Source organism: Aulonocara stuartgranti, assembly GCF_965226115.1.
Source record: "Aulonocara stuartgranti genome assembly, chromosome: 14".
Classification (NCBI taxonomy): Eukaryota; Metazoa; Chordata; class Actinopteri; order Cichliformes; family Cichlidae; genus Aulonocara; species Aulonocara stuartgranti.
In genome coordinates, this window is record NC_138950.1 from 4,411,469 (window position 1) to 4,555,647 (window position 144,179).

Sequence of the window (144,179 nt, forward strand, 5' to 3'; positions counted from 1 at the left end):
ATTATAGCTGAGATCAAAATGCAGTGGTGTGGAGTCTCACCTTACAATGCTACAATTGAAACCTTTAAATACTTAAAAATAGAGCTGTTATTATTGTTCTGCCAATAAATACAGCTCTACAAATACAAAATATACGTTTCTGTTCTAGCGCCCCCTACAGTCTCTGGTTGTGCCTCAACATTGTGTAAACAACAGGTCAGTACATGCAGCAGCTTAAAAAAAAACAGACCAGGTTTTCAGTTTTTGTAGTTTTTATTTTTTTTTTTAGAGTTGTTTCAAAAAAATCCAAAATGACTGAGAAACAGATAAATTATGGCTCTGATACAGCGGGGAGCAAAGACTTCATTTGACCTTCATTTGGACTGTACCAAGTCTGAACCCGCCCCTCTGAACTGCTGCGAGGACAGAGTCACCTCCTACAGTAAAATGAAGAATTTTACCAAAGTACGTCAAAGTAATGACGTCACAGATGAGGACCACCAACCAGAAAAACATTAAAAAAGGTAATGAAACATTTTACTGAGATTTAAAGGATCACTTCAAGCACATATTCTGTGTTTGTACACCCGCAGACAGCACAGGTAGAGACGTTTAACATTTTCTGTTTTACTGGAGTTAAAGTGGACCTATTATGCATATCCTCATTTTACTTACTCTGTACACACAGTTTTTAGCTCTAACTAAATCTCTCCTCCGATTCATTTAGGTAGCAGCTTCAAAATAAGCTTTTGTTCCTTTTATTTATTGATTTTCATTCTGTTATTTCCTGTACTGTTTTATTTCAGTTTAAAGCTCAGGACTGTTTTAAACGCTCAGTTTCAGACAGTATTTCTTTTTTTACTCTTGGCTCTGGATGACATCATAGAGAGTGGATGTTCCTAATATGGTTGTCTCAGACACAAAAGACGTTTTTTCCTTCTGTGAGAGGCAGAGGAAAGTTAGCTCAAAGGGAGGGTGACCTTTAAAGGTACTTTTGTAAAAACCCTAAAAAAAATTAACAAAAACTTTCACCACAAGGTGGCAGCATTTTCCAAACTCGTTTTAGTATGGGTGTGAATCCCCAACAGCTGACTTTTAACTAATCTAATGTTTCTACACCTATATTCTCTTTTAGTTGGTACACATAAATATGACAATAACATGAATTTTGAACAAATGCTGAGCTAAAAGCAGCTTGAATTAGATTTAAATGTTTCATGCTGCACCATCTTGTGGTTCAAAGTGGTATTGCATAAGCCTGCAGCACGGCCCTATTTAACCTTAAATTGATATCACTGCAGCACAACACACACCTGTCCTTGACATCACACCCTAAATGTTATTGACAGTTTGTTCATTTTGACAGGTTTTCAACTTGCCAGTCACAAAGTTTTACAAAACGAACCTTTAAAGCGAGGGGTGAGGGGCTGCACCGAGGCCCAGTATGACATAAAAAAAAGGATTATTCTGAACTGTGAATCAAGCTGCAGCAGTTGAAGTGAGCATATATATATATAGGTCCACTTTAAAACACACTTTTGCTTCAGAGTAACCACAGAACAGCTCAGCTCAGCGGTGGGGTTCAGACCAGGACACAAAGATACACGGTGGTGGTTAACACACTTCACACAGGCTTTGGATGTTTACTTCGGTGCCTTGCTTAATGACACTTCAGCAGCCACTGTCCAAATCTGTGCCCTCAAAAAGATCATTAACATGAGTTTATCATCCACGTTAAAGGGTTGGTCTTCCACTAGGACTGTGATTCTTTGTGAAAGGGTTTCATGTTTTCAAGCTTAAAAAACACTTTTGTTTATCACATGGCCAAAAAGAACAGGAGACGGGATTCTTTGCCGTCACGATTTACAGATCAGTCATGTTTACGTGCTTAATCGTCCCACAAAGGCTCACTTTAAGCCAGGAAAACCCCTGAATGCTATGTTAATACATCTGCCAATGCTGCAACTATCAGAAAATAACCTGCAACTATTTTGGTAATCGATTAACCGTGTGAGAGATTCAACCCATCACAGGTTCAGCGTTACATATTTTGGAGACAGGAAATGTCAGTATTTTTTGATATGTGCTAGTTAGTAAGGATGTTTTCTTGTCCTCTGATCACTAAAGTTTAGATAAAAAAAGATTGAAGTCAAAAATCACAATTTCTGAGCGTACAGGTTAGGAAACATATCCTCCGTGACGACTGTATCGTCACCTTTTTTAGAGAAAATCAATCGCTGCTGCTTTTGGACTTTTTTTGTTACATAGCAAACTTCTACAGATGTCAAACTGGGTAAGCGTGAAAAACATGCTTTCACTTTTTTCAATATTTGAGAAATTTACGGATTAACTGAAAAACAAAGAGAAGAATCAGCAGATTACAGCAAGCTGCATCCCTCAAATGTTGCCGTGGATCGTTGCCGTCACTCTGATAGAAAAGCAGTCCTGCATCTTTGAAACAGTTTAAGGCCAGAGGTACATTAACAGTACATAAAAACAATGAAATCATAGAGACGGTTTTGAATAAATGTTTTGGAAACGTCTGCTGCGTATTTACATTGCAAGTGTTCATTGTGTGAGCAAACAGTCGTGGCTGCTGATGGATGCTTTGGCTCTTGCAGGATCTGAACCTGAAACAGGAGTTTCTCCTTTGTTTTTAATTTTTTTTGCTAACAAGAAAAAATTTTGTTCCAAAACACTTACTCAAATATTCACATCTGAATCAAAAACAACTAATTTTCTATGGTCGATCAGCTAAAAACAATCAAATAAAAACAGTGAGTTTGTAAACAAAGGCAAAAACAGATTGTTGCTGTCATTTTTTTGTCATCTTGTAAAATATACACCTCGTATCGCGCAGTTGTCCAGGCAGGACGAAAACGACATCGTACCATCTCGCTTCTAAAAAATAGGATTAAGATATGATCTCCCGTATCGTACACAGGTGTCCTTCGTGACTGCACGTTTCAGCATCGCCACAACTCATTATTTTGTTTCTCTCTATCTTTAACGTACCGTATAAAAAAAGTTTGTTCACATGCACATTCTCTCCCTCAGCCTGAGGGTCGAGCCCGCAGACCGAAGCCCCAGAGCCGCAGATGGAGCCACTTCTCATGTTTGGTGATGGATAAACACAGAGTTTGATTTTCCTCTCGTACAGGATGTCAACAGCACAGAGGTCGAAGCAGGATTAGAGCTGACAAGATAACTTCAGGTTTAACTCTGAGTGATCAGTTAGGAAGCTCACAGAAACTTACGCAGAGCTCAGAGATCAGCATGTGCAAAACGGTCATCTACCGACCAATCCTCACCCCTGATCTCAGCCAGCATCTGCAGCTCGTTGTTTCCTGAGCAGTGTCAATAAGAAATGTGGATTCTTATGAGCAGCTGTTGCAGGAGCTTCCTTTTCTCTTTTTTGCTGTCGATTCATGTGACTTCTAAATCCGTCTTATTGCTCTATAAACCATAAAGGAGTTTTATTTTCTGCAGGTCTGCTAGGGCCCTGAGTGACGCAAAACCATCGTTCTTCACAGCTTCACTACCCCTAATGCTACCTGCACACTGGAAGCGATTTGCAGCGATTTGCAGCGACATGACGTAAGCGGTGGATAACATTTCAGGACTTCAACCAATGGGAAGATGGCGGGACCCAAATATAAACTTGAGACCAAAGAATACCTGCGATCGGCATTTGGCCTGGTAGTAAATATGTTAGAGGGTTACTGAGACACCCGGAGACTCGTAGGTTTGCTTCCAGCGAGTATGCAGTTTTAGCGAGACAGCGAGTGTTTGCTGGTAAGTCTGCAGCTTCCACACGAATCATGGACCAGTGCCGTCGCATGAAGGCTTTCAGTGCAGCTCGTGTAGCTGCTTGTGATGAATTTTATCTAATGATCACTGCAAGCACTCGTCGGTTCCTCAATGCTAATGTTTCCCTAGCGACTGTTGGTCGCCAGTCAGTCTCTAGGCCTGTGTGACCGAGGCCTCACTTACATGTGGGACCCTCAAGTTTGGGTTCAGACACTGAGAGGTCGACTGACCTTTACAGTCGTGCAATCATATCTATATGAATATTTAAAGCCAGGGTTCACATCTTGAGATGATAAAACCTTCATGTGAGGCTAACAGGACTGCAGATGTTGGTGTACTGGAGGAGATCCAGCACCTGTAATGCCTCACAGCTGTAAGGGGACATAACGGGATAGCAGCAGTGCTAACAGCTGTCCAGATGTGCACCAGATGACATTGAGAAGGAGAAGGTTTTTGATTTCTACATTTCTTTCTCCTTGAAGTTTTTGATTGTACTTCATATTCTGCACTCTGCTCCTGATTTTGAACCCTACAGCTGTGAATGATTTCCTCTCAGCGTAAAATGAAAGCTTCCAGAGAAAAACGTGTCCAAACCGGGTCCATCGACGGCTCAGGGTCCACCAGTGTTTCCTCCTGATAATTAATAATCTCCTCTAACTCACAGCTCACACTGCAGACACGACAACGTACCACAAATCGTCTGCTCCGTGTCAGAAACTACAGAATTTAACGCTACAATCAACAGAAGTAATAACCCAACATCCCCCGCTGTGACACTCACAATCACGCGCTAAAAAAAAAAAACAATAAAATGAAAATCAACAAATGCACTTTTAGAAGATGATGAAACGGGTACGGCCGTATCCGCCGATGCATCACAGGAAGTTAAAACACACAGACACACACACACACACTCAGTGGGCGCTGGTTGGCTGTTTGTGGTCCGGGGTGTTTACAGTTAGAAACAAACATCATTAAAAAAACAAAAACAGTCTTTGGGCTCTCGCTCCCATGCTGTGGTTGTTCATGCCGGCTGAGAGGGTGATGATGCCAGAAGTGACATCACTTCATTACAGTTAGGCCCCACCTTCCTGTCTGAGTCCAGTGGAGTGTCGAAGAAGGAGATGTTACCTTTTGCCATCCCTGTGAGTGTGGAGTTGGGGGTGGGGGATAAGGGAGGTCAAGCTTGGGGTCAAAGGTGACGGGGTGAAGGAGGAGGTAAAAACAGAAAAACAAGGAAGGAGAGAAAGAGTGAAGGCGTTCAAACGGTTGGACAAACCCAGCCAGCAGCCATCGCCGCCTTCACAGGAGGGATGACAGACACACAGAGACAGAAGGGAGGAGCCAAAGGAGAGCTAGCGGTTGTTCTTGGCCGCCTCCTTCGCCGCCAGAATGAGAGGAGTCAGACTGGAGAGCGGCTTCGCCATCTTCAGAAACTGATGCTGAGGGAGGAAGTGAGGGGCGGGGAGGAGGAGGGGACAGAGGGAGGGGAAGAGAGAAACAGAGAAAGACTTCAGTTCACTGCACAGAACATTCACCACAGGCCTGCAGCGCTGAGCAGGATCTGCAGGCTTAGCGAGACAAGTTCAGGTGTGACCCTGGGCGTGCAGCAGGACAGGTGGATCACATCACCACGCAGAGTTATGCTGCAGCTGTAACTGCTCTGGAGCAGGTGGTGTTTGAGATCAACAGGTGCAAAATCACTGCCTAAAGACCAATCAGATACCTGGAGGAGCCCTCAGGAGTTTTTGTCTTTCATTTAGCATCAATGAGAGAAAACAGATTCTTTGGTTCAACTTTATCCCTTTATTCCATTTGATTGTTCTGTAAGTATTAACATATGTACTTAACCCTAAAACAGGGATTACATATGTTGAGTAACCTGCTCGAAATCTGTTTTTAGTTGTTCTTTACTTCATTCACTGCTATCAGAAACCTGCAGGACACTTTGAAAGTCATTCTCCTCACAGTGCCGACTGTCACTGATGTCACTGCTGTCAAACTGCATCACAGATCCAGGCAGAGGAAATTCATTAATACTGACGTACATTTTAAACATGGTGCATTTTCTTAAACTGTTAAATAGAAATACTAAAATTATACAGGCTGTTTGGCTATTGAGCATCTTGAGACATTATGGGAAAGTTTGACACCATCAAAAATGGCAAACTTACCATATAGACCAGTACTAGTAGATTACTGGCACATGAAGTCCAGTATAAATACAGACACGGGTGCTTTGGACATAAAGTCACAGCAGCTGTTTCTTTTGCATGCTAACTATTTTCATCTACAGTGAGTCCCTTTAAATCAGTTTAATGCCTTTAACGCAAATACAGCACCGTCCCTGTCATCATCTGTCTTTACTTTACAGTCTAAAGCACCTCGAGGCAACTGTTGTTGTGACTTGATGGTATATAAATAAAACTGAACTGAACCTTTTTATTATGAGCAAACCTGAGTAACTGTGGAAGTCCTCTTATTTAATTGTCTCTCTCTCATTCAAATGTCTTCAAACTTGTGAGGACCAGGCTTTTAGTCCCCAAAAGTTTGGTGAATTTCCAATTTCTGGTCCCCACAAACATATGAATGCCCGCTCACACACACCTGAAACAACCTTTTAACTTTTATTTCAGACAACGAGACCTGTAACTGCACACACACACTCAGAGGATCCATTAAATTGAATTACATCTTCAACAGAGCTCCTCCTGAAACACTACAAAGACCTGCGAGATCTGACTCATCGCAGTTACACAACTCACGTTGCTCCTCACTCACACCTCCACCTCGTCTCCACACCCACTCAAACTGTCTGTCTGTGAGGCTCGGGCCTCCTCTGAAGGAGGTGAAGTGCTCAGCGTCAAGTCTAAATGGATGTTTTATGCCAAATTACAGATGAATCTGTCAGATATCTAACTTCGAGATAAGCGACGCCTGAAGGAGGAAAGCAATGCCAGTCAAATACAAAACTGCAGATCTGAATATTACTCTGATATTCAAAAGAAAACCCTCAACTTTCTATTAACTTTACATACACAAACTGGGAAATTAATAATAATAAATGTTACTTTATAGATTAAAGAGTCAAATTTCTGTTCATTCTCTGGAGGCTGCTCGTTCTTCTTATCTGATTATCTGATTTTGTTTCTTTGTTCTTTTCCGTTAGAGCTGCTGTAAAATAAGTATGAATTTAAATAGTGGAACCTGTACTTTACTGAGATATTTCTATTTTCTGCTGCTCTGTTTAAAGTGGCGGCCGTGGCTCGTCGACCAATGGGAAGGTCGGTGGTTTGAGTCTGGATCCTCCTGTGTGAGTCCTTGGGTGAGATACTGAACCCCGGAGTGAGTGTGTGTGCATGTTAGTCAAAGTGCTTAGGTAGGTGTGTGAATGATGCTCGCAGTAAAAACTCCTCAGGGCTCATTTAGAGTGTGATATAAGTCCCTGACCCTTTATTGACTGTCTGTAGTCTCACTCAGACCAGAGCAGCTCCTCTGCTGAGGTCTGATACGATGTTTTAAAGGTGGCCAATCACGGCACATTCGTTGCTACTAATTTCCAATAAAGCTGATTTGTTTTTGTGCGTCATTTCTGTTGCATCAAATCTCAGCAGTGCAGTTCGATGTCCTCCGTGTGACTGACTCACTGTTTAATGGATGTCGTTTCATTTCCTGTTTAACGTGTTCTTTCTGTCTTTCAGGTAGTTTTGGTTCTAGTTTCTCGCGTGTCTCATCGTTACAGTTATTGTGTTTTCCAATGTTTCTCATTCCTCAGTCGGTGTGTTTTAATGCTTCGCCCTTCACGGTGTTGCATATTAAATGTTTATGACTGTTTGGTGTTAAAGTTACAGGTTATATGTCCTCTGTCTAATCTCCATGAAACAAACTGTATTCAGTCACTGAGGGCTGGGATGGTTAATCAAAGGATCGATCCCGTCTGCTCCTGCCCGCCTGGCCCTGAATCCCCCCGTTTCCAGCTTTCTTTGTGCTTTTCTGCGACTCCTTCTCTAACCTATCCGGTCAGCTTTGTGCAGCTCTTTCTGTTTTCAGGAAGTTTTAATAATGAAATATTGTGTTAGTCTAACCTGGCAGAGTCCAGGATCCACACAAGGCTCATGTTGACCTTTCAGCTTTGTCGCTGTTATTCGATAAATCTGTGGATGTTTTATCAGGTAAATGTTTGAAACAATCTTGGAGGTTTAGGGGTTAAAGGATGTCGAGATCGAGTGAGCGTCGCTGCTGTCTGTTCACTGAACAGTGACACAAACCAGACATCAGAGTGTTTCCTTCCTCGGCCTGTCAGATTAATGATGCACAGATCCACACTTTAACATCACAAAACCAACTCAATAAATCATTTATGAACTTTTTTTTTTTATTTAATAGCAAATTATGTTAAATCTTACATTTTACATTTACTATCAATTTTTTTTTATTTGTATTTAAGCTCTAACTGTACATTTTTCTCCCAGAGAAACTGAAACCAAAGAGTTTCATTAAAAGCTTTTTTCTGTCAATAAACACAAACGATCGAAACAGCGAGGAACTAAAAAGAAAACGTTCCAACACAAATTCAGAGCGATAATGAATCTGGATTTATGTTTGACATTTAACATCCAGGATTTTGTTGTTTGTTATGTTTACATAAACAAATACACTCGTTTTCATATCTTAGTGAGGACATCTCATTGACATAATGCTCTCCCAGCTGCTTACTCTAACCATCAAAAATGAATGCCTAATCCTAACCCTGACCGGTGAGTGTGTCCTCACAAGTGACTGTTGGTTCTCACAAGTATGGTAGCATGCCAATTTTCTGGCCTCAGAAAGACGTATAAACATGTACACACACACACACACACACACACGCACCTGCAGCAGCTCTTTAGCCGAGCCTCTCTTCTCCACGTCCATTTCCAGACATCGGTTCAGGAAGTCTCTGAATATCGTCGACAGCTTCTCCGGGTTCTGCAGCTCCGGCGTCCCGTTGGTTGCTATGAGATACAGCGCCTAACACGTGAAACACACACAAGCAACATGTCTGTCTTCATCCCCACGAGGCAAACTCATGCTCAGAGTCACAGAATGAAGGATTGGTGCCATCCAGTGGTGTCTTAAGAAATACAGAAGAAATACAGGACTGTGCAAAAGTTTCAGGCAGGTGTGGAAAAATGCTGTAAACAAAGAATGCTCTCAAAAATATAAATGATTGTTTATTGGCCACAAATATATTCTGCAGCAGGACAACGACCCCAAACACACAGCCAAAGTCATTAAGAACCATCTTCAGGGTAAAGAAGAACAAGAAGTAGTGGAAGTGATGGTACGGCCCCCACAGAGCCCACAGCACATCATCGAGTGTGTCTGTGATTACGTGAAGAGACAGAAGGATGTGAAGAAGCCTGCGTCCACAGATGATCTGTGGTTAGTTGTCCAAGATGTTTGGAACAACCTACCAGCCGAGTTCCTTCAAAAACTGACTGTCAACATTTTGTTGAATGATGAAAATAAATGAGTTTTTTGAAAGCATTCTTTGTTTACACAAGTTTTCCTCACCCGCCTAAACATTTTGCAGAGTACTGTATGATCACGTGCACTGTGCTGACCTGAATACACAGAAAGATAAATCTGCCTCATTTTCCAACACCTGTATGTGTAAGGAGGCTTTTTAAAGATAAATCATAGACTTTGATACAATGTGTCTGAAAAACAGAGAGTCGTGATCCCAAAAGTCTTTTCTCTCATAAATCTGAGGATGTGTGTCTTCTTCTCTCTTCTCCAGGATCTGATAAGATACTGGAGAGAGCCTGGGGTGGTTACAGCTGGGCAAACTGGGCATCTAAAGTTTTGTCTACCAAAAAAAAAAAAACTATTAAATTAAAATCATCTCAGCGTTCTCGAGAAAATATCACAAACTAACCTGGATCCATATCTGCGTCTGGACTTAAGTCATGCATGGAGTGGAGGGATTTCCCTCCAGTTGTGAAGTAGGGAAAGCGGCTGCTCTGACTAAGCAGTGCGCCGTAACACACAGCTGCAGCTGTTGTGCTAATTTTGAGTTGCTGAAGTGATCTTGGCCTTTGTTCCCCTTTTCAAACCTTTTTCAAAGAGCCTCCCCCTCAGAACTCACCCTGAGCGGATTCTCGTTCAGGTACGGCGGCTCTCCCTCCACCATCTCTATCGCCATGATGCCCAGAGACCAGATGTCCACTTTGGGACCGTAAGCTTTACGGGTCACGACCTCCGGAGCCATCCAGTACGGCGTGCCGACCATGGTGCTGCGCTTACTCTGCTCAGGAGTGATCTGAGCGCAGAATCCGAAGTCAGCTGAGAGCAGGAGAGCAGACAGAGTCAGTCGATGGAAAAACTGAAAAAACATTAATGGAAAGCAGTGCTCGGTAGATGATGATGATGATGATGATGATGATGATGATGATGATGATGGGAAAAGAAAACGCCTCTAGAGGAAATGTAGGTTTTAAGGTCGGGCTAAAAGCAGCACACATCCAGTAACATCCCACCACACCTGCCCCCTGGTGGTGAAACGTTCATTTAAAATTGGCAGTGGGTAATTTAAAAACAGTATCGGTAACAACTGCAAAGCAAAAACAGCGAGTTAAGAGTTGACTGTAAGATTTTGTGGACTGACTGAGCTTGACGGAGCCGTCCATGCCCAGCAGGATGTTGTCGCTCTTGATGTCTCGATGGATGACCTGGTTTGAGTGCAGGAACTCCAACGCCTGGAGACACTGAAAAAACAGAAAACTATAAATTTAGCATGTAAAATATATATATTAAAAGAAACACGTCAGAATAAAATGGAGAAACTGACACTGTAACTGAAGATAATCTGAGATTCACAGGAAAGAGCAAATATCCAGCTTCATATTTTTATTGCATGACCTCGAACCTTGTCGTCAACCTTAAACTGAAACAAACTGTTTAAGCTCCTCCCCCTCTTCTGACTGGCTGCTCCTCACAAACTGAAAAACCAGGGGGCGGGGCTTCACAGGCAGTGAAGTCTGAGAATATCATATTGAGATATCCACTTTCATGACATCATACAGAGCCAACAATAGAAAAACTGTCTAAAATTGAGTGTTTATCTGGAGCCTGAACATTCGACTCGCTGCGATTTCTTACACATAGACTTTGTTTTTGAACTACGCCGTGTTTAACACCATCACAGGAACAGGAAACATGGATCTCAGGGCAGTTTGTGAAACAGTCACATGATCATTTGTCTGCCCCCTCTCACAACGATTCATGCACATGTAAACAAAGTTGTTATTTTTTACTTTTAAAGGTTGAAAAGGTCCACATTTGAGGTTAGGAGGGAGGTTGGAGGGTTTGAAATCATTTTGTTGTCCAATTTAGATTTTTTACACTTGATTTGTATTATTTTCATTGGGATGCTCATTTTCATAAGTAATAACTTGGTTAGGTTTCAAAGTTAAACGCAGCTGGGTTGGGTATAGAAAAAGATGGGTTAAACTGGAAAAGTTAATAATTTGATTATTTTGTTGAAAGATAATTCCAGTGCAAATTCATTAGTGATGAACACAAACAAATTACAATTGGATGATATAAAATGAGGAAAAGCAGAACAGAGTCACTTCAGGAATTTTGTTCCAGGTTAAATTTGAGCTCGTTACGTTAAATATTGTGGGAAAAACAAACAAAAGAAAACATTTTTTTCCCCCAGAAGTAGAGATGTGTTGCTTTTCTGTCACTAGGAGCTCGCGAGAGACAGAACGGAGATCTCAGAGTGAGAGCTGTTTTTACCTCTCTGCACACAGCAGCAATCTGGGCTTCATCCATGCACGTTTCTGTTACGACATCAGTCAGCGAGCCTCCGGCCAGGTACTCCATCACCACCCAGAGCTCATCACCCACCAGGTAACTATTGAAATTAAGACATTTTATTGGAAACTGAGCTTCAGAACTTGTGAAGTCTTTTTCTGCAACCATGAAAAAAGTTAAACACAAGAAACATTTTTTGTTTTTTTGCTGTTCTGCTAAGAAAAAGATGTCAGAAAATCTGTAAACTGTTTTGGCTTGAGTAATTTGGAACTTTGGCCTTAAACCTTTTCACTGTTGAAGTTTTGTTGGCATAGATGCAAATTAATCATTTTAATAACCGCCTTTCTTGATTGTTTTCTTTTCAATCGATTAATCTATAAAACGTTGAGGTCGAGTCCTCAGCTTTCATTTTTAATAGCACAAAGTCAAAGACATTTAGATCTGGGAAGGCGGTAACCACAAACACAGCAGTTTCTTTGATACATTAAACTTAAAGTTTTAGGAATAATTATTAATATTTAATTCATTTGGTAACACGATAACTTTAAAACAAGTTTTAGCATCAGATTTACCAAATTACGGCAAACAATGTATCGATGAGAGTGAAAAGTTCTCTGCATGGTTCAGTAACAATGCTCTAACTGTTGTATCAATGACAGCAGGCCAAAAACAAGCAGGACTGATAAGCAGCACCAAACAGTGTCAGCAGGTTTAAACTGTGTTTGTTTTTGAGGAAACGCGTCACACATCTGATCACTGAGACGCAGCTAAAGGTAAATCAGTTGATTTATGTTGCTCTGTGTGTGCACTGCTGAGAAACGACTCACAAATACTTTTGTGCTCTCTGCAGTTTCCCTTATGGTCTGTGTGGAAGCGTGACTAAAATCCTCAAACAGCGCAAACCGCTCGGCTCCCTGTAAAATGTAACTGTCCTGCCTTTAATACCCAACCTGGGGCTCTCCTCCTCCCTCGTCACTGAAAACAACAGTGCTCTATGATAGCTGTCTAAAAAAGTTACGAGAAATGAACCCAAACAATGCAGCAATCAGTGGGTTTATGGATGTTTTTTTAAGTCGGCACAGATCCTCCCACACACACACACACACACACACACACACAGTAAATCAGTGTCACAGAGAATGTTGTTTCCATGGGGATGGCAGCATTATCACCAGTCTCGCACATTTTTTTACTGTCTCTTGAGGCAGACAGGTAACTACGGTAACCAGACACCACGCTCACAGACACATGTCCACTGGGTTACCATGGCAACAGCAGCCCCGAACCGGGTAACCTCTCAAGTCGTTTCAGTCTGAACATTTGTCAGCTGAGCTGGAGTTTCCGTGGTGACGCCTGCTGTGTATCATTTGTCCAGAAACATCTGGAGCCTCTGATTTGTTCTCCGCGTTTAAAGGGAACGTTTAGGAAACTCGCATGTTAATATTTGTTTGCACACAGTATGTAGGTAAGGAATCAACATGTGAGGAACAATCAGGTTTTTGGGTGGCACTCAACGGTGGGAACCTCCCCTGCCCTACGGAGTAAATCATTCAAAATGGCTCTGAAACGACTTCTTTTATCAAGAGAAGAAAAAATGATTAAAAAGCAACTTTTTAATCCAGGAGAAGAACAGAAAAATGAAAGAGAGACGAAAACTGAAAGTGTTAGTGATGAATCTGTGTAGTTCATGCGAGGATGAGGGGGGTTTACGTTGCCCCTGTTGAAATCTACACAGATTTTGCATTGGTGAGACAGAGAGAGATAATGTGCTGCAGTGATTCATGCAGCAGTTACCCAGCAGACATCGACAACAGAGGTCCAGTCACACCGGCTCTTTTTACAAAACAAGAAAAGCTAAACACATCATTCCATTAAAAAAACAGAAATTAAAGCATGCATGTTTTTTGTTTTTAGTAAAAAAGCACTTGATTGGTCGCTGGACTCCATTAAGAGAAGACAGGAAATAAAAACCCAACAAAATAATCACCAGCTCAGCTGCAGCTTCTAGAAAGTCTCATCTGTCAGCTTTAATCTTTCTGAACAGGAAACAGGAAGTGCCTGAAACGCTCCATGCTTACCAGCCTGTGAGGCTCCGCTCGTACAGGGCAACACCCACCCAATAACATTTAAACATGTTAAATATGTGGTGACATGCAAACATCTCATCCTTTAGCTGCTCTGTCCCTGAGGAAACACCTCCTGGAGGTGTCCAGGAAGTTCCCTTGACAGGTGCATTTTATTGTGGAGTAGTTGCACGTCTATTATAATAGTTTTGTGTTTTCTTTTTTTCTATTTTAATTTTTTTTAATTACTTAAGTGCAATGATGAGGTTAACACTGACACCACAAACTGTTGCAAAGCTCTAAATCAGGTGTTGTGAAAATGTGAAACAATGTAAAAGATTAAAACTGGAATTTTAAACCGTGACGTTTTCCCTCAGCGTGGTGACGCGTGATGGCGTGCCTCACCTGTCCACGCTAAGGAAAACGTCACAGAATTCCAGTTTAATCTTTTACATTGTTTCACATTTTCACAACACCTGATTTAAAGCTCTAAATCAGGTGTTGTGAAAATGTGAAACAATGTAAAAGATTAAAACTGGAATTTTAAACCGTGACGTTTTCCCTCAGCGTGGTGACGCGTGATGGCGTGCCTCACCTGTCCAGGTAGTTGACTATGTTTGGGTTCTTGTTTTCCCTCATCACCAGAATCTCGTTGATGATCAGCTCCTTTTTCGGCTGCTGCTGCAGGTTCATCTGTTTGATGGCAACCTTTAGGGAGAAAAATAATAGAGAGAGGGAAGAATTATTATAAGGAGAAGTCTGTGTATGAGGTATAATGCAAGAGGATGACAGACAGAGAAAAGGCCGCGAGGCGGGGAAGTATTTAAATCTGAAGGTAGTGAAAGGCTCGTGGCAGACATTTAAACACGAGCACACAGACTGATCCTCAGAGAGCGAAGCTGAGGAGGATTATTCCGACAGACGAGCGAGCTGAGGGTTAAAATCAACCTGGAAGTCTCGGTAAATGAAGCCAGACTAAATTCACTAACGGGTGTTTATATCATCCCAGTGCAAACTCCATATGATCACTTCTCCCTTCCTCTTCTTCACTTCATCTCATCTGATTAAAGTCTGCACCAATCGACACGTTCTTCAAACTTCCTGCTGAGTTTTTAACGTCACGCTGTTAGTTTAGTTTAGTCTGAGACTCCGTCTGGGGAACGAATCAAGGTTTTCCTTTAAACTGGCCTTTCAGACTTCAGGGCGTTTAAGCCTCAGCAAAAGGACTACTTGTATTCTGGGACAACAGGACATCACACAGACTTGAGAGCTGGCAGGTTAAAGACCAGCTGGTGTCCAGTCTGACTGAGACGTCCTCGCTTCTCTCTTTGAGGAGTCCAGTCCTCAGATACAAGCACCAGTGCTGTCAGATCTACTGTGGAAGGCTGTTTTTAAGAGAGATGAAACAATAGAAAGAGCAGTTTTGTTGCTTGTTCACCATAAAGAAGCCAAAGTGTGTCGATCAGGGAGGTCAAACTCATTCTACACTGTGAGCCACGTACAGCTCACTTTGATCTTAGTGGGCCGGACCAGAGAAAGTCGTCTTTCGGTCAGTGTACAGAAGTTTAACTACACATTTAATCCCTGAGATATTCTCAAATGAAAAAATGAGTATAATTTCAACACTGCATCTCGGTTTTTCTACATGATGATTTACACATTAAACATCTGCATGTATGTCTGTGTATCCTGTAAGTCCCTATATCGTTATGACTGAGCGAGAAAACACTCCATATAAAATGTTGGTAAAGCCACGAATAGTTGGAGGTGAAATCTTTTATCTCAATTCTTGTCCAAACGTGGACGTTTCGGTGGGACGTCTGAGTCGTGTTTTCCACCTTTACTGTGCACATCAAATGTCTCAGCAGCTACTTGCAGGATTTTAATAATGTATCTCCTTTGTATCTGAAAGAACGGAGAAATGTGAAGAGGAGAAGAAAATCATGCTGAGGACAAATAAGTACCTCCTGTCCTGTGGCGACGTCGATAGCTGTGTACACCGTCCCAGACGCCCTGAAACAGACAGCAGAGATCCTCAGTTAAACATCACACAGCAGGACTGGATCAGCTCATAAAGGTCATAAATCCTTTTTTTTTATCTTCTTTATGACGGCGGGAAAGTTTTTTCTTTGTTAAAACCGCAGCTTTCAAACATTACAGCTGAGCCTCTGCTGCCTTTTATGACCTTTAAATGTAGTCTTTAAATCACAAACGTCCATCGGCAGTTAATATTACTTTACATTTATACCTTCTGAATCTGCTTTAGTGACATTTTAAAATAATGAAGACACAGATGTTTCACCAAAGGAAGCTGAAGTGCAACAAGAGAAACAACGATGGAAAAATAGCAAATAATCGTTTTACGTTTTAAAGTGAAACATTTGGTTGTTTTGCTTTTTGTTTTGGAGCCGGCCTGGTTTCCACATCATCAGCGACTCACTGTGATGAAGTTTGGTGACTTAAAGCACAGAAGCAGCGTTTATTCAGCTGTGTGTATCTAAGTGACTTATATATCATGTTTCACCTGAGTATCGAAGGATCGTAGGGGTCTGAAAACGATGAAGCCGGGAGTCCGGTGTTCTCGCCGGCTCTAGTGAGCCTTGAACCCCGGTCAGCTATCGAGCTGATGGGTAACAGACGTCTCCGAAAATGTCGGAGCACTTTTGCAATTATATGATATTTGAAGTTTACACAGCTACATTCTCGCCTGAAAATATCTTAAGAGTTTATTTTGTGACCCAGAAAGAGTCATATTAAAACTAAATAGCTGCCGCCATTGTTGGGAACTGGAATTGGCTGGGCTGCGCTATGAATTCTGGGTTGGTTGGACCACGAAGGATACGCCCGACCCGTCCTTCAAATCTGGGGAAACGAAGGACGCATTTGTCGGAGTCTTCAAATTGGGACAGCCTTCATCGCTTGGCTGTAACGTAATCGGCCTTCAAATGCGGCCTTCGAAGGATGCGGCCTCGGAATTGGGACACAGCAATGGTCACCTCCTGCTCCAGAAATCCAACATGGCGGCCGACAAAGCGTTAATATTAAGACCAATGGAGTCCAAAACCACAGGGGAACATCCATCATTTAGGTTCAGTTTGTAGTCATTCAACACCATCACGTACAGATTGTACTGTATGAATATTTATTGTGTACATGCTAAGATTCATGTTTCGAACACAGATGGCAGATTTTGGACTCACCCCTGTCCAATCTTCTCAAATCGTGTATATTTCTTCTTGGGGTCGCCCACACTGACGATCGTCCCTGAGTTAGAGGAAGGACAAAGAAAGAAGAGAAAAATCTTTTATCACAGCAGCTTTAAGGATCTGCAGGAAAACAAATGATAATAAATAAAAATAAAAATCAGGCCCTCACTGAGAGCTGAAATATTTTTATATGCGGATTTACAGAATCGCTGAATTTGGATGGATAGAAGAGTCGCGTGTCTTTCTATCCATCCTAGTTCTACTCTACGTTCATCACACTGAGGTCGATGCAGCATGCTGACTGGGAGGAAGAGCAGAGAGAAGAGAGGTGGAGAGCAGTAACGAGCGATGGGCGGGTCAGAGATAAAACAGGACGTGAGAAAGGTCAGAACTGTAAAGTCAGGATGGAAGAGACAGAAACAAAGAGAAGCTCTGCCTGCAGTTCAGAATTACAGGACAAAACTTTAAGTCACTCTTTTAGGAAACGATGGAAAGATAGGACAGCCAATCAGACGTGAGGATTGGACAACTGGGGGCGGGACAGAGGATATCAGGTCTGTCGATCAGAAGAGGCAGACAGACGAGCAGTATCCTGGTCTTACCAGCAGAGGGAGACCTGAGCACATCTGGACAGGCGCGTGGCATGGTTCAAGAATTCTCCTTTTGTACCGGTGCACTGAATCATTTTAGTCTTTCAGATTTTAATCTGACAGATGCAGCCTACGATCAGGGTCACAGGTCAAAAAAAATCAATCAGTGCCTCCCACCTGACTCAGAATCACCTGATTTCTTTCAGATTAATGCTATTATTATGTTCAGAGTTACAGGCGTTACAGGGGGGGGGCGATGAAATGTGTTTTAATGAATATTTATTTGGGATATTTGAGTCCTCGTAGCTTCAGGAGATAAAAACCAGTGAGTTATTATTAACCTTCCTTTTTAATAGAAAAACCTCACAGACCCTAAAAACCTAAAAACCTTTAAATCAAGTAAAAAATAGAATAAAATCTCCTGTGTTTGACTCTTACTCTCATCTGGCTCATGTCAGCTGCCAGAGTCAGTGGAGAATATCTGCGAGTCTGCAGGAAAGTTCAAATATCCGTTCATATCTGTGGATCACTTCCTAGAAAAAACAGACCGGGATCTTTTATTGTTAGTATCTGCACAGCTCTGTGGGGTCACGCAGGGGGCGGTGGAACCAGAATATGAAGATTTGTACTTCCCATAATAACGTTTTTCACAGGAACAGCGAGCGAGCGCAGGCGGATATTTTAGTTAACAAGAAGTGATAATGTTATATAAGTTCTTTCACTTTGCTTCACAGACTGCAGCCCTTCAAGCACAGCAAAAAGCAAAATCTTTCATGGCGATGGAAAGTCTGAGCAAATGAAGCAGAAAACAAGCTGCCCACAGACACACGTGGAAGAAAGGAGGTTTTTATGCTGCTACGCTGATGTCGTACTCATAAATGATGTTAAACGTGAAAATAAGAATCAGTTTGCTGAAATCAGCAGAGAGACGAGCCCAAAATAAACTCGAAGCCTGCTCTCTGAGGGAAGCTGCGCGTGCAGATAAAGCGATGAAATGTCCTGTCACGACTAAGAGAAGCTAAAATTAGCTCACGGACACTCTGCGCTCTGCAGCAGGTACATCAGAATATGGATGGATTATCAGGACCACAGGCCTCAGACTCAAACCTGCACACTGAGCCTGCACTTCCTAACTGCAGAGTTCACCCTGAGATTCACACCGCTCCTCTGTTAGCTTCCATATCTGACACATACAGTAAAGTATGCACAAACATTTATGTCTTAATAAAACTGCCGTCTGATCTACAGCACCGACTTTCATTGATCAACTTGTTAAAGTCCACCTCAGGCTGTTCAGGTGAGCTCACTCTGAACATGTTTAAAACGACCCCTCCCCTCGGCTGGAAGCATCAGACACTCTGAGCCGTATTTGTTTGGAAAATGCTGAATGTGAATCCGTAACCAGGAACCTTTTTCCTCCACAGCAGATGTCAGAGGGTGCAGTGACCTTCCCTCGCACTGCTGCTCCGTCACCATCGCTCATCGCCCTGTGACCTCTGGCTAGCAGCATTAGCATTAGCTTTTCTCTCTTTATGCTTCCTCCCTGTCGACCTGCAGCCTACGTCATTATGATTTCATTCAATCAGCTTATTTCTAAAGCATTCAAACCATTTAAAAAATGTTTCTACATTTTCATAATGTAGAAACATTTTTTAATGTACACATTAAAGAACACTAAAAGGCTCTCTGCCTGACTCCAGCTCTCTGGGGATCTGCCCCTTTGTCCGAGTGGTAATCTGTCTCTGTCAGAGGTCAGCGACCTGCACACACATTAAACATATTTGAGGCTTTTAATGAAGGTGACAAAGCCTGTTAATGGCAGCTGAGCCGGTCAACATTCCTGAAAGTTACGATCCAGATATTTTACCACGTGTGATTATTCTGCAGTGCCTTAATGCCTTTAAGCATGATCAGACAAAGCTCTGCAGCCACTTTGAGTCTGAGCTTCTGTTCTTCATCTGTACGACGGCGGGATGAAGAAAATGACCTTTTTTATATTAATTTCTACAAATTGCTGAACCTCAGTTTGTGCTGGAGATAAATGTCTGAGCAAACTTTTTAGGGAACGACAGTTATGTCTAACTCACAGCACGAAGGGACAACAAACTGAGTCCAGAAACAACAATCCAGCGCTGCCGGCACAACTTTAAAGCGCTACAGAAACAGCATGCTGCTCTTTTATACAAAATCTTTGACGCCACCTCAAAGCTAGGCGGGTGACACCGACACGGAGCTTATGCCGAGTCCAAACAACAGGACGCAGCTGAAGAGGCTCGCAGGCTCACTCGCTGTCACCACGTTTATCTGTGGGCTGTGTTTTTAAAGCTTTTCTGTTCTCAAACTCATCAAAACTAAAGAGTTTTCAACTAAACTGAAATGAAATCTCACTCTGGAAACTAACTGAAACCAGACTGAACAGAAAATTCAAATCTAAAAATAATCAATAAAAATAACTTTGCTAGCAGGTGTGAGCCATGAGCCCTCACAGCCATTACTGTGTGGAGTTACAGCTGTTGCCCAAATCTCAGCACAGCTCCGTCAGTCAGGGCTGAATCTCCACCTCAGCACAGTAACCGTTACCGGGGTCAGATTTGTCGTGTTAGCGTGCTCCGAGTGTCTGAATGAGCCTTACGTAGCTTCTCCAGGATCTCCTCGTCAGACATCTTCTTCTTCCTGGCTTTGTCCTGTGGGTGGGGCAAGGAAGGACCAGGGGCGGGGCTAGCACTGGGAGGGCTGCTGGGAGCTGCTTCTGCAGGTTGGGCGGGGGTGACGGCGGCGGCCGCGGCGGTCGGTGGAGAGATGGGTGAGGTCGCAGCATCTTTCGTGGGAGGAGGAGGGAGGGGCTCGATCACTGAGCGAGTGTAAATCTGAAAGATGAAAAAAGTCACTCCTGTTTTTATCTGTGGTGCCAAATAGACGTTTAAAGACGAAGCTGAAAGACATTAAAAGAGCTTTTGTTATCTGTTCATCTCTTTTTGTCCACAGGCCTCTGGAACAGAGACGTGGACATCAGTGAGACACAGTTTAAATAAAGGCTGATTGTCTGTAAGCCATAAAAACACTGGAGAGTGAATCTAAAGTAAAAGTAATGATTTTAACTGAGGCAAACACACAACACAGCAGTGTGTGTGTGTGTGTGTGTGTGTGTGTGTGAGAGAGAGAGAGAGAGATGGTGAGAGTCAGGTGCATGAGACTCATCACCGAGGAAACTGCAGTGGCGCCGTGGAAACAGCCTCTCAACCGCAAACTGTCTGAGTGAGAAGCAACAATGTGTGTGTGTGTGTGTGTGTGTGTGTGTGTGTGTGTGTGTGTGTGTGTGTAGGATGAGATGAAACAATGTTGCCTGACAACAACAGTGACAGTAAAATTCTGTCATTGTCTTTGATGCCAAAAATTGGAAGTTTACTATAGTTGTGTGGACCAACAAAATCCAGGTCCCCATGGGTTTGAAGGCATTTTTGAGACTCAAAATGTGGTTTTAGTGTCAGGGTTACAATTGGGTTATGGTTAGGTTTAGGGTAAGGGTTAGGGTTTAACATTCGTTTTTGATGGTTAGGGTTGCGGTAAGCAGCTAGAGAAAACATTATGTCAATGAGATGTCCCCATAAGATATGAATACCTGACGTGTGTGTGTGTTAAGCTCGTATGTGCAGTGGCAGAAAGGCGACAGCGTTTGTGTTCTTACTGATTTGGTGTGCTCCGGTCGGGGGGCGATCACCGGCGGGGGCTCGGCCTCGTCTTCGTCCTCATCCTCAGATACGGTTGCTATGGCGGGTGTCTCGGACACGGCCTTGGAGCTCTGCGTGATGTCACAGGGAGAGAGAGGGCGGAGCCTCAGTGACATCATGGTCACATGAGCCACAAACGATACCAGACCCATCATCGCTTCCTGAATTTCCTGCCACTTCCTCTACTGCTTCACTGTCTCATCATACAGAGGAGTCCTCCGGCCCGTCTTTAGCTCTCCTCCTTCTTCTCTGATTTCAGCCTCCCGCTCTGTCTTTCCACCCTGTTTTCCCTCCTCTCATCATCACTGCTGTCTGAAAGCTCAGGTCACATCTGGCTTCTGATGCCACTACATGCCACACATCCTACCTTTCTATCCCTCTCTTCCTCTCTGTCTCTCGCTGATAGTCTGACGCTCGGCTGGTGGCCAAGCTGCAGAGACAGGGAAACGGTGAAAGGAGGAAAAGATGCTGATTCACAATGCAGAGAGAGGGAGAGAGAGAGAGCGGGAGGAAGAGGAGTGCCATCATCCTCCTCCCTCTGTCTCTTATTCTCACCTTTACATTTGGGTTTAAATGTGTCTTTCAGAAAACACACACACACTGCGACAAAAACAAAACATCCTCATTCATTCAACAAGAATTTCTCAGCTTAAAGCTCGAGTCTGTCGTCCAGCAATAACGCTGGCTCTGTATTTGAAACCAGGAAGGACACCTGTGCCATAAGATGCTCAGAAAAAAGCATTTATTCGTTTATACTATTATCTAACAAGAAAAAAGTAAAGTAGACTAGCTCAGTAAAATATATTACAATCAAAAACTGCTCAAAAGAAAAGCACTTAGTTAAATAAGATGAAATCAATAACTTTCTAAACAAAAATCTAAATAAAATATGTAAAAACTGGAATATATACAAGAAAAATAACTGAAAAATACATTTGCCTGCTTCCTGTAGGGGGCGCCACAGCGGCTCATCTGCCTGGTCCTGCATCCTCCTCTATCACACCAACCTCCTTCACTACATCCACAAACCTCTTCCTCGTTTCCTCCTGCCTGGCAGCTCCATCCTCGTCATCCTTTGTCCAGTTTATCCCAGTTTAACCCTCTGTACACACCCAAACCAGCTCAGCCTCGCTAATTTTGTCCTAATTTTAATCATGAACCTCCCAGTTAACATCTTCAACTCTCCCACAGCCGGCTCAAACACAGCTAAATAAAATATGAATAAAATCCAACATGAAACTGTGTAAAGTGTAAAAATGAGTGAAGTAGAATCAATTTTTGAATTCATTTTAAATAGCAGGGTGTAAAAGGCAGTTTCAGAAAATGACCTGTTGGCTTAGGTAACAGCTAAACTGATGGAAAACATGCAGACGCAGCTAATAATGAGAGGAAGCCTTCCTCACAGTGCTGCCTGTATGTGGCTGTGTGAGAGAATAACGCTGTGACTGAAGAGGTCTCACCGTTGTGGTGGAGGAGCTGAAGGCGTCAGCAGTTTTATCTGAAGGAAACACAACACAAACACAAAGTTGAGTGTTCAGAGCAGATTGAGCTTTTAGGCTCTGAGGCTCATTGTTTGAACTTTGTTTAATGTGAACTGAACGTTATTGTGAATGCACGTAGGCGATGGGAGCACAGCGGGGGGGTGGGTCTTACCAGTGAAGCTCATGTACTTCTGGCTGTTGGTCGTTTCTTTCGAGTCGTAGAACTTTAAAACATCGAGGACGGCCTGAGGGTTCTTCTTCTGCTCCAGCTTGGTGATGTTGGATGTCTGCAGAAGCCGAGCCCACTGCTCCGGCATCCCCTGCACACACACAGATAAAAAATATCAATATTTTATTCATTTATTTCTATGTGAACTGTATTATTGTAGTTTACCTTTGTTAATGGCAACATTAACAACACAAATAACACAGCAAAGAGCAAACTCTGTGTATGAAAAATGACGCTAACAGTGAAATACTGAAACCCTTGTTATTCTCAGAGTTTTAGCATTAAACTGGATTTGCTGCTCACAGAACATCTGCTGCCATTATAAGTTTGTATCTCTGTGAAACACCAACTAATGTGAAAAACACGGCCCACTGCACGAGAGTGTTCCCTAAACAGGCTGAAAGATTCAAGGTCATTCAGCAATTTTACAGCAGCGTTGTGGATATGAATGCAGCTTAAGCTAAACTTAGCATTAGCTGATAACGTATCGCAGCCAGTATACCAAAGCTGAGGCTTCAAAATGTGAAGTAGAAACCATCGAGTGACGTCCTGCTTTTACATACAGTCGATGACTACAGTAAGGAACACACACGCACGCACGCACGCACGCACGCACACACACACACACACACACACACACTTCTTCGAATCCTAGCAAGGAAGTCTTATCATATTTGTACTTCAGCCACAGATCTGGGTCACATCTCCGTGTTTTCTGTCTCTTTTAGGGCTGGGCGATATGACCCAAAATTCATATCTCGATATTTTTTAGCTGGATGGCGATATAAGATATATATCTCGATATATTTTTTTAAAGCCATAAAGTAAGAACAAAAAGAGAGTTCTTAGTCAAAGCTGTGTCCCAGATGTCACACAGGCACTTTTATTAACATAGAGCAGATGTACATAAAATTTACTCAAAAATAAATTATGAGCATTTATTAAATAATAATGCTCCATAAATAAAAGAAAACAATGTTGTTTTTGTGCATAACAAAAAGCTCACAATTGTGCAGTCAAAATGTAAACTAACAGACGAGCACAATAACAAAGACAGATTTCACAGCTGCTCTGTTCCCAACTTGTACTGCGTGACTGACAGCCTGGAGTTTGAAATCCGCTTCGCAACCGCGTCTCTTAACAGGTGCCATTTATGGTCCTTATACACAGTAGGGTAATATTACGTTGAAGCACAGTACGTATCACTCCGCGAGGCTCAGCCGTAATGCTCCGACAATCCATCAAGCGGTGCAGCTCCGTAGCTTACCAAAGTCGTACTAAAACATTTTTTGACAGATTGCTGAGCGCCGTGTTCCACATAAAATCGGTTCGCGGCCATCAAGCACAACCAGAATTCATACATAAGGCGCGCTGTCAACTTTTGATAAAATGAAAGGATTTTAGTCCGTGCAGCCCCTCTGGGCTGCATGGCGTTAGCGTGGTTAGCTCGTTAGCGTGGTTAGCTAGCTAACACGTTGACGCCGTCCAGCCCCACGCACGGGGCGATGCGCAGTAACTCGTTAACGGAGATTTGCCGTGTCCATCTTGTCGCTTCCTGCAGGTGAAGCGATGGGGGAGGAGGGGGAGTTGTGTTCAGTGAAGGAGAGGCGAGGCCGAGTAACATTGCGTAAAGACGAAAGTGGACGAAAGAGAGGCAAACTTGCGGCTCCACAAGTATAATTATAACGTAACATAGACTATATCGATATAAAGGATATTGTCACATCTTATATCTCGTATAAAAATATATCGATATTTTTTAAAAACTCGATATATCGCCCAGCTCTAGTCTCTTTCTCTACTCATCTGTCAGAATCAATCCATTGCACACACTCTTCCACTTCCTGTTCCATCATGTCTCATATCCACTCACCCATCCATTCATTCGTGTATTTACTGTCTAAATTATATTTAGATTGCATCAATTTGAGCAGGAATGTTCATCTGCATGTAGATGTGTGGAAACCTGGAAACCACACACACACAGACACACACACAGTTAACTCCCAGCTAAAAGAAGTTGGTCAGGCGGACCGAGTGAGTCAGTGAAACAAGGCGTCTTTGTCTAAAGTGATTATTTAAAAAGGTTCATTTGCCAAGCATTTGTGTCTGTTAGGAGCTGTTTCACACACACACACACACACACACACACACACACACACACACACACACACACACACACACACACAATGAGCATGGGTTCAATTAAAGTCTGTAAACAGAAATAAATACCAAATACCACAAAACACACTGTGGTTGAATCTGATAATTTTCTTTGTATACACAGGAGAGGAGACACAGACACACACACAAACACACACACACTTACAGTGAACTCCCCGGTAACAGCATCAAAGCCGACATGGATGGTGTGTTCGAAGTCTGACGGCAGAGAGATCTCTGGGCGCTCCTTCCTCTTATAGGCTGAATGACAAAGGAACAAAAAACAAACACACTGATTGATTTTTTTAAAGTGTTGTAATAAAACACAGAACAGTTTTCCACCTTAAGGACTCTGGATTATCCCAGGATTTATTTCCGTTTAGAATAAATAGACACTAAAGAGCAGCAGACCCAAAAACAAGTTCTAACTTGGCGTTGAAAGGTTGCAGAGGAGTATCTGAGATGCTGGTTGCACCATTTCGATAATGATCCCGGCTCTAACAGAAAATCCTAAATGCAGCCCTTCATGAGGGGAACAAAGAGATTCAGGTTTATTAAAATTCCTGAAAAGATCTTAAATCCAGAGAGGATCACTGAAAAGAAAGAAACAGTGGGACAAAAGTTCATGCAAAACACGGGAGAGAAAATCAGGAGGAGACGGAGAGAAAAGTACAGAAACAGAGTGTTTCAGAAAACGAGCCAACACATGAGACGCCGCATGTTGGAAAGAGCGTGAAGATCTTCTGGGGAATCATAACTCCAGTGAGAATCACACGCAGCAGATTCCTGTGGATGGACTCACACTGACGCAGGACCACCAGCTTCCTGCAAAGCATCATGGGTAATCTGTGTCCAAGTGTGTGCACGTGAAACACATCAACAAAAACAGTTTTCCTCCAAAGATGAACCAGCAGCAGACGAGTAACAATCAACCAACTCCGTCTGATAATCTTTAAAAAAATAAATGTTTTGATCCAGTTTTTACCGCCTGTTGTAGATTTGCTGCTGTCGTTGGGATCAATGTTCTGTTGCACGATTGAACATTTGCCAAACTTTAACTCATGGCCTCATATTTGACTCTGGAATATTTTGTTATACAGGGGAGCTCACGGTCGACTCGGTGACCGCCCAAATCATCATCCCCCATCACTGCAGTGGTTTTCTCAGAAATGTGTAGCTGTGCATTCAAATCTCCACTTTAGTCCCTGTTCCAAGTCTTTTAGTTTGAGTAGATGTAACTTTGCATGCCATGCCGCCGTGTTCTTATTAGAGAGAAGAGGCTTTCTCTTCCAAACATTACTCTACCCGTTTGGTGTTTTTCTAATTGTACTGTCATGAATTTTAACCTTTAACATGCTAACTGAGACCTGTAGAGTCTGAGGTGGAGCTCTTGGAGTTTCTGCAGTTTCTCTGAGGGCTGAGGCTTCACCCACTAGTTATTTTCACAGTATTCGCTCACTCCATCTTTAAGGATTCACTAGCTTATCTTAGCTTAGCTCGTAGCTGACTTGCTAGCAGCATGGCTCCTTCACCTCTCCCTCCTGCACTTTCCTGCTTTGTGAGTGAGATGTTTGGTTTCCTTTAGTAGTAACGATAAGTGTAATAACTGTAGCCTGTTTGCAGCTTTGGAGGCCACGATCACTGAAAAGGAGACCCGGCTTTGTCTTGAAAAACCCGTCGCTAGCCAGGCCCAGTTGCGGCAGATGACCGCCCCTTTTCTGAGCCTGGTTCTGCTGGAGCAGGGGTAGGGAACGTTAGTCCTCGAGAGCAGGTGTCCTGCAGATTTTAGATCTCACCCTGGGTCACCACACCTAAATCAAATGATTAGTTCATTACCAGGCCTCTGGAGAACTTCATACATGTTGAGGAGCTAATTTAGCATTTGAATCAGCTGTGATGGATCAAGGACACATCTAAAACCTGCAGGACACTCGCACTCGAGGCCTGGAGTTCCCTGCACGATCTGATATCGTCGTGTTGGTGTTGTTCCCAGATCATCATACTAAATGTTGTTCCAGGATCAACATTGCAAGTGACCAATCAGAATGTTGTGACGTCATACTTTTGCGACTTCGGGAAAAACCGGCGTAAAACAAAAAACTGTACTTAAGCTGCGAGAAACCGCCTCTGTCCGCCGATCAACGGACCCTGATCCTAACCCTAACCGTAACCCTTTAATAAACGGTAAGCAGAACTGATATTGTCCTTGCAACATTGGAATTTCATAAATGCACGAATGGCTTGGCACGCAAAAGAATAACGCCACAACAATGTGATTGGTCACTTGCAATGTTGAACCTGGAACAACATTTTCATGATGATCTGGGAACAACACCAACGCGACGATATCAGATCATCCGAGTTCCCTACCCCTGTGCTGGAGGTTTCTTCCTGTTAAATGGAAGTTTTTTCTTCCCACTGTCGCCAAAGCGCTTACTCGTAGGCGGTCATATGTTTATTAGGGTTTTCTTTGCATCATTGTAGGGTCTTTACCTTACATCATAAAGCACCTTGAGGCAACTGTTGGCGCTACATAAATAAAACTGAACCTTCTGTCAGTAGGGTCTGATTTTGGGGGGACTTGGGTGGGGTGTCCACTCCTGAGAACACTGTGGTGTTGTGTTTACACAGCTGAATGCTTTTATAGAGGTCCTCAAACGTGCTGATGATCAGTTATTCAGGTGCATTTTATTAGTAGCACCTGGCTGCTATTTACCCTCTAATGGAAGCAGGATGTGCTTAGTTTTTCACCTGACTGCATAGAGTCATGTGACAATGTTCTTCTTCACATTACTGCAACACGTAATCTGTAATTTTAAGAAAGCAACAAGCTGATGCTGCTCAGCTCTGTGGTGTCTGTTCATTGGACTTCTATTTTGTTTCAAACTTGTTTTATTTGCTTCGTCTACATTTGACAAATTACACATTATGGAGTTAGCTGATCCTTTACATTTTAACTCCAGCACCTGTTGGGGGTCAAAGGTCAACTTCTTTAAGGATTTTACAGGATTAAAGCTGATGAGCTGTTACTCAGTATCAGCTGTGGATCAAGAGAAAGGTCTCAGTGTCTGATGGATTCTCACAGATATTTATGACCCCTAGCTTCTATTTCAGGGATGAATATGTTAGCTTATGGGTTTAATTTGTTGTTAATATCAGTACATGTTTATTTAGTTTGCACACATGCACCCTGCGGCATCACGACTCACTTTTATCGCCTCCTCCTGTCAGGATGAATCGAATGGAGCGGTCTTTCTTCTTCTTGTCCTCCGGGTTTGGAGGGAGGGGCTTGGAGCCATGGTTGAGGGGGACGGGGTCCTTGTTGCAGGAGCCAATCATGGTGCTGGTGTTCCTCATGGGCGGAGCTGGGGGCTTGTCCTCGACCTCCCCATTATCAGACATCTTCAGATAGGCTGCAGCCGACGTTCCTGTGCACCAGAGAGGCCAAAGTCAGAAACACAAACTCTTCTTACAGACGGACTTGTTTTAAATCTGTCAGCTCTTCAATATTGATCTGACACAAACAAAAACAATATCAGCTGCTTACTAATTATGCTGTTTTTATTTTCTGTCAAAATAACAAAATCTCATATCACTGCATCTCCCGTCTCTACAGCTCAGCGCACGCGGTCGCGTTTCCCAGTAAATTGAAACTCTTTACAAGACGTTTTGTGGTTTCTCATAAAGAGAAAACAAAGAACCACGAACACTGAGATTAAATGTTTCCACCACATTGTTAGCTTCATCAGCTTTAAGCATAGCAGATCATTGATCATAAAAAACAACAAAAATGGGTGAAAAATCAGTACGAATAAAAAAAGAAAACTTTAGGTCTATTTGCTCACTGAGCGAGGTTGGTCGGAAGATGACTAAAACACCGCGTGTGCTGACTCAGACTTAAATGCAGTCTTGGTAAAAAGATAACACACACACACACTCGCACGTACACACACACACACACACACACGCTCGCACGTACACACACATTTCGTTCTGTACGTACAACCTGGAGGAGGCGCCCACACAGCTGAGCGGAGAAGACGGACATTTTAATGACAAGTTTTACCACAACGCCCTCATACAAAAATACACAAAATCACACGCACAGACTACAACACAACCTGCTCGGCTAAATGCTCCACTGGGCACAGGAACCCACGAGGCCAGTCTATTTAGGTCAGAAAAACTCAGAATGAACCACGATTCATACTATAAATAGAAATAACCCACAGTAACAAGAACAAACAAACTGCTGTGTGTCTGTATCTCCCTCAGTTTTGGTGTAGCTAAGGTGAAATCAAAGCGTGTTTAAAAGGCTGTTTCAGTAGTTTAGCAGCACTGCCGCAAACACAGAGAGAAAATTGAATGTTTCAAATCTGTAGATCTTTTCTTCTCCCCCTTTGTACACTTTCTTCGGGCAATCGATCCCAGGTGTGGATTATCACAGCCACAGCGAGAGGAAGCAGTCCCAGTCCAAGTCAAACAAACTCTCCAGCGGTTTGTTTGTGGTGGGAAATTGATCCGACCCTAATCTCACCCGGTGCTGCAGGTTTGGGTGCAGCAACTTCTCTGACCAGATGCTGCACTTTAAACACTACTTCCCTGATATTCGTGCAGACGGTAGATTTTTTACTGGCATGTACAGTGGCGTGTCTAGAAAATTTTTGTTGGGGGGGCCAGGTAGGGGCACAGATTTGGAGAAGGGTGGCAGATGTAATTGGCAGATAATGTTTAAAAATAATCCTATAAACCTAATAACCGAATGAGCTTTTAACTCTTATTAGAATGAGATTTTAACCACTACGGTGCAAAGTTTTTAGATACTGCGTTGATAAAGTACAAGAGATACAATCAGTGCTTTGTCAGTGTTTACTCAGCATTCAAGGACAGCAATATTTGCATAGTATTTTTACTGACATATAGTACACATATGTTTTGGGCAAAAACATTTTTGAATATTAAAATACGAACATTTGTAACAAACAATTGACAAATTAGCCAATGCCAATGCAAAACTTTATCTGCCTGTTAAAAAAAGAAGATAATCTTCTCACAAACTGGTGTTTGGTTTTGAAACAGGAAAAAAGTGGGGAAACAACTGAAAAGACTAACATTTGAATAAAACCTGAAAGCAAGTAAATACTTTCTATGCTGCCTTATGGTAAACTTTGGTAATATTGATAAAGAACAACACTGGCTGACGATGAAATCCAGTCAGCTGGCATGGTGACACTGCCAGTATTAACCTGCAGGGCTGGACTGGGACAGAAAATCGGGCATTTTGACTACAGACCGGCCCCCCAGGTATTAAAGCCATAAAGCCTTTGAATGAAAACAAATGCTGTTGTGACAGTGATGTACAGTCTTGTTGGTATATGTATGATTTCTATACATTTTACATCAGATAAAAACTTTGGTTGTAAGATTTAGATAATTATTTAATAAAAGCTAGATATTTTAAATGAGAATAAGAAAGAAAAGTATTTCTTTGTGCCCCACCTTTCCCTGTTAATTCCCTACCTGGCCCCCTGGCATAACTTTGCTAGACCCGCCCCTGCACAGTTACCAGCTGTCAGCTACCTAAAAAAGGATCCTGGTGTTATTTGTCTCTCAGAAACAGCTCATAACTTCCCTTCAACTCATTCATGTCACCTAAAAGGTAAACCTGTTTCTTCATCACCTGTTCAGCTCTGATGATCCAGTAAGGACATCTCCTGGTTTCATCTTCATGTTTCCCTCTCACCACATATCCAAACCGACATCATGACCAGCAGCTTTACAGCTGTGGCTCCAGCAAACATCAGCTGATACTAGAAATTAATATTAAATAAATTCTAACAACAGCTGATCAAGCTTAAACGTGCTGCTGTTGTTTAGCGCGACATCTGCTGGTTTCCTCTTTCTGGCGCAAAGTGGGAGATAAACAAACAAGAGAGAAAAGCTGATCAGCTGATCATTGATCAGTTTCATGATTGAAGTAGCAACAGGAAAGGGAGGGGGAGAGAATGAGAGAAGAAGAGGCAGCTGTGCAGCGTAAACACACAGAATAAATCCAGCTTTGTCTTTTTTCCATTCTAGCTAAAGTTCGGGACAAACTGCGTCTCTTCTCAGCTCAATACGTGTAATATTTTCTCTGATTGAGGGACCATTCCATTTTTAAGGAGCCGTTGGCAACTCTACTAACTAACCTTATGAATAAAATAAAGTTCACTATCAGTAACATCATAGCAACTGAACAGCTGTACAGAAACTCCTTCATGCTAGCTCGGGCAGTATGAGTTATTGCAACTGACGGTAAAAAGTCAGCACAACAAAAATAAACTCCACCTAAACTTGGTTTATATCTGACCCAGATAGACTGCAGGTCATAACTTCTTACCTGAAGTTCAGTTCACCTGACACTCGGACTGGCGGCTGCCTCGGGGCTCTCCTCCTGCCTCACCTTTCCCTCATCCACCTGCTGGCCTCTGTGGAAGCCCCGCCATAGCCACCACCAAACAACTGAGTTATTTTTACACATCGACCTGCATCTGGCCAATCCACCACCTCTCATTGTTCATGCCCTTACAAAATAAAAATAAAAAATAAGTCACTGGGGATATGCCCGGTATGCCCGATGCTGCATTCACTTACACTCGGATATCTGAGCTTCACCGTGAAAACATAATCGGACATTTGATATTTGATTGAATTGTATTGTTTTGCCTTTGGGGTGGCACCTGGGGTGGCCAGTCTGGTTGGGGGGGTGGCCTGTGCCCCCCCAGGCCACCCCGCTGGACACGCCATTGGGCATGTATAGTTTTCCTTTAAATTCACTAATACATGCGCTGCTGCAGCGACAGATCCTCGTATCAAACAGGGACAGATTTATTTCAAGGGAGGAGATAAAACACCTTGTCACAGACAGAACTGAAGTAGGGCACAAAGACCAAGTGTGAGACAAATAAAAGTTATTTATGCTCTAAACCAAGGGTGTCAAACATAAGGCCTGGGGCCCAGAATCGTCCCAGCAAAGATTTTAAAGCTATTCCTACTAAAAAAGACTCCCAACCCCCCCACTGTCATTCACACTACACCAAGGTAATTACGTGATGCACAGCTATACTACGGAAATACCTGTTTTGTTTTACAGTGGGTCCACTGTAGGAGCCATTTCGTGTTGTTAGCTTATGTGTACCACTAGGGGTCACTTTTTGTGTTTTTAATGGTGCAGCATTAAAGGTAGACGGACGTAATTAGCGTGAGGTGTTGTTGGTCAGAAAGAGCAAACGGTTTGTGATTTATGTTAATGATGTTGGATACTAAGAGAACTGTTGAACAACAAATGCAACCGATGGAAAGCAATAAAGGTTTAAACAGACACGATAAGCACAGCTGGAGTTATTGGACTATGTCTCATTCATAACAGCTGCACCGCGACACCCCACTTCAAGGCTTATCCTCTACTGAGAATGAACAAAACTTTATATTTTATGATTACAGACAATCCAGGTGAGGAGCTACTGGAACTTTTCCTGCAGTTCCTGTAGTTTCACTGGTCAAACCCATGTAAGTTCAGTGTGACATCCCTGCTCTAAACACTCCGGTTCAGGCAGTTTTTTTCTACTCTTGGCTCTTCATGACATCAGAGAGACTATATAGCTTTCATATGTGTCAACTCGGCACCCAACTTAAGCCCCGCCCAACTCCTGTTGAAATCTTTTTATGAGGGGCAGCCATTGGAAGAATGTTGACTTAAAGGGGGAGGGGTTAAAACACGGTGTCTCAGACAGGGTTTTATAAGACAAGTCGTTTTTAGCAATTTTTTAAAGGTTTGGAAATAAGTTTAAATTGTTGTCCCTGCTTTCAACCAGGCTTCCTGTGCACAGGACACCAAATCTTGTAAAGCACCTCATCACAGTATCTCACAGGACAAAACCTGCAGTTCCTCTAAAGTCCACTGGAGGCTCACTCCAAATGTGAGTCAATTCCCACGTCTTCCAGGTCTTGATGCATTGTCAATCATCCAGGTAAGTAAATCTCCAAAAGTTGATTCTGAAGCCCACCGAAGGGCTGGTTCCAGTGTTAAAATGTCCAAATTTACAACAACCCACCACAAAAACATGGTACAAGTTCATTTAATTTGCTTTATGTCTCCAAGCATTTTTTAACACATATAACTTCTAATGTATTTAATTAAGCGACTGCAAAATTTTAGTTTCAGGCTCTCAAAGTAAAAAGAGGTGGGTCACAATTAGGGCTGAACGATATATCGCATTTGCGATAATATCGCGACATGATCAAGTGCAATTTTCTAACCGCAAAGGCTGCGATTATACTGCGATTATAAGGCTGTCCAAATTACTACCATATCCCAGAATTCATAGCGCGGCCCAGCCAAACTCCAGTTTCCAGCAATGGCGGCCGCTACTAAGTTTTAAAATTACTCATACTAATCTTTCTGGGTCACAAAATAAACTTTTAACATATTTTCAGGCGAGAAAGTAGTTGTGTAAACATCAAATATCTGCTCGGTTTATCAAGATATCCCATATTTGCAAAAGTGCTTCGACGTTTTCAGAGGCGTCTGCTACCCACCAGCTCGACAGCTAGCCGGGAGCTCGAGGATTACTGATGCGGCCGAGAACGGCACAACTCCCGGCACATCATTTTCAGATCACCGCGGAGTTTCGCTGCTCGGGTTAAACGTAATATATAAGTCACTTAGACAACCTAAAAATGTTATTGTTGGGCTTTTTTCAGTGTTTTGTTTGTTCGTGAGTAAATCGGTTTGGCTGAGATTAAAGTTATTAGATTAGATAAAATAAAACTTTATTAATCCCCCGGGTGGGTTCCTCCTTGGTTTTCACACAGCTGACTAAACGTCAAACAGAAAACTTATTAAACAGAAGTATGAGACAGTCGAGAATTTACACCAGTGTCTGGTTATATTTTAGATAGCAAGAAGCAGACGGCCGAGTTTATTAAACTCCACCGAGACAGCGGTGACGCTAATCAGAAGGCTAGACCGTCCAATTTCACGCCTTTAAACTTTAAAGGCGTGTTTGTGTGTGTGTTTATACAATTGCTATTATGTTTGCACTTTATGTGTAATGTTACTGACTGCAGAGATCAGTAAGATGTGTGTATTTTTTATTTATTAGTTTTATTTATTTAATATTATTTTTTAATTGAATGACTGTCTAGTAGTTCACAGATGTCGAAAAACTGAGTGTGGTAAAGCCACTGATTTTTTTTAATGTATATTTCTGCAATCTGCACATTGTACTGACTTTCATTTTAATGTTTACACCAGGGTTCCTTGTCAGCACTTTATGCTCAGATGTTTGTAAGCTAAAAATAAACTATTGTGTATGTTCAAATATACTGTTGTGATTGAAGAAGTTAAATAAAAATGTCAGTCATCAATTCATGCATCACCTCATGTCATCATAACAGAGGTCTGTCTTCCAGGAAAGAACAGTTTAAAATTAATGTAATATAGTATTGGCCATACTATATGATGTATTGCTTGTCTTTGTTTAATAATACAGAAGACAAAGACCTTAAAAAATAATCGCATATCGCATCGCAATCGCAATATTGGGGCAAAAAATCGCAATTAGATTATTTTCCATAATCGTTCAGCCCTAGTCACAATTTAAAGCCAAAATCTCACTTTCGCTCAAAATTATTTTCTCTATAACCAACTTTAATATCATGGGATACATCATAGTTTCAACATGAAAGCACAGATTCATAGAAACAAGCTTTGGTACTCTGGATGTTTGATCTGTTTTCTGATCATTCACTGAAGAAAAGTTAAACTTTAGAAAACTAAACATGAAAGGTCTCCATCTGAGCAACATTTCGATACCAGACTTATATTTGCTGTGTGACAGCACAGAGGCTATGGCCTCTTTCACATGAACTCTGTGGACCTAATCAAACTAATCTGATAATATTATGAGCATTATATAAGCTATTATACAGCTGTGTAGGCATCATCACGACTGCAATAAACTGTTATTCACGCGTGAGAAGAGGGCTGAGCGAAAGTGTTGAACAGCACAAAGCAAAAGACCAAAAAACAATCAATGAAAACACTCGGTGTTATCAGAATGACACTAATGAAGCAAATCACCTCAAAATGAATTTTTGTCACAGCCCACTGTTCAGGTTTTACTCACAAAAGAAAACATACGAACAGTTACGACAATAAAAACTCCCACTGAGTTTTAATCGCCTGCTGCTCTGGGAGCGACACCGCAGCATGCACATAAATCATTTTTACATTTTTTCCATCAAAGGGTAAATCTGACTGTTTCCTAAAGATTACATCAACAACTAAAATGTTCAGATTTACAAGGTCAAGTTATATTTCATAGTTATCAGAGGACAAATGGGCCTTTTTTATAAGCCATTCACAAAAATAAGACTTTGAATACAATAACAACAGAGAGATGATGAAGGTTGAGTCTTGAAATCATTGAAAACTTTCATGTTTAAATCCTAAAACTGATGGTTTGTCCTTCATGAAGCAGTTCTTACCTTAGCAGAGGCACGCAGACATGTTTACAGCATAGAGGTGATCCACAAACAAACAAACAAACAAACAAAGAGAAAACCTTTCTGCTCGAAGAGAAACTGTTGGATCGACTGAGGGTTAAAGTCTAGCAGAGACTGAGAGGCTCTGTGAGCCTTTTGACCAATCCTGCCTCCTATAGACGGTGATGTCATTGTGTGATGTCACAAGGTGAGTCACATGAGGAAGTGGGACATACAGTAAACACACACACTAACACAGATACTCACACACATGTTTTAGAAAGGCAACAGGAAAACTTCAAACACACAACTCTTTATTGTGTCTGCTGGGTGAGAACACACACAGGCATTATCCCACACAAACACAAGAGTGTGTGTATGTTTACAGCCGCCACACACACAAACAATCGCTGTGTGTGTGTGTGTGTGGTGATGTCTTTGTTGTTGGTCTTTCTGTGAAACATAAACCCAGACACACGAGCAGACGTCTCATATTTCGGACTGTGCTGTCAGTTTCAGCACAGACCTGTTACCAAACAAAGCCACACACTGTCTGCTGCAGGGCGCACACAGACACACACACACACTAATTGATCTTCTAAAAATAAGCACAGGATGAGTGAGCAAGGTTTCAGAGGGTTTTCCAGACTCCAACTTTTCCTTGCGGGACAAAAACTCAGTTTAATGTCGAGTCTTCCCAGCGAGGTGACACACCAAAGCCCCCAAACTACAGACAAATCTGGATTTGCCCAGTCGTGATCACTCTCACCAGGAGAGGATCTTTGAAGAACAGGAAATCCTGACGTCTTATTCTGAAACAGGTGGTTGAAGCCTCCCAGGTCAGAACAGCTGGGCGGGGGTGACGGCTGCTTTCTGGGTCGAAGTGACGGAGGATTGGAGGGACTATTTGACTTTTCTGCAGCATGTGGTTCTGTGACTGAGACCATTTCTGTCCCAGCATTTTTTAACACAACTAAACTGCAAAAAGTACGCACTCATCTCCGAGCTCGTTCACTCTAATTCGGTTTCCAGAGCTCAGTGAAGCAGATCAGCGACGTGATTATCAACTGGATGATTCAACCCAGAGTTTATTACAGGAAAGACGCAGTTTAATCCTGGATCTCTGCGTGGAGAACAAGTGTAAGTTAGATGAACTAACTCCATCTTTCTTATTATATCTTTAAAAAAATCTAAAAACAAGATTTTCAAAACAGAAATAAAATGAGTATCGACAAAATCAAACAACACACAGCATTTGTTTACTCTGAGGGGAGGGGCTGCACACACAACCACACCCGTGTCTGAGTGATAAGAAAATATCACTGTCAGACAACTTTTATGATATCAAGAATTACAACACACACACACACACACACACACACACACTCAGAGGATGATTACAGCTTGTGTCTGTTCTGTGAATCACAAACTGTCTGAGCTGTCATGTCCGACACATTGATTTCTCCAGCTGACGACTTCCTCGCTCTCTTATCTGTCTTCTCAGTGAAAACATTTCCTTTTCCTCTTCGTCGCGCTGCTTGTTACCGCCAATCGTTCGCAGTGTGAGCTGAGAGCAGCATCAACGAAACTACACTGGAGAATCGATATCTGATCGGACATCAAATCATCTAAAATACCCTCGATACGGATCGGCTTGAGGCACAGTGCCTGCTACCCGGACACGGCGGAGGAAGTGAAGGTGAAACATGTAGAAAAAGCTCAAAGAAAAAACACTGTGGGAGGAAACCAGAGCACCCAGAGGAAACCCACGAAGAGAAACTCCTGCAGGACAGGGGATTCAAACCGACGACCTTCTTGCTGTGAGGTGACTGTGCCATGTCAGTCTTTTATATACAGTTTATGAGTTAAAACCTCTTCAGGGGGCAAGCGCTATCACTTCTGTGAATCTCACTCATTCATCATCGCCATCTCTTTAAAACATGTGTCTAATGAATTAATACTTCTGGTACCTTTAAAAACAAAAATCAGAAAATCCAAAGGAAAGTTTTTATCAGGTAACATATGTACCGAGTAGGGTTGTTAAAAAAGGTGATACTTAGATTCTAATTGACAGTAAAAATCACCGTCGGGTTTGATGCTCATTTAACACTCATCCTCCAACAGCCCCTCCCCCCACTAGCGGCCGAACACATGAACAGCAGCACAACAAACGTGGTGAAGCATCGTGAAGACCCCCGGTGTTTATTATTATTTTGTTTCAGCACAACTAGCATCAGCAGTTCCATCCGTAGGTAACCTTACAATAGACGACGTTAATATTTAACAGCATAAAGACCTCATGTTTCCCAGATTGAAGCTGAGTAAAGTCTGCCAGCAGCTAACCAGAAACGGTGACAGTCTACCTCATCGACTCGATGTGATCAGCGATTATAAAGGAAATAAACAGCGGCTGAATATTATTCTGGGAATTTGCAGTCAATCATGTCATCTAACACACACAAACACAAACAGATGATGAAAACGTGTGTGTCCACACAGGGAAGCTTACATTATGGAGATATACCCACAAACACCTCAAGAGACAGCTGCCATTAAGTGTCAGTGCTTCCTGAAAGTGCCGTATCAGCACGCATACAGATAACTCCCCTCTGACTCTTTCCCGCACATCACCGAGGTTTCACTTTGCCCCCCTCCTTGTATCTTTTTTATCGCCACTGTCGGTAAAGATTTATGAGAAACGGGAACTGAATGGCTGCATTACTAAATTATTGCGCCGCCCTGTAGTAAAGTTTTTATGATGCATCCTGTGATCTGAGTGTTTTCTTGTGTTTTATTTCCTCTCACAGACCAATTTTGGGTGGACGTCACAGTTTCATTACTGCGTGTATACTGTGGTGGCACAAAAATAGGAAACGAGTAAAAGAAAACATCACGATGTCCGGGACGATCAGAAAAAGGCTTTTTGTGTTGCTAGAGGTCAGAAAAGAAATGTGAAAAAAAGGAGGCCACTTAAGGCAAAAGCAGAGGTTTAAGGATCGATTTGTTGCTAACAGCCAGGAACCAGTCGCCCCTGGCTGCCATGGTAACCATGATGTGGGTTTTTCACCTCAAGAGTTTCTGAGTGACACAAGCAGTAGATGTGAAATCATGGATCACCAAAAGCATTCGCTCCTCGCTGGCACTGCCCTGAGGACTTAATGAGGAGCTAGCATCCACGCCGCCCCCACGCCTTCAGTGTCCCTCGCAGTGAGATCATGCCCCCCCCACCTCGTGCAGCAGATATCTGAAACAACCTTTCAAAAATTGATGCAAGCATTAAAATTTACATGTTTGTTGGAGCGATTAATCTGAGGAGCTGAGGACCAAACCAACAACCTTCTGAACAGCAGATAACCCACTTAAAAGAGGGGTTACATGTATCCACTTGTGAACGACTTGTCTGTGATGTTCAGTCATATAAATGTGTACCCCGTGTCTGGAGGATGCATATGATGCAATCATGGCTTGATTTTAACAAGCTACTCTTACATTTTTGTAGCTGCTGTTTCTTTCTTTGCAGTAGGAACCGAAGCTGTGAATGTTGTCTCCTCAGTCTTGATGTCATCATAGCCATTGCTCTCATTGGAAGTCACTTCAATCACCTTTACTCATAGTCGAGAAACGCTTTACTCATCTACTGTCATTCTGCCTGTGGTTGCCTAAAGTTGCTCACTTCCTGCATGGATGCTCTTTAAACTTAATTCCGACTTTGTTGAATCTGTGCAGCAGCCTCGTGCCTGACACCATTATCAGCATTTACACGTGTGCATGCTGTGCCTATACTGATCTGCAATTTTAGGCAGGTGGTTTTCTCTCTTCTCTCTTCATTTGAAAAAATGGAGGCAGAAGAAAAAGTAAACAGAAATGCCTCCAATCACACTGATCAATCACAGTCATCACAAGCAACACCACACACCCTGTGTACATACATCTCTAGAAAAGTGCACATCAGGTTGTGGTGTAAGCTTTGGCGGAGGGTTTCAGAAGGGTTTGGAGTTACAGGTTGCCTAGTGTAAGCAGAGTTACCTCAGAGGTAAAAATTCCATTTTAGGATTTGGAATCAAATGTTCGTTTCATGTCAGGCAGGTTTTTGCCTGAACATGGGAACCAGAATGCACAAGCTCTGCTTTTTTCTGCATGTAAATAAATTGTGCATGCTAGCTTCTACATGCCGGAGGATGTTGCAGAAATGGATTAAACATTTAGCTGAACTTGCACACCCAGCAGGGGGGATCCGCCCCAGTCGTAGCCCAGCAGAGCTCAGTGCGCTTGGCAGTGGGAGGCCACGGAGCACCCCCTCCAGCTGCTCCTGGAGCTCCCGCTGTTACAACAAACACTAAACACTGCACATACCCGACAAGCTCTCGGTGTCAGATATTAGAGGAGGCGTGACATAAACAAGGAATCTAAACAAGGAGAGACAAAGGGACAGATGAGAAGACAGATGGAGGCGTTACTGCAGCCTTCTGGATAAAGAACAAAGAAGGAAAAACCACGTCTGCAAAAGTCCCGACAAACAGCAGCGTGAAGAGTCTGAACCGGTTTGAGACATCACCACAAAGAGATCAAATTCTGTCTCGTCTGCCTGCAGCTGACTCCAAAATCATGTCGTCGTGGTAATGAGACGAACCCCCAGGCCCAGACTTCAAATGTATATTTTAACATATTTTCACAGGTTTGACAGCATGCATGGACGCATGGATACATGTGCATGTATCAGTGTCTACCCCACACAGTCTGTATTCATGTTCACACACACACAGCCACACAAACGTCTGAACCACACCCATTATAATTTGGGTCTTTGAAGTTTCCAGCTCAGGAGAGTCCCTGGTTTGCACAGCACACCCTGACGCTTCTGTTCCTTCTTTATCTAAAGCAGCTTCCGTCTTTTATTTTGTGTTTTTATTATTGGACTGAGAAGCAGTTTTGCACGACTGCAAAATAATCCTTCTTATATCTTTTGTCTGATTTCTTATACTGGGCCTCAGCTCAACCTGTGACTGACTGAAGCTGTTTTAGCTCACTTCCTACTGCCTTTAAGCTAACCTTTTTAGGATTGGCTGCCCCTCCTAAACCAGATTTAAACGTGGTGCTTCCATGTAGAATATGGGCAAAACGTGCATGCGCAGTGCCTTTGTTTTCATACGCACATGGCGGAAAAAGCATGGCGGCGACGGAGAACGAGAAGGGAGAAAGCGGATCGTTGAATGAAACAGATGAACCAGAATTGGTTTGTAAAAATGGTGCAACTTCAGTGGTGTGGAAATGGTTTAGCTTTCGTCCGTCAAATACACAACAAAGCACAGTTTTTGGTAGAGCATGCTAGCGGGCCGTCGTTATTACCGTGTGTTTTGGAAAATACGGCACACTTAAAATCAATCCTGTGATTTTCTGAAAAATGGACAGAGCCCCTTATGGGTCACCAACCAGTGGAGTCGTCCCCTGCTGGTCATTAGAAAACTTCACTTTGCCAGCCCAGAAGCTGCCTCTGTGTTTTATATACAGACATATAAAGAGTCCATCTTTTCCTGTTGTTCATATTACAATAACAAGTATTGTGTGTATTAAAGCCATTAGTCTGTGCTACACAGCTCCATTATATTAAAATACATCAATCAGCCACACTATTGAACCGGGTGACAGGTTAATTCACACACACAGACACACAGTAGACTCACTCCCACATATTCTGCTCTGACGGTAGAGAAATGCATTAAAACAACAAAAGTGGATTATTATGCTACTGAAAATAGTCCCAAGCAAGAAGCACTTTTTCTAACTGAGCAGAAAACTTCAGCATTATGAATCACGTCTGAACAGCAGAGAGCGTGTCAAGGCTTTTATGCAGAAACCTTAAAGTCTTTTGTCAGGTGGCAATCAGTGTGAGTGTGTTCGTGTGTGTTCGTCAGAGGACAGATGGTAATTTAGAAGAAGAGGACGTGGCCAAATATAAAATAAAGGAAACACGAAGAGAAAAAGAGAGGGGAGAGGAGGGGGGATAGTGGGTTTTTTTCTGCATGAACGAAGGGCTACCGTGGGCCTGAGTGGGCTGGAATAAGAGATACAAAGACAAAGAAGAAGAAGAAGAAGAAAGCAGATAAAAAGAGGATGCAGGTAGGGGAAGAAAAGAGAACGAAGGGAAGAGTGTGGGTGAAAGGAAGAAGTGAGTGTGTGACCAAATAACAGACTGCATCTTGGCAGGGGGCACACACACACACACACACACACACACACACACACACACACACACACACACACACAGAGGCGTTTTTCCATCTCTCCAGAGGACATTGCAATGACATATATTCATATCCTGCAGACTAACTTAACTTCAAACCAAGTTTTCAACTAAAGATTTAATGATAACAGAACTTTTTACACTAAAACACAGGCAACTCCTCATAATGTGTAAAAAACCAAACGCATGTACATTTAGTGTATTTAGTTGCCTGTGTCAAGCAATGTCTGTGACACCAGGCTTGTAGATCAGGGCCTTTGTATATTTTTAGTGACGATAAAAAAGCTCATTTAATTACCATAATTACTGCTAGCTGAATCTAAAATAATTAGTAACTAAAGCTTGGCCTTAAATGCAGTGGAGTAAATGCTGAGTGCCCTGCAGGTATCGCTGCTGGAAGGACAGAAGTGGCCCGCTCAAGTCAACCTCATGTTTGACCTTTTTAAACGGTTTCCTGGATGTTTCCCTGCCGCTCGCCTGTGATGTCACCTACACTGACTGACCACTGCCTGCAGCTAAAGTTTGGACAATCTGGATTTTAATCTGCCCCACACTGTGCTGAGTTTGGGTCCTCTCCTCCTGTGGTTTCTAACTTCTCTGAGTGGTGTGGGGGGATTATTCAGGCCTGGCAGAGGTATGCAGCATCGGTCTGCTCTTGTTTAGTTATTTGACTGTGGTCAGGCTGGATATTCTGGGTGCTTTAATGACGCTGGTGTTGCATGATAACCCACGGCGTATTTTTCCAAACCCTAAACAGCAAAGTAAGAGCAGAGCAAAGCCTAAATGACGGAGTACGTCAGTTTACACAGCCACGTTTAACGCAGCAGTCACAGCTGGGTGGCTGTGGTCGGGATGTGCTGCTTTGTACGTGACATGACGTACAGATTAATGTGAATCCAGGACTGAGCCACATCTCTAAAAATCCACTTTAGCTGGATTTCAAACCACTAGAATGTGGCTGAAGTTTCCATGTGGTTTTTACTAGAGATGGACCGATCCGATATTACGTATCGGTATTGGTCCGATACTGACCTAAATTACTGGATCGGATATCGGAGAGAAATAAAAAAATGTAATCCGATCCATTAAATATCAAAAAAGCACCTCACAAAACACGGCGTAACTCAGCTCATAACCGTAGCACGTTGGAGCAGTGTGCTCACGTGATAGAGCAGCTGTGGCGTGCGAGACTTGTTGTCTGGTTGAGCATTTGAAGCCTCGCTACCAATCCGGCATTTCATCTCCGAGAAAGTGATCCCAGAGAGAAGTGAAGCAAGTGTATAAGTTCATCTCTGAATGTTTGTAAAGCATTCCAGCGTTCAGCTTAACAACCGATATATGGAGCGACTGCCTCTCTCTCCTGCTGCTACTTCAATCATGAAACTGATCAGCTGATCGGCTTTTCTGTCGCGAGTCCGTCTCTCTTCTTTGTTTATTGCTCACTTCGCGTCAGAAAGAGGAAACCAGCGGCTGAACAACAGCAGCACGTTTAAGCTTGATAAGCTGTTGTTAGAATTTATTTAATATTACTTTCTACTCGAGGATCTTTTTCTACGCAGCTGACGGCTGGTAACTGTGCAGGGGCGGATCTAGCAAAGTTTAGCCAGGGGGGCCGATAGGGCATGAACAGGGAGAAGGGGGCACAAAGACATACTTTTCTTTCTTATTCTCATTTAAAATATCTAGCTTTTAATAAATAATTATCTGAATCTTACACCCAAAGTTTTAATCTAATGTAAAATGTATAGAAGTCCATTACTGTATATAGTAACTGTTAAGTCTAGTATACCCTAGTAAGCTGTACTACTTTTTCCTTTGGGAAGATACCATCTTGCAGTCTGCAATTCTGTTGAAGAAAGATGTTGAATCTATTGAATTATTCTTGAAAAACAATTGATTTCTGTGCATTTTTATTCACACTGCATTAAATTAAAGTTGATTATGTCGATTAAGCATCATGAGGTGGGGGGTGGTTCCCTATTTTTTTTTTTTTTGCTGGGAGTTGGAACCCTATTAGTTAGGTTGCTTAATATTTCCACTAAGTACTCTTTAAAATACCAGAATAGGGAGGATGGTGCAGGTTTAAGTTTATTAGATTGATCAGTGTTGCTGAACTATGAAATATTTTGGGTGCAGTGTATTTTTTGCATACAGGTATAACAGAATAGCTTTAGTGTTTTTTTTTTTTTAAACTTGAGTTTGAACTTATACAAAATGCAGAAAGATGTTAAAAAAAGTTTTATTGATTAAAAAACACACTATATCGGATTCATATCGGTATCGGCCGATATCCAAATTTATGATATCGGTATCAGACATAAAAAAGTGGTATCGTGCCATCTCTAGTTTTTACAGACATCCAGATAAAAGGAACATGACTCCAATCTGAAAAATCTGATTTGGGACAACAGAGCAAAGCGTTCTACACGAGTGGAAGCAGCAGGGCCTTAATTCAGTCATGTGTTTTTGCTGTTATACTGAAAAATCACAGCGGGCTCTTTTAATGGGACATTTAACACGATTTAGCCAAAAAAAAAAACCCACATCAAACCCCAAAACATGGGTTTAATATTTCATTCAAATGACTTTAAGTACTTTTCACACACGCACAGCAGCCATGAACCTTCCAAACTTTACCTGACATAGAGGTGTTTGCCAAATTACAAATGTCAGGTGTCACATGTGCTAATCCAAGATCTGCAAAAGGAGCAGCTACCACTTTAATTGTTGGGAGGCTGAAGTTACCACATTTGGACAAAAAGACTGTGTAAAAGAGCGCCCAGGTCTGGAAAATCAAGCAGCAGGGGGTGACACCTCACCTGCCCCCCCCCCCCCAAAAAAAAAGACTGGCTGTAGGGAGAACGACTAGCTTGAAGTTACCAGCTAATACTGGTGAGGTGCTATACGAGTACAGAAGCAGCTCTGTGGGATGTGTTGGAGCAGCTTGAAAACATGAGGCTTTGAGGAAAAAACTTAACACTCAGCAAAACCTTTGCTTCCAGGTTTCACTTCCTCTCTTCCTATATCTGCGCTGTTGTGGTGGTATTATCTGAGTGGTGACAACTACCATTCAGGAGAATACTGCCTTAAGGTCCCAATTAATGGTCACCTGGGGTATAATACTATGTTTCCCAAACCAGGTGGTGTGTGGTTGCTGGAGGTTGCTGGCAGTCACCATGGGAAATTAGTTCTGAAGACGTATATGGCACTGTAATATAAACCTTACTAACTAACAAAGCAATCAGAATAGGGCGCAGCACCCTCTTTGCAACACATAACGACCTCGAGCGACCCCCGCCCAGGAGGTTGTGGAATATGTATTTTTCCCAGTCTGTAGGACTGTGTGGGCCACAAATATCCTGCATGTCTCATAATTTGGTCGATGACTGAAACTAAATGGTCAAGAGGTCCGGTGATTCCAGTTAGTGGAGGTGGAGCTTAGCAGAGAGCAACATCTGTCAATCAAAGCAGCCACGCCCCAAAAGTTACATTGTAAGCCTTAAATAAATCAGAATAGAAGACTTACAATAAAATCCTCCCACCGTGCAGATATGAAGGGGGAAACTATCGACAGAGGCCGAAGCTGTTCTGTGCATCAGTGTGGAGGCGTCTTTATTTCTATTGTAAAGACGTAATAAGCTGATCGATTTGGAGCCAGCCTCAAGTGGCCATTAGAGGAACTGCGGTTTTTAAAGTTGCTGCTCAGTCCCGGGCAGATTATGCAAAAAGTTCATGTGAGAAAGCAGATTTTGGGATCATTACCTTACATTATCAATATTTCAGTGGTGACTCTTCCCCCATGCTGCCTGCCTTCACACATCCACACACACAGGATGTGATTAACTATCCACCTGACTCTGTGTGTGTGTGAGGAGTACATAGATTATTCAGGTTATTATAAGCAAGGCATTACATCCCAAAACCCCACCCTCCCTCCCTCTCCCCGCACACACACACACACACACACACACACACACACACACACACACACACACACACACACACTGTGGCCTCAGTTGGCCCTGAAGCAATATGCTGAGGCGGGGCTGCACAGATGGCGGTATGGAGCAGGGTGTGTGTGTGTGTGTGTGTGTGTGTGTGAGGGAGGATCTGTGCTGACTTAAAAAACATCCATAATCAATTTGGTCTTTTACCCACTGAGATCATTCAGATGGTCTCTCCTCGCTCCCCCCGCCTCTGATCGTTTATATTTCAGTGATTCAGGGACTGATGGAGGTGCTGCTCAGGAGGTGAGGCGGGCCGTCCACTAATCACAGACCGTTCGATCCCCACACGTCCAAAAGTCCCTCCTGCATGTCCGCTCACTGTTACACTCATTCTCATTCCTCAAATACTGCAGAGGCTGCAGCTTTTCTTGTGTTTTAAAATAAACACACTCTTTGTCAGCCTTTAAAATCAAAATGAAGTGAAAAATCTACAATACCAAAAAAAAAAAAAAACTGAGGAAGAATCAGACTCAGAAGAAAGGAGGAGGGGGAGGAAGAGGAGGAGCCCAGTAATCACCTCAGAGAGTTGACTGGCTGGAAAATGACCAGCTAAACAAGTATCAACCAGCCCTTCAAAGACTCTGGAGGTTTGGAGGTTGACTGACACGAGAAAAGATCAGCTCAGGCTTTACTGGACAAACTGGGTCGTGATCGTGGTCTCGCCTGCACTCACTGTCAGACCGAACCAGCGTCACAGCCTCTCTGCTTTTTCTCTGTCACGTAACTCTGACCTTTATCAGAGAAGTCTTTCAAAATAAAACAATTCAACTCATGATCGTGACATTTTCTGGTAGACAGTTATTTTACAGACACATATTTATAACATCCTGAATATCCACTTGTTTTTATTTGTTTATCACTGCAAAAAAAACATTTTATAATTCATGCCTTAAAGGTTTCTGTTACACTCAGCTGTAATCATCCGATTTAGTTCAACACATAAAAAAGAAAACTCCAACTGTCTGTTTCATCTCCCGTGTGTTTCTGTTCTTGTAGTTTTTATTTTGTTTTCAGCTTTACTTGGTTTTCACGGAGCACCGGTCCTGTCACTTTGAGTTCAGATTAAATGGTTCACTATGACTCCTGAGATGAATCTGAGTTTCATATAAGGTCGGGAGGAAAATGATCTAATCAAAGACAAAAATCTAGCCTCAGATTCATGTGCTGCACTTCTTTACGCTTTTAAAATCACACGGTGTAACAGAGCAGAAGAGAATCAATCTCAAGCCTTTTGCTTTGTAAAGCAAAGGACCAAACCACACAGCGACACATTAATGACTAACCTGGTGTTGTGGATAGATGATCTAAGATGTTCTCTTGACTGCTGTTTGGTCCATTTTCAGTCTGTTTTTACTCCCATATGACGGCATTTTTCTGCACATCGGGGACCCTCAAAAATGAACTTTCACTTTTAGTGTTTGTTTAACTTAAGGAAAGGCCTGTGTGGACCTGGAAATTAATGACAGCAGACCTACCAAAAGAAAACAAAGGTGAACATTTTCATGATATAACAGTAAAAATAATAAGTCTGATATGCCAGAAGTTTCTGATTTTCTGAATACAGTATACTTTTTAACTCCTCAGAAAAAAACATCACTTTGTGTTTTTTCTGCACTGATATATGTCTGCATTTTTCTTACTATTTTAGTTTAACAAAAATGAAAGTAATTGGTATAAAAGAATAAAAACTTGGGCTTTCTGTAACAGTCAGTAACATAGTAACAGTCTGAGCTCGTGTTTGTACACTGAAATAAAAGTTATCTCAAGGCTCTGAGTCAAACTGAGGGTTTCTGTATGTGTGTGTGTGTGTGTGTGTGTGTGTGTGACTTTATTGGGTTTTGTAGGGTGTGTTTTGGCATGCCACATAAAGCGTCTTTGGAGTCCTTGTTGTTGGGGATTATTCTTTAGCTGAATGTCCTCGATCGTTAGCCACACACACACACACACACACACACACACACACACACACACACACACACACACACACACACACACAGCTCTACATAATCAATACTGACATGGATTACAAGGTCACATTAAGACCCCCAGCAGGGAGACCTGCTATCTCTGACCTTAACACCACACATGTAAATAAACTGTGGAAGGAAAGCTGAACGAGACTGAACTTGAGGATTTTGGTTTCTGTGGTTCCACTTTCTCCCCTGTGTGTTTCCTCTCGCTCTGCAGCACCTCTGCTTCAGTAAAACTGACATTAGTAGATGAATCAATACCATTCGACACGTAGAAGAGGAGGTTTGATGACAGTGTTCAAAGTTTTTGGGAGGTTCACTGTTTGTTTAATAAAGAATCTCCAGCTCATGTACCTGTTAGAGCTGCAGGCAGGTCACAGCAACAGTATTAAAACAATATCATTGAAATCTGCACTCCTGTTTCTCACTAACTGGAAACAGCAGAGAAACAAACATTATTTAAACTGTTGATTTTGACTCACACAAAGGTGTTTTGACCAGGTGTTTCAATCAGCTGTCTGATCTTGAATAACCTCAACCATTTATTTTTACTGGATTATATGTTGTATATATAAATATATTCTGGTAATAGGGCTGAACGATATATCGCATTTGCGATAATATCGCGACATGATCAAGTGCAATTTTCTAACCGCAAAGGCTGCGATTATACTCTGGACATGTCCAAATTCATGGGCTGCATCCTCCTGAGGCCGCATTTGTAGACCGATTACGTCACAGCGACGCGCCGAAGGCTGTCCAAATTACTACCATATCCCAGAATTCATAGCGCGGCCCAGCCAAACTCCAGTTTCCAACAATGGCGACCGCTACTAAGTTTTAAAATTACTCATACTAATCTTTCTGGGTCACAAAATAAACTTAACATATTTTCAGGCGAGAAAGTAGTTGTGTAAACATCAAATATCTGCTCGGTTTATCAAGATATCCCATATTTGCAAAAGTGCTTCGACGTTTTCAGAGGCGTCTGCTACCCACCAGCTCGACAGCTAGCCGGGAGCTCGAGGGTTACTGATGCGGCCGAGAACGGCACAACTCCCGGCACATCATTTTCAGATCACCGCGGAGTTTCGCTGCTCGGGTTAAACGTAATATATAAGTCACTTAGACAACCTAAAAATGTTATTGTTGGGCTTTTTTCAGTGTTTTGTTTGTTCGTGAGTAAATCGGTTTGGCTGAGATTAAAGTTATTAGATTAGATAAAATAAAACTTTATTAATCCCCCGGGTGGGTTCCTCCTTGGTTTTCACACAGCTGACTAAACGTCAAACAGAAAACTTATTAAACAGAAGTATGAGACAGTCGAGAATTTACACCAGTGTCTGGTTATATTTTAGATAGCAAGAAGCAGACGGCCGAGTTTATTAAACTCCACCGAGACAGCGGTGACGCTAATCAGAACTAGACCGTCCAATTTCACGCCTTTAAACTTTAAAGGCGTGTTTGTGTGTGTGTTTATACAATTGCTATTATGTTTGCACTTTATGTGTAATGTTACTGACTGCAGAGATCAGTAAGATGTGTGTATTTTTTATTTATTAGTTTTATTTATTTAATATTATTTTTTAATTGAATGACTGTCTAGTAGTTCACAGATGTCGAAAAACTGAGTGTGGTAAAGCCACTGATTTTTTTTATGTATATTTCTGCAATCTGCACATTGTACTGACTTTCATTTTAATGTTTACACCAGGGTTCCTTGTCAGCACTTTATGCTCAGATGTTTGTAAGCTAAAAATAAACTATTGTGTATGTTCAAATATACTGTTGTGATTGAAGAAGTTAAATAAAAATGTCAGTCATCAATTCATGCATCACCTCATGTCATCATAACAGAGGTCTGTCTTCCAGGAAAGAACAGTTTAAAATTAATGTAATATAGTATTGGCCATACTATATGATGTATTGCTTGTCTTTGTTTAATAATACAGAAGACAAAGACCTTAAAAAATAATCGCATATCGCATCGCAATCGCAATATTGGGGCAAAAAATCGCAATTAGATTATTTTCCATAATCGTTCAGCCCTATCTGGTAATATTGCTGCACAGCCTTCATACTGGCTTCACATAAAGACCTCAGCAAACCAAGCTGCCAGCTATTTAGTCAGATTAAAATAATCAAGATTTAATCTTTTGTGGTCACGCTTTGAGTTTGACACGAGTCCAAAACGGTTGTTAAAGTGTAAACTGTAGGAAAATATATGTGTTCCCGTCTTTGTTCTGCAGATACCTGTAGCTGTGAGTCACCGTCTGATGGATCAACCGTCTGAGGTCAATTTGGTTTTATGGGAAAAGTGGGCGGCTGGAGGAGGAACAAACAGGAAGTAACTACCACACCGTCAGAGGCCTTAAAGATAAAGCTAAGAAACAGGAGTCTGCAGCCATGGATTTGAGAAAAATGCACTTTTTAGTCTTCGTTGGCGCTGGCTGTGAATGCATTACCAGCAATCAATACTGATGAAGCAGTATTGATTGCTGTCACAGAAGAACGTGGAGGTAAAATCGGTTTACAGTTAACACAAAGCAGAAGAAAGAGGATGAGGAGCACGACAGAAGTCCGACTCCGTCTGACATCATAGCAGAGGTGTGAATCAGAGAGGCCGTCGCTGGTCAGTGTCGACTCACCGGCTGCGACTGAATGGCCGTTCAAAGCAAACTCTGTGAGCTTTACAAGCTGGAAGAGCTGGAAAACTACAAGACACGAGGGAAGAGACGGGACAGAGGGACATGTGCGTGAATGTGACTGACTGATGACGGCGGTGATGCTGGCCGGTGAGTTGCTTAATGAGAAATCTGAACTGTCTGGGTCTGAACTCCTCAAATATGATTTGTGAAGGAGGTAACTTTGCAATCAGAGTAGCTCCAGCAGAGCGAGAGCCTTTCAGGTCAGTGTCAGTCCCAATGAAACTTTCATTCACATCATATCAATAATTTAACCTTGTGCAGATACTTCAGCATTAGGTTACAGCGCATCAGATACATGCTTCAGTTACATCTCTTTCTTTCAGCTGTGACTATTTGCCAAGCATTTTGAGATGAATAAATACCCGAGTGTTTAATCATATGCCTCAGCAGTGAGCTGCACATCCTGTGGTAGAACTCTTTGACTGCCTCGGCGAGCAGCAGAGAAAACGCGTCAGCCAAGAGTTCGTCCACGGCAACATGAACATATTATTTATAATTGTCACCAGTGGTATTGTTTTCATTTTTTAAAAAACTGGTGTTGGTGTCAAAAGGGTGGAACCAGCAGTCTACCATTAAATCTTTGGGCCCAAAGTCAAACACACTGACACCAGTGGAGACAAACTGAACTACGATTGGCGGACGCAGCCCACAGATCCTGCCTGCTGTGATTTTCCTCCAATGGAAATGACCACAACTTCTGTTAGCAGCACTGCGTAATAATCAGTTCTGATTCATGTAGAAATGCAGGCTGACTCTGTGCACAGCACCACGTTGGCGGAAATGAAATAGAAGATGTGAAGTGACACAGCTGACTAATAATACAGCAACAGAATGAGGAGAGAGGAAGAAGAGGGCAACGACCGGGCTGAAGCTCCGAGAGCCAAAGTGAAGACAGCCTCAAAACGCTGGCGTAAAGCATCGGATGCATTCCCAGGGTGCACTGCAGCACCTTCAGTGGAAAGTCCATCCTCTAATGACGAGGCTTAATGCACACACACTATAAATTCAGTCAATACCTCAGATACACACTGCACCTTTTACTGTACCGTGACTGATATTAGTGCACACACTGGAAAACATGATGTGAGGCATGAACATGATGGATACATCACACACACACACACACACACACACACACACACACACACACACACACACACACACACACACCCTGCAGTGGAGATAAATCAGTCGTGACGTCCAGTAGATTAGAGTCCAAAGAAGGCAGCTTCTGCTGGTCAATACAAAGCTGTGTGTGTGTGTGTGTGTGTGTGTGTGCGTGTGTGTGTGTTTCACAGTGGGTGGAGAGTGTATTCATTCCTATTTATAAACAGACAGCAAATGTTTTCTCTCCATTCTCTTACTGTTTGCTTTTTTCACAGAATAAACTCAATGACACAGCGAGTCGTCTCCCTCTATGTCCCTCGCAGGCTCTCTTACTTTGCAGCTCACATCTTTCTCTGCTTCGCACGGCTTCATCAAACATGTCAACACCACAAACAAAAAATCCCAGTAAAGGTTCACTCTGACTTTCAAGTCAAAAAACTTTATTAAAGTGTCAGGAAACTGTGGACAAACAGAATCGTGCTGTAAAGTGTATTTTATTTATACGGGACACTAAGATCATTTTTTTAGTTATAACTGTTGTTGCAGATTATAGTATGTCTGTAAACTTTAATTTTCACTTTAATACTGTAATTTTACAGGATCAAACGTGAAAGAATAGCAGAAGCATGGACGACAGCCTCAGTTTCTCCCTCTTTGTCACGCTTTTCTTGTCTACTTTTTCCTCACTTCAGTCGTCGCTGCGTTAAATCTGCCTGGAAAGTTTTCTGCTTGAAGCTACTTATCATGTGAATGTGTGTGTGTGTGTGTGTGTGTGTGTGTGTGAGCGTGTTTTCATATCTTTGTAGGGACCAAAATCCTGGTCCCCACAAGTTTGAAGGCATTTTTGAGACTCAAAACGTGCTTTTAGTGTCAGGGTTATGGTTAAGGGTAAGGGTTAGGGAACGAATTGTGTTAATTAGATGTCCCCAAGACATGAATACCTGACATATGTGTGTGTGTGTGTGTGTGTGTGTGTGTGTGTGTGTGTGTGTGTGTGTGTGTGTGTTTGTGTGTGTGTGTGTGTGTGTGTGTGTGTGTCTGTGTGTGTGTGTAAGACAGAAGAAATCATTGTGAAGAAAGATTTTTAAAAGGACTGGATGAAAAGAAGATTGAGGGAGGAATGTGTCCAGCCTGAAGGATCCAACAAAGAGCATGAAAAGAGAGGAGCAAGACAAAAAAAGGAGTACAAAACAGGGAGGGGGGGGAGTAAGAGAGACACTACAGAGGGGGAAGGGGGAAGTGGGGGTCAGAGGAAAATAAAGAGGGGAGGATCAAACAGGAGAGAGATCCGAGCAGAAAACTGGGAGAATTTACACAAAACCATTTCTCAGTGGAAAAACTCGGAGAGTTTACGCTCTGCTCCCTCACGGTGTGATGAACTGCTTTCGCCCTCTTCATCTTTCCACTGCTATCGGCTTTCTTCTTCTACCATCCATCACCCTGTTTTCATCTTATTTTTTTCATCTGAAACAAGAAATTAATGAAGTGCTGCCAGAAATGTAACGAGCCCTTTCCCCAAACATGAATTTTGGTCACATTTGAAACATATTTCTCTTGATTTGCTGCTTTGTTTGGTTTTAAAAAATGTAAACCAATCTAATGTCTGGGTTTTGGACACCACCTCGCCACCACATTTAGACCAAATTCTGACACATTACTAAACAATTAAGTTAAGCCGGTCTTCACTGATCCTCACAAGGAAATTCATTCAGTACATTTAATCCTCCCTCAGTCTGAGGAGCAGCGGGAGGCCACAGAGGAGCGTACGGGGTTAAACTCCAGCGCTAAGTGAATGCCTTTGTGATGGGAGAATCAAACCTAGCTTTGTTTTAGCACGCATTTAATGGCGGGAAAAATAACCTCTCAAAGGAAACCTGTGCATGAATGGTGCTCCTTTGACCGGATTTAATCCCAGGACTTTTTCACTGAGTCACCACACTGAGGGACCAATCCAGGAAAAGTACGGCTGCAGCCCTTCAGTCAGTGTCCAAACCAAGTTGAGACCTTATTATGTCAGCGATATGTTCACAAAGAGCAATGAGCATCACTCAGCCCAAAGCAGGACTCTACAAGACTAGCTTTGCATAATCAACAGTTCAAAATAAACCCCATTTATTTCATTCTGCGCCTTGATGCAGCTGCTTAGTTCAGTTGTTTTAGCTCCTCCCCCTTTAAGTTTAGCTGCCCCTCAAAAATAAAAACCAAATTAGGGATGTCCGCTCTCACTGACGTCATACAGATCCAAACAGAGCAGCCAAATGTACGTTTACAGGAACATCTGCCACTCCAACAGTACAAATGTGACAGAAAATAGAGAAAACACAGCAGGTCCCGTTTAAAACAAGACAACACTAAAATACCCAGGAGCCCTGCACTTCACAGAGTACAGTTCGTATCAGGACAGATTCAGGAAGATTTTACTCTGTTACCCTTTCAGCCACCCCTTTTTTGTAAGCCTATAGTTCAAATACTCACACAGAGCTTGCACACACACACAGAATGATGCAGTGCATAAAAAATGCATGGCAAACCCGCCGACTCGCTCTCATCAGCGCAGTAGCCCCACCCTATTACCATCCCCCCTTTTCTCCACCTAAACACAGCACACACACAGGTGTGCTGATGGGGGGCAGGGGGTCTGTCTCCATCCCTGACATACCAGCTGTGTAACTCCGCCCCTGCCAATGCAATAAATAATGAAGGGTGCAGTGCACGCTGGGAGCCGTCAGACCAGAAATGCAGAATCCCGTTACAGCCAACTCACATAACGTGAAGTCCTCTGGTTTCCCTCAGTGAACCACAACTGCAAACACTGATGCACTGCTCAAACATCTTCTTTGTGAAAAATGACCTACCTCATGAACATCGTGCCTGCAGGCTAACCTGCACCAGAATGGGAGTTACTACGGAAACAGTTTCTGTTTCAAATGATAATGTCCGGCTTTATGTTTGAATTTAGCCAGAAGTGCTGCAGAGGTGGACCGACACCCGACCTGGACGGCCCCTGGTGTGCTCTCACTCGCTCTCTCTCAGCTGCTGCTGTCTCACTAGTATACACAGGCAGGCTTCAAACATGTGACCCTAAAGGTATGCAAACAGGTAGCGCTGGCTAAAGATGCAGAACTGCATCCACTCAGGGAACAGAAGACACGGTAGTGCTAACTCTCACATATCAGATGGAGTGGGGCTCGGGTGGAGCGAAGGGAGCAGATAGATTAAATAAATCGACCTGACTCAGAGTAAAAACCTCTGACAGCTGTTTGGAGCTCAGGACTCCTGAACATGTGAAACTAATGATATAACATGCGACAGCTCACCTGTCTCAGCTGTGGAAAGCAGACTGTGACTTTCTATTAACACCCGACTGATTCGCTCTCTCAGCTTCAGGAATAATTGATCGAATAATTGACGGAGCCACTGCTGCTGTGTCACGTGCAAACTCGCTCGATCTGGAGACGCGTATGGATCCCGAGAAGCTGCAGGGATTTAATAATTTCAAAAAGCTGGATCCAAGAAACGGCTTCTGCTCCTGTTAACACTTCTTCATGCCAGGGTTAGGCTCCATTCACCGCCACTGTTAACCTCTTGCACACAGATCCATGCTCTAAGCGCTGTATCCGTGTATCCCGAATTATCCAAAGAGTCGCATATATGCCTCCACCTGCTTGCTTAAATTTCACATTCTTACTCTTTACTGCATCTTCACAGTGAGCTGAAATGGTGAAACAAAAGCTATGACAGCAGGTAATTCATTCAGCATCCGACACAAGTGTGTGTGTGTGTGCACAGAGATTAGCTGCACACACTCCCTGAGTCTGGTTGTGTGTTCTCTGTTTGCTCCGTCAGTAGGAATTGTGTTTAGGGTGTGGACCGTGTGCGAGGCTGTGTTTCACAGACAATCTGGCAGCCTGGTTAATGGAAAAGCATACAAAACTTACAGATGCTTCTACTCTAGTGATTCATAATAAAGTGTAAGAGTCACACACGTTATCGGGAAAAACAGCAAACCAGGATACCACCTGGGGAAACAGGAATGTCGGCAGTAATTCTAATTGGTGCTGAAACATGGAAAAACCTGATGTTAAGACTGAAAAAAATCTGTTTCAATCTCTACCTTGAAAAAACAAAGCATTTACACGGCCAAATTACAACAGCAATCACCTCAAAGTTCTTTATGAGAGTCTACAACGGCACAGAGAAAACCACAACAATCAAACACCTCTGTGTGCAAACACTTGGTGACAGTGGGAAGTAAAAACTCCCTTTTAACAGGAAGAAACGTCTCTGAGAATATATCTGTGGCCCAAGGTGACAACAGTAAAATGAGCTGCTTGTGTCTAAAATATGAACGCTGTAGTGATTTAAAGAACAAAGATTGGACACAAGAGGAGAGAAAGCTGCTAAAACAGAGAGAGTGATGCTTTAGAAGCGAAAACTGCAGCCACATCACTGCTGGAGGAAAAGGACAAAACACATCTGAGCCAAGAACAGGATGATATGAGACCTACAGTCAAATATGCTTCCTCGAGTGCGTAAATCCATCCTGTTGTGAAGCATTAAAGGGGTGGAAATCCATCCAATCCCCGCTTAAAATCAACCAGGAATTACTAATATCTATGAGGAGAACTGATCATCACACTGGCATCAATAAAATCCTACCAGCAGAGTTCAAACCAGCCACGCTTACCTGTTAACGTGATGTGTGGCTCGCTCCTGTCACAGAAAGGCAGAGACTCCTGCAGCCTGCACACAAACAGAGAGAGCGCCGTTAACGCTGGCCATCACACGTCGTCCTTTTAAATGAGCCACAACTTATTAACTGTCATTTCACTCATCCCACCTGCTCAGAATGCAGAGTTAAATCTGTCAATGACCGCCACGCAGCTCATAATCCTCTTACTAACAACGCTGTCAGACTTTGACAGAGCTCATCATCAGGGTGCAAAAGGCCAGCAGCGGCAGTACTTCTGGCTTATTAGTGTTTTATGACGCTAAATTCAATCTCATCTCCACAGTCCTGAAGTCAACAGAGCGGAAAGAGAAGGAAATGACTGCGACAGCACTTTAATGCCACCAAGGAACATGAATGACGTGAAACGAGACGAAATTAGAGCAAAAGATTTTCAGCAGTTTGGTGGGAAATGATGAGCAATCTGTTGAAAAGCAGAAGAACCTTGAGTTTATGAAGAAGTGTAACGATGTAGTTCAATATTAACTGTGTTTTCAGCCCTTTCACTTTACACCAGAAAAGCCTTCAGACCTTAAATGTGGGAATATTTCAGACGAGTATGCGTCTAAGTGTTTGTGCTCATTTTCAGCTCCATATTTGTATTCTTGGGACTCCATCTGAGAAGATTTCTTGTATCTTATTCTGGGCCTTGGTTCAGCCCCTCAGTTCAGACTTTGCAGTACTGTGGCAGAGTTTACAGTGATGCCCTGACTGTTACTGGGATACATCAAAGATAGCAGACATCAGGTTATACTGGGCGCTGCTCATTAGATTCACTGCATTCTTCCTTTTATTCTGGCTTTATAGTGTCTAAGGTTGGAAATCAGCCTATATCTCATGAAACACTGAATCCAGTTGGCAGCACAGGTCAGCTGATCGCAGCCGGAAGATCAAAAAGGATAATGTGATTTATTTCTAGTAATTTTTCCCCCATGCTGCACCGCTACACCTGCCAAACTTTAACCCCCCCTCAGACGTGTCATTGCCCCATGCCAGGGGTTAACGTGGGTCAGAACGGCCACTGGGCTTGCACTAAGTTGACATAAGCCATGCACAGGTGTGGACAGGTGCTTCTCTTTCCTTTTGCTCCATCTTTCAGCAGATGGAGTCCACATGGCATCACACAAACACACAGTGCAGGCTTTTAGAGAACAGGACGCCATTTGTGTGCACGCAGGAAGGACAAACAAAAGGAGGTCAGCCCTGCAGCTGTTCACACATTCACACCTTACTGTGAGAAAACACACACACACACACACACACACACACACACACACACACACACACACACACACACACACACACACACACACACACACAGTGTAATGGAATGGCAGCAGTCAGAAGGTCACACCCATGCAGCTCTAGATTACAGCTTATTAAGCTGTTTCTAATCTCTGATTAATGCAACATGCAGCCACCTGCATACGTGGCTGTGCCACCTGGACGGCGTAAGCTGTTGCTAATCATGCACGTACATCCCCTCACTAAGCTACAGGTACAGGTGAGCTGGAGTTTGCTCACACTAACATGCAGCTTATTGTCCGATGGTTTTATCTGGGCTCAATTATAGCAGCAGGTTCAAACCAGGTGACTGACCAGAGAGCTGGAGGGACATTAAAACAGAGGACATGCAGTGGCCTGGTGTGAATTTGAGCAGCAGTAATATAAAAGCAGGAAAGAGCTGACTGAAAGCCACTCATCAGGTTTGTTTATATAGACCATTTTCATTTTCTCTAATCACACTATAGCACGTCGGTGTCCAGTGTATCCCAGTACATCCTCTGATTGGTGTATTCAGGGAGGATTCATCCACAGACTCAGCACCCTAGATTGTGTATTTGTAACCTGGATCACAGGTTGATGTGTTCCAAATGAACATATTAGACCAAAAAATTGGATGGCAGCAAATCATTGGCTGCCCAGTGATTGCACTGAATATTTTCTACTTTCAGAGACTGACCACAAGTAGTTGCAGTGACCAGCGACCTCCAGTATCAAGCGCAAGGTGACTGCACAGGTGACTCGGCATGAGGCGAGCTGTCTCCAAACACTCACAGCCTGACTCAGACTGGCTGTAATCACAGGTTTACAAACTGCCATGTCATTTATAAATGCACAATCCCAACACGTTACAACCCGAATCAGCTGATGAGCCCAACTCATCTGTGACACGTCTCTTTGAAATAGGAGGCTTGACTCAAACGGTTGTTGTTCTCGTTATGTTCCTAGGTAAGAGCAAAGCTCTCATCTCTCATGTCCCTATATAATTTTTCAAAACTGTCGTCCTGCGGGCACTATGTCACTATTTGTGGAGGAATTTCTGTTCAATACCTCTGAGTCTAGCCCGATAAATTAACTTTTGCTGTTCATTCACGGCTGAAGCAACAACAACACGAAGCTCAGCCTGAAAATCCACCGAGTTGCTCTCTAAACTTCTGCCCGTCTGTCCGCGTCCGTCAGATGAAACAAACACATACGAGTCAGATGACTCGTGCATGAAATGTGTTTGGCAGAAAAATGTGAGAGTAGTTCTGTTTCGTGGCCGCACGCCTAATTATTCCCGCTGAGCATGATGACATGTGCTGACAGACAGCTAATGGAGATGCTCACAGGAAAATATGTCAGAACTTCAGGCTAGCTTCACCAGGGTTAATTTTTTCTTTATCTTTAGTTTAGTTTAGTTTTAGTCTTTTAATTATTATTATACGGGGATTAGTTGTCAGAAGACGACGATAGACATTACAATACAAAAACACTTTGTGAAGGCAGTCATGCAGGAATAATTCACTTTTTTAGTCCAGCTTTTTTCCTTCTACAGTTTACTAAAATATGTTACTTTAGCTGACTGTAATAAAAGCCATAAAAAACAGCATTCATTCACCCAAAGAAACTTTAAACTGCTCTAGGTTAATATTCATGTCTAACCTCAGAATTTACCACCTAATGGGCAGTTTTTCCCACATCTTTATTATAAAAGAAACACAAAGGTAATGCATGCTTCTGAATAGGGCTGCCACGATTACGTCGACGACTAATTTAATAGTTGACGTGTCGTTTGAAGCTTTGTAAGATCCTGAAAGACGCAGGAATAAGTAGCAGGATTTGAGAATGTAATAACGGACTGAAACAGAAGAGGGCAGCGCTGCATGCACAAGGATGCCAGCTGCCGTTAAACCCCGAAGAAGAAGAAGAAGCTGTGTCCGGTATCGTAGCTGTGTCCAAATTCAAGGACTCCAACAAACGCGGCCAACAATGTGTCCACCTTTTCCCCAGATTTGAAGGACGGGTCGGGTGTATCCTTCGTGGCCCAACCTATCCCAGAATTTATAGCGCAGCCCAGCCCATTCCACTTTCCAACAATGGCGGAAGCTACTTAGTTTTAATATTACTCTTTCTGGGTCACAAAATAAACTTTTAAGATATTTTCAGTCAAGAGCATAGCTGTGTAAACTTGAAATATGTGCTTGATTTATCAAGACATCACATATTTGTAAAAGTGCTCCAACGTTTTCAGAGATGAGCTGACCGGGAGTTCAAGGCTCACTAGAGCCGGCAAGAACATCGGACTCCCAGCACATCATTTTCAGATCCCCGCAGCCTTTCGCTACTCAGGTTAAACGTGATATATAAGCCACTTAGATAACTTAAAAATGTTAATTTGGCTTTTTTCAGTATTTTATTTGTTCCTGAGTAAATCGGTTTGGCTAAGATTGTCTTTATGTTTTAGTTAGCACATACCGTAAACACTTCAAGCTGTAAGCTAATGATAGTTATATAAGAGCAGATGCATGCTGGTGCTATAAGCTGTACGTTTTACGTCCAGTGGATGCATGATCTGATTAGTCGACTAATCGCAAAAATAATCGGTGACTAGTCGACTATCAAAATAGTCATTTGTGGCAGCCCTATTTCTGAATGTGGTACTCAAATACGAACGGCTTTGTGAAAGCAAGACAGCGACGTGATCATTACTGGTAAAAAACAGATCTTTATAAACTAAAACAGAAGTGCTGCTCATTAAAAAACATACAATGTTCAGCTTCAGATATGAAGGCATTTAACTGTAACTGTAATTGCTGCTTTAACAGCATATACTTTAAACTTTTCATTTAGCATCTGGTGAAGAGCCTGTGCTTAGTCTTATCAGGATTTAATAAACACTTAAGTCTAACCTGTACCTGTAGATTCTGAGTTAGTGCACTTCTAAGTATAAAACTGTGACTTCAGCATAGCAATGCACAGGTCTCAGTGGTCCCAGGTCATGTGCACGGTGAATAGGACAGGGCTAAGTACTGACCCCTGTGGAATACCTTTCGTTTATAAAATTGTCAGAGAGTAACTGAAATAAGCACAGACTTCTGTTAGGAAGGTAAAGTGAATGCTTTGCCTTCATAACACATGTGCTTTTTCCACTTCCAATGGCAAATTAATCACCAAGAAAAATCCTAGAAATTGGAAAAGTGAAAATCTAATGACAGCACTGAAATTTACAGCTCTAACCAGGAAATTTAAGAGCCCACTTGTGATAAGCTGGGAGTGACAGACCCGTCTCACTATTTCCTAAATCTTGTGCCTCACCAAAGGAAGCCTTCTGTGTATGTGGGAAAGAAAACAGGCTGGAGGGAAAGAGATAGGGTGCATGTGGAGGGCAAGCTGACACACTTGACTGGCCATATTTAAAATTTGTAGAGTGTGTTGGCGAGAGAAGAGGGTGTTGTTCCTGCGTTTCTGTTGAAACGGAGGTGAGAACTCAGTTTGAAACGTCCCCCTGGGGAAGGGACAAGATGGGTGAGAGGGAGAGAAAATGAGTGAGCTGGCTCTTGGCCTGAGAGCGATAAGAAGAAATAAACCAGGACAGAGAGTAAATAAGACTCAGTAACAGGCACAGATAAAGCATAAAAACAGCCTCCCTGACCGCAGGCAGCACGGGGAGCTTTCTTAATTTCATACTTACAGCTAATAAGTGATATTCTCCCAAGAATATTGGATAATATTCTGGAAAAAAATGTCTCCTGTACCCAAAGTGCCAATTGGTGCCATGAGCGTATGAGCCAATCATGCTGAGGCATGTGTGCGGTGGAGGTTTTTATAATTTCAGTTGCTCGTTGGTAGAAAAACCCACTTGTTATAAAGATGTAGCTAATGTACTGAGCGTGAAAGTGAAGCTGTGGGACTGCTGGCTGAGCTGTGGGTATGATGGAGAGACTAAGAACATGAGTGCAAGCTGTAGAGCGTCCTCTGAACGGTGGCTTGTCTCAGACACTCAGGTGGGGAGCTATAGGAGACCCCGGAGCAGAGTCAGGACACACTGGAGAGATTTTGTCTCTTAGATGGATCGGGAACCCCTCATATCTCTCAGGAGACATCCCCAATGAGATCCCTGAACCAACTGAGCTGCCTCGTCTGAACGTGGAGGAGCAGCAGCTCAAATAACTGAGCTCCTCACCGTATCTCTGAGCCCAGACACTCTTAACAAGAAGCTCACATCCACCACTTTTTTCCGGTCACTACCCACAGCTCGTGGATCTATGTGAGGGTAGAGCCACAGAGGTTTAAAAGTTCACGTATCCTTACATGATATTCTCTGTAGAAATTAAAGATGAAACTTCTCCTGCTCTCATTTGAAATAAGCTCTTATTGTGCTTTAAATGTGAAAACAAGGAGAACATCCCTCAGGCAAAAATAGCAGAGAAGATATAACTACAGGATGAGAGCAAGAAAGAAACTTCCTCTATTTGACAGGAGGAGAGATGGAGGGGTATTTATAGCTAATAACATTATAGTTGCTTCACTGGTTACTTCAGATAGACTGAAGGAGAGGAGAGAATGAGGGAAAAAGAGGGTGAAGAGGACGAAAGGAATACACGAGGACATGGTGTACAGAGAAAAGCGTGAAGAAAGAGAAAAAATGAAGATGCAGAGGAGATAAATAAAAGCTGAAGAAGATATGAAGAGTATGGGAAAAGGAAAGAGCTGGTGGGAGAGGACTTTGTGTATTTGGAACAGTTTTGGCTGGGTGGTATCTGCAGGAATGATATCATGATGACGGCATTTTGAAATATCAGGACGATTTCATGATTGGAACTCCCCCTGCTTCCAACTCAGGAACAGTTTGCTGTTAAAGTCTCTGCAGAGGCTGACCGACGTCTGCAAACTTCCACCGTGCTGCAACGGGCGAACATTTCCAGTACCGATTGCAGATTATTCCGTCTATAAAATGTCATAAAACACTTCTCCGAGCTCAGTGTTTTATCTTCCGGCTGCCTACTGCGTCAAACTAAACGATAAAACGTGGAGAGCGAGTTTAATAATATTTGTTCAATTTTATCGCACGTTAAGGACGCGGTAAACCCAAAAAGTTGGCAGAACCTGTGATAAAACATCAAGGAAACTGACTGTCAGTCGTTTTAAGCTTTTAATAATTTTAAGTAAAGAAAATACTGGAAACATACAAAGAAAAGCTGTTGGTGTAGCAGGTTCGAAAAACCTCCAACCTGCTGTAGCGTTACTCTCCTCCATGCTACGTTTGCCTCCCGCTAACAGAGAACATCATAAAACAGATCAGCACATGGATCAGGAGACATGATGTCACATCTGTGTCTTTGGTCTTGGTGTCTTTAGATTAATTTATTAATATTAGTTTTAAGAGATGAGGTCAAATCATTTTCTTTGACTAAATTATTTTTATTATTAAAAATTCTTGGACATGCTTTGACTGTGGACTTATGGACCCCTGTAGGTGTAACACCTTTATTCAGTTGTAAGTGTGAACTGAGCCTGAAGTTTATACAGGGAGTGCAGAATTATTAGGCAAGTTGTATTTTTGAGGAATAATTGTATTATTGAACAACAACCATGTTCTCAATGAACCCAAAAAACTCATTAATATCAAAGCCGAATGTTTTTGGAAGTAGTTTTTAGTTTGTTTTTAGTTTTAGCTATTTTAGGGGATATCTGTGTGTGCAGGTGACTATTACTGTGCATAATTATTAGGCAACTCAACAAAAAACAAATATATACCCATTTCAATTATTTATTTTTACCAGTGAAACCAATATAACATCTCCACATTCACAAATATACATTTCTGACATTCAAAAACAAAACAAAAACAAATCAGCGACCAATATAGCCACCTTTCTTTGCAAGGACACTCAAAAGCCTGCCATCCATGGATTCTGTCAGTGTTTTGATCTGTTCACCATCAACATTGCGTGCAGCAGCAACCACAGCCTCCCAGACACTGTTCAGAGAGGTGTACTGTTTTCCCTCCTTGTAAATCTCACATTTGATGATGGACCACAGGTTCTCAATGGGGTTCAGATCAGGTGAACAAGGAGGCCATGTCATTAGTTTTTCTTCTTTTATACCCTTTCTTGCCAGCCACGCTGTGGAGTACTTGGACGCGTGTGATGGAGCATTGTCCTGCATGAAGATCATGTTTTTCTTGAAGGATGCAGACTTCTTCCTGTACCACTGCTTGAAGAAGGTGTCTTCCAGAAACTGGCAGTAGGACTGGGAGTTGAGCTTGACTCCATCCTCAACCCGAAAAGGCCCCACAAGCTCATCTTTGATGATACCAGCCCAAACCAGTACTCCACCTCCACCTTGCTGGCGTCTGAGTCGGACTGGAGCTCTCTGCCCTTTACCAATCCAGCCACGGGCCCATCCATCTGGCCCATCAAGACTCACTCTCATGTCATCAGTCCATAAAACCTTAGAAAAACCAGTCTTGAGATATTTCTTGGCCCAGTCTTGACGTTTCAGCTTGTGTGTCTTGTTCAGTGGTGGTCGTCTTTCAGCCTTTCTTACCTTGGCCATGTCTCTGAGTATTGCACACCTTGTGCTTTTGGGCACTCCAGTGATGTTGCAGCTCTGAAATATGGCCAAACTGGTGGCAAGTGGCATCTTGGCAGCTGCACGCTTGACTTTTCTCAGTTCATGGGCAGTTATTTTGCGCCTTGGTTTTTCCACACGCTTCTTACGACCCTGTTGACTATTTTGAATGAAACGCTTGATTGTTCGATGATCACGCTTCAGAAGCTTTGCAGTTTTGAGACTGCTGCATCCCTCTGCAAGATATCTCACTATTTTTGACTTTTCTGAGCCTGTCAAGTCCTTCTTTTGACCCATTTTGCCAAAGGAAAGGACGTTGCCTAATAATTATGCACACCTGATATAGGGTGTTGATGTCATTAGACCACACCCCTTCTCATTACAGAGATGCACATCACCTAATATGCTTAATTGGTATTAGGCTTTCGAGCCTATACAGCTTGGAGTAAGACAACATGCATGAAGAGGATGATGTGGACAAAATACTCATTTGCCTAATAATTCTGCACTCCCTGTATGAGCTTGTGCAGACGTGCTGCACAGCCCTCTCAGCCGAGGTCACCTCTCAGGCACGTCACAAACAACCATCGCATTCATCTCCTAGCAATCCAACAAAACACATGTGATCACATGACGATGTAATCCACAGTCACACCGTGGTCTCTCCTGGGGGGTGTAAGGCTACAGGGTGTGAATGCAATACCTCAACAGGGAACTATTCACACACACGTATGGACACACACACACACACACACACACACACACACACACACACACACACACACACACACACACACACACGGAGTCTCTGCATTGCTCTTCTATCTGTTTATGGTTCTTTTGTCTCTCTCACTCAGTGTGTTGCTGCAAGGTGTGGTTGGTCACAATGAGTGGGTGGTTCCTCTACCATATGGTCCCTGGACACACACATGATTACACGCACACACACACAAACATAGAACATGAGCTCTAAAGAAGTGGTGATTCGGCCTTGACTGTATCTTCACTTGCAGAAGTCCTTCGTGGTATTTTCGTGTTCACGTCTGTTTGTTGTCTGTTTCAGACACAAAACTGTGAATGATGTGTATTAAATTATTATAATGATTTTATCTGTTAATCTTTAGTACCACAAAAAAGCCTTTATTTAAAAGACCAGCTAAAATAAAATAACTGTTTTACATGGTCATTCCACTCACAGATGCACATTTATTGGACTTTTCACAGTTTTTTTTTTTACATTCTATTATGTCTTTTTACAGTGTTTATTATTTTATGTATAAACCATTTTAAATTTGACTTTATTTCTTTGATGTTTTGTCTTTTTGATGTATTTCAAATGACTTATTATTACATATTATTTAATTTTTGCTTTGATCTTGTTGTGCCCTGTTATCATCTTGCTGTGAAGCTCTCTTGTGAGAAAAGTATCAAGCACAGTCTGACTGACGGGTAAACGGTCTACGATTTGGATCCAGAAGCCTGAGGGACTGATAAGGACAGGAGGGATATTTGGGGTTTTAAGCTGTGGTTCAGATAAAGAAGCACTTGTGATGTGAAACACTACTTCTGAACACAAGTGCCAAAGAGCTTATGGTCTTCAAGGACACATAAAGAAGTGGTCATGTGACAGCACGTGCTAACATGCTGTATTATGTTAGAGCAGCAGGTTGCTCCTGAGCTGTCTTCAAAAACAGGCTCAGCGTAAAACAGCAGGTCTCCGTCTTAGCGCAGGAAACTCAGTGCTGGCAGCAAATAAATGAAATCACTGATGTTGCTCCTGAATGGCTCCACCTGCGACAGCTTCTGCCTCTCCTGGGGTGAGGGCTCTGATCAGGCCGTGTGGCGACTCCAGGTTTAATGAAACTGATCTGAAGCAGTGGAATATTTCAACATTATAATTACATCCACAATATTAAAGCCATCTTTTGATCCTGAACCATACTATTAACGGCTTAGAGGTGCACCATCACCCTTCCTTTCATCTGCCTCCACAAGTGGATAAAATACTTAAGAAAAAAAAGAATCGAGCGAGGCTCACAGCTTTCATCTGGATTCAGCCAGTCAGCCTGTTACGTGGAGAGAAAAGGAGCGTGCATGTAGTTTTGTGCTGTCGGGGTTCGTCTAGACGGCGTGCTCAGCAGCTCCAGCAGCCTTCCAGGCAGACAGGCTATCCATTATTCAGCTGCTGGCAGGCTTCTGGTGCTCCACAGCCAGTATTGCTATTTATGCTGGTACAGTTTGTGAGTTAGTGTCTCAGAAAAATACTGTATGCAAGTTAACAAGTAATTAACTTCAGTTCTGACTGTAGAAAATCTGCCTGAATTCATATCTGCAGCTAATTGTGTTTCATCAATAGCTCAGAAGTCATTTAAATCGTGCTCTATCTCCTCCCGGGCTTTTTGATTCATCACACCAGCCAGGTAATGCTAGCAGCACTGCTGAGTCTGCACAAATCTGACAGTTAAAGATGGAGATTAACACTTATTCACAGTTTCACAATCACACAACCAGAAACCGGGTCAAAGGTAGCCTGTTTTTGTCCACCCAGCAGCCGGGGCTGGGTGATGCATCCATGTTTTAAAACACCCCACAGAAAATTAAAGTTGTAGGTCTTCTTTGTGAATGAGTTTATTTCCAGTTTATCTCACAATAACATGTTAGTCTGGATCCAAAACAACAAATTACAACACAAACTAACCAACCAGACGGCTGGAAAATAAGTAAAATTACAGTTATTGTCAATAGAGTCTGAACTTGAACTTCCTACCTTCACCTTAGTGGGTTTGGGTTAACCAAAATTGCCCACAGGTGTGAATGTGACAGCGGATGGTTGTCTGTCTATGTGGCCATGTCCACACTAATATGTTTTCATTTGAAAACGCATCGTTTTCTCTGCGTTTTGGCCTCTCGTCCACACTGAGACGGCGTTTTGGGTCAAGGAAAACGCAGCGTTTTGAAAACACTTACATTTTAAAACGCAGTTTTCGTGTCGCAATGTGGACAGCGAACGCGGAGACTTTTTGAAAACGATGACACATTTTAGTCATGTGATGCAGTCATGTGACCAATTAAGCCAAGATAGTGGAGGGCATTACACAGCAGTTGTTTTGTTTGCTCTCAGTTTTGACAGCCCTATTAAAGATTCATATCAGTCTGTACATGCTCCAGATAGCTTTTCTTCAAATTCTTTAATTCTCACTCGCTTTTGCAACTTTGTACTTCTGTGTTACTCGCAGCAGCAACTCCACCTCACTGTTAGCCCATTTAAAAAACTCGGTGCTTATCCTCGACATTTTGCCGCGACGTTTCAAAGAGCCGGAAAGTAAATAAGCAGCAGACAGAAATGAGGCAGGCTGAATCTCCTTGCGTTTCACGCTTGCGTAGAACTGGAACGTAAGCGTTTTCGGCCGTTTCAATGTGGACGCACAACTCTGTGAAAACAACTGAAAACACTAGTGTGGACGTGGAGCGTTTTCAGACGAAAACACAGTTTTCAAATCTATCCGGGCTAGTGTGGACTGTGTGTTAGCCCTGTGACAGACTGGTAACCTGTCCAGGGTGTACCCTGCCTCTCGCTCTAAGACAGCTGGGATAGCTGGAGCATGAATTGGATAAGCGGAAGAGAGTGAATGGATGGACCTATGGTTACGAGCTATGGCTAGCAACTAAAAACGTGGCTGGGCTCTCCATTAGAGAGAGTGAAGAGCTCAGTCTTTGCCTCCTCGATACTTATTAGGTCAGGCGTTTTTGGCATGTCTAACTGGGAGGAGGCCCCAGGGCTAGATTCAGGGCAGCCTGGAGATATTACATACAGGGCTGGACTGGGACAAAAAATCGACCGGCCCACCAGGTATTATAAGAAAAGCCATAAAGCCTTTGAATGAAAACAAATGCTGTTGTGACAGTGATGTATGCTGTCCTGTTGGTATATGTATAATTTCTATACATTTTACATCAGATGAAAAGTTGGGTCGTAAGACTCAGATAATTATTTTTTAAAAGCTAGACATTTTAAATGAGAATAAGAAAGAAAAGTATTTCTTTGTGCCCCCTTTCCCTGTTAATGCCCCACCTGGCCCCCTGGCAAAACTTTGCTAGATCCGCCCCTGCACAGTTACCAGCTGTCAGCTACGCAGAAAAGGATCCAGGTGTTATTTGTCTCTCAGAAACAGTTCATAACTTCAACTCATTCATGTCACCTAAAAGGTAAACCTGTTTCTCCATCACCTGTTCAGCTCTGATGATTCAGTAAGGACATCTCCTGGTTTCATCCTCATGTTTCCCTCTCAGCAGATAACCAAACCGACATCATGACCAGCAGCTTTACAGCTGTGGCTCCAGCAAACATCAGCTGATACTAGAAATTAATATTAAATAAATTCTAACAACAGCTGATCAAGCTTAAACGTGCTGCTGTTGTTTAGCGCGACATCCACTGGTTTCCTCTTTCTGGCACAAAGTGGGAGATAAACAAATAAGAGAGAAAAGCCGATCAGCTGATCACTGATCAGTTTCATGATTGAAGTAGCAACAGGAGAGGGAGGGAGGGAGAGAGAATGAGAGAAGAAGAGGCAGCTGTGCAGCAAAGACACAGAATACCTCCAGCTTTGTGTCTTTTTCCATCCTAGCTGAAGTACGGGACAAACTATGTTCCTTCTCAGCTCAACACGAAACGCGTAATATTTTCTCTGAATACGGGACGCCTTGGTGTCCCCCCAGAAGAGCCAGATGAGGAACCGTGGGAGAGGGAGGTGTGCTGAGACTGCAGCCACAGCAACACAGATGCGGATAAACACCAGAAGTTGGATGGAAGTCACCTTACTCTATTTTTCAAGTTTACCCTCTTATATTGGCTTATCTGCAACTCAATGAGGAGTACAGCTGTTCATATCTGCCTCATTTAATACTTTATACTGGATTTTTAAAGTACTTTCCAAGTAACACTTCTGCAACGGCAAGAACAGAAACTAATGGGCTGATAATGTTCGGCTTCTGGCCTCGATTTAGTTGCGCTATTATCATTATGTGTTTTATTCGGTTTAAACTTTAATTCTTGTGAATGTGTGATGTGCTTTCAAGTGTTTTGTGTCTAAAAATACAGTAAAGGTTTAATAGTTAAGACGAAGACTCCTGTAGTGATTAACGACACCCGGTCAGTGCACTCGTTCAGGGTTGCTGTGACTGTGCGGTGTACGGGTCACAAACAAGTGTTCTTGCGGGAAAACCAGTGACATAATGAGTTTATTTATGTATGGGAATTTTGCTTAAACAATAACTAAACTCATTGTTTCATCTGCAGTTTAAAGTAATACTGAGTATTTTTTATCTCTTCTTTGATACAAAGCAGTCAGAATATATTACTGGGTCAAAAAACTGATGTTTTCCTGACTTATTTGATCATGATATCGAACTGAAAATGAATAAATGACTTCATTTGAGAATCATGTGCTTTACACCTTTCTGTGTGGTTTGTTTCTGGTAGAATAAGAGACTTGCATTGTAGGTCATCAGGTCTAATTCACTCAGAGTCAAACAAACCATCTCTGGGGTTAAAAATAACTTCAATGACAGGTGAGACAGAGCCAAAAGACACACACACACACACACACACACACACACACACACACACACACACACACACACACACACACACGCAGTCCTCAGTCTCCTGAAGAGGCCGAGCCCAAAGCCACAGGAGCCAAATGGGTCATTAAGTCCTCCCAGCTTTCCTCGCTCCCGTCAGGCTGTCGAGGTGTCAAAGCCACAACCGGGTGGCCTCCTGCTTCACATGGGGCCATTAAAACATTTCAGACACACCCCTAATTTCCATGGCAACCACTGCCTCGCCATCACCCCTTCAACAACAATGTCGTGTTCATCACAGCTTTCTTCCACTGGTAGAGGAGCACTTTCACACCACTACACTCGATCTACGCTGACTCGTATTTGGCTCTCCGGCTCAGTTATCGGCCTCACCTTTTCTTCACACAAGGAAACCAGAGAGAGCAAAGTGACAACCCCGCTAACATCAACTAACACCAAGCTCAGCTACGTGACATTTGTGTCGATGGTCACAGAGACAAATTAGGACATCACAAAGTCGTAAAATGTCTCACCTTTTTATGACTAAGAGGCACAACACCTGGCTCCCTAATCAACCGTTTTTTCCGTCAAGAAGGAGGCGTTTGCTATGAAATGAGACAGCATGACATTCGTTTACGATCACTTCAATGATACATCAGTCCAGGAGCTCAGAGAATCACAAATGATACAGAGGGTGCTAATGCAACCAGTGTACTAAATCTGGTAATTACATTACAGTTTCATTTATGTCATGCTGGGTGGGAACATCAAACAAGCACACTTCTTTCATCCTGCGCTACAATCAGCTGATTTCAGTTTGTGTGTGGGAGGAGTTAAATGGTGGAGCGAAGTAGAACTTGTCAGCGTCTCCATCCCAGCAGCCAGCCTGTTACCTGATCTTCGACAGGTAACAGACTGATGGGCAGTCAGGCTTGCAGCCTCCATGTTTCTACAGTAGAATCACCATGACGACCACTTTAAAGAGCCTTTGGGCTGGTTTTGATGCTTTGTGTAGACATTGAAATAAATACCGGATGTGTACTCTCGCTAGGACATTAGCACAGGGATTATTGGTGTGTGGGACTGTAGCTTATGGTTTATGTCATTAACTGGTAATTATGTAACAATGTGTTTCAGGTCATTTTACAAAGTAACAAGAAAACAAATGTAACAAACTGGTTTTGTTCTGGGCAATTAAGCAACGTACTGCATTACTTTTAGGAAAAATAATTACTTTTCATGGATACTTTGACTAAAAAAGTAATCCCCCCCCCCCCCCTCCCCAAAAAAAAGTAACTGGTTGCAACTGCTGGGAAAACTGGGACTTGGGCAAAGGGACCGTGGTGACGTCACTGTTTTTGTGCCACGCATCCATAACGGCACATATCATGTTTTGTGCATGCTAAATACGATACCTACAGTTTTTAAAAATCCAAAAACACTGAGGTGAAACTTTAGCTTTAGCACTGAAGGGCAGAAAGTTGTTTGTCCATCCTTTTAATTCAAAGTTGCCTCAAATGTCAAATAAAAGTTACAGCACCCTCGTCCGCCTCTAATCAATAATATGCAGCAACCAAGAGCCACAAATCCTCTCTTCCAAAATCATAAATGGCGAGAGAATCCCCCCAGAAACAGGAGCAGTGCTCTGATTTCTGCTGAGCCACCTAGAAACAGGAGCTTCAAGCAGAACACAGTGAACATGCTGAAATCTAGAAGGATGTTTCGCTTCATTAAAGGCAGAGCAGCTGATGTATAAGCACAGTTAGGTAGCACTATCAACTTGTGAAAACTTGCCTATAATCTTCCCCAAATATTCTTGATTCCCCAAACGAGAGCAGAAAAAGACATTTCAGAGAGAAGAGAGCAGCATGTGTCACTCTGTTCCTTGATGTGCATTTCAGAAATGACAAAGTAGAATTTCCTGTATTCATTCATTTCTTTGTCATCAGTTTTCCAGTAGAGACAGACTGATAATATGTGAACTGGGAGGAAACTGGTGCAGAGGCACTCATAAAAACAGTGTTGTTATTTTTTTCAAGGTTCAGTAGGAAAGAAATTTGAACTACTGGGATGAATAACTAGAAACATACAAGCTCATTTTCATCAAAACGCGACATCCTCATAGTTATTTCTTATAAGCCTTCATGTTTTTTCTTCTCATAAATGTAAGTCTTTTCTGCGCATGAAAGTTCAGCAAGCCGGTGATTCTGAATTTCCATGGATGTGAATGCGAGCGTGAGTGATCGTCTGTGTCTCTGTGTTAGACCTGTCGTGGGCGTACCTTGCCTTTAGCCCTATGACAGCTGGGACAGGCTCCAGCACCCTAACGACCATGTTAATAAAATCCATGGATGGAAATTTGATAGTTTTTTCTCATGAATTTACAACTTTAATCTAGAGATTTTTTTTCCTCAGAATTTAATAGCCTCACTGAGCCACTTAATGTTTTATTTTATTTTTTAAAAAGAATTTTTAAACCGTCAGTGACCCAAATACACCATCATGCCCTAGCTACAACCTTTTTCCCTTTCGGCTGCTCCCTTAAGCGGAATTTACGGTTCAGCAGGGAGACCACATTTGCAATCCACTGAACCATAGGTTCTCTGCAGGTAAACAGGGATGGCCCATCTACCTGCATAGAGCTCAGTGGTCAGAGGGAGGCAGTGAACAAAAATATGTAATAAAGCTGGTCTGGTACCCACTCTTGCTTGTGCTATTGTTGTTTTATGTGTAATTTGTTCATGCAGAAGTAAAGCTATGGAAAAAAATCTAAGGTTTGACAAGAGTGATGTGATCATACTGTGCCTGCACAGCGAAGGAAAAAACACAAAAATGTAACCGTTAAAAATCCATAGAACATATCAATACAGTGATCAATAGAGATTCAATCATCTGAAGTCCAAAGTTTAAATGACTTTTGTAGATTAAAGTATGCCTGAGATCAAGCCCCCCCCCCCCCCCCCCCCACCAAAAAAAGCATCATGCTGCACATTTTCATAACATTTGTTCTATGAAAATTTGGCAGCACAAATTATAACAGAAGAAGAAGAAACAAAACTAACAGCATATACCGTGCTTAATGTTTTCCACTGGTTCACTCAGTTACTATCATCTCCAGCTACAACATTAAAGGGATGTACACATTAATAAGTCAATAATTGTGATCCCACCACACATATAAGATTCCACATAATGTGTATGTCTTCTTTAGTACATGTACTTGAATGCCCAACTGTGTAATTTTGACTTAAGTAAAAACGAAATACTTCTATCACTTCTTTCTAAATCAGTTATTACGTACTAAACAACCTTCAGAGAAACTTTTCATCTGTGTTTGGACTCACTGCTGCACATAAGTGTGAAATATTTTGTGTTTTCTGCCAGATTTGTCTCCTGCATTTATTTCTGATGATATATTCTGATTTCCCGTGGTCCCCCGTGTGCCTTGCTCTTGGTCTCCACATGTGCCACCCCGTGGAAAAAACCCTGGAAACGCCCCTGCCGGTGTAATAAAATAATAATCATACCACCCACTCCTCAGACTGTTACAAGCTCTGATCTTTGTGCGGGTTTTATGGGCCTGCAGGTTCCGGGCCGTTAATATAGAGGTGCAGTGGACAGAATAAGGAGATAACAGTGCGCTCCCAGCCTACAGTAATCATTAACCCCTTCTATTCTCACGCAAATGAGCTCCCAGCGCACCATGCCCGACTGAGAATGGAGATGCAGGGCTAATTCAGAGATAAAGTCCAAAGGTTCACTCACCACTTGTCCGGTCGTAAATGTAAATCCCACAGTGCCTGCGTGGTAATTTCCGACACCGGGACACCACGTCTCCTGTAGTGGGAAAACTCCGCTACCCTGTCGGCTCAGCCCTGCTGTGCTCCGTCTCCCTCCTGGCTGCTTTTTTAACAGTAAACTTGCCGAACCCAGCCTATTGTTAGCGAGGCGCAGAGAAGGCTGCTGCACAGAAACGCCCGCCTCCTCCAGCGCCATTGGACCCCGTTCAGCCTCTCTCTCCTCCGATTGGCTGAGCCAGATGTCCCCTAGGATCCAGGGCGGGTCGCAGCGCCCCGGTTCTGAGCGCGCCGTGGTGCATTCACAACACCAAAAAATAGTGAGAAATTTTACTTTTCGTTGGGTACTGGCTCCCGGCGTTGCTTTCATGTTTGACACTGACAGTAGATCGTGAAAGCGGAAAGAATAAGGAATTTATGAAACCATGAATAAGACCTGATTATCAAGACACAGATATGGGAGCAGTCTGTGCCAGTCAGCTAAAAATGCAAGTCAAATCGTTTTATCTACGAAGCATATTTAAACACAAGTAACGGAAAGATTTTTACTTTAACATGATATAATTTTGATAAATGTTTTATTGTATTAAGCTAGATTATTTGTACATGTAACATGTAACAGTTAGCTAACTGTTACATGTTACATGTTACATAGCTATTTAAGATGTCTTATGTTATCTGAAATAAATCTGTTAAATAAAAAAATACCATCTGACTCATTTTAAATTAAAAGTAAGTTTAATGTTTTTAATGTTTCTTTTAACAATGAAAACAGTTAACAGAAAATAGCTGTTAAAACAAATAAATCAATTATTTGATGATACAGACTTACTGGGGTAAACGGCATGGTAAACAACGAACATGTTTGGGAAATTAACTTAATGAAGAGGGGAAAATAAAAGAAACCTATGAAACAATAAATATAACAAATAGATTATATCTCCAGAACTTTCATTTGCATGTATGACATTATTAGATTAAAAATATATAATTTTGTAATCAAAAATTTTCAAAGTAAATAATTAAACAGGTTATTCTACGTACTGTTGCCTCATTAAGTGGGTCCAGTGTAAAAATTGGGGAGCCTAAGAAAAGTTGTAACGCTTTATAAAAATATGCTGTGTCTGTAATAACTGGACGAACATCTATAACTGCTCCTTCTCATTTAAAACCCGAGATAGAAAAAAGCCTAAATTTAAGAAGGTGTTGAGCCGTTTTAAGAATCTGAAGATAAAATTATATTATTTTATCTTTCGTCCTCTGGTAAACTCAAATTAAACATGTGGAGAAACACTTTTTCTGGTTTTACTTTATGGGGAAAAAACAGAAGAAAAAAGAATTTACAATAAATTTGATGTCAGTTCCATCCAATCACATATCATGTCAGGTTAAACGAGCCATGAAAAGAAGAATGGGATGGCGTCATCTAGTGGCGAGAGGCTGTTCAAGCCTCACGGTGGAAATGAGGAACGCATATAAACTCAAACGGCTGTTTTCTAGTTCTGAAAAAACAAAACCCAAGAAAGTTTGGAAAGATTTGGAAAGCGGTGGGGGCAAAATTTTGCTCAGGTCCTTGCTGAAGAAAAATTTTCTAAAATTTCCTACAATTATAAACAATACACTCACTATATACACGACTCTCACAATAAACATTGCCTGTCTTATGAAAAATAATTCCTAATTTTCCCAATTTGTTTGGACAATGATTAGAAAAACATAAAATAAGATAATAAGTCACACTGACAGAAAACTGAAAGTAAGAAAATATCTCTTTATTATCTTTATGTCTGTAGACATGTTGCTTTCAGTGGTTTCAGTGGTTCGTTTCCTCCCACACACACAAACAATTTCACACACATCAAAATGGGTTTTTTTTGCATATTGTGTGTCTATGTGTGTGTAAGCTTAAATTTTGTCCAGATATTCACAAGTAATACAGGCTGAATTTTAATGACTTTAGTAGTACTCTGACGGTGATATTTTCTATGGTGGTTCATGGTTTCCTGAGGACTGACAGCTGAGCGTAAAACAAAAGAGATTTTAATGGATTTAAATAAAATAAGACAAATGCAACACAGATAGTTTACATGATATTCCAAATAGAGTCTAAAACTACAAGGAAGCAACCGTACTCCAAGTCAAAGGAACATGAGGAGCTGGCACTGAAAAATGTGGGTGTCTGGGCTCAGCTTTAAAAATATGGTGAGGAGCTTGGTCATTACTGACCTCATAGCTCAGGTGTTTCAGACGTCTTCTACCTGGAGGAGACCCATGACACTTTGTTTTTCAGCAGCCCTGGGAACACCTTTGTGTCTCCCAGAAGAAGATGAAGATGGCTGTGGAGACATCCCTACTACCCCCAAACCTGGACGTGTATATGTCGTGGCTATGATGTGACACAGTTTAAGCCTACACTCTGTGCATTCAGATCCACAAACTAAAACACACGATGAAATATATAAGTGAGGCTTTCAAAGTTCTTCTTATCTGATGTGTATTACATCACTGTAGAACAAACCATAAAACTGTAAAATGTACTTTCAAAACTATCCAGTGGGCTGGGTTGGACACAAAGGCCCGGTTTAGTCCCCCAGATCACACATTTGATACTTCTGAACCTGCGCAACAAACTTTGTGAGAGCTGTAAAGTATAAAAGCCGCTTGATAGACAGAGCACTTGTATTGAGCCAAATGCTTCAAAGTGTTCCTTGATGATGTGATAAAGAACTGGCTTTCCTCCTCCAACCTCAAACAGGAAGCGCATGAAGCGAGCAGTGTCAGTGTTTATGTTACACTGACCAGGAGACCTCTGAACAGGATGGCTGCAGTCGCACAGCTCTGCTTCTCCCTGCTGTTCACTCTCATCAGCAACATTCATGCAGACGAATTTATCGTGATAATCGAGGAAGAAGGAACACCGTGCACGGGATGATAACTTGCTAACTGAGATTTGCCGCGTCAATGCGGTTAACTTTTTTTTTTTTTTTTTTTTTTTGCCTGTCCCATTTGGTTCTTTAGCCATCAGAATTGTTGTCTGAAGACCAACAAGGATACCCAATGGATTTACTTTGCCAAATGGATCTTTGTGGCATTGCCGTATTGGTCCATTTGGTCGATCTTTGTTTTTATTATTTATTATATTTTATTTTCAGATGTTACAGACGGGACAGACATCAGTGAGGGATAGGAAAGGGAGAAAGAAAGAGGAAGGAAAGGAAAAACAGAAGGGGAGAGGGACAGTGAGAAAGGGGGGGAGAAAAAAAAATAAAAATCTCCTGGATCACCTGTTGAGAGAAGAATAGAAGACAAAAAAAAACAAAAAAAACAAAGCAACATACTAAACACAACACCATCGCATTAATCTAGCTAAGTGTAAACAGCAGTAAATACTAAATATTCAATGTTGTTGTGCAGCACGCAGGACAGATGTGCTTCGAAGTAGTAGCCAAGAAAGGTGTAATTTAAGTCTACGAGCAGTGTGCATACCTGTGTGGATCAGCGCGCTTGTATTCCAAAGGTTTCTCCATGTAACGATCTGCTAGGGAGTGTGTGTGTGTGTGTGTGTGTGTGTGGGGGGGGGGGGGGGGGGGGGCACAGCCCCGTCCTCCAGGGTATGAAGCAGGTATGGAGGAGATCAAAACTCCAGACATCTAGAGGCCCCCAGAACACAAGAGACCATGGAAAACCAACAGCGGGGCAGCTGCGCCACTGTCCCAGCAAGAGCTGAGGAGAGTCCCAGATGAGGGTTCACTCAGCAGCCGCGGAGCAGAAGCCAGGGGGAGTTGCAGTGACGCGCCCATGAGCTCCGCCGGCAGCCAGCTGTGCCTGAGTGACCGAGCCCCAGGCCGAGAGGCCGGGGGCACCCCACCTCCGAAGTGGCCCGAGCGAGCCCCAGGCTCCAGGCCCCGATAAGCGGCCGCCAAGGAGTGAGCCGGTGTGTACCTGGACGCCCACCCCCAGACACAAAGAACCACCAACGCACCGACACCTGAGGGAGTCCGCCACCGGCAGGGGAAGTGGTGGTAGGTGGAGATAGGCCTCCAAACCTTGGAGGGCCTGAGGTGTCCCCAGAGAGGTGGTGTCTGATACCCAACCTGACATATAGACACAGACATACAGGCACACACAGACACAAACATCCATTCCCCCCCTCATGCTCTCATATGCACTCAGGTTAACGTCATTTTAACGAGACTAACGCTGACAGCACTGGTATGAAAACAGCCTGCAGAGCATCCGCACTTCTGAAACTCTCTAATCTTTAAATGTGTGTGCTGTGACGTTATTTTGCAGGCTCAGACATACTTTTCAAATTCGACTTACACCCTAAAACATTTTTTTCATGGTTTGGTTATTAAATGTGAATGTTTACCTCTTCACCAAAGACAGACAGGTCATTGTTCAGTTGTTTTACTGATGCGACACACTTGAGATCAAAGTTGGACCATATGCATCTACCGCAGATCGGTATCTGTCAATAGTCAGAAGATGCTTTTGACAGAACTATAATAGGCCCAGTCATGCTTATTTAATTTATTTAACTATCATTTCACAAGAAAATATGTCTCTTGAGATTAGAAATCTCTTTGGCAAGCATGGCTATCTCGTCTTAGTCAACATGTACTGATATGCATGAATTTGAAACAATATGAAATGAAACTGAGCTCAAACCACTGAAACTATCATCTCAGATAATGAAGAGAAGTTACTCAGAATCTATAACACAAGATAAAAGCGGTGTGTTTGTCTGTATGAGAGTATGAAAACACGCACGCACGCTGCTTACAGATATGCTGCTTACAAAGGAGATTTTTAATTTCAAGAGTCAGATTTCCTGTCAAATGAAGGTGAGAAGGCTCCACCTCATCAGCTCGACTCCCGTCTGTTTTGGCTGCTCTGCTTCATAATTCACTCTTTATTTGCTCAGATTGGTTCTCCACACTCTGAATTCCTCTAACAGAGCATTGTGGCTTAAAACTCAGATTTTGTTCTATTAACAAATATTTTTGCTGGTTTCACTTTATGGGAAATAATACACTGAGGGGAAAAGAAAACATAAAAATATTATTATTGTAAATTAAAGGAGGTGAATACTGAAGTGGCGCCACCACGTGGTAGAGTGAGTTGGTTGCTGGAGATAGGGTAAAAATAAAGCCAGCAGAAAACAGCAAATACATGAAGAAACATATAAACAGCTTTTACTGACCTGAAAAGTCAAAACAGGAAGAAGTCTTAAATTGGATGAGATTGTACCTTTAATAGGGTTTCTGAGTAGAGCGGACTTTGACTTTTAAGTTGGTGCCTCTGAATGAATGCAGCAATTAAAAAAAGTAAGTCAGTGAATAATCTGATTATTTTCCACAAGAAACGCAAATGTCACAGAAGTTTGATTTCCTACATAAAGTTTAGTAAAGTGAGTAAAAGGGACATGAAACTGACGCCAAAAGCTGAATAGGAAACGGAGAGATCCTCAGATCCTCTTTAGTGTGGTTCGTAATTTCCACCACCAGGGGGAGCCAGCGAGTAGAGGATGAGAGTTTTTCATTGGACACTGAGCTCAAGTCTTACCTGAAAAGAAAATGTCTGTTGGATTACAGGCAAGAGTGTGTGTGTGCTGAGATGTTTTATTTTGTAATTTACAGAAAAAACTTGAAGGGAAACAGTTCCAGTGCTGATCCTGACCCACATCTCTGCTGTTATATGTCATCAGTTCATTGTTAAGATCACGTAAGTTAGCAAAGAAACTGAATCAGTGTTTGTTTCCTCAAACATCCAGGTGTAGGTAAAAAAAAAGCAATTTATACAAATTAAAAAGTCAAAGTATTTTAAGAATAACATTTTATTTTAAATTGCTACTCAAGAACATTAATGGAAATTATGATCCGTCAGAAAGGATGAAATAATAATAAAACTATAACAGTGAAATTTTAAATTCAAAACTCATCTCTTGGTCGGCTGTAAACTCAGTTTTGATGTCAGAACTGGGAGGAGAGTACGTGGTGGGTACAAAATATCATCCTAAAATAGTCCTGAAAAAGTTGATTAATAAGGCATCAGTCAGTCACTTTGTTATACGTCAAAGTAACGCAGTGTGAGGTTGGCTTTTCATTACAATACAGCGGCATCACAGCCCACTTTGATCTTAAGTGGGTCGGACCAGTGAAACTTTTTTTTCTGTCTGTGTGAAGAAGGTTAATTACACATTTAATCCCTGATAGATCTTAATAAAAGAAGAAGAAGTGCCGCTTGAAACTTTGTTTTCCTGCATAATAAAGAAATGCTGCTGGAGTAAAGGAAAGCAATGTTTCTTGGTCCACTCATGCCTATTTTAAATTGTGTTCTTTTTTCTGTATTTCTTTTATTTCTTTATCTTTTTTATCTTCAAATAGCTGTTCAGCACTTTGTTTGAAAGCACTTTATAAATAAAGTTATTATTTTATTTACCTGCATGGTTAAAGGACAGTCGCCAGCTTTTGGAGTTTTACCAGCTCTGATGGAGTTAAAATTACTAGCTTGTGCTTTTTTTTGTATAAAGCAGCAAAAACAGCCTCTTGATTTTTTAGTAGATGAGTCTTGTTTGCTCCATATTAGCAGGACTGTCTGTAATGCATCTAATTTTGCTTTTCAGTGTCATAAAGCTGTTGAATTTGACTTAGAATAGAATAGAATAGAATAGAATAGAATTAAACTTTATTGTCATTGCACATGCACAGGTACAGGGCAATGAAATGCAGTTTGCATCCATCCAGAAGTGCTTTAGCCATGATATAGATATATTACAATATATATTAGCAATAATATAGATATGTAAGTATATTACAGAAATGGGTCTATTACGGTATGTTATAATGTACACGGTATGAAGTATGTTATGAATGTGCTATAACTATAAGTATGTACAGGCTATGAACAGGACATAAATATGAAAAACTATACAGAAATCTGAGATATACAGCTATACAGAAATGTGAACTATGCAGGTTATAAACAGTTGTAGAATTAAAAATTATCGTATTTACAGAATGATTATTTACACAGAACTATACAGCAGTGCAGTTAAGATAAGTGAGATATGTGGATAGTTTCTACAGAGGCTATATAAAGTGCTAGTGGTTGTGAGTGGTGGTTCAGTCCATGTTATTATTGTGTGTTTGAGGGTACAGGTGTCCATTGTGTGTGTAGGTGGTTGTGGGTGTGTGTATGTTCAGTCCATGTGTTTAACGTGGGTCAGATGTCAGGAGGCAGAGTTCAGGAGTCTGACAGCTGTGGGGAAGAAGCTGTTCCGGTACCTGGTGGTCTTAGTCCGGAGGCTCCTGTAGCGCCTCCCAGAGGGCAGGAGGGTGAAGAGTCCATGTGATGGGTGACTGGGGTCTTTGATGATTTTCCCAGCCCTTTTCAGACACCGCTTCCTGTAGATGTCTTTTATGGCAGGAAGTGGTGCTCCGGCGATGCGCTGGGCAGTTTTCACGACCCTCTGCAACGCCTTCCGGTCCGAGGCAGAGCAGTTCCCGTACCAGACTGTTATACAGTTGGTCAGGATGCTCTCGATGGTGCAACGATAGAAGTTCACCAGGATGTCTGAGGACAGGTGGTTCTTCCTCAGGGTCCTCAAGAAGAAGAGGCGCTGGTGAGCCTTCTTGACCAGCTTGGAGCAGTTGGTCGTCCAGATGAGATCCTCAGAGATGTGGACTCCCAGGAACTTGAAGCTGCTCACACGCTCCACAGCCGTCCCCTTAATGTGGATGGGTGTTGGGTCAGCATTCCTCCTGTAGTCCACGATGAGCTCCTTGGTCTTCTCAGTGTTAAGCAGCAGGTTGTTTGTGTCGCACCACTCAGCCAGACGATCCACCTCCTCCCTGTAGGCGTCATTGTCACTGATGAGGCCAATCACCGTGGTGTCATCTGCAAACTTAATGATGGTGTTGGAACCATCAGCAGGTCTGCAGTCGTGGGTGAAGAGGGAGTAGAGGAAAGGGCTCATCACACAGCCTTGTGGTACACCGGTGTTCATTGTGATGGTAGATGAGCAGCGGTTATCCAGCCGGACATGTTGGGGGCGGTTGGTCAGGAAGTCCAGTAACCATTTGCAGATGAGGGAACTGATACCCAGGTCTGTCAGTTTCCTGATGAGTTGTGAGGGGTGGATTGTATTGAATGCTGAACTGAAGTCTATAAACAGCATTCTGGCGTAGGTGTTGTTGTTGTCCAGGTGTGAGAGGACAGAGTGCAGTGCGATGGAGACTGCATCCTCTGTGCTCCTGTTCTGGCGGTATGCGAATTGGTGGGGGTCCAGGGTGGGGGGGAGACAGGATTTGAAGTGTGCTAGGACCAGCTGCTCTAAGCACTTAGTGATGATGGGGGTGAGTGCTACTGGGCGGTAGTCATTGAGGCTAGATGGGTTGGAGTTTTTGGGTATCGGGACGATGGAGGTGGATATGAAGCAGGCCGGTACCACAGCGTGGGCCAAGGACAGGTTGAATATGTCTGTCAGCACTCCTGCAAGCTCCTCAGAACACGCTCTGAGAACACGCCCGGGGATGCCATCAGGACCTGCAGCCTTGTGGACATTGATCCTGCTCAGCACCGCTCCTACATCGGTGGGGGAGAGAGTCAGAGGTTGGTGGTCTGGCGTCACGTCTGCTTTGGTTGTGATTGTGGGGTTCCCTCGCTCAAAACGAGCATAAAAGTTGTTGAGCTCGTTGAGGAAGGAGACATCAGAGGATGCGGGGGAGGGTTTGGTGGTCCTGTAGTCTGTAATGGTCTGGAGTCCTTGCCACATGCGTCGGGGGTTGGAGTTGGAGAAGTGTTCTTCTACCTTCTTTTTGTAATGGTGCTTGGCTTTTTTTTTTTTTGGCTTGAAATAGTCTTTCAGCGCAGCAGCATCTTCTACCAATGATGGTGGTCTGAAGTTCAGAGCAATCGATTGTGCGAGAGAATTTGTAAGTTTGTCAAATGTTGACTTACTAATTTTGGTCCTGAAGCCAGTCATTTCATCAGGTTTGGGCTGCCGACACCTTTTGTTTGTCGACCTTCTAGCGTTAACAGCTCCCAGTGTTTCTGTGCTTGTTGCAATATGTTTTGCATTTAGATGGTACCTTCAGGTTGAAGTGCTTCGGTGGTAATGCAAACTCCTTTTTGCACAGTTTGCACAAAACCACGCTTTTATCAAGGCTTCTGTCGGGTAGTCTTTTGAAATGAAATTTCAAAAGTCCGAGATCAGTCTGCGCTTTCTTCTGACTCTTTGTAGCTCCGATGTGTGCATCAGTGGTATACGAGGAAATCGTGCATTGACAAAAGTTCCCCTTTACTTGGAATGCAAAGTGCAATTAAATGCGTTTTTTTTTTCAAATTAATTAATCACAATTAACGCGCTAAATTCCCACCTCTACTAAATCTCCTTCACTGTACAACATGATCAAAGTGCTTGATAGCTGTACACCAACATATCTTTAATGAGAAGAGTGATTTACCTGAACAGCAACTAAAACACAAAACCTGTGAGTGCTCCACCTCTGCCTGTCTGAAGCATGCATTCATTCAAAGTTTGGAGACAGATGAAATAGAACAGATAATCACGATGCCTTGAGTTACACAGCATGATTTCAAGGCTAGAAACACCCAGAATAACAGAGTTTCTGTTGCTGTTTGAAGCCTTCTATTAAAAACCGTGTTTCATCACTTCTTCCTCTCAGCAGCTTTAGTGAAGTGACACTTTAGCCTGTCACTAATCTCTCATGCAATGAAAAACACAGATGCCTGTGCTGTCACTCACTATGGAAAGCTGGCATAAGCTTTCTCATTATTAATTAGCATAGATCATCACTAGGTGTCATACTGTACCCATGTTTTTATCCCAATTACTGCAATGAAGAGAATTTAATTATTTTATGTTTTGAAATAAAATGTGCTTGAGCTCAGAATCGTTCAATTGTCACAGCTCTGGTTCCTTTTGACTCAGTGTTTTTGACTTCTTGTGTTTTAGTGTTACTTTGTATCATAGTTCATACTCTGGTTCATTTGTAGTCTTAGTTATTCTGTTTTGAGTTTCTTATATTCCCTGTTTAGCTTCTTGATTATCAGATTCCCTCTTGTGTCCTTGGCCTCTGTGTCTCTCTGTGTGTCCGTGTTTATGTATGTTGTGAGTTCTTGTGTCTTGCTTCCCTCCTCATGTTTCCTGTCTTATCGTGAAGGTCTATAGCTGTGCCCCAATTCAGGTGCCGCACTGTATGCGGCCTTCGCGGACTACGTGGGGCAGGAACTCTGAAGAGCCAGAAGGGCAGAAGTGTGAGGCTTGTGAAATGGGACGTCTAGCCTCCGTCGCGCTGCTCAGGTTGCCTAGCAACCATGATACTAACCACTGGAAATGTTTCACACAGAATTGTTTGACAGAAGGAGAAAAAAATGTTTTTTGTTCGTTTGTTGTTTTATGAGATGTTTTGATTTGTTGAGTATCTGAGGCTGAGACCACAGGACTGTAAAAACATGATTGTTGGGCTTCATTTCTGTACTGAACAGTCATTTAAGATTAGCTAGTAAATAACAATCAGCTAATGTTGTTCATGAGACTAAAGTCATAACACTTTGGTAATGTAAACACAATATGGCCAATATTATATTTATTATTATATTAATTATGATTCATTACAGCAGTGAGTTCAACTTGTTGCTGCCTTTCATGGTGTGTAACTTGAAGGCCCTGAGTACTTTCTCCCACACTGAAAACACTGGGATGATCACATTATTTTAACATTACCTAATAAGACTGATTCAGCACAGACAGTTATGTCAAACTTTCCTAGCAGTCCTTCACAAACAGGGAACAGTCTGTCTATTCTCTCCATCTGTCAGCTGCTGCTGGCTCTTCCTCCTCCTCTTCCTCACACACTGCTGAGTTTGTCCTGGTGGATCATCAGGGCTGCAAAGCCTCACAGATGATGTGCAGCAGTGGCTCCCTCAGTCTGTCCTCACTCTGGACACTTGCAGTTGTCACACATGGAAATCAAATGTGTGATAAGCTGCAGGATTCAAACACAAGTGTAACTTATAAACACATGTTCATACTTTTATTCCACAATCAGAGAGAAAGAAAAAGAGAGAGAGTGCAGGACAGACAGACAGGTGACAGTCTCAGGTGTAGACACTGCTACAAACAGGAGGATTTAGTGTTTGTGTTATTACGAGTGCTGAACAAGAAGAGTTCCCAGATGGTGCAGTGGACACATGTGTGACTCTTTCTTTCAGCTTAACGAGTGAACCGTCTGTTATGAAACGGCTGTGTGCAGGCAGGAAAAGGACCCAAAGTGCAGACTCCGGAGACAAACGTGAACTCAAACAGCTTTAATGCTGAACTCAAAGTAACAAACTTCCAAAATACAAACAATAAACGCAGGCAGGCAGAACACACAGCATGAATGAGGGTAGATAAGGGAGATTGCGACACAGATCAAAGAGAACACAGGGCTAATATACACAGCAATCAGGGATTGAGAGACAGGAGGGAAACACAGCTGGGACAAATCAGGGCTGACGAGACAAAGGAAGCAAAACCAGACGCATTAACATGAGACACAGACTTTTAAAGTAAAACAGGAAACATAACACAGAGACATAAACCATAATACAGAACTCTAACAAAGAAACCAAAGACTATAAATGATAAATAATATCAAAATCAATTTCAATAATATAATAAACTCAAAACTCTGGGTCAACAACCCAGGCACCGTAACCGTCAGCTCGTTCAAACACACGTCAAAGTCCGTTTGGCTCGACAACACCGAGCAGAGGCAGCAATATAACATAGCTAACATTAAAAGTGCAGTGAATCCTGCTTGTGCCGTGATATTCAGGACTGCAAACCGAGCAGCATCACTGACTTTCAGCTTGTTGTGTTTGTGGATATATGACTGACTTTAACTATCCATTAAATCATCACATTCTCTGTAAAATTAAGGTCGACTATTAAACAGCGTATATTTTAAAGTAAAGGCTTTAAAACCAAGTTAGTACAAACATCACTAATGTCACATAACTTTGCCGACATGTGGCCAACAGTAATGTTTTAATGTTCTTCATTATTAAACATTCGCACATAAATAACTGACATAATATTCAGTACTTACTTTTAAAGAATAACTCTTCAGCCGCCCGCCGTTTTTTTCTGACAGAAATATCCACACCCAACGCCGCGCTATGTATTTTGGGACAGGTTGGGTCACAAAGTCTTATGCCGGACACAGCCTTCAAATTTGGGGAAATGAACTGTGCATTGGAGTACACTTCGAATTGGGACACCCTTCGTTGCATCGCTGTGACGTAATCGGGCTACAAATGTAAGTATACGTAAGTATAGTGTCGCATTCTCCCTCATCGCTGTGCGTTTCCCCTGTGTGCCTCTTCATATGTTTAGTTTATATATGTCCCAGTAAAGTTTTGCATTATTGCCCTTTCAGCAAATAAACCTGTATTTTTGAGCTTCCCGTTTCTGCGAGTCTGCATTTTGTGTTCTTTCTTGCCTGCATTACAGCCGTCTATGACATTAATATCATATCTATTAGAGGTGGGAATCACCATACATCCTACGATACGATATTATCACAATACTTAGTGCACGATACGATATTATTGCAATTTTTTAAAAATATTTTGCAATATTCAGATTCTGTACATAAAGGTAAACTTTATCAATATTCATTTTATGTAATAACAAAGTCTCACACTCAGTCTTTCTCTCATTTCAGTCAGTTTTATTGTTGACAAACTGAACGGTTTGTATTACAGTCTAGTCCAACTTAACTGAATGCAACCATCTGGTACAATTATAGCTATTCTAAACTATGCAATTTGTGAAAACTATGCAGCCCCTTCAGCAACTGAAGAATTTGAAAGTAAATTAAAACGAAATATAATTTTACATTAAATAAAAAAGTTTTAAACTTAATTAAAATAAAACATGTTTATTGCTGCCAAAAAAAAGTTAAACACATTTGGACAGTGAAGGAATGTCAGGGTTCTTGCTCAGAAAAAGGATCAACATGCTCTGAAGTCAGAGTCCACAAAAACTTTTTTGTAACAAAATATCGATTTCTGCTGTCCCTGTATCGATACATTATTAGCAAACAAAATATCACGATACTACACAGTATCGATTTTTTCCCCCACCCCTAATATCTATAAAGTGCAAAGAAGATACTTACTCCAGTGTATAAACTTCACCTTAGACATGCATTCAAAAACACAATCTTGACTGTTAAAACTGCTGCTGTTAGACATTTACATGAGGCAGATATATAGTGATCGAGTATGTATCTCGAGGCGCGATCGTGGCTCAAGAATTGGGAGTTCGCCTTGTAACCGGAAGGTTGCCGGTTCGAGCCCGGGGCCCTGTTTCAGGAAGCCGGTTTAGTGGAAAAACTGAGTAAGTATACCCTGAGTTAACGAAAACTCTGGGTTTTCGGTTTCACAAAGCGAGTTCAGATGAAGCCTCAGTGAGTCACTATGAGGACACACTCCGTGAAGCTAACCTGCCCCCTAGCAGGTTTACTACAACTAACCCTGACTGTCTCCGCCCCTTTGTCGGAAACCTGACAGTAGGAAGTGTCGGACATGGCGTGCCCCGTCCTTGAAGAGCCAGTAGATCGTGAAGCCCAAATTCTCCGCAGAGCTCTCCGCCGGGAGAGAGTGATTAGAGCGCGTTTGGACATTTTATCATTTCCTGATGATTTCCTGTGTGAACGTTACCGTTGTTCAGCACAATCTATAATTTATTTGAATAACATCCTCAGGCCATATATTACGCATGTGACACATCGCGGACATGCTCTCAGTTCATTACATATTATTTGTATTGCACTTCGGTTTTTTGCAAACGGGAGCTTTCTGTATAATATTGGTGACGCTGAGCACGTTTCCAAGGCTACCGTCTGTCGGGCAGTCAGGAATGTTACAGTTGCACTGAAACGTCTCCTGTACTCGTTTGTGTTCCCCGGTCACAGACCCACAAGATTTATCAAAGAGGGATGCCACAAAATTGCAGGTATCAGGATGAACAAAACTCAATTCATGATGTGGTGATACTTGAACTACTACTTAAATTTTACATTTATTTTCACGGTTCCCAGGCGTGATTGGCTGTACAGATGGTACTCACATTCCAATCATTGCTCCTTCAGTAAATGAAGGAGACTATGTGAACAGGAAGTCTTTCCACAGCATTAATGTACAGGTACATAGTTCCCTGTAGCATTTCAAACTAACAAATTATTTCATTATAGTAATGGATGCTAATTTGTGTTCACTGGCTACTTGCTTGGTGATAGGGGGTATCCATGTTTACCCTATTTGCTTACCCCTTACCCTGACCCTGAACCGGGCCCACAGCAGCGATATAATCTGGCTCATTGCAGGACAAGAGCCAGAATTGAAATGACTATCGGAATGCTTAAGGCCCGGTTCCAGTGCCTGCAAAGACTCAGGGTCACCCCAGAAAGGGCATGTGACATTATTGTGGCATGTGTGATTCTTCACAACATTGCCACAATTAGAGGAGAACACTGTCCTTCTGAACCAGACATCAGCAGTGATCCAAACCATGAACATCCTGACCCTCCCACGGACATACAAGATGGAAGCGCAGTCAGAGACACCATATGTCACAATCATTTCCTTTGACCCATCACCTCAACATGTTGAAAGAAGAATAAACAGATTTTTTGTTCAACTGGCTTTATTGGTCGCCTGTATTTCCTGTACACAAAGTATTAAAAGATGTAAACCTCATAAAGTGTCTCTGTTGCTTCCTCCTCTGTAACAGCTGTCAATGTTTCTTCATTATTTTCCTGTAGTAAAGAAATAAACAACATTGCTGTTCTACTGTAAACTCATATAATCTGTGGAGTATTACTCACAACTGCATGTTGGTCTGGCTCAACAGGAGGCTGCACCAGATGCAGTACACCACCACCATCAACTGATAGAATATGAGGTTTATACAGGTCACTTATAACTTACAAGGGACCAAATGGCAATTAACAAACATACCAATCACCTTACACTTCATTGTCATTATGCTCTCAAAGACAACCAAGACTGAGGGAAGGCAAAATCAGTAGGAAAATAACTTCACTACAAAATAATCCATTATGGTAAAGAGTTTATCAAATGAATGAGTAGCACTGCAAAGGTGACTGTGAAGAAAGGATGTATGCACATCATGTATTATTTTGAATTTACCCCCTATGTAGGCACTTGTGTCTTGCGGGGTTATTGACTCAGAGGATGTCCCCGCAGAGATGCCTTCGGCCACAGGGCGCCCACTGTTTTGGCTGAGGGCCAACTGCTCAGCCTCTGTGAGTGGTGGTGGTGGAGGACCCCCACCTGTTTTTCGGGCCTCCGCTTTTTTTCTGTTGGCTATAACGGGTCACATTTGAGCATACAGAGTAAGCAAATATGTACTTGTAATGTGCTCAGATAATTTCAATAAGTGCTTACAGAAAGAAAATTAATGTAGCCTCTAACTGCAATTGATTTACATGGGACAAACAGACCAAGCACTATGGCTCATAATACAATTACACCTTACCTGTTTGGACTATATTTTTATATTTCATTTTTACTTGCTGCCAGGAACGTTTGGGGCCTGTTGGGTTGCACCTGCGCTCACATCACATCACAAAATAAAATGTATAAAATAACAAATAAAATAACATATGATAAAATAACGTGTTAAATGGGTGGAAATCCCTAGATCAATGTTTATATTAACACTCACGCATTGACTCTGTCGGCTATGTTTTGCCATGCATGCTCCCTGTCTTTTGCAGCTGTGGCTGTGTTACTTTTTTCCGCGGAATTTGCATGTTATCGGCATATGCTGCCATCAGAATTTCGGCCTCAAGCGCTGTGAAATACATTGACCGCGCCTTCTTTCCCTCCGTCTCCATGGTGACTCGCTTAATCTGTGCTCCGCTTATCAGGGCTTTATGTATCCTCGTCCGCGCGCTTCACTTGGGGTTGACGCAACTGTGGAAGACATCATGCCTCGTCCCTGTACCAAAGACGCCTCGTCCCAGTGGCCCCCAGGATTACAGGCCCGTGGCACTGACCTCCCACATCATGAAGACCCTGGAAAGGCTCATCCTGGACCAGCTGCGACCCATAGTAAGACCACATCTGGATCCCCTTCAGTTCGCTTATCAGCCTCGTCTCGGAACAGAGGACGCCATCATCTACCTGCTCAATCGTGTCTACACCCATCTGGACCAGCCGGCGAGCACTGTGAGGGTCATGTTTTTTGACTTTTCCAGTGCTTTCAACACCATCAGGCCGACCCTCCTGGGTGATAAGTTAGCAGCGATGCAGGTGGATGCTTCTCTGGTGTCCTGGATTGTTGATTACCTGACAGGAAGACCACAATATGTACGTCTCCCACAGTGTGTGTCTGACAAGGTGATCAGCAACACAGGGGCACCACAGGGGACTGTCCTCTCCCCCTTCCTCTTCACCCTCTACACCACAGACTTCAGCCACTGCACAGAGACCTGCCATCTTCAGAAGTTTTCTGATGACTCTGCGGTGGTTGGATGCATCAGCAGGGATGATGAGACAGAGTACCGGGCTGTGGTCGACTCCTTTGTCACGTGGTGTGAGCAGAATCATCTGCAGCTCAACGTGGCAAAGACCAAGGAACTGATCGTGGACTTCAGGAAGACCAGGAAACACTTGACCCCTGTTTCAATCCAGGGGGTCAGTGTTGACATTGTGGAGGACTATAAATACCTTGGAGTACACATTGACAATAAACTGGACTGGGCTAAAAACACCACAGCACTTTACAGGAAGGGCCAGAGTCGTCTCTATTTTTTGAGGCGACTGAGGTCCTTCAACATCTGCCAGAAAATGCTGAGGATTTTCTATGAGTCTGTGGTGGCCAGTGCGATCCTCTATGCTGTTGCATGCTGGGGGAGCAGGCTGAGGGTCGCAGATGCCAACAGACTTAATAAACTGATCCGTAAGGCCAGCAATGTTGTGGGGATGGAGCTGGACTCCCTCAAGGTGGTGTCGGAGAGGCGGATGCTGTCCAAGATAAAGACAATGTTGGATAACACCTCCCACCCACTCCATGACATGTTGGTCAGTCACAGGAGCTCGTTCAGTGAGAGACTGAGATTACCGAAAAGCACCACTGAACGACACAGGAAATCATTCCTGCCTGTGGCCATCTCCCTGTACAACGCATCCACTTAACACACTGGTTACTGCTACAGCTACACATGTTTCTTTTCCAACTATTTATTTATAAGTGACTTATGTATGTATGTATGTATATATATGTATATATTGTACTATTCTTAGTTAGCATATTGTCTGTCTTGTCTTAATGTTGGTTTAAAATGGAGCACTGTAACAAAAAATAATTTCCCCCAGGGATCAATAAAGTATTCTGATTCTGATTCTGATTCTGAACTCCGTGTTGATTGAACTAATTGTTATCAGCCTTTCTGAAACCGAATATTCCGAGTTGGACAGTTCGGGGTTACTCAACCCTGCGTATCGTTTTTCACTCTGAGTTTTCTAAACCGGCTTCCTGAAACAGGGCCCTGGCTCCGACAGGCTTGGTTGTTATGTCCTTGGGCAAGACACTTCACAGGTTGCCTGCTGGTGTTGGTCAGAGGGCCTGGTGGCGCCAGTATCCGGCAGCCATCACCAGTGTGTGGATGACTGAATGACTGAATGGCACAACATAGAAGAGCCACCTCCACAGGACAAGACTCAGCAGTCCATCCGCATCTTAAGGATAAAGGAAACTCTTTTGAGGATGCAAATGTTCACATTTTGGACAGAGAGGACAGATGGTTTGAAAGAGGAGTGAAAGAAGCCATCTATGTCCACTGTGAGCGACCATCTTTGAACAGAAGCGGTGGTTTACGACACCAACTGTCTGCCATCTATAATCCAGTTTTGAGATCCCTTCCCAGACGCCTTAACGCCCACTCACATCCTGGGCCATCTGACCTCAGGAATTCGCATGATAAGGTGGGGCCAGGTTTCACAACGAGCTCACCCGAAACTCTGGCTGATTGGGACCCACACCCAGTTTCACACCTTGGCTCAGGCGATTAGAGGATCATCAGGAGGTCCTTTTGTCCCTCTGTGGGGGGAAACTCCCACTAGGTTTAAATCTGGGACTCTCCACCATTTGACCTTAGAACTGAAGAAGCTTCTCGGATGAGAGGTGAAACGTCTTCAAGCAACTTAAAGAAGTCCAGACGCTTTTCTTTGCAGGCTTCTTTGACTAAGATGACCTGGATGACTGAGAGCCTTCACAGACAAACTTTGTTGTTGTTTCTCTGGGCTCAATTTCAGCCTCAGGAGCATCTCTCAGAAGAAAAGCGTTTTGCAAATAATAAGATAAAAAGATTGTTGAACCAGGTGGTATTCTCTGGAGTTTAAGACCAAACTCAAACAGTGAATTGACATTAGACTGGAATTCATAAGATGAATAGAAATGCTCCTGAAGCTAAAGGATTCATTCATGTGTGTGTGTGTGTGTGTGTGTGTATATATATATATATATATACACACACACATATATATATACACACACACACACACACACATATATGTCACGGTTCTGGGTCCGTTGGACCCAGTATTTTGAGTTTATTGTGTTTTGATTTAAGTTTTCATCAGGGATTGTGTTCTTGTTCTCTTGTCGTGTTATGGTGATGATTATGATTTCTATTATTAGAGTTCCATGTTTCTGTTTATCTGGGTTTACGATGTGAGTTTAGTTTCATATGTCATTTCCTGTCTGTCTCTCAGTGTCAGGTCTGCGTCTTGGTGTGGTGTTCTCATTTCCTGTTTTATTGTGAAGGTCTGGGTCTCATGTGAGTGTGTTCAGTTTTACCTTTGTCTCGTCTTGTTGATTATTCCCAGCTGTGTCCACCACCTGTGTGTAATTCCCCTGTGGTTCTCTGTGTATTTAAGTCATGTCTTCCGTCATTGTTGTTGCTGGTCCGTCTGTGTATTCCACCCTGCCTGATCTGTGTATCTACCATGTCTCACCCGTGTGTTCTCCCTGCTGTCCATCATCATTCTCCTCTGGTCGTTCTCGTTAAGGTTTGTGCTCTGTAGTTTAGTTTATCCCAGTATAGTTTAGTTCTAGCTCCATTTTGCCGTTTGTATTTACTTTCATGTTCAATAAACCACCTTCACACCTTCACGACTGCCTGCATTTGGATCCTCCTTCATTTCCTCCACACGGCTCACCTCACTCGCCGTGACAATGTGTGTGTGTGTGTGTGTGTGTGTGTACATATACACACACACACACACACACACACACATATATATATATATATATATATATATATATATATATATATATATATATGTGTGTGTGTGTGTGTGTGTGTGTGTGTGTACATATACACACACACACACACACACACACACACACACACACATATATATATATATATATATATATATATATATATATATATATATTTTTTTTTTTTTTCATTCCACAATTTATTATTTAAGAACAGAATTCTTTATTTTGATGCACATGGCTCTTGCGGTCCTCCATAGAGAAAATGAGTCCAGTATTATAGAATGAAACCAAAAACACCCGCTGCTGCCTTTTGACGGTGCAAAACGTTTCGTCTATATTTTTGTGTTTGTTGGGGAGAAGACTTACAAACATACTGTACAGCACTTCAGAGTCACACTGCTAGTGATCAAAGATTTATGTGAAATTGACAAGCTGAACGAATTTTGTACTGTACAGGAGACACGGCACCAGATTGATTTGACAATGGTCTACAGCCAATCAGGATACAGAACACAATGCGTTGTTAACCCCCCCCCCCCCCCCCCCCCCAAAAAAAAAAAAAACATGCAAAACTGCACACAAAAAAATCAGCGAAAGGTAAACCGCATTATAGCGAGGGACTACTGTACACAGGACAGAGACAATACGAAGTGGATTGTGCAGTAGGTATTAAATACCAGGTTCAAGTTATGGTCGGGATATTGTAGACACGACAGGACACTGTGTGGCTGCTGCGACCTAGCGCCCCGCCATATTTCTGTCTTTTTTGTGAAAAAAACTATTAATAGTTTAGAAAGGACTTTTACATATTCATAAATATTCAATGCTGTTTGGTAAAGCTGACATAATCTCACTTGTAATGGTTCAGATTGGACACTGTGACTGGCCGGTTCTGTGCTCCAGACCACATGTTTGATACCCCTGGACCCATGCAACGAAGTATAAAAAAAACTATGTGTTCACTCCTTTGGCCTGTGAAGAGTGAAAGCAGATATACGGCGTGATATCGAGCTAAATGCTTCAAAGTGTTCCTTGATGATGTGATAAAGAAGTGACGTTCCTCCTCCAACCACAAACAGGAAGCTCATGAAGCGAGCAGTGTCAGTGCTTGTACGACACTCACCACGAGACCTCTGAGCAGGATGGCTGCAGTCGCACAGCTCTGCTTCTCCCTGCTGTTCACTCTCATCAGCAACATTCATGCAGAAGAATTTATCGCCATAAGAAAAGAAGGAGGCTCTTTACAGTTCAAGCTCCCAGATCGAAACAGCTCCTGCATCACCTCCAGACGTGTTGGTGAAGATACTCTGGTCCTGTGGAACATCTCTGACCCCTGGAACAGAAACTTCACAGTACATGAAGACCTGACAGGACGACTCTCATTTCCTGAGACATTTCATGGTTCTCCTTCATTTACTCTCAACAACCTGACCCACTCAGACTCTGGACTGTACCAAGATGTGTGCTGGACTCAGGGCAACATGACATATGAGAGAAACATCAGCCTGACTGTGTGCAAGACAGTAAGGGGGGAAGAATCTATCGCAAGTCTTGAAGACACTGTAGACGTACAATGTAAAGGAGCAGGTGAGAATCTGACGGTGCGTTGGATCAGACATGACAGTAAGTGGCAACAAGCCGAGCCGAGTAGTTTTGAAGACAGAACAATTTTGAAGGTGAATAAAGTCCAAGAAAGTTTCCTGGAGGCAAAAAACGCATCTCTTCTTCATGTCTTCAATGGACAACAAACTGTTTACATCTGCCTGTTGATGAACCAACAGCAGTGTGTGAGCACTTACTCTGTACGTTTGACCAAACAAACAAAGCTACGTTATGCTTCAGAGGGAGACACAGCTGTGCTGGAGTGTCCCTTCATGGACCCCATTCATGACCAGCCCCCAGTTTGGATGAAGGTAGCAATTTCCCTGGATACTGTTCAAGAAGTTGGTCGAAACTTCTCGCTGGTACTTCCATCACTAATGTTAAATGATTCAGGTATCTACAGTTGTGTAGGTGAAACAGTAAAACATGCGTACTGGCTTTTGGTGTGCCCTAAATTTGGTCCACCTGTAGTAAAGGTTTTCTCAGAGGGAGATGAAGTCACTATGAGATGTAAAGCTGGATTTCTATCCGTTTGGTTCATTAAGTCGATTCAAACAGAAGGTAAAATTGTGTACGATGATGAGTTCTGCAGTGACAATAGAATCACTTGTTCCCGTGACAGCCTGATAATCTCTAATGTCTCACTGGAAGATGCAGGAGAGTATGTGTGTACAGGTTTGAAGTCAGAGGGTGAGTGTGTGTCAGGAGAAAAAACAGTTCTGATCTACAGAGAGCCCTTTGGGGTTTACTCGACCTTCTACAAAGTCAGGTGGATACTGCTCAGCGGTCTGCAGGTGATGCTTTGTGTTGTTGTGGTCTGTGTGATACAGAAAACCAGGAGAGGAGAGCAGCTTTCAGCGCAGACACACACTTAATATGCTCATCAGCATTTATTATTATCATTCATGTATCTCTCAGAGTATCATTTTGAATATTCTTCTGTTTCTATCAGTGATCAGTTCGATCTATAATAAATGTTAGAAACCAGTAAATGTATTCGTTCTTCACTCTGATGTGAATCATTATCATCTCTCTTGGAAAATGTATTTTGTTATTGTGTTTAAGAGCAGATTCATTGCAGCGCCATGTTTATCTGCACTATATTGTTTTCATTGTTGTGAATAAACATGATTGTCTGATACAGCAAACACTTCATAATATGGACTTTACTGCTTTGATTGTGTTTTTATATTCTCCATTTATGTCAGGAAACATTTCTGAAATAAAAATATCTAAATATAATTTAACAGGCTGAATGTTGATGCTCTTCTGTCAATGACTCCACGATGATTTTTAATTTTAATAAACACACAATCCACATATTTCAGTGCAGGATGTAGAGCAGAGTATATCAGTCAACTGGATCAGAGCTCCTAAACTTTGACTTAAAATGAATAATCAGCGTTTTGAACTTAACATGCAGCCAACACACTTTAACATGTAGAGTGAAACATATTATGGAAAAATGGAAGACGAGAGAAGCTGCACATGGTTATCATTTATTATTTTTATTCTATTTTTGTTTGTGGCAGAGTTTAAAGTTTAGGGTTTTTTTTTAATATTTCATTTTGATGAATTAAAAATGTTTTAATGAAAAACTATGAATTTAAAAGTCATGATATTAACAGCATGATGATGACAACAACTGCCATTACGATTATTACAGTTAATATTATTACTATTATTGCGTAGCACGTAGTATTCAATAATGTAATTTTATTTGATGAACATTAAAACTAAAAGTTACAATTTTACAAATAAATATTAATATGATGAGAAACATTAAGTGACAATGTGTGGTCCAGCTGCTCTGCACAGCGTCCAAGCAGGGGTTTCTTTTATTTACAACAACGGTCCCCAACCCCTAGGCCATGGACTGGCACCGGTCCGTAAATCATTTGGAACCAGACCGCGAGAGTTGAGGTCGGGTGTGAAATTGATGCTTTTCAGGGGTTTGAATAACTCTTCTTTTTTTGGCAGCAGTACTGGTTTTATTTTGTTGTATTTATCCTCGACACCTTAAAGGCCGGTCCTTGAGAATATTGTAGGTCCGTGGCACAAAAAAGGTTGGGGACGCTGGTTTACAGGACTGACGGGACTCCAGGAAACACAAACAACGTCAGTGTTTAAGTGGAGACTCATCAACAGACCCGGGCTATCTTTCCATCATCTGGATTCACGTACCCTAACGTTTGTTATCAGGATAAACTGTCACACAGAGTTTGTTATCAGTTCTCTAACACAGGGTCTTCCCTGCACGCTTACATGAAAGGGGCGGAGTTTGGCAGGATTGAGAAAAAGATGCCAGCCAGCAGATTCGGATACAACACAATCCACAATGCACTGTTAGCACAATTTGAGTCTACAGCAGCGATAATGTGCAGAATCTGCAGTGGCGGTACGCTGGACCTGACGTCCCTAAAGGAACCCCACGACTCCACTCACTCACCTCTGGCAAGCAGAGTGTGTGATTCAGTTGAAACAGCCCTCATGTCAGCTCTGCTGGGCACACTGGGCTGTCAGGTGTCCTTGTCCCTTTTTGCCTGGGCTCCAACAGACTTGAGAATCACCCCTGCAGGTTACATAGGAAATATATTAAACCTTTTCTGCTTCAGCAGAGGATCTTTGTCTCACTGTTTATCACTACTACTGTAACTCGTGTTTTCTGAGAGGTTGCCATCAGTCTGTGAGCTGTACATCTGGACTGCACAGCAGTGGAAAGATCTCGTCCACTGTCACTGAAGTAGTTCTGTGTTATCTTAACTGAAACACCTCTTCTGTTTCAAAATACATTTCTAATAAAATCATTTTTAACATTCATGAATGCAGATTATGACTGTAAAAGGAGAAACAACATTAGTGTTCCCATGTTCTTGTTATGGTGCGACTGGATGGCCTTTGAACCCTGGGGCACATACTACGAAGTGATTTCAGCATGCCCAGGTTTTCTTTCCATCATCTGGATTCACTTACACTAACAGTCGTGATCAGGATAACCGCTGGTTAGCAAAGTTAATTCAGGGTTTCTTATGCACCTTCACAAGGAAAGGGAGGTGTTGGCAGCATCTGACCAATCACAAAAAGGAAATTCACAGATAATATGACTTGTCTTGATGCCTAAAATGTTTTTATGCTTGATTCAATTTAGCTGTTAAGTGTCTTTTACTCTGCTGGTGCCGGTTAGGTTCCAGATTAGACATCAGCAGGTATGAAATCATGACGTACTGACCAATCACTTCTCCAGAAAATAGTGTCACTATTCCTGGAAGATCCCTTTGACTTCTGTTGGGGGAAGAGAGGGTCTAAAGTTTCATTTTTGTCTAATGTCTTTGTGTTTCACTAATGAGCATCAGTAAGAAAAAAACGTGTTCTTAGATGCAACTTTTCTCCTTTGATGTTTTTTTTCTGTTGTCAGCAAACAACCACACGATCTGCGTTAATTCACTAACGGAGATTTGCCGCGTGGCGTTAACGTCATTTTAATGAGATTAACACTGACAGCACTAGTTTTAATATTTAATATATTTAAGGATTTAATTTTGAAATCTTTTTTTCATTTATGTATTTATTTTATTGTTATTTCACTTTCTTTGTCTGTTTATGGTTTTTTTTTTTTTTACTATTATCTCAGTTTTTGTGATGGAAAGCACTTTATTCAACCATGTTGGTTTTAACGTACTCTATAAATAAAGTTGGATTGGACTAATATGATGAAAGCAAGCCCAAGCCTGAAATCGACTCCTGATCTTTGATCCGTCCTCACCTGGCCGTGAACGTGATGGTCAGCCAGGTATCCAGTTTACCTTTGAGTAGACTTGTAGTCAAGACCGCCTAATCCGAGACCAAGACAAGACCAAGACCAGAGGGTATCGAGACCAAGACAAGACCAAGACCGAGACCGAGACAAAAAAAGTCTTTAAACTGCAGCCAGATGCTATTCTATATACATATGCAGGACACCTTAAACTAGTTTTTTAATTAAGCAGCAAGGCAGAACAAAGTCGGGCCTGTATCAAGACACAGGGACTAAACCCCAATTCAACCATACCCAGAACTGATCCGGAATTAAAACAGGACTACAACAGTAACCAAGACAGAACCAGAATCAGAACTAGATGATAGTAGCACTAAAAATCATCATAGACCTGCACTACACTTATTTTTTAATTCTACCAAAGTACAATATTTAGATTGAGAAAAGTTTATATAATTATTTAGCCTTGTTGTGCAAACAAGCCTGAATAACTTAATAAATATAGAATTTGAAAAGTAACAAATGGTATCTAAAAAGAAACACTAGGTACATGTTCTGATGAGTTTTGGCAAACAACCATTTGACTAACATGTGTGTCTCACCTGCTCTTGTTCCATCTCTGTTCTGTCGTCATTCTCTCTCTCCCTCTCTGCTCCTCTCCCTCTCTCCCTCTCTGCTCCTCCTCTCTCTCTCCCTCTCTGCTCCTCTCTCTCTCCCTCTCTGCTCCTCCTCTCTCTCTCCCTCTCTGCTCCTCTCTCTCTCCCTCTCTGCTCCTCTCTCTCTCTCCCTCTCTGTTCCTCTCTCTCCCTCTCTGTTCCTCTCTCTCCCTCTCTATTCCTCTCTCTCCCTCTCTGCTCCTCTCTCTCTCCCTCTCTGCTCCTCTCTCTCTCCCTCTCTGTTCCTCTCTCTCCCTCTCTATTCCTCTCTCTCCCTCTCTATTCCTCTCTCTCCCTCTCTGCTCCTCTCTCTCTCCCTCTCTGCTCCTCTCTCTCTCTCCCTCTCTGCTCCTCTCTCTCTCCCTCTCTGCTCCTCTCTCTCTCTCCCTCTCTCCTCCTCTCTCTCTCCCTCTCTATTCCTCTCTCTCCCTCTCTATTCCTCTCTCTCCCTCTCTGCTCCTCTCTCTCTCCCTCTCTGCTCCTCCTCTCTCTCTCCCTCTCTGCTCCTCCTCTCTCTCTCCCTCTCTGCTCCTCCTCTCTCTCTCCCTCTCTGCTCCTCTCTCTCTCTCCCGCTCTGTTCCTCTCTCTCCCTCTCTGTTCCTCTCTCTCCCTCTCTATTCCTCTCTCTCCCTCTCTGCTCCTCTCTCTCTCCCTCTCTGCTCCTCTCTCTCTCCCTCTCTGTTCCTCTCTCTCCCTCTCTATTCCTCTCTGCTCCTCTCTCTCTCCCTCTCTGCTCCTCTCTCTCTCTCCCTCTCTGTTCCTCTCTCTCTCCCTCTCTGCTCCTCTCTCTCTCCCTCTCTGCTCCTCTCTCTCTCTCCCTCTCTCCTCCTCTCTCTCTCCCTCTCTATTCCTCTCTCCCTCTCTATTCCTCTCTCTCCCTCTCTGCTCCTCTCTCTCTCCCTCTTTGTGCTGACAAGCTAAACACCAACATCATCAAATATACAGTTGAAACCAGATATTTACAGACTCTTCAGATAAAAACACTTTTTTAATTGTAACATCAAATCAGACTAAATGTTTATTTTTTTAGATTGATAAATATAAAAAACATATTTGTTAACTTTGAGAGTAAAGAGAGAAACTATCTGTATTTCTTAATTGCAAATGGCACCAAATTGTATTCAAACTGAGCCACACTTATGGAGCTCCACAATTCTTTTCCTGGTGTTTTGGTTGACATCTCTTGATGTTCCCATGTCAAAGAAACAGGCTCTGTGTTTTGCCTTATATGCATCCACAGCTGTGCCACCACTTTACTCACATGGACTCTACTAACCTATCAGAAGCTTCTTCAGCTCAGAATCGAATCGTCTGGAGTTTCTTATTAATTAACAATAAACTTAGTGTACATGTACTCCTACATTTGATGAAAGTGATTAAAATAGACAGCTCCCTCTTTTTATTCCGACATTTCACTAATTCAAAAGATATTTCAACATTTATTTATCAAAAACAAAAGTTTACTCTAAATTGATGTTTAACAGTAAAAAAAAGTTTTTATGTTTTCTCCATAAATTGTATGTAAATATCTGGTTTCAACTGTGAATATCCTGCTGTGTATTGAAATTCCTCCTGTTTTGCATAGATATACTGAACAACATCCAAAGCATAATATATAAAATAACATCTACCTGAGTTTTTTCTTTGAAAGAAGCTCCTTATGTCCATTGTTGTGTTCATCAGTACACAACTGAAACCGATTTAGAGAGTTTGTTTAGCCGTGGAGGGAAACAACTGAAAATATGAAATGTAAGCTAACGGTGTGTTCACACCGAACGCGATGGACGCGAATAAAACGCCCCAAACGCCCCTAATTTGACGCGTGTACATTCGCGTCTCAACGCGTGTCCAAGAAAAATCCATCGCGCGTCAAAATATCATATTTTGACGCGCGTGAACCGGAAATGTGGGAGGAATGTGGGAGGGAGTTGTGCCAGACCTGGTTTTGCAAGATGGCAGCTATCGAGCTAGCGCTTGAAGAGAGAGTCTCCCTTCTCTATGTACTGTGGAGAGCAGAGCAGCAGCGTAAAAGACGTCCTCGCCGTACCTGGGTCCATCAGGTCCTCCAGAGGCATGAGCAGTTTGGTGAGTTTCACCACTTGCTCCAGGAGCTGCGCCTGGATGACGGCCGATTCCAGCGCTATCACCGTCGGCCAGTTTGAGGACCTGCTGTCCCGCGTCGGTCCCAGAATCGCCCGCCTAGACACCGACTACAGGCGCTCAATCCCACCTGCAGAGCGCCTGTCCGTCTGCCTGAGGTTAGTAAAACTATTTAATACGGTAGTCCTTTATTGATATCTGTGCTAATATGCTAATCCATCCAGTTATACACTGCTAACATGGATGTGCTATGCTAACAGTGAATGCTGTCGGTGTTTACTGAAAGCAAACTGTGGTACAGAGACGACTCTTTATAATATTTCTAGTGATACTCAGAAGGTCTCATCAAGTCCCGATTTAATTCGATTTATGCTGTTATCAGTGTTTGAATGATAGCATGGCTGTGGTGTCACATCAATGTATGCGCTCGGTGTTTGCTGATATCAAACTGTAGCATTAGGACCACTGAGTTAACCTTGTAGTGATACTCACTCCTTTTTATTTAGACCTGGTTTAATTCTGGGATAGTTGAATATTTGTATATAATCCCTGCAGCTGTCAGACTCTATAGCAGGGGTCACAGCCTTTATTAAAACAGAGTTAGATAAAACTGTGAACAGTTTGGTTCATCTCTAGTTACATGGTTCTATCTTGATAAGCTATGTCTTATCAAAGATTAATTTTTGAAAAATATTAATGATTTAAGCAAGGAAAGGGCTACATGTCAACACACAACTCTTTATTTCTATTAATGTCTCACTTCATTCCTACCTGATTGACATGTTTAGGAATTATGAGTGATTGGCTCACTGTAGTTGTGAAAGTTGCTACCAATCAAATTATGATATGTTAAAGTTAAAACAAAACACAACTGTTTTAGATATTATCTAATATACATTTTGTAATTATCCTTATAATTACAAAATGTTTTATGTAAGATTTAAGTTTTGTGATTTATATCTGACATCACAAAAGTATTTTGGAATTTGAATAATGTATTTTGTAACTGCAGTACACATAATACTGATTTTGAACAATTTTGTCCAGGTTCCTTGTCACCGGGGACTCCTTCAGGACCATCGCGTTCAGTTTCAGAGTCGGTGTGTCCACGGTGAGCCAGATCACCCCCCAGGCAGCGACGTCCATCTGGGACTGTCTAGTGGACGACTTCATGGCTGTGCCTTCACCTGGAGACTGGCGCTCCATCACAGAGGGATTCCAGGAGCGCTGGAACTTTCCTCTGTGCTGTGCAGCTCTGGATGGGAAGCACATCCAGACAAAGGCACCCCATATATCATATAGGAGACACACACATTGATATACACTAAATATTCATTTCATTTCTTTTTTGTGGTGCCCAAATTGATGCACCTGCTTGATTTTGTTTAAACAATTATTGCACACTTTCTGTAAATCCAGTAAACTTCTTTTCCCTTCTCAAATATCACTGTGTGTGTCTCCTGTATGATATTTAACTGACATTTTTTATTGTAACAACCAACGATTTATACAGGAAAATAATGTCTATTAACAAGGTTGCCCAAACTTCTGCATCCCACTGTATCAGTATATTTTGTCATTAGTATAATATGAAATAAATTCTACATGTGTCAAGTCGTGTGCCAACATTTGCTGTGTAGTAGAACTGAGACATTAGTCATTATAAACATTTATTTAAAATAATATTAAAAGTCTCAAACAGAAAAACATTAAACACAAATATATAAAATATAAGAATTTACAGAGAGACAGGAATAAAAAGGACCAGCTGCTCTCCAGAGCAGGAACAAGGCTGAGGAGGAAATGCTCCATTGGAGACTGGTGTGGCCTCTTCAGGGACTCCAGGATGGCCAGCTCCACCGCCGATGGACCGTCCTGGGACCCGTCCCTCATCTGCCTCGGAGCCGTCCTCCTCTGTGGGCCTGTAAAACAGCACAAAACACAAAGAAATGAGAAGGCTGCTACTAGATTTTAATTTCAACATTGAAAAAAAACAAAAACAATAACAGGATATAATCAGATTGGTTGTAGATATTTAGTAAAGGTGATCACAAGGGAATCCCACCGACTAAAAAGGTATCAGTGCTTGCTGTACATATCTGTGGGTGCAGCAGCAGGAGCTCAGGGACTGGGGATGCTCTGCTGCAGAATCAGTTGGTTCTATCAATACAGTATTAAATGTTAACAGGTTGGATATAATAATCGTAGAGTAGACAGTGGTCCCTCATTTATTGCAGGGGTTCTCAGAATAACTAGCCCCTGGTCACAGTTCTCACAATTGATTCTCAAAGTGCAAACCTTTGTAGATTGCAAAACGTAAAAGTATTATTATGCCGCGGTTTGTCTTCATCTGCCCGCCACTTTCGTGCGCCTTTTTCCCTCACGGTGCAGGTGTCTATTTCCGAATGAGGCTCATAGTTATGGGTGTTTTTGTGCTGTTTTTTCTATTGGACGCGATGGTTATCAAAACCAAACGTGATAAATTTGGCAAGCGCAGGAGATTTGTCAATCAGGCTGCAGAATGCAATGCTGTACTGTGCAATAAAAAATCAGCGAAAAAGCAAAGCAGTGACGGATGAACAGCGGGACCACTGTGTGCTGTTTATTAATAAACAATAAAATATATTCCTAAATGACAACATGCATAAAAGCAGAACGGTATTTGTACGTCAGTGGGAAAATAGCGGTGGCTTGCTAGCTTTTGTGCGGCTTCCCCGGGTCAGTGAAAACTTTCAAAAGAGAAATGAATGAACTTACCAGGTTGCCCGATCTCTTCACATATCTTCCTCCAAGCTCGGTCCTTTTTATTCCTGTCTCGGTACTGAAAGCAGCTGGTGGTGTACAGCTCCGAGTTGTTTGCTACCGCATTGATTAGCCTTCCCCTCCATTGAAGTATGAAAGGCTTTGGCTGGATCTGCCCCTTTGACCTAGGTAACAGCCACGTCACCAGGCTCCTGATTGGTTGTCGCGGCGCGATTTGACGCTGGAGTTCAGATTTTTCCAACTCGAGCGGTAGACACGAAACGCGCGTATGCACAAAATGCAACACAAAAACTCACGTGCGTGGTTTTATTCGCGAGTCAAACGCGCCAGACGCGCTACACTGACGCGCGTTTCACGCGTTTTGGCGTTTTCGCGACGCAAATCTGCTTCCGAATTTTCGCGGGACCCGCAATCGCGCCTTTCCATTCAGTTTACATGTAAACCTGACGCTCTATTCGCGTCCATCGCGTTCGGTGTGAACACACCGTAAGACTCTCTAAAAAATCAGCATTGCTGTTCGGCTTTTTATTTATCCATTTGTTGATTCACTCGAAGAGCAAGTAACGCAACCAAGTGATCAGTTTGATATCAATCTTTTGTGATACACCGTCATATTTACATTATTAGTTCAGTATGAATGATTTGCTTTGGTACCTGGTCAAACTTAAGCTCTCCTCTGTCTGCAGCAAACTCGCAGGCAGCAGCTTCTCCCCCTTCGCTCACATGGGTGCTGTGCTCAGTCGCCTAGTGCCTGAGCTCGGATCATACCAAAATTAGGGGGAATTTACGACGGTGCGCTCTGTGCTTCGTGTGTTGTTCTTGTTTTATACAGTTGTCAGTCAGGCATCTAACTAACAAATTACACTCCAAAAGACCCCATGCTTCTGAAAAAATGACCCGGGCTTAAGCCCAGTAAGCCACCCCCCCCCCGCTCCGCTGATGGTTGACTCCAAATCTCCCGAACACTATGTCGATTTGAGAACGCAGGACCGAAACAGCGAGACCAAGACAAGACCAAGACCAAAGTCCGTCGAGACCAAGACCGAGACCAAGACAAAAGTCCGTCGAGACCAAGACGAGACCAAGACCACGTAAAAGTGGTCTTGAGACCGGTCTCGAGACATCCAACTCTACCTTTGAGCAAGTGATGGGTCGTTCGCGAACGAAATGGCTCTTAGAGCCGGCTCTTTGACGTGAACGACGCGAGCCGGCTCCTTATCGCGAGCCGTCACGTGGGTTTTTTTTTTTTTCTTTCTCTCAGCCTCTCTCTCGCACTTTTTTTCCGCTTCACTCTGCACGCGAGCCTTGTGCTTTACGCTGGGCAGAGGGGGGAGGGGCGGTAGTTACACTCAGTAGCACAGGAACAGAGCCAGAGAGAGAGAAAGAAAGGCAGGGACAACAACATTAGAAAGGTATAGTAATCATCCACAACTATTTTCGGTTGCAGATGATAAAGGATTGAGAAAGTTTATTCATGCAGGTCCATATGACAGAGAATATGCATGTTCTTTTAGTTTTCATATTATTATAATTTATATTTAATTGTGTTGTGGTTTGCAGTGTTTTGTGTTCTTTTCACTTTAAATTTGTGAAAGGAAAAAGCTGAAAATGTAAATAGTTAAAACTTGAAATGTGAATAGTTGATTTTTGTATTAGATGATTTATTTATTACATTTTATGTGGAGTGAATAAATAAAAGTATATTTACGGTGGCCCCTAGAGACAAAGCACATACAAACTTCAAATCACGTACGAACTCTGAAGCATGTACAAACTCCAAAACACGTACAAACTCCAAAACACGTAAAAACTCCAAAACACGTAAAAACTCAGAAGCACATAAAAACTCAAAACACGTACAAAAGAACAACAGAAGTGCTCCAGGATGCTGGGCGCAGTGTTGAGCCTTTGTTATCTTGTGGCTACACAAGCCAGCAAGTACCAATGACCGGATTTGGTGTGTGGTAATAACAGGTAAATGAACTTTTTTTAAAATTATTTGAATATATATATGAGCGCCTGTGTATAAATACACAAACAATACACACATGCTTTCAATTGTGTAATTTAAGTGATCTAGTAGCTCTGCTTTGGAAGTTCAGTTCATGCTAGAAATGTGTTTTGGAGTTTGTACGTGTTTTGTCTCTAGGGGCCACCGCATATATTTATATATAAACATATATAAATAAAACCACTTGTTTTTACGTTAGTAATTCCTTTTGTGCATAATTTTATATTATTGTTAATAATAAATTAATTAAAGCAACAAAACAACCTGAAGAGCCGGTTCGGAGCCGAAAGAGCCGGCTCTTTTTAGTGAGCCGAACCGAAAGAGCCGGATCTCTAAAAAGAGCCGGAAATCCCATCACTACTTTGAGTGTCAGATTTAGGCAGATTTGATTGCTTCCGTTTCATGATGACAGATTTAAGTGAACTCCTCTGTCTCCATTCCCAGACTTCTACTTTTGAATAAACTTTCCTTTAACTTGCTCCGAGTGCTCTTTTGTCTGCATGGTGTAACTGCAGCCTGGCATGCTGAATAACCAGTGAGTGGACCTTCCAGAAATATGTGATTTTGGCTGTTGAAGTAGGTCAGTCACCTTTGAAGGGCTGAATATTTATTTCATTGACCAATAATAAAAAGACTGTTATTATATTTTTAACATTATATGATTATATTCACAGTGATGCTTTGAGGAAGACTGCACTGTTTGTCCCAGAATAATCAAACTGCCATGAAATACATTCACTAATTTACTATTTGGAACTAACACACTATTAGTACATCTCAGAGACACCTTCTTTCTCACATGAAGAGTAACAGATTACATCTCTTACTGTGTCCGACCAAACAACTGCTGTGGAAAGTCAGTTATTAGCAGTTTTTTAACTACACCCGTAAATGAACGTTTGACTGAATGCTGATGAGTGAATACTGAGAAGTTAGGAGGAAATGTTTTCAAATTTTCCTCCAGAGAATCTGATTAAAATGTTTTTTGTGAGCAAGAATCAGTTTGATCAGTGACCTTTTTTCAGCCAGAAACCTTTAAGGTCACACATCCGCTTTAATGTTATAATTTGCTGTTCTTTTTTTTAATACACCTTTGTAGAGAAGAAAAACATCTGGATGTCCTGATGCCAGATGCTTTTCTTTCCAAGCTCCTTACAGTGGCTTGCAAAAGTGTTTCGGCCCCCTTAAACTCTTCCACATTTTGTCACATTACAGCCGCAAACATGAATCAATTTTATTGGAATTTCACGTGAAAGACCAACACAAAGTGGTAAACATGTGAGAAGTGGAACAAAAATCATACATGATTCCAAACATCCACTAAAATTAAAGATTAAAATCAAAAATTCTAAAATTCACAGATCTGGTTCATTTTCTCACTGCACAAATTATATATAAAGCAATAAATAACCTGCTTCCTGACAATATTCTAAAAATGTTTTCTAAAAGGGAACGGGGATACAATTTGAGGGGGGAATTAAATTTAAAACATCCTCGTATCCGTACAACATTAAAAAGTTTTTGCATCTCTGTGTGTGGAGTGAAGCTGTGGAACAGACTAAGTAAAGATATGAAGCAATGTCCGAGCATGGCGCAGTTTAAAAAGCGGTTTAAGGATATGGTTTTTACAGGGTACAGGGAAAAGGTAGAGATTTGATAGGGTGTTCTTGTCTAATATTTTCATGTGTGTGCAGGTGCACGGGTATGTTGGTATGGGTTGTGTATCCTTGAGGTGTTAATGGGGTTATTGAAAATGTGTATATGTGCGTATGTGTGTATACATATGTATGGATAGATAGAAACATATATGTATATATATTAAAAAAATAAATAAATACACATGACATATAATGTAATTGGAAGGAGGTATTTCTGTAGTCTATTGATACTAGATAGTGGAAAAGGGGTGGGATTAAATAAGCTTATGCTTATTATGAGTTGTGGTTGCTCGTTTTCCTTTTGTTTTGCTTTGTTCATTTGTCTCTTTTAATTCTATTTTGTTGTACTTTTTCAACATGTTCAAAATAAAGATTCAATCAATCAAAACATTTTTTACAAATAAATAACTGTAAAGTGCGGTGTAAGTAATATTAGATTAGTATATTATTAGATAATTAATAATTAATATTACTAATAATTATTATTAATAATATTAGAGTAAGTAATATTATAGAGTAATAACCTGCAGTTCAAAAAAGCTCCCCTCCGACAGCCAAACCCATCTGTTCTCTGATTGGATTGTTACATTTGTGATTGACATGACATTGACCAATCAGATGAAAGGAAGAAAAATAGGGTCAAAATTCGTACTTGTAACTTGCAGAGATTCACACGGGTTTTTTTTTTTGGCTAAGTCCACATACAAATCTTTTTTACACACACACACAAATTCTTTTTACACATACAAAAGTAGAAGTACAAAATATTTCTAACCACATTTTGAGCCCACAAAGCTGTACGTGAGCTCCACTGCAGTGGCTCGTGCACCGCTGCGTTCACGGCGTTTGCTGTAAATTATACAGCAGTGACATATGTATGTAAAATGTTTACTGAAGTTAGTGAAACAGTGTTTGTAAGGACTATAAGGTCCATAATTACTGAGGCAGTTGGGCTCAGTACACACACACACACACCATTTTTATCTGTATCTAACATTTCCGAGCAGCATGTCTTCATTATCTGTGTCTGCACTCTGCAAACACTCTGATTTCTGTGGTTTCAGATCCATTTCTCTCTCAAGGGAAATAAAGGGATTACACGGCCGTCTTTTCCTGTTTCATATGTTAGGCTATGGCTGTATCCCAATTCAGGGTCTGCAGCCTTAAAGGCCGCATTTTAAGGCCGATTACGTCACAGCGACGCGACGAAGGCTGTCCCACTTCGAAGGCTGCTCGAAATCCGGCCCTCAAATGCGTCCTTCATTTCCCTGAATTTTAAGGATGTGGCGGTGTAGACTTCGTGGCCCAACATATCCCAGAATGCATAGCGCGGCAGTGGGTGTGGATAATTTTGGCGGAAAAAAATGGCGGATGAGGGGCGCCCGAAGAGTAAACTTTAAGGCTTTGTGAACTAGGGGGGTTAAGAAAGATATAGATTCACTAAAAATGTCGCTTTTAGTTATTATAATGTTCAATTATTATATTTTAATTTATTTACGTTATTTTACTTTATTCAGAATTAACCTGGCGGTTAACTTTCTTTTCTAGATTTTGGGGGGTTAAAATTAAGCACACCAGTGATTAAACAGCTCATGTACTCTTTATTAAGCAGCACCTTAATAAAAGAAAGTGCTGATATTGAAAGAACAGAACTACAAAACAAAGTGGTCATGTCTCCATGTTACACTCTCACATAGCATTAAAACACATTTTCAAACACATTTATTTAAAGTTGAAAAATATACACAGGAATGTGTAACAAGATTTGGTAGAACGTAACACTGCTTCTGAGTGAACTTGCATAACTTTGATGATTTCATTGCAATGAACCTACTCCTCACCTTCCTCATCTCCCTCCCCATCAACAGAGTCAACTCCAACCTCTTCATAATCCTTCTCTAGAGCTGCCATGTCCTCTCTAGCCTCAGAAAACTCACCCTCCTCCATTCCCTCACCCACATACCAGTGAACAAATGCACGCTTGCCGTACATCAAGCCCAGGCCTCAGCGATGGCGGTGGTGTTGCTCAGCATACACACAGCCCTCTGGACCTTGGCCAGGTCTCCACCAGGAAATGTGGATTTGAAGGGACATTAGTGGAAGTTCAGTGTAAAATGCTGGTAGAAAGAATAGCTGTAAGTGTAGCAGGTAAAACAGGTAAAGCGAAGCAGAGGAAGGAATTGCAGTTAGCAGTTGCTAAGTTGTGGCTGGAGCAGGCTCAGAAGAGGAGAGAAGAGCAGAATGTTAGCAGAAAGTAGAGCCAGAGAAGAGCGTGAGAGAGCAGAGGCAGAGGTGGAGGAGAGACTATAGGCTGAGTCAGCATTGAGTCCAAGACAGACTAGGCAGGGTAGGAAACAGAAAGTAAAGTTAGTGAACACAAACGTTACAACTACATATCCATCCCTGACACAACACAAAAAAAAACATATGGTTTTTCTGTAACAGAGTGTGAAGGGCTCTGCTGGGCACACTGGGCTGTCCGCTGGTTAGCAATGTTAATCCAGGTTTTCTCATGCACCTTCACAAGGAAAGGGAGGCGTTGGCAGCATCTGACCAATCAAAAAAAGGGAAATTCACAGATAATATGACTTGTCTTGATGCCTAATAGTGATGGGATTTCCGGCTCTTTTTAGAGATCCGGCTCTTTCGGTTCGGCTCACTAAAAAGAGCCGGCTCTTTCGGCTCCGAACCGGATCTTCAGGTTGTTTTGTTGCTTTAATTAATTTATTATTAACAATAATATAAAATTATGCACAAAAGGAATTACTAACGTAAAAACAAGTGGTTTTATTTATATGTTTATATATAAATATATGCGGTGGCCCCTAGAGACAAAACACGTACAAACTCCAAAACACATTTCTAGCATGAACTGAACTTCCAAAGCAGAGCTACTAGATCACTTAAATTACACAATTGAAAGCATGTGTGTATTGTTTGTGTATTTATACACAGGCACTCATATATATATTCAAATAATTTAAAAAAAAGTTCATTTACCTGTTATTACCACACACCAAATCCGGTCGTTGGTACTTGCTGGCTTGTGTAGCCACAAGATAACAAAGGCTCAACACTGCGCCCAGCATCCTGGAGCACTTCTGTTGTCTTTTGTACGTGTTTTGAGTTTTTATGTGCTTCTGAGTTTTTATATGCTTCTGAGTTTTTACGTGCTTCGGAGTTTGTACGTGTTTTTATGTGTTTTTGGAGTTTTTACGTGTTTTGGAGTTTGTACGTGTTTTTACGTGTTTTGGAGTTTGTACATGCTTCAGAGTTCGTACGTGATTTGAAGTTTGTATGTGCTTTGTCTCTAGGGGCCACCGTAAATATACTTTTATTTATTCACTCCACATAAAATGTAATAAATAAATCATATAATACAAAAATCAACTATTCACATTTCAAGTTTTAACTATTTAAATTTTCAGCTTTTTCCTTTCACAAATTTAAAGTGAAAAGAACACAAAACACTGCAAACCACAACACAATTAAATATAAATTATAATATGAAAACTAAAAGAACATGCATATTCACCTGCATGAATAAACTTTCTCAATCCTTTATCATCTGCAACCGAAAATAGTTGTGGATGATTACTATACCTTTCTAATGTTGTTGTCCCTGCCTCTCTTTCTCTCTCTCTGGCTCTGTTCCTGTGCTACTGAGTGTAACTACCGCCCCTCCCCCCTCTGCCCAGCGTAAAGCACAAGGCTCGCGTGCAGAGTGAAGCGGAAAAAAAGTGCGAGAGAGAGGCTGAGAGAAAGGAAAAAAAAAAAACCCACGTGACGGCTCGCGATAAGGAGCCGGCTCGCGTCGTTCACGTCAAAGAGCCGGCTCTAAGAGCCATTTCGTTCGCGAACGACCCATCACTAATGCCTAAAATGTTTTTATGCTTGATTCAATTTAGCTGTTAATTGTCTTTTACTCTGCTGGTGCCGGTTAGGTTCCAGATTAGAGATCAGCAGGTATGAAATCACGACGTACTGACCAATCAATCCTCCAGAAAATAGTGTCACTATTCCTGGAAGATCCCTTTGACTTCTGTTGGGGGAGGAGAGGGTCTAAAGTTTCATTTTTGTCTAATGTCTTTGTGTTTCACTAATGAGCATCAGTAAGAAAAAAACGTGTTCTTAGATGCAACTTTTCTCCTTTGATGTTTTTTTGTTGTCAGCAAACAACCACACGATCTGCGTTACAGTTTTTTACAGACGCTAGGGCACATTTCTCAATACTTAGGTCACTTGTGCAAAACTCTTCACACAATTCTCCTAACTGACCCTCAGCTTGGCAAAGCAGTTCATTTCACATTCAAAATGCACTACAACTACCAAAACACTTCATTCAGGTGTCAAATAAACTCATTCCTCCAGAACACTAGCAAAGGTTGACAGCCGACAAACACACTTTGTCACCCACAAAACAATGACCTAAAAAACACTAACAACATGTAGCATTACACAGTGTTTTCCTGTGTAAAACAAGGACACATCTCTGTTTATAATTTCAATATATGTTACTGGAATGAATCAGACATCATGCAGACGTCGGTAATATTTGTTTATGTATTTTTATTTTTTTGCACTAAGTAATCCCAAAATACAAGAATTTGTGTACACGCCATCCACTGATACACATACAATAGTAATGCTAATCTACTCGGTCTTCTCCATTTGGCCACAGGTTCTCATCCACATCACATCTTATGTCATCTAGGGCAATACACCTAGGAAAGAATCTTCTGGCTGCCAGAATTGAAGGAGTTGAAAAATTGAAGGAGTAACACCTGTGTAGATGTTCATCTACAATGAGAATCAGCTGTGGCTGGTTAAACTGCATTTTTAGATTTAAAATATGTTTCAATAAAATATTGCTGTTGGATTTTGCTGTCTTTTCAAGTTTTGCATTGTGTTATTGTTTTGACCATGAGTTTAACAGTTTTGAAAACAGTATGTAAGCACATGCAAAATGTCCTGTCCGTACAAAGATTTTTGGCAGTTGTTGTGTCTGAGTGAGAAGATGATTCATGAAATTTGAGAGATGTAGTCATTGAATGCATTTTGTGCCAAAACAATGATAACTGATCCTCAGTTTAGCCCACATAGACTTCTGTTGTGCTCACTGTGGGAGGAGTTTTGCAAACGTGACCTAAGTATTGAGACATGTGTCCTAGCGTCTGTAAAAAACTGTAATTCACTAACGGAGATTTGCCACGTGGCGTTAACGTCATTTTAATGAGATTAACGCTGACAGCACTAGTTTTAATATTTAATATATTTAAGGATTTAATTTTGAAATCTTTTTTTCATTTATGTATTTATTTTATTGTTATTTAACTTTCTTTGTCTGTTTATGTTTTTTTTAACTTTTATCTCAGTTTTTGTGATGGAAAGCACTTTATTCAACCATGTTGGTTTTAACGTACTCTATAAATAAAGTTGGATTGGATTGGACTAATATGATGAAAGCAAGCCCAAGCCTGAAATCGACTCCTGATCTTTGATCCGTCCTCACCTGGTCGTGAACGTGATGGTCAGCCAGGTATCCAGTTTACCTTTGAGTGTCAGATTTAGGCAGATTTGATTGCTTCCGTTTCATAGTGACAGATTTAAGTGAACTCCTCTGTCTCCATTCCCAGACTTCTACTTTTGAATAAACTTTCCTTTAACTTGCTCCGAGTGCTCTTTTGTCTGCATGGTGTAACTGCAGCCTGGCATGCTGAATAACCAGTGAGTGGACCTTCCAGAAATATGTGATTTTGGCTGTTGAAGCAGGTCAGTCACCTTTGAATGGCTGAATATTTATGGACTCATCAGTTGACGTTCGTTTGTGGAAGTCTGTTTTCACTCTGATAATAAAGAGGATTTATTTATTTCATTGACCAATAATAAAAAGACTGTTATTATATTTTTAACATTATATGATTATATTCACAGTGATGCTTTGAGGAAGACTGCACTGTTTGTCCCAGAATAATCAAACTGCCATGAAATACATTCACTAATTTATTATTTGGAACTAACACACTATTAGTACATCTCAGAGACACCTTCTTTCTCACATGAAGAGTAACAGATTACATCTCTCACTGTGTCCGACCAAACAACTGCTGTGGAAAGTCAGTTATTAGCAGTAACTACACCCGTAAATGAACGTTTGACTGAATGCTGATAAGTGAATACTGAGAAGTTAGGAGGAAATGTTTTCAAATTTTCCTGCAGAGAATCTGATTAAAATGTTTTTTGTGAGCAAGAATCAGTTTGATCAGTGACCTTTTTTCAGCCAGAAACCTTTAAGGTCACACATCCGCTTTAATATTATAATTTGCTGTGCTTTTTTTTAAATACACCTTTATGGAGAAGAAAAACATCTGGATGCCAGAAGTTTTTCTTTCCAAGTTCTTTACAGTGGCTTGCAAAAGTGTTTGGCCCCCTTAAACTTTTCCACATTTTGTCACATTACAGCCGCAAACATGAATCAATTTTATTGGAATTCCACGTGAAAGACCAACACAAAGTGGTAAACATGTGAGAAGTGGAACAAAAATCATACATGATTCCAAACATTTTTTACAAATAAATAACTGTAAAGTGTTTTGCAATCTTGGCTCAGTACACACACACACACACACACACACACACACACACACACCATTTTTATCTGTATCTAACATTTCCGAGCAGCATGTCTTCATTATCTGTGTGTCTGCACTCTGCAAACACTCTGATTTCTGTGGTTTCAGATCCATTTCTCTCTCAAGGGAAATAAAGGGATTACACGGCCGTCTTTTCCTGTTTCATATGTTAGGCTATGGCTGTTTCCCAATTCAGGGTCTGCAGCCTTAAAGGCCGCATTTTAAGGCCGATTACGTCACAGCGACGCGACGAAGGCTGTCCCACTTCGAAGGCTGCTCGAAATCCGGCCCTCAAATGCGTCCTTCATTTCCCTGAATTTTAAGGATGTGGCGGTGTAGACTTTGTGGCTCAACATATCCCAGAATGCTCAGCGCGGCAGTGGGTGTGGATAATTTTGGCGGAAAAAAACGGGGGATGAGGGGCGCCCGAAGAGTAAACTTTAAGGCTTTGTGAACTAGGGGGGTTAAGAAAGATATAGATTCACTAAAAATGTCGCTTTTAGTTATTATAATGTTAAATTATTATATTTGTAATTTATTTACGTTATTTTACTTTATTCAGAATTAACCTGGCGGTTAACTTTCTTTTCTAGATTTTGGAGGGTTAAAATTAAGCATACCAGTGATTAAACAGCTCATGTACTCTTTATTAAGAAGCACCTTAATAAAAGAAAGTGCTGATACTGAAAGAACAGAACTACAAAACAAAGTGGTCATGTCTCCATGTTACACTCTCACATAGCATTAAAACACATTTTCAAACACATTTATTTAAAGTTGAAAAATATACACAGGAATGTGTAACAAGATTTGGTATAACAACGTAACAGTGCTTCTGAGCGAACTTGCATAACTTTGATGATTTCATTGCAATAAACCTATTCCTCACCTTCCTCATCTCCCTCCCCATCAACAGAGTCAACTCCAACCTCTTCATAATCCTTCTCTAGAGCTGCCATGTCCTCTCTAGCCTCAGAAAACTCACCCTCCTCCATTCCCTCACCCACATACCAGTGAACAAATGCACGCTTGGCGTACATCAAGTCAAACTTGTGGTCAAGTCATGCCCAGGCCTCAGCGATGGCGGTGGTGTTGCTCAGCATACACACAGCCCTCTGGACCTTGGCCAGGTCTCCACCAGGAACCACAGTGGGTGGCTGGTAGTTGATGCCGACCTTGAAACCGGTGGGGCACCAGTCCACGAACTGGATGGTGCGCTTGGTTTTGATGGTAGCAATGGCAGCGTTGACATCTTTGGGCACCACATCGCCACGGTACAAAAGGCAGCAGGCCATGTACTTGCCGTGGCGAGGGTCACATTTCACCATCTGATTGGCTGGCTCGAAGCAAGCGTTTGTGATTTCTGATACAGTTAACTGCTCGTGATAAGCTTTCTCTGCAGAGATGACGGGGGCGTAGGTGGCCAGGGGGAAATGGATACGAGGGTAGGGCACCAAGTTGGTCTGGAACTCTGTCAGATCAACATTGAGGGCGCCATCGAAGCGGAGCGAAGCAGTGATGGAGGACACAATCTGGCTGATCAACCTGTTCAGGTTGGTGTAGGAAGGACGCTCGATATCGAGGTTCCTACGGCAGATGTCATAGATTTCCTCGTTATCTACCATGAAGGCACAGTCAGAGTGCTCTAGGGTGGTGTGGGTGGTCAGGATGGAGTTGTATGGCTCAACCACAGCAGTGGACACTTGGGGAGCTGGGTAGATGGAAAACTCCACCTCCTGTGCAAATCTCCCATCCGGACGTTTATGCCTAAAGGGTTGTATGGTATAAAGAGATTGTTGATTGAGCATTAAACACCAAGTGTTGTTCTTCTTTCAGCCCAAAGATCAAAGAATTGGGGTATTTAACAGGATCCAACCATCGCCCTGATCAGACATATTCTAACAGGATTGCACACAGGATGCTGCAGAAGCAAAATCAGTTTCCAAAACGTCAATCTGGATATCAGCCTGTTTTCTTTTCCTCATTACATCATGAGCTTTAGAGTATCTGCTGAGCTACTGGGCACAACTTAATATAAGCTGTTTATATTTATTTCTGATCTACAACAAGCAGCACAACTGTTAGAACTGTCACAGCTGACATTAACTTAGATGGAAACCTACTTCCACGACAGAATTGACCTCCTATGGTGTCAATATAAGCTCAGACGCATGTTGAATAACAAATATCCACTTTCCCTGCTGCCACCTGCATGAACATTACAGCCAACAGGTGGATTTTCCCGTTTCACAGCTAGCCAAACAACGAGGAAACACTGACTGTTTAGGAGACACAGAGTGAAAGTGGACAGTACATCTTTGGTTTCTTAACATGAAACTCTTTGCTGTAGCCAGGGGGAGTACCAAAGTGACCCCCCTTAGACTTGTTAGTTTTAATCTTGTTTTCCACTGAGGTTCACTGGTTTTCTAATATAATGTAAGTCTATGAGCTGCAGCCAACCCACCAACCTGATGACGTCACGTTCTGTTGTAAAAACTTCAAGGACTTCTCTCTTAAATCTAACTTCACAGACAATGTTACATCTATGCAAGTTTGTGACAGCAGAGCTTCATGGTGCAAATTAATCTTTATACACGTGGTGTTTAATGTCCACTTTAACTCCAAGTGGAAATTTTTTTAATGACTTTACTTTAGGGCAAATTCAAAACACGTTTGGCAGTTTATTTAAATAATATTAAAATCCCCCATAAGTAGGATGGCAAAGGGTCCAATTTGTCCCAGTGGATGGAAATGCAAGGTGTGAAACTGCAGCGTGGATCATTGTTTTCTATTTTTACATAACTGGGAATGCCCAGCAGGCAGACCCAGGACACACTGGAGAGATTATATCTCTCGGCTGGCCTGGGAACGCTTTGGTATTCCCCCGGATAAGCTGGAGGAGGTGGCTGGGGAGAGGGAGGTCTGGGCCTTTCTGCTTAGGCTGCTGCCCCCGCGACCCGGCCTCGGATAAAGCGCATGAAGATGGATGGATGGTGTTGATATTGAAAGAGTCAGTGAAAATAAATTTCTGGGGGTAATAATAGATGAAAAACTGGAGTGCTCACGTAAGATATATTCATTCCAAAGTATCACGAAGCATTGCAATACTAAACAAGGCAAAGCAGGTATCACATGGGACATCAATTCATATTCTCTACTGTTCACTGGTTTCACCATACTTAAGCTTTTGTGCAGAGGTCTGGGGCAACAACTATTAAACCACATTACTTTCACTTTTTACTCTTCAACAAAAAAGCAGTTCGAATCATCCACAATGCAGGTTATAGGGAACATACAAACTCACTATTTTTGCAGTCTGAAATATTGAAATTTGCTGATATAGTGAAATTCCAAACAGCACAAATTCTATTCAAAGCATAAAAAATGAGGAACTGCCAGATTATATTCAGAGTATGTTTTTTTTTTAAGGAATAAGTTATAATTTAAGGGGTTTTTGTAACTTCAAAACAGGGAAGGTACGTACAACAGGAAAAAGCTTTTGTGTTTCTGTGCATGGAGTGAAGCTGTGGAACAGTTTGAATATGGAATTGAAGCAATATCCAAACATAAAACAGTTCAACAAGAGTTATAAAGATATGATCTTCTTGAGCTATAAAGAAAAGGGAAAATGTTGAAATTAAGTGAATGTCGCTATTTAGAAAATTTCCTGATGTGATATTATAGTATATATTACATCAGAAATCTGTTCACTATTTTTATTACAGATTATATGGTAAATGGCCTGTATTTATATAGCGCTTTACTAGTCCCTAAGGACCCCAAAGCGCTTAACATATCCAGTCATCCACCCATTCACACACTGGTGATGGCAGCTACATTGTAGCCACAGCCACCCTGGGGCGCACTGACAGAGGCGAGGCTGCCGGACACTGGCGCCACCGGGCCCTCTGACCACCACCAGTAGGCAACGGGTGAAGTGTCTCGCCCAAGGACACAACGACCGAGACTGTCCAAGCCGGGGCTCGAATCGGCAACCTTCTGATTACAAGGCGATGCCTGGACTTCTCTGCTTACTTAGACCAAACCAAACCCTGAATTATGTTGGAAAATATGTGATGTTTTATGAAGGATCACATAGGAAACAACATTTTTTAGTTGTTTTTGAAACTAAAAAACTATTCAAAAAGTTTTAAATACAGGGAGTGCAGAATTATTAGGCAAGTTGTATTTTTGAGGAATAATTTTATTATTGAACAACAACCATGTTCTCAATGAACCCAAAAAACTCATTAATATCAAAGCTGAATGTTTTTGGAAGTAGTTTTTAGATTGTTTTTAGTTTTAGCTATTTTAGGGGGATATCTGTGTGTGCAGGTGACTATTACTGTGCAGAATTATTAGGCAACTCAAAAAACAAATATATACCCATTTCAATTATTTATTTTTACCAGTGACACCAATATAACATCTTCACATTCACAAATATACATTTCTGACATTCAAAAACAAAACAAAAACAAATCAGCGACCAATATAGCCACCTTTCTTTGCAAGGACACTCAAAAGCCTGCCATCCATGGATTCTGTCAGTGTTTTGATCTGTTCACCATCAACATTGCGTGCAGCAGCAACCACAGCCTCCCAGACACTGTTCAGAGAGGTGTACTGTTTTCCCTCCTTGTAAATCTCACATTTGATGATGGACCACAGGTTCTCAATGATCAGATGAACAAGGAGGCCATGTCATTAGTTTTTCTTCTTTTATACCCTTTCTTGCCAGCCACGCTGTGGAGTACTTGGACGCGTGTGATGGAGCATTGTCCTGCATGAAAATCATGTTTTTCTTGAAGGATGCAGACTTCTTCCTGTACCACTGCTTGAAGAAGGTGTCTTCCAGAAACTGGCAGTAGGACTGGGAGTTGAGCTTGACTCCATCCTCAACCCGAAAAGGCCCCACAAGCTCATCTTTGATGATACCAGCCCAAACCAGTACTCAGAATCAGAATCAGAATCAGAAAGGGTTTTATTGCCAAATGTTGAGCAGGTTTACAACATTAGGAAATTGCTGCGGTGCTTCAGTGCAAACATACTGTCGTAAAAATATAAAAATAAGAATAAGAATTAAAAGTGCTAAGTAGAAAGATATATACATGATATATACATGAGTGCAGGTGGTGATCAGTGCCAAACATGGGATGATGCAGTGACACAGCGTAGGGTCATGTGTTAGTGGCGGGAACAGTCATACGGTTATTGTTCATGTGTCCAACAGCAGAGGGGAAGAAACTGTTCTTATGGCGAGAGGTTCTGGTGCGAATGGACTGGAGCCTCCTGCCTGAGGGGAGCAGGTCAAACAGACTGTGTCCAGGGTGAGAAGGGTCAGCTGTGATCCGAGCTGCACGCCGCAGTGTCCTGGAGGTGTATTGGTCCTGCAGAGATGGGAGTCTGCAGCCAATCACCTTCTCAGCAGAGCGCACAACTCTCTGTTTGTCCCTGATAGTGGCTCCAGCGTACCACACGGTGATGGAGGAGGTGAGGATGGACTCGATGATTGCAGTGTAGAACTGCATCATCGTCCGTGTTGGCAGGTTGAATTTCTTCAGCTGCCTCAGGAAGTACATCCTCTGCTGGGCTTTCTTAATGACGGAAGTGATGGTGGGCTCCCACTTCAGGTCCTGGGTGATGGTGATACCCAGGAAGCGGAATGAGTCCACAGAGGTGATGGGGGTGTCAGACAGGATGATGGGGGGGGAGTGGAGCTGTGTGCTTCCTGAAGTCCACAATAATCTCCACTGTCTTCTCGGCATTCAGCACCAGGTCGTTGTGGCTGCACCAGGACACCAGACATTCAACCTCCCTCCTGTAGGCAGACTCGTCCCCGTCCGAGATGAGTCCAATAACGGTGGTGTCATCTGCAAACTTGATTAGCTTGACAGACTGGTGGGTGGAGGTGCAGCAGTTGGTGTACAGGGAGAAGAGCAGAGGAGAAAGAACACAGCCCTGAGGGGAGCCGGTGCTGATGGTCCGGGAGTCCGAGACATTCTTTCCCAGCCTCACATGCTGCTTCCTGTCCGTCAGGAAGTCAGTGATCCACCGGCAGATGGGATCAGGCACATTCATCTGGGAAAGCTTGCCTTGGAGATGGTCTGGAAGGATGGTGTTGAAGGCAGAGGTGAAGTCCACAAACAGGATCCTGGCGTAGGTTCCTGGGGAGTCCAGATGCTGCAGGATGAAGTGTAGGGCCATGTTGATTGCGTCATCTACAGACCTGTTGGCTCTGTATGCAAACTGCAGGTGATCCAGGAGGGGGGCCGTGAGGGTCTTGAGATGGGAGAGAACCAGGCGCTCAAATGACTTCATGACCACAGATGTCAGAGCCACAGGTCTGTAGTCATTTAGTCCAGTGATCCTAGGTTTCTTGGGGACAGGGATTATGGTGGAGGACTTGAAGCAGGCAGGCACATGAGATGTCTGCAGTGAGGAGTTGAAAATGCCAGAAAACACTGGGGCCAGCTCGTTTGCACAGTGTCTGAGGGTGGCAGGAGACACGCCGTCTGGGCCGGGAGCTTTCCGAGCATTCAGGTTCTTAAACTGCTTCCTCACATCTGCTTCATGAATATGAAGAGTTGTGGTGGGAGGAGGTGGTGTGAAATCCTCTTTTGTGTGGGGTGAGGAGGGGGGTGTTGTAGGTGAAGTGTTTGAAGGTGGTGATGGCTCTGTGGAGGGGGGAGAGGTGGGGGAGTGAGTGTCCAAAGTGTCTCTATTGTTGGGGCCGTTGCAGGTGTGAAGGCTGCCTGATGGCTCGTCAAAACGGCAGTAGAAGTCGTTAAGGGTGTTGGCCAAGAGCAAGTCGTCAGTGGAGTGGGGGGTTTTAGGCTTGTAGTTGGTGATATTCCTAAAACCTTTCCACACAGAGGCCGAGTCATTCTCTGAGATCTGCTGCTGCATCTTCTCAGAGTGCTGATGTTTAGCAATGTCCACTTCTTTAGTGAACCTGTACTTGGCCTCTCTGTAGCAGTCCCTGTCTCCGCTTCTGAACGCCTTTCTCTTTTCCAGCCACAGCTTTTTGAGTTTAGGGTTTGTCATTGTTATAACTCACCCTGGTGCGTGATGGCACAATGCTGTCCTCACAGAAGTGGATATAGGAGGTGTCAGTGTCCGTAAACTCGTCCAAGCTGTTAGAAGCAGCCTTCATTGTGTCCCAGTCTGTAGACTCCAAACACGTGCGAAGCTCCTCCACAGCCTCGTTGCTCCACAGTTTTTTAGTCCTCACGACAGGTTTGGAGAGCTTCAGCCTCTGTCTGTACGTGGGGATCAGGTGGATTATGACGTGGTCAGAAAGTCCGAGTGAAGCGCGGGGCACCGCGCGATAGGCCCCGCTGATCGTGCTGTAGCAGTGGTCTAATGTCCTCTCCTCTCTGGTCGGGCATTTAATATACTGCTTGTATTTGGGAAGCTCATGGCTCAGATTGGCTTTGTTAAAGTCCCCAAGAGCAATGATGAGAGAGTCCGGGAATGTCCGCTCCATGTGCAGTATCTGCTCCGCGAGTGCGCACTGAGCTGCCTGCGCATCCGCATCTGGCAGGATGTAAACAGCGGCCAGGATGAATGAAGCAAACTCCCGCGGAGAATAAAACGGTTTGCAGTGAATAAAAAGATATTCCAGAGAGGAAGAGCAGTGCTGAGCAATCACTGTTACATCTGTGCACCAGCCACTATTAATGTAGAAGCAGACACCTCCACCTTTGGTCTTACCAGAGAGAGAGGCCTGCCGGTCCACGCGCAGCAGATGAAAGCCCTCCAGCTTGAGCGCGCAGTCCGGGGTGTCCTCACAGAGCCACGTCTCCGTAAAACATAACACACAGGAGGAGGCAAAGTCTCTGTTCATGCTCCACCTCCACCTTGCTGGCATCTGAGTGGGACTGGAGCTCTCTGCCCTTTACCAATCCAGCCACGGGCCCATCCATCTGGCCCATCAAGACTCACTCTCATGTCATCAGTCCATAAAACCTTAGAAAAACCAGTCTTGAGATATTTCTTGGCCCAGTCTTGACGTTTCAGCTTGTGTGTCTTGTTCAGTGGTGGTCGTCTTTCAGCCTTTCTTACCTTGGCCATGTCTCTGAGTATTGCACACCTTGTGCTTTTGGGCACTCCAGTGATGTTGCAGCTCTGAAATATGGCCAAACTGGTGGCAAGTGGCATCTTGGCAGCTGCACGCTTGACTTTTCTCAGTTCATGGGCAGTTATTTGGCGTCTTGGTTTTTCCACACGCTTCTTGCGACCCTGTTGACTATTTTGAATGAAACGCTTGATTGTTCGATGATCACGCTTCAGAAGCTTTGCAATTTTGAGACTGCTGCATCCCTCTGCAAGATATCTCACTATTTTTGACTTTTCTGAGCCTGTCAAGTCCTTCTTTTGACCCATTTTGCCAAAGGAAAGGACGTTGCCTAATAATTATGCACACCTGATATAGGGTGTTGATGTCATTAGACCACACCCCTTCTCATTACAGAGATGCACATCACCTAATATGCTTAATTGGTAGTAGGCTTTCGAGCCTATACAGCTTGGAGTAAGACAACATGCATGAAGAGGATGATGTGGACAAAATACTCATTTGCCTAATAATTCTGCACTCCCTGTAGTTTAGAAAGGACTTTTACATTTTCATAAATATTCATGGCTGTGTGGTAAAGCTGACATTATCTCACTTGTAACTGTTCAGATTGGACACTGTGACTGGCCGGTTCTGTGCTCCAGACCACATGTTTGATACCCCTGGACCCATGCAACGAAGTATAAAATAACCCGTGTCCACACTTTGACCTGTGAAGAGTGAAAGCAGATATACGCCGTGATATCGACCCAAACGCTTCAGTGTTCCTTGATGATGTGATAAAGAAGTGACGTTCCTCCTCCAACCACAAACAGGAAGCTCATGAAGCGAGCAGTGTCAGTGCTTGTACGACACTCACCAGGAGACCTCTGAGCAGGATGGCTGCAGTCGCACAGCTCTGCTTCTCCCTGCTGTTCACTCTCATCAGCAACATTCATGCAGAAGAATTTATCGCCATAAGAAAAGAAGGAGAGTCTTTACAGTTCAAGCTCCCAGATCAAAACAGCTCCTGCATCACCTCCAGACGTGTTGGTGAAGATACTCTGGTCCTGTGGAACATCTCTGACCCCTGGAACAGAAAATTCACAGTACATGAAGACCTGACAGGACGACTCTCATTTCCTGAGACATTTCATGGTTCTCCTTCATTTACTCTCAACAACCTGGCCCACTCAGACTCTGGACTGTACCGAGATGTGTGCTGGACTCAGGGCAGCGTGACATATGAGAGAAACATCAGCCTGACTGTGTGCAAGACAGTAAGGTGGGAAGAATATATCACAAGTACTGAAGACACTGAAGACGTACAATGTAAAGGAGCAGGTGAGAATCTGACGGTGCGTTGGATCAGACATTACGGGGAGTGGCAACAACAAGCCGGGCTGAGTAGTTTTGAAGACAGAACAATTTTGAAGGTGAATAAAGTCCAAGAAAGTTTCCTGCAGGTGACAAACGCATCACTTCTTCATGTCAACACACAACCAACGTCTTACATCTGCCTGTTGATGAACCAACAGCAGTGTGTGAGCACTTACTCTGTACGTTTGACCAAACAAACAAAGCTACGTTATGCTTCAGAGGGAGACACAGCTGTGCTGGAGTGTCCCTTCATGGACCCCATTCATGACCAGCCCCCAGTTTGGTGGAGGGAGGCAGGTTCCGACATTATTGATCAAGAACTTGGTCAAAACTTCTCGCTGGTACTTCCATCACTAATGTTAAATGATTCAGGTATCTACAGCTGTGTAGGGGAAAAAGTAATACATTCGTACTGGCTTTTGGTGTGCCCTAAATTTGGTCCACCTGCAGTAAAGGTTTTCTCAGAGGGAGATGAAGTCACTATGAGATGCTCTGATGATTGGGAAAAAAGTACTTCGGGCTTTATGTTCATTAAGTTGATCCAAACAGAAGGCAAAATTGTGTACGATGATGAGTTCTGCAGTGACAATAGAATCACTTGTTCCCGTGACAGCCTGATAATCTCTAATGTCTCACTGGAAGATGCAGGAGAGTATGTGTGTGCAGGTTATAAGTCACAGGATGAGTGTGTGTCAGCAGAAACATTTGTTCTGATCTACAGAGAGCCCTTTGGGGTTTAATCGACCTTCTACAGAGTCAGGTGGATAATGCTCAGCGGTCTGCAGGTGATGCTTTGTGTTGTTGTGGTCTGTGTGATACAGAAAACCAGGAGAGGAGAGCAGCTTTCAGCTCAGACACACACTTAATATGCTTATCAGCATTTATAATAATAATAATAATAATAATAATAATAATAATATATAGAAGTGATGAAATCAAAACAAAAACAAACAAAAATATTATTGTGAGAAGTTCGGCCATTCGGGAGGGGCTCAGAGTAGAGCAGCTGCTGCTCCACATCGAAAGGAGCCAGCTGAGGTGGTTCGGGCATCTGACAAGGATGCCCCCTGGGCGCCTCCTGGGTGAGGTGTTCCAGGCATGTCCCACAGGGAGGAGGCCCCGGGGCAGACCCAGGACACGCTGGAGAGATTATATCTCTCGGCTGGCCTGGGAACACCTTGGTGTTCCCCCGGATAAGCTGGAGGAGGTGGCTGGGGAGAGGGAGGTCTGGGCCTCTCTGCTTAGGCTGCTGCTCCCGCGACCTGGCCTCGGATAAAGCGGATGAAGATGGATGGATGGATGGATGGATGGATGGATGGATGGATGAATGAATCTGTGACCTGACTGGACGGTTCAGTCTCTTATGTGATTATATATTTTAAACATTTTGCCTTTTTCTATCTTTTGACTTAATTCTTCTATATTTCTGCTCACATTTTATTTCAGTTATAGTGATTTTGTGCTTTTTTGTTTTATGTGATTTAATTTTATCTATATCTCATTCATGTATCTCTCAGAGTATCATTTTGAATATTCTTCTGTTTCTATCAGTGATCAGTTCGATCTATAAGAAATGTTAGAAACCAGTTGTAAATGTATTCGTTCTTCACTCTGATGTGAATCATTATCATCTCTCTTGGAAAATGTATTTTGTTATTGTGTTTAAGAGAAGATTCATTACAGCACCATGTTTATCTGCACTATATTGTTTTCATTGTTGTGAATAAACATGATTGTCTGATACAGCAAACACTTCATAATATGGACTTTACTGCTTTGATTAGGGATGGGTATTGATAAGATTTTCACGATTCCGATTCCATTTTCGATTCTGTTTAACGATTCGATTCTTTATCGATTCTCTTATCGATTCTTTTTAAAGAGGAGAACACTAAGGTCGATTAGCTTAGAACTTTGTTTTATATCTTCTCTTTGAACAAGATAGAAATTTAGGAGTAACATGGCCTTACAAACCCAGCAGTGAGATCTTAAGAGATCCACAGCCTACGGCTCTTCAATGGAGTGTCACAGGGTCCCCAGGAAAAAAAATTGTAAATGTAAAATAATAAAATAAATATTCTTATGTAGCAATAACAAAGTATAACATAAATTGTTCTGTGGCAATTACACAAGAATATCCAGTAATGTCCCTGCCTACAATTAAACACATTCACTTACCGAAAATCGGGGGCATCTGCTGCGGCAAATGGGTGCAAGCCTTTTACCACAAACTTAGTCACTGCTCGGTGACATTCGTCTATCCTGGCCTGAAAGGGGACGCTACCGGTAGACTGCAGCGAGAACTGCCAGCATCTGAGCCAGACTGACTCTGTCTCTCTCATCATGATCACCTAAATGCACAGTAATGTCAAGTTTTGTAATAAGACAGATCGCGCTAACATAATATGCACTGTTAGTTGATTATTTACCTGCCGCATTAACGGGAGAGGACGTGCAAACGTTACCGCTGCTGCTGGGTTGAGATTTATGAGTCCGGAGCGGAATTAAAAACACGACATTCATTTAAGGTCATCGCGTGTTTTGTGAGCAAATGCTTTTGCATATTCGCAGTGTTTCCTCCCTTAAATGAAATATCTACTTTTCAAGTACTGCAAGTTGCCCTGTTGTCATCCGTTCTCATAAAGTATAACCAAACTTTTGAGCGTTTGAGCCGCTTTCGCGCCGTGTTTCCTGCCAGGTAAATGACGCTCCGCAACGTGGTGACGTCATTCGGGGCGACTGGAATCGGTAAGGGAATCGTTTGCAAAAATGGCAAACAATTCCAAGGAATTGAAACAGTGGGAACAACAAGAACCGGTTTTCGACATCCCTAGCTTTGATTGTGTTTTTATATTCTCCATTTTTATTAGGAATCATTTCTGAAATAAAAATATCTGAATCTAATTTAACAGGCTGAATGTTGATGCTCTTCTGTCAATGACTCCATGATGATTTTAATAAACACACAATCCTCCTATTTCATTGCAGGATGTATAGCAGAGTATATCAGTCAACTGTGTGAAACTGATGCTCTTCAGGGGTTTTAGCGTTATTTTTTAAAATCTTTTTTATCGTTAACTCTGTTTCCCTGGGTCTTTTCCCATGTGTTTTGAATAACTCTTCTTTTTTTGACAGCGGTACTGGTTTTGTTTTGTTGTGTTTATCCTCGACACCTTAAAGGTCGGTCCTTGAGAATATTGTCGGTCATAAACCGGTCCGTGGCACAAAAAAGGTTGGGGACGCTGGTTTACAGGACTGACGGGACTCCAGGAAACACAAACAAAGTCAGTGTTTAAGTGGAGACTCATCAACAGACCCGGGCTATCTTTCCATCATCTGGGCCCTATTTCAGGAAGCTGGTTTAGAAAACTCAGAGTGAAAAACGATACTCAGGGTTGAGTAACCCCGAACTGTCCAACTCGGAATATTCGGTTTCAGAAAGGCTGATAACAAGTAGTTCAATCAACGCGGAGTTGCTTTGACCCCAAGTTAAGCGCGCGCACGAGGATACATAAAGCCCTGATTAGTGGAGCACAGATTAAGCGAGTCACCATGGAGACGGAGGGAAGGTCAATGTATTTTACAGCGCTTGAGGTAGAAATTCTGATGGCAGCATATGCCGATAACATGCAAATTTTGCAGAAAAAAAGTAACACAGCCTCAGCTGCAAAAGAAAGGGAGCATGCATGGCAAAACATAGCCGACAGAGTCAATGCGTGAGTGTTAATTTAAACATTGATCTAGGGATTTCCACCCAATTAACATGTTATTTTATTATATTTTATTTTTTATTTTATGTACCTGTACATTAATGCTGTGGAAAGACTTCCTGTTCACATGGTCTCCTTCATTTACTGAAGGAGCAATGATTGGAATGTGAGTGCCATCTGTACAGCCAATCACGCCTGGGAACCGTGAAAATAAATGTAAAATTTAAGTAGTAGTTCAAGTATCACCACATCATGAATTGAGTTTTGTTCATCCTGCTACCTGCAATTTTGTGGAATCCCTCTTTGATGAATCTTGTGGGTCTATGACCGGGGAACACCACAAACGAGTACAGGAGACGTTTCAGTGCAACTGTAACATTCCTGACTGCCCGACAGACGGTAGCCTTGGAAACGTGCTCAGCATCACCAATATTATACAGAAAGCTCCCGTTTGCAAAAAACCAAAGTGCAATACAAATAATATGTACACAACTGAGAGGATGTCCGCGATGTGTCACATGAGCAATATTAGGCCTGAGGATGTTATCCAAATGAATTATAGATTGTGCTGAAAAACGGTAACGTTCACACAAAAAAATCATCAGGAAATGATAAAATGTCCAAATGCACTCTAATCACTCTCTCCCGGCGGAGAGCTCTGCGGAGGATTTGGGCTTCAACATCTACTGGCTCTTCAAGGAAGGGGCACGCCATGTCTGACACTTCCTACAGTCAGGTTTCCGACACAGAGGCGGAGAACGTCAGGGTTAGTTGAAGTAAACCTGCTAGGGGGCAGGTTAGCTTCACGGAGTGTGTCGTCATAGTAACTCACTCAGACTTAATCTAAACTCGCTTTGTGAAACCGAAAACCCAGAGTTTTCGTTAACTCAGGGTATACTTACTCAGAGTTGTCTGTGAAGGTTCTCAGTCATCCAGGTCATCGTAGTCAAAGGAGCTTGCAAAGAAAAGCGTCTGGACTTCTTTAAGTTACTTGAAGACGTTTCACCTCTCATCCGAGAAGCTTCTTCAGTTCTAAGGTCAAATGGTGGAGAGTCCCAGATATAAACCTAGTGGGAGTAACCCCCCACCGAGGGACAAAAGGACCCCCTGATGATCCTCTAATCGCCTGACCCAAGGTGTGAAACTGGGTGTGGGCTCCAATCAGCCAGAGTTTCGGGTGTGTTCATTGCGAAACCTGGCCCCACCTTATCATGCGAATTCCTGAGGTCAGATGGCCCAGGATGTGAGTGGGCGTTAAGGCGTCTGGGAAGGGATCTGCGCACATTAACGTTGTGGATAAAAACATCAAGTTCACCAGGGAAGACACAAAGGACAACTGTTTGCCTTTCCTGGACTGCGCGGTGCACATTGAAGAGAACGGCAACCTCAACATCGAAGTTTACCGGAAGCCCACACACACGGACCAGTACCTCCTCTTTGACTCCCATCACCCTCTGGAACACAAACTTGGAGTAATTAGGACCCTACACCACCGGGCAGAACATGTTCCCTCTAAGCCTGAAGGAAAAAAGAAGGAACATACACATGTAAAGGAAGCACTCAAAACGTGCGGCTATCCTAAATGGGCGTTCTTAAAGTCAGCAAAGAGGCACAGAAAAGAAGACCAGACACCAGCGAGGGAGGATAAGAAGTACAGACGCATCCCCTATGTAGCCGGTGTATCAGAAAAACTCAGGAGAGTTTTCTCCAAGCATGACATCCCGGTGCATTTCAGACCCAGCAACACGCTCAGACAAAAACTGGTTCACCCGAAAGACAAAACGCCAAAACACAGACTTAACAATGTGGTGTATGCTGTACAGTGCAGCGAGGAATGCCCAGACCTCTACATTGGAGAGACCAAACAGCCAGTTTTGAGATCCCTTCCCAGACGCCTTAACGCCCACTCACATCCTGGGCCATCTGATCTCAGGAATTCGCATGATAAGGTGGGGCCAGGTTTCGCAATGAACCCACCCGAAACTCTGGCTGATTGGAGCCCACACCCAGTTTCACACCTTGGGTCAGGCGATTAGAGGATCATCAGGGGGTCCTTTTGTCCCTCTGTGGGGGGTTACTCCCACTAGGTTTATATCTGGGTGTTACACCCCGGCCTAGGCAACCGGCGTGCAACGCAGGAAAATAAAAATAAGGCAAAAACACACGAGAAAAAACTAATACGGGCTTCCACAAAAATAATCCCAAGACGAGATTTAAAGCAAGATACGACATTTATTTACATCACCAAACACAAGGCGCCAAACTATTTACAACGGGGGGGGAAGATCGCAACCATGACATACAGAAACACAGGGCTTAAATACGTAGAAGGAGCAATTAGGGAATGGACCACAGGAGGGAAACACAGCTGGGGCAAATTAGACCTGACGAGAAAAGGAAACGTAAACTGAACACTAAGATAACACAGACTTTCAAAGTAAAACAGGAAACACATAACAGTCACGCCAAAACAAAACACCTAAAACAATACACTGCCAACGCCGAACCGTAACACTGGGACTCTCCACCATTTGACCTTAGAACTGAAGAAGCTTCTCGGATGAGAGGTGAAACGTCTTCAAGTAACTTAAAGAAGTCCAGACGCTTTTCTTTGCAAGCTCCTTTGACTTACTCAGAGTTTGCACTAAACCGGCTTCCTGAAATAGGGCCCAGGATTCACTTACCTTAACGTTTGTTATCAGGATAAACTGTCACACAGAGTTTGTTATCAGTTACCCTGCATGCTTACATGAAAGGGGCGGAGTTTGGCAGGATTGGCAGGATGCAACACAACCCACAATGCACTGTTTGCACATATTTGAGACTACAGCAGCGATAATGTGCAGAGTCTGCAGTGGCGGTACGCTGGATAATTTTGGCGGAAAAAAACAACAGATGAGGGGCGCCCGAAGAGTAAACTTTAAGTATGTGCTGAATATCATGTCACTTATTTATGTGCAAATGTTTAATAACGAAGAACATTAAAACATTACTGTTGGCCACATGTCGGCAAAGTTATGTGACATTAGTGACGTTTGTACTAACTTGGTTTTAAAGCCTTTACTTTAAAATATACGCCATTCAATAGCTGACTTTAATCTTACAGAGAATGATCAAAGGTCATATAAAAACAAACAAACAAATGAATAAAAGATTTTCTCCTTCAAACGCCGCAGCACTTGGTAAGTTTATTATATAGCATTTTGGACGGGTTGATAGCAGTGTTAGCAAAACTAGCAAAGCTAAATTACTTAGCTAGTCCTCAATTATTTCATTTGGTAGGCAGCAGACAGAGATCGAACATCATACAACTGTATTTATTTATTTGGTAAGTAACAGTCGTTCTTGATGTAAATGTTTCCTTAGGAATCCAGCAATGCACCTGGACCAAGTAGACCTGCCGTCTCCACTGGGATACCATACCTGTACCTCTACTCCCTCTTCACCCACGACTGCAGACCTGCTGATGGTTCCAACACCATCATTAAGTTTGCAGATGACACCACGGTGATTGGCCTCATCAGTGACAACGATGAGGCCGCCTACAGGGAGGAGGTGGATCGTCTGGCTGAGTGGTTCGACACAAACAACCTGCTGCTTAACACCGAGAAGACCAAGGAGCTCATCGTGGACTACAGGAGGAATGCTGACCCACATCCACCCATCCACATTAAGGGGACGGCTGTGGAGCGTGTGAGCAGCTTCAAGTTCCTGGGAGTCCACATCTCCGAGGATCTCACCTGGACGACCAACTGCTCCAAGCTGGTCAAGAAGGCTCACCAGCGCCTCTTCTTCTTGAGGACCCTGAGGAAGAACCACCTGTCCTCAGACATCCTGGTGAACTTCTATCGTTGCACCATCGAGAGCATCCTGACCAACTGTATAACAGTCTGGTACGGGAACTGCTCTGCCTCGGACCGGAAGGCGTTGCAGAGGGTCGTGAAAACTGCCCAGCGCATCGCCGGAGCACCACTTCCTGCCATAAAAGACATCTACAGGAAGCGGTGTCTGAAAAGGGCTGGGAAAATCATCAAAGACCCCAGTCACCCATCACATGGACTCTTCACCCTCCTGCCCTCTGGGAGGCGCCACAGGAGCCTCCGGACTAAGACCACCAGGTACCGGAACAGCTTCTTCCCCACAGCTGTCAGACTCCTGAACTCTGCCTCCTGACATCTGACCCACGTTAAACACATGGACTGAACATACACACACCCACAATGGACAACTGTACCCTCAAACACACAATAATAACATGGACTGAACCACCACTCACAACCACTAGCACTTTATATAGCCTCTGTAGAAACTATCTAGGCAAGGCAAGGCAAGGCAAATTTATTTGTATAGCACAATTCAACAACAAGGTGATTCAAAGTGCTTTACAGAGACATTAGAAATAAAAACAAATAAAAAGCATGATTTAAAATTGATTAAAACAAGCAAACAAACTAACTAAACACACACATTTCACACCTGTTCGCGCGATCTGAACCCTTATCGTAAGGGGAGCTACCAGTCCTTCTGTGGACGAGCTACTTTCTATTTTAAATTCCCTGAATTTAAAATACTCTCTAGACCCAGTCTAGACCCAGCTGGGGAGCTACCCAGAGCTCTAAACCCACTTAATAAACAAACAAACAAAAAAAACAGTATATAAGATCAAAACAGATAAAATCAGAAATAGATAAGATCAGTAGTTAGTGTAAGTTTTGAAATTTAAGCTTAAAAGTGTGGATTTGGTGCTTTATTCAAATGCAGCTGAGAATAGGTGAGTCTTCAACCTGGATTTAAATAGACTGAGTTCACCAAGTTCTTGGGTGTGCACATCACAGAGGATCTCTCCTGGACGTACAACACCTCAGCACTGGCCAAGAAATCACAGCAGCGTCTCTTCTTTCTCCGCAAACTAAGAAGAGCAGGAGCACCAGCCCCCATCATGTACACTTTCTACAGAGGCACCATCGAGAGCATCCTGTCGAGCTGCATCACTGTGTGGTTTGGAGCCTGCAATGCGTCCTGTCATAGAACCCTCCAACGCATAGTGAGAGCTGCAGAGAGGATCATTGGTGTCTCTCTCCCCTCCCTCCAGGACATTTACAGCACCCGTCTCACTAAAAAAGCCCTTTGCATAGCGGCTGATCCCACGCACCCAATGCAAAGCTTCTTCAAGCTGCTGCCGTCAGGGAGGAGACTGCGGAGTCTCCAGGCCAGGACCAGCAGACTGAAGGACAGCTTCATCCATCAGGCTGTCAGGAAGCTTAACTCCCTCCCGATTCTGCCCCCTCTCCCCTCTTCTCCTCCACAGTCTCACTGAACTCTGTCACACACGCACACACACACACGCACGCACACACACACACACACACACACACACACACACACACACACACACACACACACACACACACACACACACACACTCTCTCTGACTCACTCACTGGCCTGCACCAGTTACCAGTCACTTTGTGGAGCATTGGACTGCCATTACCTCATAAGACTTTGTTGTTACACTATCTCTTACCGTATACTACTAAATCTCCATTTGCACTATTTGCCTATTTTGCACCACTATGCCTCCTTACTTGAATATTGTATATTGTATATTGCATAGCTTTTTTTTTGTTACACGTAAAATTGTATTGTATTTATTTAAATTTTTACTTTTTAATTATTTTATTTGCATTTTTCTAATCACTAGGGTTTGAGAGTAACGCAATTTCTATTCTCTGTATGTCCTGTACATGTGGCAGAATTGACAAATAAAGCTGACTTGACTTGACTTGACTTGAGTGTTTCAGCTGATCTGAGGCTTTCTGGGAGTTTGTTCCAGATATAAGGAGCATAAAAGCTGAATGCAGCTTCTCCGTGTCTGGTTCTGACTCTGGGAACTGATAAAAGACCGGATCCAGATGACCTGAGGGATCTGGAAGGTTCATACTGGGTTAGGAGGTCACTGATGTATTTTGGTCCTAAACCATTCAGAGCTTTATAGGCCAGCATCAGAACTTTAAAGTCTATCCTCTGACGGACAGGCAGCCAGTGTAAAGGCCTCAGAGCTGGACTGATGTGGTCCACTTTTTTGGTCTTAGTGAGGACTCGAGCAGCAGAGTTCTGAATGAGCTGTAGTTGTCTGACTGATTTTTTAGGTAGACCTGTAAAGATGCTGTTACAGTAATCAAGCCTACTAAAGATGAATGCATGGACTAGTTTTTCCAGGTCCTGTTGAGACATCAGATCTTTTATCCTTGAAATATTCTTGAGGTGATAGTAAGCTGATTTTGTTATTGTCTTAATGTGTTTTTCTAAGTTTAGGTCTGCATCCATCACTACACCCAAATTTCTCGCCTGGTTTGTGGTTTTTAGATGTATAGATTGAAGTTCTCTGGTGACCTGTGATCGTTTTTCTTTGGCGCCAAAGACTATTACTTCAGTTTTGTTTTTGTTTAAAATTGTGGCATAACCAGTCATTAATTTCCTCAATGCATTTACCAAGAGCCTGTACAGGGCCTCGGTCTCCTGGTGACATTGTGATATATATTTGTGTGTCATCTGCATAGCTGTGGTAGTTTATTTTGTTGTTCTTTATAATCTGTGCCAGTGGGAGCATGTAGATGTTAAACAGAGGGGGTCCCGAGATGGAACCTTGGGGAACTCCACATGTGATACTTGTCTGCTCGGATGTGAAGTTACCTATTGATACAAAGTATTTCCTGTTTTCTAAGTATGTTTTGAACCAGTTTAGTACAGTTCCTGAAAGACCTGCCCAGTTCTCCAGTCGTTTGAGTAATATGTTGTGGTCAACTGTATCAAATGCTGCACTGAGATCCAGTAAAACTAAGACTGACATTTTTCCACTGTCTGTATTCAGACATATGTCATTAAACACTTTTGTCAGAGCGGTTTCAGTGCTGTGGTTCTGTCTAAAACCTGACTGGAAGGCATCGTAGCAGTTATTCTGTTTTAAGAAGTAATTGAGCTGTTGAGAAACTGCTTTTTCAATGATCTTACTTAAAAATGGGAGATTTGAGATCGGCCTGTAGTTTTTCATTTGTGTCTTGTCAAGATTGTCCTTTTTCAGTATAGGTTTGATTACAGCAGTTTTTAGTGGTTCTGGAAACACACCTGATATTAAAGAAAAGTTGACGATCTGTAACAGGTCTGACTCTAAAGTCTTTGAGACCTTTTTGAAAAAACTTGTTGGCAGGACATCTAAACAGCAAGAGGAGGAGTTCAGTTGACCTAAGATGTCCTCCAGGTCTTTGCTGTTAATCGGGTGAAACTGTTTGATGGTGTTTAAACAGTTTTTTGGTGGACACAGTACATATCCTGGATCTGCTGTTGATGTACTAACTGCTTGTCTAATCTTTTGGATTTTGTCTGTGAAGAATTTGGCAAAGTCATTGCAGGCCATGGTTGAATGAAGTTCAGCTGCCACTGACACAGGAGGGTTTGTTAGCCTGTCAACTGTAGAAAATAAGACCCGAGCATTATGGCTGTTTTTAGTGATGATGTCAGAGAAGTAGGACCTTCTTGCACTCCTCAGTTGTAAATTATAATTGTGAAGTTTCTCTTTATAGATGTCATAATGAACCTGGAGGTTTGTTTTTCTCCATCTGCGCTCAGCTTTCCTACACTCTCTTTTTTCATTTTTCACTAGTGTGGAGTTTCTCCATGGAGACTTTTTCCTTCCAGAGATAACCTTCACCTTAATGGGAGCAATAGTGTCCATTACATTTAACATGTTAGCATTGAAGCTATTGACGAGCTCATTGACTGACCCTCTGGGCAGGTCAGGTGTTAATGGGAAGACCTGGTTAAAGATCTCACTACTGTGTTCAGTTATACACCGTTTTGTGATCACTGCTGTTGATATATTTGTGTGGGCTGAGATTTTACTTTCAAAGAAAACACAGTAATGATCAGATAAGCCCACATCAGACACAGTAATGTTTGAAATGCTCAGGCCTTTGGAGATCAGTAGGTCAAGAGTGTGTCCTCTATTATGTGTGGCCTCTGTTACATGCTGAGTCAGCCCAAAGTTGCCCAGAGTGTTACTCAGGTCTTTAGTCCCTTTGTCCTGAGGGTTGTCCACATGGATGTTAAAATCCCCAACAATAATTACACAGTCGAAATCAACACAGATCACAGACAGCAGTTCACTGAGGTCATTAAAAAAGTCTGTGCAGTATTTGGGAGGCCTGTAAACATTAAGAAACACAACTTTGGATGGGGCCTTCAGCTGTAAAGCCACATATTCAAAAGACTGAAAACTTCCAGGAGATAGCTGCTTACATTGAAATGATTCATTAAATAAGACAGCAACCCCTCCTCCTCTCCTGCTCACCCTGGCCTCACTGATAAAACTGTAGTTAGGAGGGGTCGTCTCGATGAGAACAGCTCCACTGTTACTTTGGTCCAACCAAGTTTCAGTTAAAAACATAAAATCAAGGCTGTGCTCAGTGATTAAATCATTAATTAAAAATGTTTTCCCAGCTAAAGATCTAACGTTTAATAAAGCCAACTTAAGTGTTTTAGAGGCATTACTTGTCCCCTCGTGTTTGGGAGCAGTCTGTGGCACACAAGGTATGTTTACTATAGTTAAGGATCTTTTAGAGTGCAGCTCTCTGTGTTTTGACCAGGCCACATGTCTCCTTCTGTCACCTAAAAGTACAGAGATTTTAAAACCTTCTAGTAAACAGGGTCCCAGCTTCTCCTGGGAAAAGTCACCACTGCCATAATCCTCGCAGCTCGGACCCTCCACACATCACACATCAGACTGCGGAGACAAAGCATGAAGGTGGTAAGGAGGAACTAAGGGAGGCGAGGCTGGGCAATGTGACTTCGATTGCTCTGTTGAGGGTGGGGCTCGGTGGCGAACCTTTGGCTGCTTTGGTGGGGGGTTTATGGGGGACAAAGAGGGATTGGGCCGGGGAGTAGATCTGAGCCCAGCATTGACCCGCTCCATCATCTCTTCAGTGAATTTCAGGTGTGGGGAGGAGGGAGAAAGGGAGGGGGAGGAGGGTGATGGGGGTGATGGCCTGTCAGGGGTTTGGGGGACTGGGGAAGATCCTGGTCCTGGTCGTTGGTGTTGTTGAGAGAGTTGGAGGCAAATAGGGACCCCTCTTCTTGCCTCTTCTTGCCTCAGATTAGGGTTGCCAACCGTCCCTTAAAATACGGAATCGTCCCGTATTTCGAAACAAAAGTACACGTCCCGTATTGAGCTAATAAGGGACGCACTTTGTCCCGTAATACAGTGAGAACCAAAAGTAGTCTATAAATGTTAATGGAATTAACGCCTTGTTTGAAAACATAATTCCCAGCCCCTCTCCTGCTTTGTGACCAATGAGCTGACAGCACACTTATGACAATTCGAGTATGACAATTCAGATTACCGCTCATCTCATTGGTCGAGGAAAGGTCGCTTTCGGAGAAAATACCGGAAGACAACAGGTGACCACAACAAGAAGCATGGCCAACAGGGAAACAAACGCCGACACTGCGGTGCAAGTCTCGGACGACAGTACACCTAAAGCTGGGCAGACACTGTGTGATTTTTTCAGTCACGTTATTCAGCTCCTGCTCAAACTGCACGATTGACTCACAGGGGTTAGAAGTTCGTATGCCACGATGTACTCTCACACTGTACCGCCCGATGCTCTGATGCGACCTGAGTGCTCACACTGTGCCGCTGTTGTGCCAAAGTAGTTACCCCCGCCATAAAATGAAGGTTATAACAGAAAATCTGTCGCTCTCTCTCTCTGTCTCTCACTCACACAGACACACACACCACCACCATCAACTTTGCTAAATTGCTAATGAAAAACATTGATCAGGCAGCTGTGATTGAGCAGCAGTGTAAATCCAACTATTTTCACGGTTGTTGTGGTCGTGATAATTTTGTGATGCCACATCGAAAAGGCTCTGATGAGCTTTCCAAAGTTCTACAAGTTGTGCCTCCATCGCTTGTGTCCAGATCACACGCTGCACTGCCGTGCTGCTCCGTCTTTTTCACCGACGTTTACGTGTTTGCGCGCGAGCAGCTGCGGTGACACTCTCACGAGCGATTGATGATCGGGAACTGGTCGTGAGGTGTTAATCACTTCTCGTTACCCCACGTATACTACATGACGCACGATGAAGGCCAAAATCGGTCCGATCACTCAAAAATCGGCTCAAAATGGGCCAAAAACCGCACAGTGTGAGCCCAGCGTTAGAGCAGCAATGTTTGTTTCCCTCAGAGAAAGGGAAGAATGGGAAAAGGAAAACACCTGGCTGGAAAAAGTTAATATGGGCATGTGCAGTGAATATCAGCGCTATGTGGCCAGAAGTGTGATAATATAATTTATTTTGTGTAATAAACAACTGCAAGGATAGATGATTACAACAAATTGATGACTAATACATAAAAGTAATACATAGGTGAATAATGATGATGAGTTAAGATGCGTAATCATGGGAACAAGTGGGTTTACAAACAGGAGCAGCTGATTAGCATTAGAAAAGCTGAAATAATACCTCAACTGAAGCCACTTGTACTAAATGCACTAAATAGAATAGAATAGAATTCAACTTTATTGTCATTGCACATGCACAGGTACAGGGCAACGAAATGCAGTTTGCATCCATCCAGAAGTGCTTTAGTGATATAGATATATTACAATATATATTAGCAATAATATAGATATGTGAGTATATTACAGAAATGGGTCTATTATGGTATGTTATAATGTACACGGTATGAAGTATGTTGTGAATATTCTATAACTATAAGTATGTACAGGCTATAGTGAGTACAAGCTATGTGCAGGCTATGAACAGGATATAAATATGAAAAACTATACAGAATATGAAATAAATAACTTTACAGAAATCTGAGATATACAGCTATACAGAAATGGGAACTATGCAAGTTGTAAACAGTTGTAGGATTAAAGATTATCGAATGTACAGAATGATTATTTACACAGAGCTATACAGTAGTGCAGTTAAGATAAGTGAGGGTGTAGATAGTTTCTACAGAGGCTATATAAAGTGCTAGTGGTTGTGAGTGGTGGTTCAGTCCATGTTATTATTGTGTGTTTGAGGGTACAGTTGTCCATTGTGGGGGTGTGTATGTTCAGTCCATGAGTTTAACGTGGGTCAGATGTCAGGAGGCAGAGTTCAGGAGTCTGACAGCTGTGGGGAAGAAGCTGTTCCGGTACCTGGTGGTCTTAGTCCGGAGGCTCCTGTGGCGCCTCCCAGAGGGCAGGAGGGTGAAGAGTCCATGTGATGGGTGACTGGGGTCTTTGATGATTTTCCCAGCCCTTTTCAGACACCGCTTCCTGTAGATGTCTTTTATGGCAGGAAGTGGTGCTCCGGCGATGCGCTGGGCAGTTTTCACGACCCTCTGCAACGCCTTCCGGTCCGAGGCAGAGCAGTTCCCGTACCAGACTGTTATACAGTTGGTCAGGATGCTCTCGATGGTGCAGCGATAGAAGTTCACCAGGATGTCTGAGGACAGGTGGTTCTTCCTCAGAGTCCTCAAGAAGAAGAGGCGCTGGTGAGCCTTCTTGACCAGCTTGGCACTGTTACAAGAATATTTTTCTTTCTATTGTTTTCTATTATTTTAAGTTAAGCAGGACAGAGTTCTTTTAAAGAAAGATTTACTTATATTCTCAAAAGTTAAGCATGACAGGCTTCTGTTTAAGAAAGAGACCTGTTTTATTGTGTTAATGTTGTCATTTTGAGCTAAAAATAAATGGCTAAATGATCATTTGTTTCACATGTGTTGATATCACAAAGAATAGAATATGCATCTACTTAAATCAACTTCAAGTCAAATGGTTAAAAAAATAATTTCACACACAAAAAAAGAGCTAGAAAATTCACCACACTGGGAAGGGTGAAGACAACTGGGTCGCCCGGTCCTGGCCACGAGGTGTCCCTTATTTATTTTTCAAGGAGTTGGCAACCCTACCTCAGATGTCTCTCCTTTCTGAGGCTCTTCCCGGGTGGGGGCAGATGGAGCTCCTCCTCAAGGTTTCTGCTGGGCTTTGTCTGTTCTTGGAGTACTGTTTGTTCCTCTTTATGAGATAACTCCTCGTTTATCTCAGCCTTGGCACCAAGCACAGATGGGTGACGTATGGAATAAAACAAGTTGGAGGTGAACAGTTTCACCCCTGACTTGTTAAAATTAAATCCATTTGCTTTAAACAGATGCCTGCGTTCCCAAAAAATATTAAAGTTGTTGATAAAATGCACTGAGTGGTCAGCACATGCTGATATAAGCCATTTATTCAGTGTAAACAACCTGCTGAATCTCTCGTCTCCTCCTCTGACCGGCGGTACAGGTCCACTGATGAATACAGCTGCATTCAGAGAGTTTACAGTGTTTAATAATCCAATAAAGTCCCGTTTCAGAACCTCCGATTGTTGTTTGGACACATCGTTTGACCCTGTATGCAGAACAATGTTTGTCACAGTTGGATATTCATCTGCAATTTGAAGAATTCTCTCCTTCGGGATGTTGACCATATCGTTAGGAAAGCAGAGGACTTTAGTGTTCTTACCGCACATGCTTTGTACATCCTTTACGGCAGAGTCACCCACAATCAGAGTTTCAGGCCTAGCCTTTAGCTTTCCCCGTGGATTTTCAGGCCTTACTTCGCTACTTTTAGATGGATGGTTGTCCGATATAGATCCAGGGTCCTTTGATAGTGGAGCAAATCTGTTCTGCAGTTTCACATTCAGTTGTTTTGAGGGTTTGTTGTTAACCTTCCTATTCACGGTTGTCCAGTCCTGTTTCCTCTCGTATACTGGGGTAGAAGAGCTTCTCTGTCTCGTAGGAAGTGAAGGCCAGTCGGTTTCAGAGATTTCAGCTCGCTGTGCCCTGCCTGTGATACGTCCTCCCTCTTCCAGGAGACATGATTTATGTCTTGGTTTTGGTTTTGCACCAAGATAGTCCAGGGGGGGATTATCGCTTGAGGATTTATAATAGTGCACAGAGTCTACTTTCTTGGTCATGTTATCTGTGCTCCTTAGCTGTGTGCTAGCTTGCTCATCGCCATTGTTTTGAGTCAAAGGCAAGGTTGTTTCATTTCCACACAGTCCATTTACCTCCACGTTTACTTCTAAGCGATGAATTTTTGTCTCCAGTGCTGCAATCTTCTGCAGGAGGCTGTGGTAGTCATCTGTGGAGAGGGAAGGCATCTTGTTGCTAGTTAGCCTATCTGTAATCAGGCTTCAGCTGTGTCTAGGCCACAGACACACGGAGCGCTGAGGATAGGGTAACTATAAAAATGTTGCTGTTTCTGTTAAGAACACTTTAGTCCTAATGATCTATAAGTGTCCAGAAGCTATCGCAGGTAAGCTCATAGGGAAAAAAGGGAAAAAATCAGCATAAAAATCGGTAAAAATCAATAAAGAAGCAAAGCATTTAGAGAGCAAAGAGATGAAGCGTCCACACTCACAAAGGGGGAGGAGAGAACAGTCTATCTACACCCTCACTTATCTTAACTGCACTACTGTATAGCTCTGTGTAAATAATCATTCTGTACATTCAATAATCTTTAATCCTACAACTGTTTACAACTTGCATAGTTCCCATTTCTGTATAGCTGTATATCTCAAATTTCTGTAAAGTTATTTATTTCATATTCTGTATAGTTTTTCATATTTATATCCTGTTCATAGCCTGTACATAGCTTGTACTCACTACAGCCTGTACATACTTATAGTTATAGAATATTCACAACATACTTCATACCGTGTACATTATAACATACCATAATAGACCCATTTCTGTAATATACTTACATATCTATGCTATTGCTAATATATATTGTAATATATCTATATCACTAAAGCACTTCTGGATGGATGCAAACTGCATTTCGTTGCCCTGTACCTGTGCATGTGCAATGACAATAAAGTTGAATTCTATTCTATTCTAATTCTATTCTATTCTGTCATGAATCGCTGTGCGGCAGGCAGGAGTTGGACCCAAAATGCAGGACTCACAGACTCAGGGGATGAACTCAAAATCACAGCTTTATTTGCTGGCAGGGAAAAACATACAAACTAGACTAGACTAGACTGGACTGGACTGGAAACAACAAACTAAAACTCACAGGGAGAGCCACACAGCATGAGGGACGACGCAACACTGTCTCAGAGACACACAGGGTTTAAATACACTGGGAAGTAACGAGGGGAATGAGACACAGAAGGAGAGCAAAGCTGGGGGGAATCAGAACTGACGAGACAGGGGAGCTAAGCTGCACACACTAACATAAGACAAAGACTTTCACAATAAGACAGGAAACAAGAATTACTAAACAAGATGCAGACATGACACTGAGAGACAGACTAGACACTGAACAGAAAATGCAATACACATGAGAACCCAAAACCTAAGAACTGATCCCTCACCAAGAAAAACAGAAACAGATCTATAATGATAATGTAACCCTGGTAAGATTTACAGCAATCAGAAGTACAGGGTTCTTTGAATGCATCGTAGTCCTTGTCTGATAGTTTAATTTCCGGGCTTGCCCTGAAGGCACCATCTGCAGCTCCGTGCGCGTGAAGGTGTGGTGTAGAGGAAAAAGGACGGCAAGGAAAAACTCCATGCTGCCGCGGAGCACGGTTTTCTCCAGTTGAAAGAGAGGAAAGAGGTTTAATTAACATTTGTGAGAGAGCTGTCGTTAGCGGTGAACCACAGACGGGTACCTACCTGAAAGGAGTCGGAGTATTTCTTCGAACTTTTTTGAACTATTCTGGTGAGTTAGCCTAGCTCACTTAGCACCGCTATTGCAGTTCAATGTACTGGAAAAAATAACTAACCAGTCAGAATAGTAGTAAATGTGTTTAATGATGTTTAAGATGTGTTTTCATAGTATTGCAATGTTGTGACAGTTTTGTTTATTATGAGTGTCTAGTGTTTTACTTTCTTGGGCCTGCTAGTTCAGCCGTGGCCAGCTAAGTGGTTATGCGCAGTTCACGTGCAATAGCTGTGCTGTTACTGTAACTGCGGGTGATGCACAGTAATACCGGTGTGTTTACTTTTAATGTGTCACAAGATGCAAATTTATTTTAATATTTCAAAAGAACCAAGGACATTAGGAACAAGGACATTTAAGGAATGTGGACATCTAACATTCTGCGTATTTGTGTGCAGACTGGTTTTTTTTTTGAGGTACAGTTCCATGGGTGCCAAGTGAGGAGCTGGTATCGTGGGTCTAAGACACTGTTGCTGCTGTGGAGGCCTTCTCTGTGTCAGGACGCTACACGTTGATGCCTGCCGTACCAGGAGGGCGGTAGGAAAAAAAAACAAAAGGAAGCCCACCTGAGAGATACCTTATCATTTTCTTTGCTACTTTTTCTCCGCCTGAGATTCAGGTCGTTTTCAGTTCTTAACCCAGGACAGTGGGTAACTGAATAAACAGACACCATAAGGAACTGGACACTCACATGCTATTTTCTTTTCTTTTTCCTTTTCTTTGGGGTGTTGAAATATTGTGTTTCTTGTCTTACATCTATTTTGATTGTTTCAATTATTTTTGTGATGCATTTGAGATGGTTACTGCATTTGAAGATATCCCTACATTGAGGATGAGCAAAGGGAACTGATCCAAAAGGAAATATATAAAGCAAACTTTGTTTCACAAGCCTGTGGTCGTGCGTGTTATGTGGGTTGGAAGTCTCATTGCTCTTACAGAGTTGCTACCGCCAATCTCCTTCCCAAACCTAGATTCGGATATTGTAGACATTGCACTTGGGCGAGCAGTATAGATCATCTCTTTATAGATAGAGGGACACACGTCCAGGTTACATAAAAAGTGGCGAGCCAGCCAGGAGATTGGTTAATAGTAGCTTTCTGATCTTCCACCCCACACTACGCACGTTTGAGATTTTTGAGATTTGTTCCACTGAGTCAGGTATGGATATTTGCAATCGTTTTGAGGTTAATGGTCAAAACTCCCTGTATGTAACAGGTATAGGACCAGAATACACAGATGAGGAAATAACTGCTGTGTTCAAAGTTAATGGAGATATTTCTAAATTAGTGAGGATCCCTGACGAATCAGGACAACCAGAGGGTAGAGCCCTGGTCCAGTATGCATCTGACAGGTCTATCTCTAGAATCGACCCCATTACTTTGGGTACCGTACCAAGTCCAAAGGACCCAGCTGTGATGTGGTTTGCGAGGACCATTAGAGATGTTTGTCAGGAAGTGGTGGGGAGGGAGATAGCTTGCAGATACCTGGACGAACTAAAGTCTGTCGCAGGCAGTGGCAGGAAAGGTTTCTTGAATGTGCTTCAGGAGGAACTGCATGGGAACCAGGGCACATCACATGACGTACACAGTAATGCTACACAGCCCTATGCAGCTCAAAATGCTAACACACCTAATAATGATCAAAATGAGCCTGCAGAGCCCACACATGTTTATAGTGCATCTGCTAGTTTACCAACGAGCCCAGTCCACATCAGTGAGGATGTTTTTAACCCCCCCCAGATCCAGAGAGTGATTGTGGAGCATGTCATCCGAAGTGAGTCCACCACTTCACCATCCCCACAAATAAGGTTGCGCACCTTCTCTGGGCGGATGCCAAGGCCAAACGGTGAGGTGGACTACGAAACATGGCACACCCAAGTTGATCTTCTCCTTAACGATCCTTCCTTGAATGATGCTCACAAGGTGAGAAGGATTCTTGAGAGCTTGCTGAGTCCAGCAGCTGATGTTGTGAAGCCTCTTGGCATCTCTTCACCACCAAGTGTCTATATCACTCAACTTGATTCTGCTTTTGGTGTTGTGGAGGATGGAGAGGAGTTGTTTGCGGCATTTCTCGGCTCTAACCAAGATAGTGGAGAGAAGCCATCAACATACTTGAACAGGCTCCATAGCCTCCTCACAAGAGCAATTTCTAGAGGGGGAGCCTCAGCTGGAAATTCCAATGATCATTTGCTCAGAC

At 42.5% G+C, this 144,179-nt stretch overlaps 4 protein-coding genes and 1 pseudogene across 9 annotated transcripts in view; 2 read left to right on the forward strand and 3 right to left on the reverse strand.

Moving 5' to 3' along the window:
* Positions 1 to 233: 233 nt before the first annotated feature.
* Positions 234 to 73,717, reverse strand: pak1 (p21 protein (Cdc42/Rac)-activated kinase 1). Of its 4 annotated transcripts, XM_082502951.1 has the most exons (17): positions 73,529 to 73,717; positions 56,300 to 56,355; positions 28,262 to 28,480; positions 25,219 to 25,313; positions 22,833 to 22,980; positions 22,640 to 22,677; positions 21,547 to 21,609; positions 21,137 to 21,250; positions 20,084 to 20,318; positions 16,856 to 16,919; positions 15,620 to 15,668; positions 14,251 to 14,363; positions 11,575 to 11,692; positions 10,439 to 10,538; positions 9,920 to 10,116; positions 8,662 to 8,799; positions 234 to 5,231 (listed from the first exon to the last, which is right to left on the reverse strand). In XM_082502951.1, the coding sequence occupies exons 3-17, from the start codon at positions 28,452 to 28,454 to the stop codon at positions 5,145 to 5,147; spliced, it is 1,752 nt and encodes a 583-aa protein (XP_082359077.1). In that variant the 5' UTR covers positions 28,455 to 28,480; positions 56,300 to 56,355; positions 73,529 to 73,717; the 3' UTR covers positions 234 to 5,144. The 4 variants fall into 4 exon arrangements, with proteins under 4 accessions (XP_082359077.1, XP_082359078.1, XP_082359080.1 ...); XM_082502952.1 differs by lacking the exon at positions 56,300 to 56,355; XM_082502954.1 differs by lacking the exon at positions 21,547 to 21,609.
* A 23,229-nt stretch (positions 73,718 to 96,946) lies between these two features.
* On the reverse strand, positions 96,947 to 140,727 carry LOC309687774 (uncharacterized protein). Of its 2 annotated transcripts, none has more exons than XM_082502958.1 (2): positions 139,181 to 140,727; positions 96,947 to 97,070 (listed from the first exon to the last, which is right to left on the reverse strand). In XM_082502958.1, exons 1-2 carry the CDS (start codon positions 140,410 to 140,412, stop codon positions 96,992 to 96,994), a joined length of 1,311 nt encoding a protein of 436 aa, XP_082359084.1. In that variant the 5' UTR covers positions 140,413 to 140,727; the 3' UTR covers positions 96,947 to 96,991. The 2 variants fall into 2 exon arrangements, with proteins under 2 accessions (XP_082359084.1, XP_082359083.1); XM_082502957.1 differs by lacking the exon at positions 96,947 to 97,070 and adding an exon at positions 136,159 to 136,354 and having other exon boundaries at positions 139,181 to 140,726.
* LOC309687778 (uncharacterized protein) lies at positions 99,494 to 102,622 on the forward strand. The gene is made up of 2 exons (XM_082502965.1): positions 99,494 to 101,166; positions 102,056 to 102,622. Exons 1-2 carry the CDS (start codon positions 100,907 to 100,909, stop codon positions 102,324 to 102,326), a joined length of 531 nt encoding a protein of 176 aa, XP_082359091.1. The 5' UTR covers positions 99,494 to 100,906; the 3' UTR covers positions 102,327 to 102,622.
* On the reverse strand, positions 114,699 to 115,880 carry LOC309721102 (tubulin alpha chain-like; annotated as a pseudogene). Its single transcript has one exon. The product of its transcript is annotated as a tubulin alpha chain-like (transcript).
* Positions 140,728 to 141,666: 939 nt separating the features above from the next.
* LOC309688088 (zinc finger CCHC domain-containing protein 12-like) overlaps positions 141,667 to 144,179 on the forward strand; it is a gene marked incomplete at its 3' end in the record, with an annotated part of 3,196 nt that continues 683 nt past the window's right edge. The window contains exons 1-2 of the mRNA XM_082503525.1: positions 141,667 to 141,983; positions 142,382 to 144,179. The exon at positions 142,382 to 144,179 is cut by the window's right edge and continues 683 nt beyond it. Of these exons, the coding sequence (XP_082359651.1) occupies positions 143,144 to 144,179 (1,036 nt within the window). The 5' untranslated portion in view covers positions 141,667 to 141,983; positions 142,382 to 143,143. The remainder of the gene's footprint in view (positions 141,984 to 142,381) is intronic.

Coding starts and splice junctions, on each gene's coding strand:
- LOC309687778 (XM_082502965.1), top strand. CDS start 100,907: ATGTACTGTGGAGAGCAGAGCAGCAGCGTAAAAGACGTCCTCGCCGTA. Junction 101,167..102,055: donor CGCCTGTCCGTCTGCCTGAG/GTTAGTAAAACT, acceptor AATTTTGTCCAG/GTTCCTTGTCACCGGGGACT.
- pak1 (XM_082502952.1), bottom strand. CDS start 28,454: ATGTCTGATAATGGGGAGGTCGAGGACAAGCCCCCAGCTCCGCCCATG. Junction 21,610..22,639: donor TCAGCTCCTCCACCACAACG/GTGAGACCTCTT, acceptor CTGTCTCTGCAG/CTTGGCCACCAGCCGAGCGT. Junction 10,539..11,574: donor TTGCTGCTGTGTGCAGAGAG/GTAAAAACAGCT, acceptor CTGTTTTTTCAG/TGTCTCCAGGCGTTGGAGTT.
- LOC309687774 (XM_082502957.1), bottom strand. CDS start 140,412: ATGCCTTCCCTCTCCACAGATGACTACCACAGCCTCCTGCAGAAGATT. Junction 136,355..139,180: donor AGAAAGGAGAGACATCTGAG/GTAGGGTTGCCA, acceptor AGGCAAGAAGAG/GCAAGAAGAGGGGTCCCTAT.